The sequence below is a fragment of the Sminthopsis crassicaudata genome, chromosome 1, assembly GCF_048593235.1.
Source record: "Sminthopsis crassicaudata isolate SCR6 chromosome 1, ASM4859323v1, whole genome shotgun sequence".
Classification (NCBI taxonomy): domain Eukaryota; kingdom Metazoa; phylum Chordata; class Mammalia; order Dasyuromorphia; family Dasyuridae; genus Sminthopsis; species Sminthopsis crassicaudata.
The window spans coordinates 590,679,500-590,823,678 of record NC_133617.1 but is presented as its reverse complement, the minus strand read 5'-3'; the positions used below and the strand labels follow the sequence as shown (position 1 = coordinate 590,823,678).

The following is a 144,179-nucleotide window of genomic DNA, read 5'->3' as shown; positions in this document are numbered from 1 at the left end:
CCAGTTAATCTATAATCATACAAATTGTCTAAACTTACCAACACGAGTATTTTTATATACATCCTTTATGGATTGTACATTTTGTTTTTAATTTTTGTTCAGTTTGTTAAGGGTCATATCAAGATAATACCATTAAGTATACAAAATTATCTTTGGGCTCTACATAAAGCATAAATTTGGCCTCTACTTTATAATGGTACAGGACAATTCCAAAAATTCATAAGGAAAATGATATCTATATCCAAAGAATGGACTATGGAGTCTGAATGCAGATTGATACATATTATTTTTACTCTGTTGTTTTTTCTTTCTTATGGTTTTTCCCTTTTCTATGATTTTTCTTTCACATGACTAATGTGGAAATATGTTTAAAATAATTGTTACATGTATAACCTATATCAAATTGATCAATGTCTTGAAAGGGGAGCGGGGAAAAAAGGAAAATCAAAATCTCATAAGAGTAAATGCTGAAAACTAGTTTTTATAAAGAAAAAGAAAAGAAAGCTTAATATTGTCAGCATGACCAGGAAACTAAAATCTTAACATGAGAAAGTTATAATTCCTCAGCTGTTGCATCATAAAAGAGCAAGAGACAGACAGACAGCCAGAGTCTGGTTTTACTTATTTTTTTTTTCCTGTATGAATTCTTGCCAATTTGTGGCAAGAATTCACAATCCTAAATTTATCTTTGAGGGAACTGGCAACTCCAACCCCCCAAAATAATCCCATATCCAAAACCAAAACCCAATCTGTATAGTGTTTCACCATGTAAATCCGAAGTAAATGTTATTTTGTTAAAGTATCATATTAGAATGTATTACTTTTACATCTTTTTTAATTAAAGAGTACAATATAGACTCTAAATCTTAATTTTATTCATTTTTCAAAAATTGAAAAATTTTGATTTTATATTATTTTCAATTATACATAACACACAAAGTAAAAAAACAAATTTGGGGTTGAAGTTCAGCTACATATATTTAGGAAAGATTATGTCAAATATCTTAAATAATGAGAAATAGAATATGCAGTATGTATTGGCACATGTACAGATTTTCCAATTAAGAGGTTGAGACTAGGGGCAGCTAGGTGGCGCAGTGGATAGAGCACCAGTCTTGAATTCAGGAGGACCCAAGTTCAAATCTCCTCTCAGGCACTTAACACTTCCTAGCTGTGTGACCCTGGGCAAGTCACTTAACCCCAGCCTCAGGGGGAAAAAAAAAAAAAAAAAGTTTGAGTGGTATCACACTTTTATCTCAGCAGGTCTAAAATGCAATGGGGTTTAAAGTGAGTGATTGATTCCACTAAGTATGTCACAATACAGTGAGACCCTGAGAATGGGAAAGTAGGGAAGAGGCCAATAGGCTATTCAGCCTCCCCAGTTTTGAAATGGCAATCAAAGCTTCCATGCCAATAAAGATTGGGATTAGGACTGTCATTGATGATCTTCTAGCCTACAGGAGATAATGCCTCAGAAAAATATGTTTTCCAAAGCATAGATTAGTACAATTATTAAAATTTCTCCTCTCTATCAACAATTGGGAGCTTAAACACATCAATTGATTTTAATAGCAAATTAATTTTTGTTGAAAATCATTTTTAAAATAAGATTAAAAAACAGTAAGATTAAGTGTTATATAATAACAAAGCTGTTAAATTCATGAAATACTTACCTCTAAAATTTCATGTATTGTAATTAGCTGTGCATTTGGCTGACATTCTCTCTAAGGGGTGGAAAGAATATTTGGAAAAGGAATATTTGAAAAAGAAAATTAATAAAAAGTTCTATAAATATACTTTCTAAAAGGATTACCACTGAATACATATGTTAAACATTTTTTCAAAATGATATTTCAGAGTTGTCATGATATGATCATTCAGATTACAAAGTTTCAACAATTTAATCATTTTAAAGAACTGTGAAGATATCTTTCATATTTAACACCAAAATAGAAATGGGATTTTAAAACCAAAAAATTAGGAATACCAACACAAAGCACACATTTTTACAAAAGTAACAATGTTATTTAGTGAACTGATCATATTCACAAAAAATAAGTACAATAGGGCAAGACAAAATTCAGTTAGTATATTCTGATATAGGAAAGGATCATGACATAACAATGGAACAAGAGTTCATAAGTAATTTATCCCTGAGATTTGGTGATAAGATTTCATAAAAAGTGAATGAATGGAGTCAGTATATGGTCAAATTCTAACACTGGTATGTATTTGTAACAGTTTAAATGGTAGTAGTAAACTACTAAATATAGAAAGGAACTTACTTCTGGGAAGGCTGTGATTAAGTAGAATTATGGGAATTTAAGGAAGATTAGGATGAGAGGGAAGAAATCAGTGGAGAATTAAAATGGAAGATGAAGTTAAGAAGTAGATTAGAGGCCTAAAGAAGAGAGGAAGTATTTAAGTTCTTATGTCTAGTCCTAATCTCCCTGTTGAGTTCCAATGTCACATTACCAATTGCCCATAAGCATCTCAAATACATGTCCAAAACAAAACTTCTTATCTTCCCCTCACAAACTGTCTTTTCTTCCCATCTTTCCTAATACTGTAAAGAACATCTTCCTCCTCCAAGAATTCCAAGCTTGCAACTTTGGAGTCACACTCCACTTCACTCAAATCTTGTCATTTATACTTTCACAACCTTTCTCATGTGTACCCTTTTTCTCTACAGGTTATGCTACAGGCATTATGCTTACAGGTTTGCATCAGATAATGCCTTTGCTGCAAAAATACCCCACTAAAATCCTCAATCTTCTAATATATCTTCCCATCTCAAGTCTCTCCCACTCGAATCTATTTTCTACTCAACTGACCATGTCCTATCTTCCTGTCCCCATCCCCATCATCACCTCCTATCTTTTCCCCCAACTTTAGTAATTGCTCATTACTTTCAGAGTCAAATATAAAACCACGTTTGGCATTTAAAGCTTTTTCCAACCTGTGCCCTTCCTACTTTTCTAGTCTTCTACTACTTTGTACTTTATGATCCAGCTATAGTAGCCTACCTAATGCTCCTTACAAAACATTCTCTCATCCATCTCTTTGCATTTGTATCAGTTGTTCCTTATATGAGGAAAGCTCTAATTCTTTCACCTCCTTGCTTCTTTCACAATTCAGTTCAAATTTCATTTTTCATAAAGGGCCTTTCCAGGTCCTTATCTATTGGTTGCTAGTGTCTTTTCTTTGAGATAATCTTCCGTTTACTGTATATATATCTTGTTTGTATTTATAGTTATTTGAATATTGTCTCCTTCATAAGGATATGAGCTCTTTGAGGGAAGGGACCATATTTTTGCCTATCTTTGTATCTCTTGCACAGAACTAAAACATTGCAATCACTTCATAAATTAATTCCAGTAATGATGCCAAATGAAAGCCTGAATTATCAGTTATGATACTGTAAGTCAACAGGTAATAAAAACAGTTGGGGAAAGATTATCTTTCCATTTCTATTGTATAATGTCTACAGGAATTTATGGGAAAGGAAAAGGAAGGAGGCAAAGAAATATAAAAGAGGATCGAAACTGGAAGGGAAAATAAGTTAGTGATGTACTAATTAGGCATTTGATAAATGATTTCTTAAAAGAAAAATCCCAATAAAAACTTACTTTTCTCTTCTTACTTCCATTTTCTTCAGGGAGAGGAAAATGCTTGTCTAGAATTTCACCCAGAGAGGTCAAGAGTTTCTCTTTATGTCTTTTTATTTTAGTCATTTTAGTTTTCATTTCCAGAAAAGTTCTAATAAATATTAAGAGAACAAATAAGATGGTAAAGCACAATTTCTAAGAACATGGTAGAATGCTACATATTTAATTAGTCCTAGCCCAATATCTAGATAAAAAGAATATCCCCAATATAATAACAAATTCTAAAATCAATTTACCAAATAATTTAAAAATATTCAGTGGCAGGAATCAAGACTAACTTGATAACTCTTGACACAATCTCCCAATACAAACAAGTTTACAACACTATCACACTTATCATATCTACCAGCTTTGTATAAATACCTTTTCTCAGAAACTGGTATCACTTGATTTTTTAGTTCTTTACACATTTCACTGAGAGATGCTCCTAGCTCTTCTTGCTCATTCAACCATTCTTGTTCTCTTCAAAGAAAATAGTATTTAGAAAAAAAGATCAGGTATATTCTTATTTCAATTGTTATTAATATCAAAATGCATCTACAATATGGTATGTATAATTACTATTAATGTCACAATGCATGCACAATATATGTACCTTCTTAAGTCTTCCTGTAGTTTCTGATTCTTTGATTGAACCGTGGACAGTAACATTTCAAGATTATGATGTAATTTTTGCAACTACAATATAAAAAATCCATAAGAATGTTTATGTTATTAAACTATTAATATTCTTTTAATACTCTTTGGAATTATCTTTTATATACTCATTTTTATTTAATGCAGTTTTTTAAACACTTTAAAACTGATGCATTTTTTGAACATTTCAGTTACTTCTCAATGACTCCCCTAAGTTCACCCAAAAGAAACCTCTCATGTAACAAAGAACAGTTAAGAAAAACAATTCAACACACTAAGCATTATCAATTTGATATTATTCATTACAGAATAAAGTTATTGAACTGAACTGCCTTTTGGAAACTTGCACTTGAAAACAAGGTTCATCTTCTTAACATAACAATTCTTCAAGTAATGCAGTATGGGATCTGTAACCCAAAGATATCATAATAGAGCAAAAAGGACCTACATGTGCAAAAGTGTTTGTAGCAACTCTTTTTATGGTGGCAAAGAACAGGAAAATGAATAGATGCTTTTCAATTGGGGGGAATGACTGAATGAATTATGCATAAGTAATAGAATATTTCTATAAAAATGAAAAGGCTGATTTAAGAAAGGCCTAGAAAGATTTACATTAACTGATGCTGAGTGAAAACAAGCAGAACCAGGGAAACATTGTACACAGCAACAATAAGAATGGCAATGATCAACAACAACAGACTTGGTTCTACTCAGAGATTCTGCAATCCAAGGCAATCCCAATAAACTTTGGATGGAAAAACACCATTTGCATCCAGTGAAAGACCTATGGAGACCAAATCAACACATGTTATGTTGACTTTTTTTTCCCCCTTCTTTTGTTCTGGTTTTTCTCTCCCAACATGATTCATATGAAAATATATAGAAAATGAAAGTACATGAATCACCAAAAAAAAAGTTGTCTTATATGTAACTGGGAAAAATTTTTTTAAATTTTTAAGTAATGCAATATGACTATGAGTGATAGAATAAAATATTCTTCAAAGAATAAAAGTTACAGACCATCCAAAAGGCAATGATAAAGCTTAATGGAAATGCCTATCTATAATACAGAAGTATACAAAGGAAGAAGGGTAAAAGATGTCACCTGATAGGTATATGACTAGAAAAGTAAGTGGACTAGTCATGAAGCTAGTGAGAGGTTATCAAAACAGAACTCATCATCTTTCATTACTTTTCCTATTACTGTAGAGGGCAACACATCTTCCCAGTCCTTTCAAACTCACAATCTAGAAATCATACTGGATTCCTCACTTTCTCTCAATCCAAGTGGTTGCCAAAGCCTCTAAATTGTACCTTCTCTCAGATATATTCCTTTCTCTCCTCTATCACCAATATATCACCTATGTTCTCTATTCCACCACACTTCATACCACAGCTAGTCTCTGTCTCAAGTCTCTCTCTACTCCAATCTATCCTCCATTCAGTCACCAGTAATTTTCTAAAGTATAGATCTGACCATGTCATTCCCGCCCCAGTAAATTCCAGTGACTCCCTATCATTTGTAGGATCAACTACAAAATTACAAATGCTATTATTTGATGTTCAAAGCCCTCCATCACCTAGTCCCCTACTATCTTTGCAATCTTCTTACACTTGATCTACTGGCTATACCTGAAACAAAAGGAATTCCATCTCTTTTGTCCCCATATTTTCTCTGATTATACCCCATGCCTGTAAAACTCCTTTTCTGCTTCAACTACTGACCATTTCTTTCTCCTGCATAAAAAGTTTCCTTGATTCCCTATAGGAAAAAAATACAAACTTTTGGGTTCTGGTATTTGAGGCCTACCACCATAGTTTGATTTGTACTAAGCTTTCCAGTCTTATAATTTCTTTATATTCCCTTATGACTTACACCTTTCAATGTTCTGTTCAAAATGGACCAGCAGTCATACCCTGAAAGTCCATCTCCTGCAGGTTCCAAGCACAAGCTTCTTTATCTTTATCTTTTTGAATCTCTCTTCTGGAAAGTTCAATTCATGTGTCACCTCCACAACAAAGCCTTCACTGATTCTCCTCCTTCTCCTTTTTGATTTCCCTTCTGCTATACTTATTTGAGTACAAGTTGTAAACCTCAGTAGAATGTAAGCATTCTGAGGTCAGGGTCTATTTATTTTTTGTTTGTTTTTTCTATCCTTAGCAAAATGTATATGATAAATTTTTAATAAATGCTTGTTGACTTGCATGGAAATTTAAAGAATTAAGTTGCTTGTTTATATCAACATACAGTCAAGTATTAGATTTTAACTCAGGTGTCTTCAGACCAAAGGTACATCAAAGTGGCCACTATTCCCTACTTACATTCTAAGTAGGCTTATTTGAGATAGAAAGAAAGATGCCTTCAAGATAGAAATATACTAATAGAACTCTTCATTAAAAAAGAAAAGTATTGCTGAAAACTATATTTAAAAAATAGCTTCTAGAAATAAATTTTTAAAGAAAACAAAACACCTACATACATATAATTTAGGAGCTTGACATATATAGCAGGTATTTCATACTTAATTGATGTAAATCTATATCTTATGACTCCTTTAACTATCATTAACTAATTCTAGGTCTGAATATTATTTCTGATGACAATATTCCTTTATAATTCTTCCCATTTCTGTTATCTTAGAGACAAGAAATCTTCCAAGTAATGTAGACAGCTTCAGAGCTCTAGATAAGTTCAGCACCATATAGCAGGGATTTTTCTCCTCTACAATATCCTTCTCTATTTATTCCCAACTAATAAAAAAAAAGCCTTAATATTTCTTGACTTTACTTGTTCTTTTGCTTCCCTCTATATAACAATAGAAAGAATCTAATCTCCCACTTACGCTATGTGTCTTCAAAAGCACTTCCAATAATTAGAAATGCAAAATTAAGCATAGATTTTCTGTCATTAACAATGCATTGACTTGTTTTGCTTTATTATATTTGTCAGGGAGACGAATGAGTGGGTAATGCTAGAGATGCTAACATTTAAATATACATAGAAGGAAACAAAAAAGAAGTCTAGAAAAGGGTACAAAAGAGGGCAATTATTTTAAATTTAATACATTTTAAAAATCTGTATATAACAAAGTTTATATAAAATCCTCTTTTGTTGCTTATTATAGTAAATCTTTAAATAATTAAGATAATGATTTTAAAATACATTTAAAATGAAAAAAATCTTTTTAGTTATTTCAGGTAAATACCTTTCTTTTGTAAAAGAGAATAAAACATCCCTTTGTCTCTCTAGCTTTTTACATTTATCTCAAACTTGAAGTGAACTAAAATTTATTTAATTTTATTTTAATATGGACAGTATTGTTTATAGAACCAAGTCTGCTCATTTACCTTAGGCAAAGGATTTTATAACCCATAAACTTGGCTGACATAAAAACTACTTTCAATTAAAGAAAATAATGCATTCTATTTAATACAAGATTTATATCAAACAAACAAAAAAAGGCCATGTAAAATTTAAGGGGTAAATAAGGATTTTAATTTACATTAATCTGGGGTGTCTTGTATTAATAAACTTTTAACTTCTAAATTAAATGGAGTTATATTACAAAGTAACTAAAGAATTTACCTCTTCTTTTCCTAGTGTAATCAGACTTTCTGGATTCAATGGGATTACTAAGGAGAAAAAAATACAGAAAAATTACATGTATGATTATTTTATTTGATTCCAGTATATTTCTTAGAAAAGTTAAATTTAGTTTATGAACTAAAATGGCACTTTTCCTATCCAGACAATTCTGACATAGTAAAATTCACTCTTTGATTCTGCATTCTTATACACTTAAAATTATTTTACCTAATGAATTATTTTAAATGATTATCCAAATTATACAATGCTATTATAACTTAAGTTCTGTGATTTACAGAACCCAACTGCTTAAGAATCTCTTTATATGTTTTGTGAGAACTCAATTCAATTGAACATTAACTACTCAGAATGTACAAGCTACTATGCTAAAAGTACTGGGTGATACAAGGGCAATAGACAGAAAATAGTCAGAAAGCTGTGGCACAGAAGCCAAGAGAATAGAGAATATTGAAGAGGAAAGGATGATCAACAGCCGCAGAGATATCAATTTAAAAAAAAAAAAAAAGAGGCCTGAAAAAAGATCACTATACTGAAGAGTTGAGATGGCTCATAACCTTAGAAAAAGCAGTTTTAGTCATGTAGTGAGGCTAAAAATCAACTTGCCCAGAGAATTGAATGAATGAAGATGAAATTACTTTCTAGGAAATTGGTATTTAAGAGAGAGGTAAGAGGATTAACATGTTTTTAAGAACAGGAAAGGAAAATATGGATAGGATGAGACTGAATATGAGAAAGATAAAAAGATTGATGAGATAAGATCCCTGAAGAAAAAAGACAGAATCATAAGCACAAGGAGAGGGTTGGTCTTGGTAAGAAGTAGTGTGGTAATGCTTCTTTCCTAGACTAGAATGGGTAATGATAAAGAGTTCTGAGATATGGAATAGGTAAGATAGGTAATACACAAATTAAGATAGGTAAAGATAAAAAAAAAAAAAAAGACTCAATTTTCTAATTAAGAAATGAGGATATCTATTAAAGGAAGCAGGGCTGGAGTAGGAGTGGATCCTATACAAAATCTGAGAAAAATGATAAAAGTTTGGAAAGCCTCGTGGAAAGTATGAAACAAACAGGGAGAATTAAAAAGACTGCCAATATAGTACTGAACACCCAAATGACATAAGATAATATGAACTTTCTTTTTTTTTTTTTTTATTCATTTTTCCAAATTATCCCCTCCCTCCCTCCACTCCCTCCCCCCGATGGCAGGTAATCCCATACATTTTACATGTGTTACAATATAACCTAGATACAATATATGTGTGTAAATACCATTTTCTTGTTGCACATTAATTATTAGCTTCCGAAGGTATAAGTAACCTGGGGTAGATAGACAGTAGTGCTAACAATTTACATTCGCTTCCCAGTGTTCCTTCTCTGGGTGTAGTTATTTCTGTCCATCATTGATCAACTGGAAGTGAGTTGGATCTTCTTTATGTTGAAGATTTCCACTTCCATCAGAATACATCCTCATACAGTATTGTTGTTGAAGTGTATAGTGATCTTCTGGTTCTGCTCATTTCACTCAGCAACAGTTGATTTAAGTCTCTCCAAGCCTCTCTGTATTCCTCCTGCTGGTCATTTCTTACAGAGCAATAATATTCCATAACCTTCATATACCACAATTTACCCAACCATTCTCCAATTGATGGACATCCATTCAACTTCCAGTTTCTAGCTACAACAAAAAGAGCTGCCACAAACATTTTGGCACATACAGGTCCCTTTCCACTCTTTAGTATTTCTTTGGGATATAATCCCAATAACAGCAATGCTGGGTCAAAGGGTATGCACAGTTTGACAACTTTTTGGGCATAGTTCCAAATTGCTCTCCAGAATGGCTGGATTCTTTCACAACTCCACCAACAATGTATCAGTGTCCCAGTTTTCCCACATCCCCTCCAACATTCATCATTATTTGTTCCTGTCATTTTAGCCAATCTGACAGGTGTGTAGTGGTATCTCAGAGTTGTCTTAATTTGCATTTCTCTGATCAGTAGTGATTTGGAACACTCTTTCATATGAGTGGAAATAGTTTCAATTTCATCAAGATAATGTGAATTTTCAATGGACCTGGTAGCACAGTTCTATAACTTCCCTTATCTGTAATCAGAATACCATAAAAAAAATGTTTATAATGCAGAAGGATGTATAGAGATTCTGGGAGATCCTAATATAACTCTAACAATTCTACACTATACATACAACTAAAAAGACTACTGGTAATTTTACCTATAGTGGTACAAAGTTTGGAAAGCTCATCCAGAAAATTGGAACACTAAATACTATGTTTGGGAGGGACTGATGCTACTTTATTTATTTTTTTAATTATACATTTTTATTTACAAAACATATGCATGGGTAATTTTTCAACACTGTACTACTGGGCTTATATCCCAAAGAAATTTTAAAGAAGGGAAAGGGACCTGTATGTGCAAGAATGTTTGTGGCAGCCCTCTTTGTAGTGGCCAGAAACTGGAAACTGAATGGATGCCCATCAATTGGAGAATGGCTGAATAAATTGTGGCATATGAATATTATGGAATATTATTGTTCTGTAAGAAATGTCCAGCAGGATGATTTCAGAAAGGCCTGGAGAGATTTATATGAACTGATACTGAGTGAAATGAGCAGGACCAGGGATCATTACATACATTATATATGTGATGATCAATTCTATTTTTGTCCACCTGCATTTTTTATTTCCTTCACAGGCTAATTGTACTCTATTTCAAAATCTGATTCTTTTTGTACAGCAAAATAACTGTTTGGACATGTATACATATATTGTATTTAATTTATACTTTAACATATTTAACATGTATTGGTCAACCTGCCATTTGAAGGAGGGGATAGGTGGAAGGAGGGGAAAAATTGGAACAAAAGATTTGACAATTGTCAATGCTGTAAAATTACCCATGCATATATCTGGTAAATAAAAAGCCATAATAATAAAAAAAATAGAATCCAAAAAAATTTTTTTTTTCAACACTGACCCTTGCAAAAACCTTCTGTTCCAACTTTTCCCCTTCTTCCCCCAACTCTCTCCCCTAGATGGCAGGTAGTCTAATACACGTTAAATATGTTACAGTATATGTTAAATCCAATATATGTATATATATTTATACAATTATCTGCTACACAAGAAAAATTGGATATAGAAAGTAAAAACAAACAAACAAACAAACAAACAAACAAACCTGAGAAGGAAAACAAAAATGCAAGCAAACAACAACAGAAAGAGTGGAAATGCTATGTTATGGTCCACACTAATTTCCCATAGTTCTCTCTCTGGGTGTAACTGATTCTCTTTATTACTGAACAATTGGAACCGATTTGAATTAAATCTCATTTGTTATTAAACTGATTTGATTTGTTATTATTAAAATTGATTTGAATTAAAATTGATTTGTTAAAGAGAGCCACATCCATCAGAATTGATTATCACATAATCTTGTTGCCAAGTATCTCCTGGTTCTGCTCATTTCACTAGCATCAATTCATGTAAGTCTCTCCAAGCCTCTCTGAAATCATCCTGCTGGTCATTTCTTATAGAACAATAATATTTCATTACATTCATATACCACAATTTATTCAGTCATTCTCCAATTGATGGGCATCCATTCAATTTCCAATTTCTAGCCACTACAAAAATGGTTGCCACAAACATTTTTGCACACGTGGGTTCTTTTCCCTTCTTTAAGATCTCTGGGATACAAGCCTAGTAGAAACACTGCTGGATCAAAGGGTGAATACAGTTTTATAACTTTTTGAGCATAGTTCTAAATTGCTCTCCAGAATGGTTGGATTCATTCACAATTCCATCAATAATGTATCAGTGTCAGTTTTCTCACATCTCCTCCAACATTCATCATTTATCTTTTCCTGTTATCTTAGTCAATCTGAGAGTTGTGTAGTGGTATCTCAGCATTGTCTTAATTTGCATTTCTCTGATCAATGATGATTTGGAGCGCCTTTTCATATGACTAGAAAGTTTCAATTTCTTCATCTGAAAATCGTCTGTTCATATCTTTCGACTATTTATCAACTGGAGAATGGCTTGATTTCTTATAAATTTGAGTCAATTCTCTATTTTGGAAATGGGGTCTTTATCAGAACCTTTGAATCTTAAAATGTTTTCCCAGTTTACTACTTTCCTTCTAATCTTGTTTGCATTAGTTTTATTTGTATAAAACCTTTTTAACTTTAATATAATCAAAATTTTCTATTTTGTGATGAATAATGACCTCTAGTTCTTTTTTGGTAACAAATTCCTTCCTTCTCCACAGGTCTGAGAGGTAAACTATCCTATGTTCTTTTAATTTATAATCACATTCTTTATGTCTAGATCATGAACCCATTTTGACCTTATCTTGGTATACGGTTTTAAGTATAGATTAATGCCTAGTTTCTGCCACATTAGTTTCCAATTTTCCCATCAGTTTTTGTCAAATACTGAGTTCTTATCCCAAAAGCTAAGGTCTTTGGATTTGTCAAACACTAGATTGCTATAGTTATTGACTATTTTGTCCTATGAACACTATCCTATTGTCTTATATAATTTGGCCTATTCCACTGATCAACTAGTCTATTTCTTAACCAGTACCAAATGGTTTTGATGACCTCTGCTTTATAATATAGTTTTACATCTGGTACAGCTAGGCCATCTGCATTTGATTTTTAATTAGTTCCCTTGAAATTCTTGATCAATTTTGTTCTTCCAGATGAATTTTGTTATTTTTTCTAGGTCAGTAAAATAGTTTCTTAGGAGTTTGATTGGTATAGCACTAAATAAATAATTAGTTTAGGTAGTATTGTCATCTTTATTATATTCACTCGATATATCCAGGAGCACTTAATATTTTTCCAATAGTTTAGATCTGACTTTATTTGTGTGGAAAGTATTTTGTAGTTTTGCTCATAGTTCCTGACTTTCCCTTGGCAGATAGATTCCCAAATATTTTATACTATCAGCAGTTATTTTAAATAGAATTTCTCTTTGTATCTCTTGCTATTGGATTTTGTTAGTAATGAATAAAAATACTGATTTATGTGGATTTATTTTGTATCCTGCAACTTTGCTAAAGTTGTGGATTATTTCTAATAGCTTTTTAATAGATTCTCTGAGGTTCTCTAAGTATACCATCATAGCATCTGCAAAGAGCGATAATTTGGTTTCCTCATTACCTACTCTAATTTGTTTAATCTCTTTTTCATCTCATTGTCAAAGCCAGCATTTCTAATATAATACTGAATGGTAGTGGTGATAGTGGGCAACCTTATTATACTCCTGATCTTATTGGGAATGGTTCCAGTTTATCCCCATTACATATGATACTTACTAATGGTTTTAAATATATGCTCCTGATTATTTTAAGGAATAGTCCATTTATTCATATACTCTCAAGTGTTTTTAGTAGGAATGGATGTTGGATTTTGTCAAATCCTTTTTCTGCATCTATTGAGATGATCATATGGTTTTTGTTAATTTGGTTATTGATATAGGCGATTATGCTAATAGTTTTCCTAATATTGAAGCAGCTCTGCATTCCTGGTATAAATCCTACTTGGTCATGGTGTATTATCCCGGGGATGATTTTCTGTAATCTTATTGCTAATAATATATTTAAGATTTTTGTATCAATATTCATTAGGGAGATTGGTCTATAATTTTCTTTCTCTGTTTTCATTCTACTTGGTTTAGCTATTAGAACCATGTCTTTGTCGTAAAAGGAATTTGGTAGGACTCCTTCATTCCCTTTTTTTCAAATAGTTTATATAGTATTGGGGTTAATTGTTCTTTTAAATGTTTGGTAGAATTCACATGTAAATCCATCTGATCCTGGGGATTTTTTCTTATGGAGTTGATTAATAGCTTGTTCTATTTCTTTTTCTGAAATGGGACTATTTAAGCAATTTACTTCCTCCTCTGTTAATCTGAGCAACCTATATTTTTGGAGGTAGTCATCCATTTCACTTAGGTTATCAAATTTATTGGCATAAAGTTGGGCGAAATAACTACTGATTATTGCTCTAGTGGAAATTTCTCCCTTTTCATTTTTAAGACTTACAATTTGATTTTCCTCTTTCCTTTTTCTAATCAAATTTACCAAAGGTTTATCTATTTTGTTGGGTTTTTTTCATAAAACCAACTCTTAGTTTTATTAATTCAATAGTTGTTGGTTTTTTTACTTTCAATTTTATTAATCTCTCATTTTTAGAAATTTCAAGTTTAGTATTTGATTGGGGGTTTTTAATTTGCTCTCATTCTAGCTTTTTTAGTTGCAAGTCCAATTTATTGATCTTCTCTTTCTCTTATTTTATGCAAGTAAGCCACAAGAGATATAAAATTTCCCCTTATTACCACTTTGGCTGCATTCCACAAATTCTGGTATGTTGTCTCATTATTGTCATTCTTTTGGATGGAATTATTGTGTCTTATGATTTGCTGCTTCACTCTTTAGGATGAGATTATTTAGTTTCCAACTACTTTTTGGTCTATTTTCCCCTGGCTTTTTATTGAATGTAGTTTTTTTTTTTTTTTTTTAATTGCATTATGATCTGAAAAGAATGCATTTACTATTTCTGCCTTTCTGCAATAGATTTTGAGGTCTTTATGTCCTAATATTATGGTCAATTTTTGTATAGGTTCCATGAACTACCAAGAAGTATACTCCTTTCTGTCTCCATTCAGTTTTCTCCAAAGATTTATCATACTTAACTTTTCTAGTATTCTTTTTATCTCCTTAACTTCTTATTTTATGGTTTGATTTATCTAGTTCTGAGAGTGCAAGGTTGAGATTTCCCACTATTATAGTTTTGCTGTCTATTTCTTCTTGCAGCTCTCTTAACTTCTCCTTTAGGAATCTAGATGCTATACCACTTGGTGCATATATGTTTAGTATTGATATGGCTATGCTACCCTTTAGCAAAATATAGTTTCCTTCCTTATTTCTTTTAATTAGATCAATTTTTGCTTTTGCTTGATCTGAGATCAGGATGGCTACCCCTGCTTTTTTTTTTTTTTTTTTTTTTTTACTTTACCTGAAGCATAATAGATTCTGCTCCAGCCTTTACTCTGTATGTATCACCCTGCTTTAAATGTGTTTCCAGTAAACAACGTATTGTAGAATTCTGGCTTTTAATCCAGTCTGCTATACACCTCTACTTATGGGAGAGTTCACCACATTCACATTTATGGTTAAAACTGATAATTCTGTATTTCCTGCCATCTTATTATCCCCAGATTATACTTTTCTCTTTTTTTTCCCCTTATCCTCCTCCCCAGTATTTAACTTATGGGCACCATTTGCCTCAAGTAGTCCTCCCCCTTAGAGCTGCTCCCTCTTTCTTATATCTTTCCCCTACTATTTCTGTATTCCTTTCTATTTACCCTACTCCTTCCTTTTTTGCTTTTTCCCTCCCACTTTTCAACAAGGTGAGAAGTTTCTCTGTAAACCAAAAAGTCTAATATTTTCTCTTTGAGCCAAGTCTGATGAGAGTAAGGTTCACACAATGTTCATCCCCCTTCTTTTCCTCAGATACAAAAGGTTTCCTTTGCCTCTTTGTGGGATGTGATTTCCCTCTTTTTACCTCCACTTTTCCCTTTTTCTGGTACAATCCCCTTTCCACCTCTAGTTCCTTTTTATATATCCAAATTATGCATGCAGTCTCTATGCATACTTATAACAGAAATACAGTTCTCAAGAGTTTTTACCTTTTTATGCTTCTTGAGTCCTATATTTGGAGGTAAAAATTTTTGTTTAGCTCTTTTTTTTTTTTTTTTTCCCACCAGAAATAAATGGAATTCACCTGTTTCACTGAATGCCCATCTTCTTCCCTGGAAGAAAATGCTCAGTTTAATGGGGTAGTTTACTCTCGGCTGCTTTCCAAATTCCTTTGCATTTTGGAATATTAGATTCTAGGCCCTTTGTTCCTTTAAGGTGGAAACTGCTAGATCTTGAGTAATCCTTATTGTGGCTCCTCAGTATTTGGTTTTTTTCCTGGCTGTAATATTTTTTTCCTTGGTATGATAGTTCTGAAATTTAGCCACAGTATTTCTTGCAGTTTTAATTTTGGGGTCTCTTTCAGGAGGTGTTCAATGAATTCTTTCATTGGCTATTTTACTTTCTGATTCTATGACATCTGGGCAGTTCTCTTTGATGATTTCCTGAAAAACTGTGCCTAGCTTCTTTTTTTTTTCATCATGATTTCCCGGGAGTCCAATAATCCTTAAATTATCTCTCCTAGATCTATTTTCCAGGTTTGTTGTTTTCCCAAGTAGATATTTAACTTTTTTTTTTCTATTTTTTCATATTTTTGGTTTTGCTTGACTGATTCTTGATGTCTCATCTAGTCATTCATTTCCATTTATTCAGTTCTGTTTTTTAATGAATTATTTTCTTAATTTACTTTTACTTCTTTTTATATTTGTCCAATTGAGTTTTTAAATGAGTTGTTTTGTTCTATGGAATTTTTTTCCATTTCACAAAATTTTTTTAAGAAGTTATTTTCTTTTTCCAGTTCACAAATTCTGTTTTCCTGGGAGTTCTTTACCTTTTCCAGTTCATATATTCTGTTTTTCAGGGAGTTGTTTTCTTTTTCCAATTTATCTTTTAATGAATTATATGCTTTTTCCAAACCCTCTTTCCAAGTTTTCCTTTCCTTTCCCCATTTTTTTCTTTTAGCTCTCTTTTAAGATCTTTTTGAAATTTCTTCTAGGAGAGCCTTGCTTGTGGGGACCAGGTTATATTACCCTTTGGGGCTTCATCTGGAGACAATCTGCTTTTAGTCTCCTCAGAGTTTGAAATCTGTTCTTCTCATTTACTATAGAAGCCATCTATAGTTAGAGCTTGCTTTGCCTTTTTACTCATTTTTTAAAAAAAAGTTGGAATCTGCTTTTAGGACACGGAAGTTCTAAGCTTCCTCTACAGACACCCAGAAGTGGCCACAGCTGTGCTGGGATCATGCTGAGTCACTTTTGGTGCTGGATGGGTGTGGCCAGGTCCAGTGAGACTCCAGCGCTTTGGGGTACACTCTTTACCTTTTGTGTTTGTGTTAGATGTTATAAAACATCCTGCTGTTTTACTGCTCTCTGTTGATCTATTGGCTTGCAACCAAGGCAGAGTAGCCAAAACTGTGGTAGAATATTCCCCATGGATTCTCCGCCGGGGAGATCACTCCCCACCCCCAGTTTGCTTAGTATGCACTGATCTCTATGCTCTGACTCCCTGCCTGCACCTAGCCCCCTCCTGTGCACATGCCCAATCAAAACAGACTTTTTCTGGCAATCTTCAAAAGTATCTTCTGCTGGTAATTTGCTGCACTCCCAATATTTATGGATTCTACCAGTCAAGCACTATTTCAGAGACTGGATTTTGTCATTAGCGTTAGGGTAATAGCACATGTCCTCTCCACCATCTTGGCTCCACCCCAACTAATGCTACTTTAAAAAGAGGATAGGAAAAGGGATTGGAACTGTAATTTTACTGCTATAGGGAACTCCTAGTTTCTGCTCATTTCTCTTTTCATCAGTTAATGTTAAGTCTTTTCAGGCTTTTCTGAAACCATCCTGCTCAATATTTTTTACAGCACATTAGTATTCCATCACAATCATACCACAACTCTTTTAGCCATTCTCCAATTGATGGGCATTCCCTTAATTTCCAATCCTTTGCCACCACAAAATGAGCTGATATAATAATTTTTAAAAGTCCTTCTGTTTTTCTCTCTTTGGAGGTATGGACTCAAAATATATATTGGGTCAAAGGACATACATAGTTTTATAGTGCTTTAGGCATAGTTCCAAATTGCTGTTCAGAATGGTTGGATCAGTTTGAAATAGATCTAAAGTGAAAGGATGCATCGTACTCTAACTAGTATTTGGATAGCAGTTTTCTTTCTATTGAGAAGGCCTCAACTGTATGAAAAATAATGAATTGTAAAAGTAATACTGCTGACTTATAAGTTTGTCTAAATTTTGCCTGATAAATAACATTTTTAAGATGAAGTAATTTATGGGCAAGAGATGCCTTTTTATATGTTAGACTATTTTAATGAAGAAATCAAGAAACTAAAGATATTTTTACACAAATTCAAAGTGATAATGTTCTAAATTCCCAGAGAATGCTTGTGTGGGATTTCCAAACTTCAAGAGCTCTCAACAAGAGAAGCACCTTCCTCATTATAGGAAAAGAATTCATGTCAATAGGAACTATTTAGGAGCAAAATCTCGAAAGATTTCATGCCCAAAATAAAAATAGGCAGGGTCTTTGTATAGTTGCTGGATTGTGTTCTTGGATAGATTTTCCAAATGGGGCAATTACTGGCCGGATTTGGGGTTTTGACAGAGTTACTTTTGGAATTTGTGATCTGAATTTCTAACCTGTCAGAATGGTCATTATGAAGGATGCTGGCAAATTCACAGGTGGATTGGCAAATCTGCTGAGGGAGAGTGCCAAAGTAGGAACAACTATAGAAGTTGTCGCCAAAATAAGTCGCCAAAAATAACAAAAATAAAATAGCAGGACAAAAAGGATTATAATATAAATTGTTTTTGAATTTAAACTCTAAACTCACTGTGCTTTGATAGTGTCATGCACTTAGTAAGCATTAAATGAATTTTGGATTGGAAAAAAGAAAAATCAAGCCTTAATTATTCATGACAATAAAAGGAAAACAAACAGGTCAGAAGAGAATTTAATATCTCATTTTAACAGACTAGAAGCTTCACAGGAACTGTCCTCAATATGCAACAATCATGACTCCTCCTCCTCCCTTGCTGTCCTAATATGTACATTCTCCTTTTTTTGCTATATCTAAACATCAGTTTGTTTGATATAAGAGTTTAAAGTTTCACATCATTGATTGTAAACTCATACATAGATTGTAAACTCTGAGGACAGCAAGTATACTCTACTAAACTTTGTTTATTTTATTAAACTATCATTACTCTATTAATTTTGTAAATAAATAAATGAATGAAAAACATTTATGTGGAATCCTGAAAATTACATTAGTTACAAACAGAAAAGTGGAGATGGTTCCTGTTCTTACATCCTAAGGGAGAAATACTACATAACAGCAATAAGTTAAAAAGAAATATTCCAGGGTTCTTAGGATATTTAAAAGCAAGAGATAGTAAATCCTCTTTTTATGCCACTTCTAGTGGCAAAACCATGTTTCTAATGCTGAAACATTTGATGGTCTCAAGGTATTTTTTTTTTTTTGGTAGATCTTTAGTAACTATTGCTCCTGAGGAGGTTCTGTGGATTCTAACACTTGCAGATACAAACGATAGGTGGTCTCTCCATGGAGGATGTTTCTCAGTTTGATGGCTTTGGAGGCTGGGCTAGAAGCAGAACTTGTGTTTGGGATGAAGAGTATGATATCCTTCTCAAGGTTCCTTAGCTTATTTTTCCATGGTTTCTTCATGGTTTTTTCCATGGTTTCCATGGAAGCTGGTCATTGGTTGGGTTGCTAACAAGGAACCCAATTTCACAGTGACTGCTCAATAATGATGTAGAACCTGGACTAGAAGCAGGGCAAATAGCCTGGGGAGCATATAACTCTACCTAGGTCTCTCATAATATATAGCAAAATATATAGCCTATGAGTAGCAAACCATGTATGTGTCCCTAAACCAGTCTTGTTTTGCATAAAACCAAAGTAACTATAATTAATATTATTTTTCTATGTGTACTTAAAAATCTTCTGATTTATTCTGATGGAGCTATAACTTTAAAGATAAAGATATTGCCTTCTAGAAGTGCAGATAACAATATATACATGCTTTCTCATTCATATCTTCCCATAAATGCAAAAAAGAGAGTCTTCATAAATTTGCTGAGGGCCTCCTTCTGGATCTCTTGATATTGCATAGATAAAAATGCAGCTGTCCAATTACTACTAATTTTGTCATTTAAGCAACTCATCTCCTTTTCTGGTCACACATCTCTCTACTGCCATCTTTTTGTGCTGCTGCTTTCCCAGAATTCTTCATTGTTAATATATTGTAGAACACTATGTGTCTGTTTCCATTGCTCTGTGTTCCACAATTCTGCCATAGAGCTTAAACAGAATAATACTAATAGTAAAAATATGGGTCTTTTTTCAGGAAGTAGGTTATAATCATTAAAGTCCCAAAGGCTCTTTCTCCTATTCAATTCTGGGCCCAGTTCACTGTACATCTAAAAAGGATGTCCAGAATATGTATTGATGGGCCAATTGTACAGACTGTCCAATCAAATACTTATCATAGTGGGTAACAGACATTCTTTATCTATTAACCCCTGTGGATAGTTAGGCTGAATTATTTTGAGAATGGATCTCATTTAAGAGGCTTTATCATGCTCTGGTGCTTTATGCATAATATCATTTGAAACAAAGAGTTATCTGGAGGACTTCATCATTTATAGGAAATTCTTCTATTTAAAGTCTGTATAGACATACTCCAGGAAATATCTCCAATTTAATGTTTTGCTTGATATTATCAGAGAGTTTAAGGGTATACTATTGATACACCTTTCAAGGAATTTTGTACAATTTTGACATTTGCAGGGGAGATAACTTACAGTAAGAGGATGGCAATTTGTTTATCAAATTAAATGCTTTTTTAGTGTCAAAAAGCAATAAGCACAATGAAGTTGTAGTCGGCAACTTTTTCTCAACTATGATTTTAAAGATGTAATCTGTTGTAGAATAAGATTTTTGAAAGCCTATTTATTCTTTCTCTTATAATAATCAAGAATTCCCTCTTCTTGTAAAGAATATTCAAAAATTTTATAGCAATGGAAAAGTAGCCATACAGATTAATAGTTGAGACCTTCTTGGTTGCCTTTTTGTTGCAGCAATAGTCTGAGATTTTTTCCCCCCAATTATTTGGAATTCTAACCTCTTTTTCAGATGATGTTCAATTCTTCTTTAACTAGCACAAACTTAATCTTGATTGCCCTCCCCATCTTTTATGTTCTATAATGCTAGTTTCTATTTCATCATTCAGCAAATCAGAGATTGTAATCATAGAGTCTAATAAAGCCTAATAATAAAAAAGTTTGCTACCAAAATCCCAACAGATTTTTTCTGATTTTTATTTGCTTATTATTCTTCCAGTTTTATATTTAGGGTGACCATTCTTTCAGTAAACTTGTTTTGCCCTCTACTGTTTTTTACTATTTTAGAAGAGAATACTGCTGAAAACTTTACTCCATCCTCCTCCATAAAGTTTTATAAATGAGAATCTATCTTCACTTCACAAAGAAAACCAATTGTTTCTTGGCTGAAGTGTTGGTCTCACCACTGTGGTAGCTAATTTTATTTGGTTACATTTCTTTGATAGATAATGTGATTACATTGATGTCTACTATTTTTCAAGGAGATTTCATTTTGGAGATAATAGTCTTGAGGTCTACAAAATATGAAAAATGTATACTTTTAAAAATAAATTTTCTATTTTAAACTGAATTAAGCAATATTGCTTTGTTATAACAGTTCTCTATATACATGAGAAACTATCATCTTCATTGCACTAGAGAATATATTTGGGGCAACAAATTCCAACCCTTCTAAATTAAATCAATTACAAAAAGAAAAGTTGGGAGAATCCCTTCAGGTACAAGATAAGATGCTTGACTTTCCTTGTATCAGATGAGGTGTTGCATGGCTCCACTGGAACATGGAAGTATTAACTTCTTGCCTACTTTGTAAAGTATTGCCTCACCAGCTTAATTTATGAAGGAAAACTCATTATGAATTTCTACAAATCAGAAGCTCTTATTTTAAAGGTTTCTTTGTCCTTGACAGACTAGAAATTCATACCAATGGCAGCTAACCACTAGAAAATTACAGCCCACAGGACCATTAGGAGCCACTCAGGAAAAGTATGGTCTCAATTCTTATTTTGTTTTATAAATTTTTAAAAAGATGAAAAAAATTAGAGGCTCAAAATAAACTTATAATCTACCCAACGCTCCATTGCCATGAAATACAAAATAGTAATGACTATTATACAGAAAATACCCTTTTCAGAAATGATGTACATAATCTATTAGTCATTCTATAATTTTAATTATATGTAATTTGAGCTACAATTAAAATATATAACTTTAAAACTAAAAGGAACTTTAGAAATCAGGAAAATGTGTGGGAAAAAAAAACCCCCACCAAGTTTCATTTATTTCATTTAGTGATTTCTAGCTTTTTTGGTTTAGAGATCTTGTTCCAAAAATGAGATAAAAACAAAACAAAACAAAATAAAACAAAAAAAGAAACAAACAAACAAACAAAAACAGCCTGAGTTGATGCCACTAGAAAATCAGGGGACTAAATTATATGATCTTTGTGGTTACTTTCAGTTCTATTTTATGAAGTTACAAGCTCATAGGGAAAATTTTTTTTTTTTAATTAGAAAATCAACTTGATTTTAGATACAGAAAATGATACACACACACATATAAGAATGTGTATACATATATACACACAAATGTTTTAGATCTATATATATTATATTTAGATAAAAGGAGGGGAGAGAATGAGTCAGACAGTAAGGCATAGAAAGAATATCAAAGTTATAGAAAGACATTTTCATGAAATGCTACATTATTTTCACAAATACATAGATTTATATACATACACATTTTAAAATGGGATATCACCTCTTGGCACTTGCCCACAGTCCAAATAAAATAAGACTGGCTATTTTTTCACATCAACATATTCCTTTTTTGACTCAGGAGTATGTGAATTAAACAATTTTTCTCTTCTCAGTAGGCCCTGGATTATTCTTTATTTAAAATGAAAATAATGATGCGTTAGCTTAATTCAAAGGAGGTCAGTAATGATTTCTGGTAATTCTCTTGTTATCATCAATTTACCTACTAGTCCTGTGAATAGATATGTGATCTCATACGATGTGGGTATCCTATCCAATGATGCAGATCACAATCCATTTAAGCCTATTCATCCTGTGTTTTTTGTCCCTAGATTCCAGTAACTTCATCACAAAGGATTCACTAACACAATGAGTGTTAGTTTGCCTCATGACAAAGATATCAATACAGCATATATTATGTCCATTGGTTATCCATTGTTCTCCCTCATAAGTAGCTCATTTTTTATCATATCTTTTGATAACACTCTTTACATCACTTCTTTCTCATAATTCCTTTATTGTAATGAAATGCAGCTCATTCATATCCAACATGCAAATCTGATATCCCTTGGGTAATTCTCAACTTCAATTTTTCAATGATGGGACAGCCACACAACACTGCTGAAAAATACTGGTGCTAAAAAGATAGTAATTTGTTTCAGGGGAAGATCTGGGGTCATTGTGGTTGTTGTTCATTCATGTCTGCCTCTTCATGATCCCATGATTCCATTTGGGGTTCTCTTGGCAAAAGTACTGAAGGAGTTTTTCCTTGTCTATTTCCTTCTGGGGTCATTTAAACAATTTAAATTTCCCAAGAGAGTTTAGTCTAGTTTTTTCCACTTTTTAAATAATGGCCTATCTGCCTATCTATAACAGGACCTCTCTGGGATGTTGTGTGTCCTTTGAACAAACTCTACAGATTACCCATGCAATTAACATCATAGGTTGAACAATAGTCAATTTTTAAACACTTAATTTTTATGAGTGCATAAGTAAGGCAAATCCTCTGTAGCATGATTAGAAGTCTCATTTAGGAAATTCCATGATACTCTAGTGCTTAACACAATTGTCACAATGTCACCTGCAAACAGAAGCATCTGAAAGACCTTAACATATCCTTCTACTTGAACTTTATCCTGGACCTCTGTTATAGCAGCAAACATCTACAATTGAACATATATCTATTTTATGTCTCATTTTTTAATAGCAATCAGGTTCATAAGTATACTTATATCTATTATATCTTACAAGAAAAATACACATACCTGTTATCAATCTTATTGAATATAAAAAAGGAATCATGTAAAACATTCTTACTGTCAGGAGTTCTTTCCAGCCATTGATTATATTCTGCTGTTAGACTCTTTAATCGCATCATTAATAATGTTAGCTACAAAAAAAAGTTAAAAAAAAAAAAAAGGCAAAATAAAATTTAGGCTGAAATTTAGAAAAAAGCCATTTCATGAGGATAAATAAAAAAATTATGCAATAAAGCATCATTTATTTTAAATATAGAAATGATACAAAATACCTAGCTTTGAAATAGCCAGTGAAATCACACAAAATAACCCTAAAATAGAATTTTGAGTTTAACCACTGTAATCAGCAGTCCACTCACAGAATTGAAACCCAGTGCTGAAAAATGATATATAAAAACAAAATCAAGAAAGCATGAGAAATGGTAAAATATGACATTCTAAAAGCTAATATCCTGTTGCTATATCAGTAGATTTTCTTTATCTATATCATTGAAATAAAATGAAAACTAGAACAAATTTGATTCTTGCCAACATTTTTAAAAAGCCAATTTGCTAGTAAAGTTCTTGGAAACAAACTGGTATTTAAGTACAAGATGTACTGAAAATAGCAACACATTCCACAACAGTCTGCACCAACAGCTTGGCTTTTGTTTAACTGAAGAATTCCAAATCAGCTATGCTATCAAAGCAGTGGCCAACTTCATGTGTTAAAAAGACACTTTGGGGGGTAAACAATATGCTTAAAATAGCTTTTTTCCTTTCTGTAGCTATAACCTTTTCAGTAGTCACAAGACTAGGATGGAGTTGGAAGGAACTTTTGTTATCACCTAAATCTAAATTACTCATTTTACAGATGAGGAAACTGAGGTACTAAAAAAGTTATGTGACTGAAAAAAAATCACATGGTAGTAAATAGCAGAAATTTGAACAGAAGCTCTGGATCCAAATTCATAGCTTTCCATTATAGCATGCTGCCATTTTTCTAAAAAGACTCCAGTGTACCTTGTGCTTTATAAAGCCTTAAATTAAAACAAAAACAATCAACAGAAAAAGAAAAACATGAAGGCAGCTAGATGGCTCAATAGAGATAGCACCAGCCCTGAAGTCAGGAGTACTTGAACGCAAATCCAACCTTAGACACTTAACACTTACTAGCTGTATGACTCTGGACAATCACCTAACCCCAAATGCCTTGCAAAAAAACAAAACCAAAAACATTAAAATCACCCAATAGTGCTTTCATTATAAAAAGGAAAAGTAAGTCATCATTCTATGAAAAGTTATATGGGAAAGAAGGAAAACATAAAACAAAAACCGTGTAACTGCTGAGACCAATTACTTTTAAAGGATAAGAAAACTGTTGTGTTATATTTCTCCTAAAAGTACCATCACTTCATCTCTGATTATCCAAATGGTCAAGCAATCTATAACACTGATAACTTATTTGTATAAAGCCCCTTGAAAGTATTCTTTGGGATATTTCATATTTCCTACAAAAATGAATAAAATTAGATGATATTTAAGATTGGTTCCCTAAATTTCATAAAAATCATAGATACAAAGCTAGAAGAGGCCTCAAAGACCAATTAGTCCAAACTCTTCAACTTAAAATTGAGGAAACTAAGGCCCTGGCGGGTTAAAAGACTTGCTCAAGATCACACAGTTGGTAAGTATTAAAGGTGATATAATTTGAACTCAGGTCCTCTAACTCTATAGCTATTTCTTTACACATTGCATGATGGAAAACAGGAAAAAAGTGCCAGGTAACTAAAAAACCCTTTTAATAACTAAATTCCAAGAAAGTGTAATCAATTAGTATTTCTGGAAGCTTTAATCAATAAATCAGCAAGCATGTAATTATTTTTATTCATTCATTCATTTATTTGCCTGTTTATCTATCTATCTATCTATCTATCTATTTACCATGTGCCAAGTATTAAGGAAACAAACAAAAAAGCAAAAATGATCTTATATTCTAATAGAGGAGGCAACATATATAGATGAACACATACAAGATAAATATAAAGTAGACAGAAAACAGTCCTAGAGAGAATGGCACTTACAGGAAGAGGTAGTCCTTAAACCATCTTAAAGGAAGCCATAAAGTTGAAGAGTTTGGGGAGGATTATAAAGCATTCAAGCATGAGAACCGGCTAATATAAAGCTAATATAAAGAGACAAGGTAATATAAAGCTAATATATTTACTGGGATAAAGAGTAATAATATAAAGAGCGCTATGTTCAAGAAACAGAAAGTAGGCCAGTATGGTCAAACCACAGAATGCATAGAAGGGAGTAAAATGTTTAAAAGACTAGAACAAGAAGAGATCAAGCTGTGAAGACCTTTAAATTCCAAATACAGAAATTAACACTTTTCATTATGGAAATGACAGGGAGTAATTTGAAATTTACAGAATTGGGGGGAGGGGAAAAGAAGAATAATAGGTGGCGCAGTGGATAGAGCACCAGCCCTGAATTCAGGAGGACCAGAGTTCAAATCTGATCTCAGACACTTAACACTTCCTAGCTGTGTGATCCTGGGCAAGTCACTTAACCCCAGCCTCAGAAAAAGGAAAAAAAAAAAAAAGAACATAGTTATATTTGCATTTTAGGAAATAACTTGGCAACAATGTGGAAGCTTGAAGAAGAATGTCCAGGTAAAGAGAAGAGTTCAGATAAAGGCAAGATGTGATGAAGAAGAGGAACCATGTAAAAGAAAGAAACCACAAGATTTGGCAAAGATTGAATATTTGGGATAATGGAGAGAGAGAAGCTGATGATGACACCCAGGATGCAGGATACTTGTAATTTAGTGTTTTGGAAATTTCTTCATATACTGAAACTTACAGGGGGGAGAGAGGGAAAACTTTCCCATCTCTACCTTACATCTATTCCTAAAGAGAATACATTAATCCAATTTATCAGTCTGAATTCTACCAAGAGAAATTAATTTTGTAGTACATCATAAGTACATCATAAATGTATGAAGTCCAAATGAAAATAAAGTAAGCAAACTATTTTATAAACTTTTTAACTACTTCTGCATTTGTAGAATACAATGATAACAGATTCAGAAAAATAATCCTCAAATAGTGTAAGGATCCTGAAAAATAATTTTAAAAATCCAGGCACTACCACAAATACAAACACCTGATTCAAAAACATCTTACGCAGATAAATTCTAGTTTTATATATATTGCCATCCTCCTCACCAGTTCCCCCAAACCAGCCAAGAAATTAAACTGGGCCAAGAGTACTATAGACACAATAGTCTCTTCTCTTTCAGCGAAATCTTACAAATACTACTTTTCCTTCTTTATCTCATTATTGGATAATTAAAATTTTTGGCCTAGCACATGGGTCTCTCAGCTCTAAGTATGCATACCTTATATTTCTGTACACACATACACACACACACACACACACACACACACACACACACACACAAGTATATAGTTTAGGGCTGGAAAAGACATTAAAATCACCTTTTTTGTCTACCTCATTTTACAAATGAAGAATCTCAGGCTCAGAAACTTGCCCAGGCTCATATAACTACCATGCCAAAGCCTTAAGTTATTAATTCTAATAATTGATGAATAATCTCTACATGAAAAAAGTAAACAAACCCAAATTTTATTGGCAAAGTACTTAATGTACTACTTTGAAACTGTAAGCACAGATATTAAATAATTTTTTTTCAAAAAGCAAATCTTTCTCTGTAAAGTGAATAATATGGAAAACCCTCTAAATTTATTTTCATAAAGATACAACCATATCTTAAAGATATTCCACTAGTCCCTACTATGTGGAATTTTCAAAACTAACAACATCAACAACTAGAACACCCATTCAATAAACATGCTGAATAAAATAATTTACTAAATTAATTTGTGAAATACTGTCTATATATTTTATCTTTTTTTTTTTCTTTTTCTTTTTTTTTTTTTTTTTTTGAGGCTGGGGTTAAGTGACTTGCCCAGGGTCACACAGCTAGGAAGTGTTAAGTGTCTGAGACCAGATCTGAACTCGGGTCCTCCTGAATTCAAGGCTGGTGCTCTATTCACTGCGCCACCTAGCTGCCCTATTTTATCTTTTAGCATATGACTTTCTTAAACAAAACTTTTAAAAAGCTCTTAATTATAAAAGAAAATTAGGTTGATCAGAAATAGAAAACAATCAGTTTCTTCCTTTAAGTATTCCTTTATGCTGATGCTGATATGAATAAAACATTTTTCCTTTTATGTCATTAAAGTTAAAAATTTCATCACTGGCTTAAAGTAATAATGAAAATAGAAATATATTTTTTTAAGCTCATCAAGGCAATTGTTTTCTTCTCAAAATTTCCTAATTACATCATTAGGAAAATGAACATTATCCTAAGATACCTAAATGCTCATAAGTTTTTTGACTTTATTGTTTTGATATATATAGGTTAAGTCTATTTTTATTTCAGGCCTAGGCCACACTGTAGCAATTAATGGAGCTTCATTCACATTTTGCCAGAGCAAGATAAAAAAAAAAAAAATGCATGTATGTTTTCCAAGTTTTAAATGATCTCTTAAATTATTTTCTACATCTTAAATTCAGGCAATGTTTTATTTTAAATATGCTCATAGTTATATCTAGAATAATAAAAAAAAAAACTACATTTTGGTAATGTTCTTAAAGAAGAACTGTACAGCCACTTGTTTCCATGAAAGCAATTTTAATTTCAACATACACAATACTCCATTTTCAAAATAAAAATTACCATTAGCAAAATGTACTCAGCTTTTTGATGAGGCTGGAGCATGAAATTTTTCATCTGGTAAATGTTGTTGTCAAATAGGTGATTTGAGGTAGTTACTACATTGACACAAAACATGTTATGCTCTTTTGAGAGCTAACTGTAGCCAAAAAATTCACTATCTCCCTTTGTCCAAATTAAGCTATAGTAGATCTTCCAATGAAAGATATATAGTCAGTACATCACCAAAGCCTGTTTTCAAAGGCTTTTCAACTTGGAAGAGTTTGGATTCTGTTGATATTAGTCTTTGATAACCTAATATAACCTTTAGTCAGACATGAAAATGATACAATTTTAGGTTATTTTTGAAAATCATGCTAAAAATCATATACACAATTTACTTTTCTAAAACAATTAATAATTTCTACTTTCTTATAAGAGAAAAAAAAAGAGTGAGGCATACCTGAGCATCAGAACAGTTAAGTCTTTCACCTTCAGCAAGTGTTATCTCCTGCTGATACTTAATTAAAAGAGAAAAAGAAAATAAATTACATGTTTATATTTAACATATATTGGTCAGCCTGCCATCTGAGGGAGAGGGTGGAGAGAAGGAGGGGAAAAATTGGAACAAAAGGTTTGGCAATGGTCAATGCTGTAAAATTACATGCATATATATGTATCTGGTAAATAAAAAGCCATATTGAAAAATAAATGAAAAATAAATAAATTACATGTTATATGAAGCACAAATACTTCCAAGTTAATTTAATATCCATAAAAATAATATTATTGATTGCAATATTAAAGATAGGGATAAGAATGATTTCATGACAGAGAAGGATCTTTAGGATAAGGAAATTCTTTCTACCAATGCAGGCTTGTACCTACACTGTAATTTATATTCTTAGAGAGTAGCATAGGACACTGAGAGATTATATGACAATCACACAGACAACATATGTCAGGGGCTAGACTTGAACCCTTCTTAGCTCAGGCTGATCTCTAACAATTATACCAGGGTCCAAGAATCCAAAACTTTCCTTGCGAAGAAATAGTTCTAATACAGCTAAATGAAATATGCCAAAAGTAGACAAATTCACAGAAGTCAGAAATAGAGATTACACTGAAATGAAGAAGAGGCAGCAAGGAAAAAGAAAATCAACTTGGAGAATATCAAAAATAGCTCAATAACTGGAGAGAGGAAATAAAATTAAGATAATTCTGAATTATACAAGCTAGATAAACAAAGAAAAGGACTAAGAAAAATAAGATGTTATATAGGCTTTTCATATTGATTTATCTGTCAGAGAGATTAAAAACTTTAAAAAAACTTTTTTTTAAAAAAGGCAAGAAAAAGTCAATGACTGGCAACACAAAACTATATCATTATTTTGTGTATTTTTCAACAATTCTAAAGCTTGTCTCTCTAGCGTATATACTTATCATTTCCTTATCTTTTCCTAAATTTCCATTTCTCCTACTTTCAAATTCACTTGCACAAGCATGTCTATAACAAATACATTCACTAAAAAAACAAAACAAAAGAAAACCTGGCACATAGAAAGGGAAGACAATCTATACCTAAATTATTTATTGAATTTAACTTGGATCTATCATTTTAATCTTTTAGGTGCATTGTAACATTTGTGCCTGGAGGTACTTTGTGTTTTTCTTATTTGGAGTACTTCTGACTATACCTGGCACCTTGTTCCAGGTCTTTGAGGAGTTATAAATTCTAATTCTGTCATTCATGATATTAGGTATCCTTTCCAATTTTATGCCAATGAAAATCTTTATTCAAGCTATAAATAAAGTGCTTACCAAGAATAAGCCAAGAACCCTTTATTAGCAGATGACTATTAATAAGTTCTCTCTGGATAAATAGCTATTCAACCATCCATGAATTATTGTTCCTAATGCTTAAAAAAAAAAAAAAAAAAAAGATTCCTCCCCCAAGGCAATTAACATAAAATTTTATGATCTATCTTTCTCAACATATGAAGACAACAACATCTAGTATATGGAACTCAAGATTTGTAAAATGCTTTTCATGTGTTTTCTTTTTTGGTCTTCACCACAACTCTAGGAAATTGTACTGTTATGCCCCACTTTACAAATAAAGAAACTGAAGTTGAGCTGAACAAAGCTAAACAGCTTACTTAGGGTCACATAGAGAGGAAATGTTTGAGGCAGAAACTGAACTCAGGTCTTCCTGACTCCCAAATACAAAGTTCCGTTCATTGTGCCTAAATTATATAAGGCATGAAATACATTATAAAGAAGGAATTATTTTACTTAAAATGGAAATATAGGAAGTACCTGCTTTAATGATAGTGTGTTCCTAGAAATCATGTCATAAAGTAGATTCTGTATACTTACTATAAACTGTTGCCTTAAGAGTCAATGGAAAAGACTGATACTTATTAATGTCAAAGATGCAAAGTGGCAAAATGTGTCAAATGGTGAGAAGTGGTTTCTTCTGCTTTTTTACAGTCATAGGACATTTTTTTTCTTTTCTTTTTCTTTTTTGTGAAGCAATTAGAATTAAGTGACTTGTCCAGAGTCACATCCTACTGACTGCCATCTATCTGCCCCCACCATTTTTTCTTTTCTTTTTTTTTTATTTATACCTTTTTATTTACAAGATATATGCATGAGTAATTTTTCAGCATTGACAATTGGCAAGCCTTTTATTCCAATTTTTCCCCTCCCATCCCTTCCCTCATATGGCACAGGTTGGCCAATAGATGTTAAATATGTTAAAGTATAAATTAAATACAATATATGTATACATGTCCAAACAGTTATTTTGCTGTACAAAAACAATCAGACTTTGAAGTAGTCTACAATTAGCCTATGAAGGAAATCAAAAAATGCAGGCAGAAAAAAAAAGGGGGATTGGGAATTCTATGTAGTGGTTCATAATCATCTCTCAGAGTTCTTTTGCTGGGTGTTGCTGGTTCAGTTCATTAGTGCTCTATTGGAACTGATTTGGTTTATCTCATTGTTGAAGATGGCCATGTCCATCAGAATTGATCATCATATAGTAATGTTGTTGAAGTATACAATGATCTCCTGGTCCTGCTCATTTCCCTCAGCATCAGTTCATGTAAATCTCTCCAGACCTTTCTGAAATCATCCTGTTGGTCATTTCTTACAAAACAATAATATTCCATAATATTCATATACTACAATTTATTCAGCTATTCTCCAATTTTTGGGCATCCACTTAGTTTCCAGTTGCTGGCCACTTGTACAAAGGAGGCCCCCAGCATTTTTTTAAAGAGCCATTAAAAACATTTATCTTTATACAGTAACAATCCTCCTACCCCCAAAAAAAGTCATCATTGAGAATCTTGCAAACACTACAGAACAGACACAAAGATTTCCATTGAGAAAATAAATTTTTCTTCTTAAAGAAAATATCAATTTTTCAAAAACTTTGAACTGATACTAGAAAGAATGGGTTGGTTTAAAAAATAAACAAATAACTGTGTGAGCAACTAGCTTATTTCCGAGGCTGTATCATACACAAAAATAGGTATATTTAGCACAAGGTTGTGTTCTTCTGACCAAATCAAAAATATGTACCTGACACATACTGTTTATTATATAACGTTTTAAAAAGATTTTTTAAAAGTACTTATAAATATCACAAATAAATTCTAAGAGTGCCATTAGGGACTTGTTAGTTTACACTTTGTTGGCCTCCCCCTTCCCCAATTCCCATAGTTAAATTTTATGCAAATTAATTTGGTATATCTAGTCTATTTCTTGGTACTTACTTTTTCCATTTGTTTCCACAATTCTTCACATTCTTCAATAATTCTGTCTTTCCTATCCATAACATATACTTTATCCAGAATATCATCTGTCATTAGACTTTGTTGATTTACTGCCATATCTTGATATTAGTCTCTTTATCTATCAACAAGTAAAACCGAAGTCAGAAATGGCAGGACATAACATACCTAACAGTTGTATATTGTTTTTTTTTTCCCAAAGTGTTTCAATACATTCAACATTAATAATAATATCTTTTTAGTTATTAGGTTTAACCTAATCTTATGTCCCTAAATTGTTATCTTTCTCCCCAACCTCTTCTCTCTTCCAAATTTTTCCATTATCATCCAAGGTACCACCATCCTCCCATCATCCAGACTTGAAATTAGTGTCATCCTCAGCTTCTCACTCTCACTTGGCCACATGTCTAATTTGTTGCCAAATTGTAACATTTCTAAGTCTCAGCATATCTTATATATTCCCTTCTCTCACTGATATGTCAAAATTCTAGTTCAAGCCATCAATCATCTCATTGCTAGACAAATGTAACTTTGCCCATTCCACTCAACTGTCAATCCGATATTTCAAAACAGGCCTACCCTACCCAATGAAATCTAGAAACTTTTATCTGCAGGATCATATATTAGCTCCTTTAACTTTTAACTTTTTATAACCTGTCCCCTTTCCAAGTTCCTTAAATATAACCCCTCTCCACATTCACTATAATTAGCAACAATGGACTGCCTGCAGTTGCTTGAACTTGAATGCCATCTCTCATTTGTGCCAGTTATCCCTTCTGCTTGGAATGCTTAGTTCTCTCATCTCCATCTCATTTCCTGGCTTTCTTCAATTTCCTGCCCCAAATTTTACTTTTCCAGTGCCTTCTACTTACTCTGAATATATCTTTTTTGGGGGGGAGGGGAGCCTGGGGCAACTGAGGTTAAGTAACTTGCCTAGGGTCACACAGCTAGGAAGTGTTAAGTGTCTGAGATCAAATTTGAACTCAGGTCCTCATGACTTCAGGGTTGGTGCTCTATCCATTGAACCAACTAGCTGCCCCTACTCTGAATATATCTTGCATGTACCTAATTTTTAAAATGTTGTCTCATCTATTAGTGTGTTGAAAGCAAAAACTACTTTTGTATTTCTTTTAATTCCTACCACTTTGCATTGTGCCTGACACACAGTATTTAATGAATGTTTATTGACAAAACGCAACAGAGAAGCAATAGGAAAGATGCATCTTTATCTTCTACTTCACTTGAGCACTTTAGTCTGGTTAACATTCATGGACAACTTAGTGCTGCTCTGAATTGCCTACCTCCAATCAAATACCACTAAAAGAACCCAGCAAGCCCAAATAAATATATATACACCGATATTTCATATATTTTAAATAGAAGGCAGATATACAAGAAAATAACTTCTATACCAGAAGGATATAAAGGTGAGCCAAAAAAATAGGCAGCAAAAAGGTCAGTGAAGAAATCATGGGATATTGTTATTATTACCATTTAATTTATACTCTCTTCAATTCCTATTAAGTTTTAAGGGCCAAAGGAAGAGATTTGTAAGGTAAATTTGAAAGGATTTTGTGAATGATAAGCAATAATGCTAATTCCAAACTTTCAAGCCTATGTTACTGGTGAAGCTGCAATCACAGACCGGAATGGGCTCTTTGGAGGCTGACCTATCTGCTTTAATGTATTAGTAACTATACTACCTAACCCAGAAGTATATGGGATTATCAACCAATTCACATTTAGTAAGCATCTACTATATGCAAGGCGCTATTCTAAGCACTGGGGACTAGGTTAGATGGGGAACAGGGATTGAGGCATTTTTAATAATAATTTGTAGTACATAACAATATTGTTTTACCACTACTCATGATGCAATGCAAAGACTGCTGGATTTGTCAGAGGCTCAAGGTCCAGCTCTCCAGTACCTATGTGTCCTTGGAACAAGCCACCTAACCTCAGTTAACTAGTTATTCTGTGAAATGATACTGTCAGAAGACCCTTTTAGTTCTTAATTTGTAACCTACCTATCAAGCCCTGAGCTCTCTGTTGACCTCCAGTGTGCATTCCTTCTTTGCAAACTTCTCTGACAGCAGAAGGCACCACCATCCTCTCAGATCAGACAGATTCAAAATCTAGGTGGCAACTCTGTCTCTTCTCCCCTCGCCATATTCAATCTATTGTAAACTGCTGCTGATTTTAACTTCATAGTATCTCTCCTATGCAAGTTTTTTTCTCCTTGGACACTGCCATCCCCCTAAAGCAGGGACACATCATCTCATGCTTCTCTCAAATCTCTCCTAAAGGAAGTCTTTTCCACCCCTTCATTCTAATGCCTTCCCCATATGGAGACTAATTCACGCACAAAGTTGTCTGAACGACTTTGTCTCCCATTAAACTAAGGAAGAGCTACTGCTTTGCCTTTTTCCCTCCCAATCGTAGCATCTGGCGGCTGGGTGGCGCCTGGAGTCTGAGGACTCCCTTTGAGTTCATACACTACCTGTATGACCCTGGGCAAGTCACTTGACCCTGTTTACCTCAGTTTGCTCATCTGTAAAATGAGCTGGAAAAGTGATAAATCATTCCTGTCGGACGACTGAATATAATAGGCTTTAAGTGTTTATAGATTAACGGATCTATGATCTACGACGCCCTCCCCCAAGCAGGGGGAGGGGCGGTTTAAGTTACTACAGCGCCATCTTACTGTCAGAGCAACTACAGGTCGACTTGGTTAATAGCTGGCTCAGAATTACTAGAAAAGATTTGAATCCAGGTTTTCCCAGCCCATAACTACCATTCGGGACGGACCAATCTTAAAAGATTCAGCCATCTCCATGCCCAACTAAGCTCTGCACTAAAAGGCCTGTGCTCAGCCTCCCCTGCAGATGGAGGTGGGGAAGAAGCCCCATCCCGGCCGGAGAGGGAAATCGAGTCCCTTTCGCTCGCGACAAAATCCTCAAAATGCCTTTCTGGACTCTCCCCTAGGGCTGCCGCCCGCCAGGAACTCGATATGTACCTCCCCATTCCCCTCATCGATTCCGCACCTGGAGGAGAGCGCTACCGGTTACCGGTCCTCAGAGCCCAAGCGCGCGCGCTGCTCGGTGATTGGCCGCCACGCGGATCCCACGCCAGCCAATCCCGAAAAGGAAGACTGTCGTGTTGCGTCATCAGTCTGAGACGGGATATGTCCCGGGAAAAACGCTACGGCCCGGTCGCTGGCTCCATGACGTCCCTGGCACGATGGCGTCGGATGGAAGTAGCAGAGCTTTGGAACAGAAGAGGAAAAAGCGTCGGGAGTTGGAAGAGGCCGCGGTTGGGGGAGAGGAACCGCCTCTTGTAGTGGCAGTGGCTCGAGAGAAGGAAGAAGAAGATGAAGAGCGGTGGGTCGGGCCTCTGCCTGTGGAGGCGGTCCAGGCTAAGAAGCGCAAAGGTACCAGCCACCGATCGGGAAATCCGGGGGAGGCCCCGGGCTCGCCGAAAGACTCCGGGGCCCTGGCCTGATACTTGGCCTGGGGTGAGGGCAAAGGGCTTCTTCCCTTCCAACACCCCGATCAATAGTCTAGTAGGCCGACAGAGCTCTGTTGCGCATCGAATTAAAGTACAAAGACATTTTCAGACTTAGGTGACGAATGAGGTGGAGGGGAGGAGATGTGCTTTAGAGTATGGTACCAAGGTAAACATTGCGCCGATGTTTAAAGGACACCCTCCATTATGTCACCAGTGATATTTTTGATACATTTACTTGTATTTACACAGCAATAACCTGCTCATGCAGATAACTAGGCCTCTGACTCTGCTACTTGTTGAGATTCTACCTGATGCACATGATGTTAGAATGGGAAAGCACCTAGAGATCCTGCAAGGTCAGATGCTGCATCTAGGAATGCTTGGATGCTGCTCCCTCCCTGATCACCCCAAGAAGAGGAGCTTTTTAGTAGCACATTTTACCTTTTCTTTTAGTCTAGGCTCTTTTTTTTTTCCTTTATAGATCTGTGAAATCTAATGAAATGAACTTGAGGGCTAAGTGTAAAGTTCTGCACGAACTCACAAATGTAACATGAGAGTTGTACACACATAGCAATTGATGTGGAAAAGGTCTGGGGGTGGGAGGCAGTTGTGTAAGGTGAGCCCCCAAAATAAATAAATAAGATGAGCCAAGATCTGGAAGTAATAGTCTAACTGTATTTTGCCTTGGTCATACTGTATATAGAGATGCTTTAGTTCTGGGCATTCTTGACCCTAATATAGTGATGTCATGTTGGTCTTGAAGAACAAACCACAACAACCAACCAATTATATGACTATCTGGGGTGAGAGTTGATTTCTGAAATTTGAGCAGATATCTTCCAGAGAAAGGAATCAAGATTTCACAATACATGCAAGGGCAACGTGAGCTCTATTTTATTACTTAAAAAAAAAAATTCAGGGCTTTAACATGGTTTTTATACTTATCCTCATAAAGTTCAGAGAAATAACACTCTCCATTTTATTGCTGACTAAAATCTTACTGAGTTGGTTTTCAGTAAAACTGTGAAGTCCAATTTCATACAGATAGCAGTAGACTCAGAATATAAGACCTAATAAGACTTTGAAAAATGCTGGTACTTTGTTTTTGTAATGTCATTTCCCTTGGACCTGTTTTCACAGAGTTAGTTCATAGGTTGGTAGGTAGAATCTTGAATAGGCAGTTCAATAGTCAACTTAGCAAAGATTTATTAAGGACTTATCACGGAGAAGGCATATTCTGCCAAGGATAAAAAGACAAAAAAAAAAAAAAAAAATCAAAGTTTTTGCCCTCACAGTGCTTTTCCTGGAGAACATGTGACACATTGTGTATATTGGAGCCAGGGTAGTACAGCAGAAACCATACTGATTTGGGCATCAGAAGACTTGTGTTTGAATTCTGACTCTGCTGTTCACTGACCTTAGCCAAGTCACCTAAACTCTGCACTTCCAGTCCTTTACCTGTAAAATGTCTACTTGTACTGCAAAGTAGAGTTGTGAGGTAGTTAAGATAGGCTAGTGTCCTATTGAAGAGGCCTTTTAGTATCAGGCTGAGGCAGTTGTTTTTATCCTTAAGGTAATAGAAAGTCATTAGAAAGATGATTTTGATAGTTATATGGACTGTGGTTTAGAGAGGGGGGAGATTGGGGAATCAGGAAAACCAGTTAGAGGGCTGATGTGGATGTGCAAAGATTGTGGGAGTGAAGACAGTTCTCATGGATATTATTGAGATAGATTGTACGTAAGGCTTAGCAACCAGTTGGAATCCATTCCAACAAGTATTGAGGTCTATTATAAGCTGCTCTCAAGGAATTTACATTCTGTTTGGGGGAGAATGCAACATGTTTATAAAACAGTAATTTCAGAAGGGAGATGTTATAAGTACAAGGTATTAGATATCTTCTGAGTTGTGCTGTGAAGCTAGGGATTGTCCAGGAAGAGAGTGTGTTTCATATAGGGGGATCACATGTACAAAGGCATTAATATGAAAGAATCTGTATATGGTAGCAGGTCACTTAAACTGAAATGGACAGTGATTGAAAGGGAATAAATTATTGGGGGTGAAGGAAAAGAGTAAAGGATTTCAACCCTCAGTTTTCATAGGCTAAGTAACTAAGATTATGGTAGTGGCCTCAACAGAAGTGGGAAAATTAGGGGAGCCAGGTTTAAAGGGAAAGTACTTGTTGAATATGAGCAGCCACCCAAAATAGCCAGGTGGAGAAGTCCAAGAGGTAATGTAGGTCTGGAATTTAGGTATAAAATAATGGATTGATACATAGGTTTAATAATTAATTGTGTAGAAGTAAGTTGGTGAAATTAAAGGAGAAAGAGGCCTGTGTAGTCAGTAAACATTTTATTTTTAGCTTGCTATGTGCCAGGCACTGTGCTAATAAGTAAGTTGGGGTAAAAAGAAAGGCATAAAGCCGTTCTTACCCTTGAGAAGTTTACAGTCTAATAAAAAAGACAGTACACTATTTCAAAGTCTGATTCTTTTTGTTCAGCAAAACAACTGTTAGATATCTATACATATATTGTATTTAATTTATACTTTGACATATTTAACATGTATTGGTCAGCCATGAGGTGGGGGGGGGGGGGGGAAGGAGGGGAAAAATTAGAACAAAAGGTTTGGCAATTGTCAATGCTGTAAAATTACCCATGCATTTATCTGGTAAATAAAAACTATTAAAAAAATTAAAAATAAGAAAATAAAAAAGACAGTACAAAAGGAAACCAAGAATGAGAGTGGGGGTGGGAGTCAGAGGGAAGGAGAGTGGGAAAGGTTATCTGGCACATAGATATACATGTGGGAAATGAAGAGGTGATTGGTAATATTGTTGTATGGTAAGAGTAAGAAATACTTTGATTCATAGGAAAACTGGTTCGTTTCAAAAGTACATCCACCAAAATGATATTTAGATAATTTCACACTTTGTCAGAAATATGTCTGTAAATCCATATGCCCTCAAACAAGCTCCTTTAGCAGGAAGGAAGTCATGGGGCTCATTATGAATAGCTTCAGAAGAAGAAACCAAATACAAGAGTAAAAACAGACTGGATTTAGTAGGTTCTTAAACCTTTAAGAAAAGTTAAGGAATGACATTAATCTTTTATGCCACTAGTGTAAAAATATTTTTACCTATATTTACATTTACCATTTACATAATGTCTTCAACTTTTTACAAATATCTCATTTTATCCTCATAACAATCCTGAAAGGTAGGTGCTACTATTATTCCTGTTTTACAGATGGAAAAGCTGAGGCAGATAGAAGTGACTTGCCCATGGTCATACACAACTAATAAGTGTCTGAGGCTAGATTTGAACTTTGTTCTTCCTGATTCCAAGTTCAGTACTCTAGCTGCTATATCATCCAGCTTCCTAAATATCATTACTAGAGTAAAACTCTCCTCCATCCCCTAAAAAAGCATCGCTGCAAATTTAAGTTTACATCAAAGAAAAACTTAAATTTGACCAAAAAAAAAAAACATTTAAGTATTGCTTTTGTGTTTTTTTTTCCAGTTCTTGAATTTGAACGAGTATACCTTGAAAATCTTCCCAGTGCTTCCATGTATGAACGCAGTTACATGCATAGAGATGTTATTACACATGTCGTATGCACCAAGTAAGAAATTCTCAGACTATTTTTTTTTCCCATACAAGAGCTCTATTGGAAATATTAACTTTTCATGACATATAACATTAGGGTTTTTTTGTTTTGTTTTGTTTTTACATTTAGAGTACTGACAAATAATTATATTTTTTAAAAAGTCTGTAGTCCCATTAATTTATAGATCTAATTAAGGAAAAACTTTTTTTTTTTCAAAGTATATGCTTTTAGCTTATGTATAGCTTATAGCTATACATATATTCAAAGGTATAGTTTGTAGCTAAAAAAATTGAATCCTCAAGATAACCAAGATAACTATACTTCTAATAAATTGTTATCTCCTCTACTAGTAAAACTTTAATATGCAGCTGCAGTGAATACTGAAGTTTAGCCAGAACTCTTTCCTCTGAGTTTATTCCTTATTAGAAAGGCCATCTTTTAATACGATCCATTGGGTATCTCAGGAACTAAACTCCCTTACATGGCATCAAAAGTAGACTTATCTTCTGTTGAATTCTGCTTGATATGGAATTAGGATTTATTATCCTCCAAATAAAGTATAAGTCCTTTTAGTTTAGTTTAAACCTTTTCAAGAACTTCCACAATCAAATTCAGCCTACCTCAGTAGCTTCTTGTTCCAGACAAAATAGGGTGCACAATGTCCCCTACACTCAAACTGCCTTCTGATGCCTCTGTACCCTCTTTTAAGCCCCTGTGCCTATTACTAAATAAATACCCTGTCAGCAGGTACTATACTTTATTTCATCTCTTAATTTCTTAAACTAGCTCAATGACTTTCTCATGGGAGGTATTTAAATATTATCTTCCCAACCTGTAGTCTTCCATTGTGTCCTTCAGGTTCCTATTGCATTTGATAGTATTGACCATTAAAGTTATATTCAGATGTTAAAGCATTAAGAGACTCTAGGGACTGGTTAAAATTAACACCAAAGAGGTTTGTTTGGTTTTGCATTCTAACTCCAATGCCCTGGAAGGAATTCATCAAATAAATAATTTGGTATTATTTACGAAGCTTCTAGATAGTAAATATGGACTCAATATATGAATGAATTATTGATCCATCATACAATTATTTATTTTAATATTTCTTGACAATATTTTTGTATTTTATGTATGTAGGACTGATTTTATTATTACTGCTAGTCATGATGGACATGTCAAATTCTGGAAGAAAGTAGAAGAAGGAATTGAATTTGTTAAACATTTTCGTAGTCATCTGGGTAAGCCATTTTCTATATATTGACCTATTTTTATTTTTACTCCTTTGATAACATTATTTTACATTTATTTCTCTCAAATCACTTTTAAATTTGATTTATTGAATTAGGGATCATTGAGAGTATTGCAGTCAGCTCTGAAGGAGCTTTATTCTGTTCTGTGGGAGATGACAAAGCAATGAAAGTATTTGATGTGGTGAACTTTGATATGATCAACATGCTGAAACTTGGGTGAGTTGTTGAATTATTTTTCTCTTTCTGAAAAAAAAAATCTGAAATAAGTTTTATAAACCATGCTTTATAAGCTCAAATTTTTTATTCTCTTAACTTATTTTAAAATAATGTAACAGTGCTGGTTGTTGGGAATATACTGTTCTTTTAGTAAGTTATTGTCATGCTCTTCTGTAATGAGCAACTTCTGGTGCTTAGAATAAAGCCATGCTTAGTTGAATATACTGTAAACTTTGCTATACCGGATTACTTACTATAACAAGTTGTTTTTAATTAATACATTTATAAAATCTTATCTCACCAAGCTCTTAACCAAATTAATATGTACTGGGGCTACTCAGATATCAAATAGATTTGTCATCTCATTGATTTGGGGAGTTCCCTCCAGTGATGCAGATTGCAACCTATTTTCTGCAGTTCTTATTCCTGTATTCCCATAACTTTGCCACAAGGAGTGCCCAACAGACTACAATCCTCCTTTGAATTCTTCTGACATTGAATTGGTGGAGTTCTGGATATCTACCTATAATTCCCAGATACACTTAGTCTATCTTCATTTTCCTGTCATATATTTTCTTTATGACATTTTTTACCTTTCTTCTTTGAAATTCCTCATTAAATATTGCAACCTATTAATTTCTATCATGACCTCCAGTGCCCTCTGTGAAATTAATTTCTAATTTGTAGGAGTTAGTTGTAGTCCATATTTCACTATATAACAACACTTTGTTGTAAAGTTGATAGATTTTTTAAAAATAGATCTTTGTTTCCCTGGGAAACTTGGAGTCATTAAGGATGTCAAAATTGATTCCTATCCTTGGGCAGTATCATCATTTCTTGATAAATGGGCAAGGATGTTATTTCTAGTATTATTGTCAAAGTGTATGGATATTCTAAAAAAAAGAAAAAAGAAAAAATTTCATTACTAATTAGCCACTTTACTAGTAATGTACCTTTCTGTACTTAGCTAAACTGGTCTTCAGAAAGCATATCCAACAAATTTCCAAAGCCATACTTAGATAATTTCTAGAACTATAGAACCTTCCGGAGCTTATGTGTTGAGAATATAAGTTCATTTCTTTGAGGTGTTGAAATGGGACTTTGTGGAGAGTGTGCTGGAGAAAAACAGTTCTTGCTCTCAAGGAGCTTGTACTCTACTAGAAGCATATAGCATAATATTTATATAAGTAAATTCAGGATAGTTCAATGAGGAAGAAAAGACTAGCAGTAGAGTTCAGGGAGAAGATGAAGTAAACAAATGTCTATGCTGAATCTCTAAGAGAAATAAAAATTTTGAAAGGTAAAGGATGACAGTAGATTCCAGACATAAGAGATTACTTTTTCTGCACAGAGATGGGTCAGAAAATAGATTTTTTTTTCCCCTGGAATGTGGAATGTATGAAGGAGAATAATAAAAAATAAGGCTCCTAACGTTTGTTTGAAAAAATCTGATAATCCTTAAATGCCAAAGTAAGAATTTTGTACTTCTCAGTAAAGACTGGGCAATAAGGACTAAAGGAAGATTATTTTAGCAGCTGTACAGTGGATGGATTAGAGAGAAGAGAGACTGAAAGCAAAAGGATCAGTTAGGAAAGTAATAAAGTCTAAGCAGAAATTGACTTGGATCTAGACTGGGATCATGACCATATAAGTAAAAAGAATGTGGTAGATATAAAAGTTGTGGAAGTTGGATTGACAAAGCATAGTAGGTGACTGGATATGGGGTGAAAAGGGTAGACTCAAAATTGAGTCTGCTTGGGGCAGCTAGATGGAGCAGTGGATAGAGCATCAGCCCTGAATTCAGGAGGACCCGAGTTCAAATATGGTCTCAGACACTTAATACTTCTAGCTGTGTGACCCTGGGCAAGTCACTTAACTGCAGTAGGGGTTTTGGGATTTGAATTTGGATTAAAGAATTGGGGGAATGGAGTGTGACCATTTAAATTTAGAAGTTAGCTGATTAAAGGTAACAATAAAAACATGAATAGATGAGATCACCAAAGTGATGATGTATAGGAAAAAAGAAAAGGGACGATGTCAGAGCCTTGGGGGATACTTATATTTTAACCTGAAAGCAAAATGAAAGATATGCCAGCAAGGGAAGTAAAAAGAATAGTCACATAGTATAGATAATTCTATATTTTGGTGGTTGTGATTTGGATAATGGTTGTGGGACCTGGACTGGAAGCATTACTAAAAGTCTGGGAGTATCGCTACCAGGTCTTTTACGTCTATCTGCCTATTAGTGGTAGTTGATAGTGGTGATGAAGAAGATGGTGAGATTTCTTTCTGCTTCTCCCCCATGAATCCTCTATTCTATGATGCTTATAAGAATGGAAACAAGTCTGGTTAGGATTAAGGAGAGACAGCTATTTCCAGAGCTGTGTTTCAATTTTATTTTCTTTATGTAGGTAGGCTCTACTTAATGTGAATATTAAATTTCCTTCAATGGTCACATTATTTGAATTGCATATTTCAATTGGACTGGTACTGATTACAGTATTTTACATAATTTTGTCTTTGAATAGAGTGAATTCAAATATATGGGATTACTTCAGGAGATTTATTATTTGTTCTAATTAAAACCTGTCTATATTTGAAGATCTTTTTTGTGGTCACTTGTACAATTTATCTTTGGAATCATTAAATTTAAGTACTTTGTTTTGGAGTTTATAGCCCAGGAGTTGGCTTTTTTTTTGGGGGGGGGGGGAGATTGTTTGGGTAAGTGAACTATGGATTCTTTAGTTGTCACTTTGGGTTTTGTTTTCAAAAGTTCTAGGCAGTTTTCTTAATTTTTTTTCCTAGTATCAGGGTATTCAGGTTTCTTGATTTGTCACTTTTTCTTGGGAGGACTGTAATCCTTAAATTGTCTCTATCCACCTTGTGTTTGAGGCAGATTGTATGGAGATTATGCTTTCTTTTAATGGTGTTATTTTTTCTTCTTCCAGATTGTCATTTCTGTGTTTTTGCATTCCAAATCCTATGTATTTAACAATCTTAGCTTCTGGGAGTGTTATTTTTAGTGTTCACTTATTATATTTTCTGATTCCTAATTCTTTCTTTTTTCAGCTATTTTCCTGGACAGTGTGAGTGGATTTATTGCCCAGGAGATGCTATATCTTCTGTTGCTGCTTCTGAGAAGAGCACAGGAAAAATATTCATCTATGATGGTCGAGGAGATAATAAACCACTTCATATTTTTGATAAACTCCATACATCACCCCTTACTCAGATACGATTAAATCCAATTTACAAAGCTGTAGTGTCTTCTGATAAATCTGGAATGATTGAATATTGGACTGGACCTCCCCATGAATATAAATTCCCTAAAAATGTCAACTGGGAGTATAAAACTGATACAGACTTATATGAATTTGCAAAATGTAAGGCTTATCCTACTAGTATATGTTTCTCACCTGATGGAAAGAAGATAGCTACTATTGGTTCAGATAGAAAGGTTAGGATTTTCAGGTTTTTGACTGGAAAGCTCATGAGAGTCTTTGATGAATCACTAAGTGTAAGTCCATTTAATTTTAATTTGGCTTTACAATTAATTGATGTGTTCATCTGTCAATGATTTGGTTACATTAAAAAATTTTTCCTACTAGCATCTTTGGGATTATACTTCTTAGCAAAATACTTGTGAGAAGTTTTTAATTATTCCATAAGAAGGTGGTGGTTGTTGTGGAAATACATCTCTGATTTTTTAATAGAAAATGTAAAAACAGGATTGGTTTAAAGCAGTTAACTCATCCAGCTTTGCCAGAACACATGTTTTCTATTAAGTAACTGATCTGTATTTTTATCTTTTTAGAATCATAAAAAGGTCCTTAATGACCTTTAAAAAAAAAATAATAAGGAAACTGAGGCTAAGTGACTTTAAAGTCAGCTAGGAGCGAGTTTTGTTTCCAAGTGAGATAAATTTCCAATTTGATCCCAGTTGGGATTTTCTTGACAGAGAGATAGTGGGGTGGTTTGACATTTCCTTCTGCAGTTCATTTTACTAATGTGAAAAAGGAGGAAAACTTAGTTAAGAGATTTTTCCATGGCCACACATCTAGTAAGACTGGATTTGAACCAGATCTTCTTGATTCCAGACTCATTGCTCTATCCACTGAATCACTAGCTGTCCCTACCTGGTAGCTTTTCTGTAATTAAACTCAGATTTTCTAATCTATTCAGAATTTTTTTATTCTGATTGCAAATGGTAATAAGGAGAATGTGGTTTCTCGTGTGAGTGTCCTGACAAAGTCATTAGTAGAAAATGCTTGGAAAAACTCCCAAATGAAATGCAGAATCTTCTCTCTCTTTTTTTTTCTCCTGGAAGTAACTTTTCACAGTTTTAACAAATTGTCCCATTTGGTATCTGTTTCTTTAACTGTCAAAAACTAAGCTAACTACCTGCAGCATATCTGAATAGCAATTTACATGGAGCCCTTTAAATTTTCTAAATAATCTGCCTGTTAACATTTCATCCTCATATCAATCCTGTGAGCTATATACTATATAGATGTTGTCCCTATTTCATAGATGAGGAAACAGTCTCAGAGTAGTTAAGAGGCTTTCTGGTGATCTCTGATTTAAGAGGTTATGCGCTAATAGGTTTCAGAGAGTGATTCAAAACCTAGGACTTACAGACCCCAATGTGCCAGGCAACCTTTGCTCCTTAGTGATTCCCTGATAACTTGAAATATTTTTGCTTTATCTCAATAAGACTACTTTCAGGGACTTAATTTCTAATAGAGAAAAAAAATTAAAGTTTAAACAGTTATATGGCATAGTGGATAGAATAATGGATTTGGAATCAAGAAATTTTGACTTTGAATGTTGCCTTAGTTGTGTTCTGGCTACATGAAAAAGCTGGGCAAACTACTTGAATTCCTTGAGCCTCACTTTAAAATAACCATAATAATAGTTCTTACTTCTCAGGGTTGTTTGAAGGATCAAATGAAATAATGTATACAAAATCTTTTTTTCATACCACTATGAAGTGCTATGAAAGAAAAAATATTAGATCTGTTCTAAAAAGAAATTAAGATGTACAGATGGGGGGGTAATGACATATTGAATATTAGAGAATTTATAATACGTAACTATATTGCAGTACAATGTAAAGCTTAAAGCCCATAGAAAAGTACCTAATAGTAAATGCTTTGCTAATTGTAGGGTGGATAAGCAGTGATGGAGGCTTTTGTGGGGCCAAATGGTTAGTTATGGGTGTGGAAGCAAGAAAAAAAGACATTGAACATTGAAGAGATGGAGATTTTTTTTGCTATCATTGCTTCTGTGTGTGAGAAGCAGCTTTCAGAAAAGGGCAAATTGAGGAAAGAAAATTTTGAAATTAATCTATTAATAAAAAAACCCTAAAATCCCATGTTAGTCTGCCCTAAGGAAAATCTATTTCCTCTGCCTGATTTTTCTAGCTGCAATAAAAAAGCTATTAGGGGACTTTGCTATTTTAGCTGTAGATTGTCCAGTGATGCACTGATTAGCCAAGGATAGAAAAGTGAATCAGAGACCATAGTGTCTTTGGGCAGCTGGCAAAGGGTAGTGCCAAGATAGCTATCTTTATCTGCCAATACAAACTAAAGGGCTTGAAAAGCAGTGGTTTAGGGGTAACTACTACTTCTGGTTAAAAACTTATTTAAAGAAATAAATACATAACTGAACCACATTCATAAATAGTTTAGGCCTTATTTTAGGGAATATAAAGCAGTGGATTGGATTCTGAAATGGAAATAGTTCAAGTTCTACTACTAATATTAGTGATAATAGCTAATATTAGTATGACACATTAAGTTTTATAAAGTACTTTAATTCATCCAAGAGAGAAGATATCAACATGTAATAATGAACCTATAAAGCAGGTAATCAAACTGTTCATCCATCCATGTTGCAGATGAAGAGAAGTTAAATAACATTCACAATCATACAGTTAGGGTCAGAAACTGAATTGCAATTGTTTTCTCTGTTAACTCCAAATCCAATATTGCCTCTTATCATGGATGTTGTCTTAAGTCACCTTGAGGTCATTTTAGCCTGCTATGCTTCAGGATGCTTATCTGTAAACCAGTCAATTCTTACTCTTTTTATATTAAACCTACCACAGCATATATTTACCCTAAAGCTTAGGTTATGCTTTGTTTGAAAACCTCTTGCAAAGACTCCTAAAAAGTGAATGCCCAGGGCTTTGCTACATGCAGTAAAGATTTCTTTGTTTATTGATATCCCATAAGAAATGGTTGTTTTGTTTCATAGATGTTTACTGAGCTACAGCAGATGCGACAACAACTACCAGACATGGAATTTGGACGGCGGATGGCAGTGGAGCGTGAGTTGGAGAAGGTGGATGCAGTGAGGCTAATTAACATAATTTTTGATGAAACTGGGCACTTTGTACTTTATGGAACAATGCTGGGCATTAAAGTCATAAATGTAGAAACAAACCGGTAAGTCTTAATATAAATTTTACTTCCTTTTTACATATTTTAAGCAGTTTGACATGAAGGGGGTCTATTCATGCTATCCTTACTCAGGGAAAACAGAGGTTTTGCTTGCACAAAGACCAAGTGGACTGGGACCAAATGTCTAAACTTAACCAAATGTTATTATGACTTCCCTTTCTGGTATTTCTGATGTGTATAATCTCATGTAAAAATTTTCCATCCACATGTGTAAAAAAGCAATAGTAAAAAGATATGCTTAATATTTTAGACTCTGGCTTTTCTATTTTTTGTTTTTCTTTTAAAAACAAGCTTCAGTCTGTCTTTGGCTTATTGATTTAAATTAAACTGTAAATAAACTTTGCATGTAATATATTGCCAAAATTCTAACCACAGAATTCAGCATTATGGCCTGCTAGAAATAAAGTCAGAAGTTAAAATGCTTGAAACCACAAGAAGCCTTTTGTGCAAATAGTTAACTTGTTAGTGCAGACTAGCCACAATCAGATATTGTCAACTGAATGAAAAGTATGTCTTATGAAAAAAAAAATCCTACTCTATACATTCCTGCATATAAAATAGTTTATGCTGCAGTTCTTGGCAATGCAAAAACCCTAGAGGGCTACAGCGAAGTTATGATGAAAAGAGATTAAATACAACCAACTGAAAGGTAGAACTTTTTATAAAACAGGAAGTGACAGCACCTAGAACTTTAAAAAAAAAAATTATTGATTTAGGAGGATGTGACAAAGAGAATGGTAATTTCACCTTTTATCAGTCATTTCCTGTGATAAATAATAATTGCTCCTATATTTTTGCCCATATATGTTCTTATATCATGAGATAACTTACTTTAAAAATAATGTTTTGATTTCTTACAGGTGTGTGCGTATTCTTGGCAAGCAAGAAAATATTAGGGTGATGCAATTGGCTTTGTTCCAAGGAGTAGCCAAGAAGCATCTCTCTGCAACCACTATAGAGATGAAAGCATCTGAAAACCCTGTTCTTCAGAATATCCAAGCTGACCCAACAATAATATGTACATCTTTCAAAAAGAATAGGTTTTATATGGTATGTGGTATTCCTGACAGACTCATCTCAAGGCTGGAAGGACTACAAAAGGTGTGGTCCACTTCATATCTGTACAAGAATCTTCTTAGTAAACTACCCAACAAGTGTTTACCCAGTCTTTTCTTGAAGATGTATAATGAGCATCTTTAGTGTATGGCTTCCAAGGCATCCTATTCCATGTTTGGTTAACTCTAAATTATTAGAAAAGTTTTCCTTGCTCAAGGAAATTGATTCCATAAATCTTGAAATACTGCATTTTGCAACTTGTACCTGCTACTCATCCTGGCCTCATTGACCAGAGAAACAAGTCTGATCTCTATCTTACATCATAGCTTCTTCTCCAAACTAAATATCCCTACATCTTTAAGCTGATTCCTATATAACATAAGTTTGAGATTTTTTTTTTGTTCTGATTGCCATCTCAATGTGGTGCCCAGAGATAATCCCATAATCTCATATTTTTAATGTGATATACTACAAATTTTTAGCTTCCATCTATGCTGTCTCCTTAGGCAGCCTAAAGTCACATTCATTTTTATTTCACACTGTTGACTCATTGAGCTTCCAGTTCATTCAAACCTCAGAATCACATTCAGATGAACAGTTGCCGAGTCATGCTTTCTTCCCATCTTTATACCTGTAAAACCTATTTTTTAAATCTAAGTGTAAAACTTTATCCTTCTTAAATTTCCTGTTAATAAATTTGAACTAGCACTGTATTCAGTCAAAAATCTCTTAGAATCTTGACTCTCTCTCACCTTCCTAGCTTTTGTGTCATTTGAAAATTTGAAGTGTGCCATATGTTTTTAATCAAAAAATTGACAATTTTTTTTCCCCACTGAGGCTGGGGCTAAGTGACTTGCCCAGGGTCACTCAGCTAGGTAGTGTTAAGTGTCTGAGACCAGATTTGAACTCAGGTCCTCCTGAATTCAAGGCTGGTGTTCTGTCCACTGTTCACTTAGCTGCCCCCAAATTGACAAAATATTAAACGGAATACAGTGCAAAATCCTGGGGATAGCTCCTCTCATTCTGTTGGTTTTGAATTCATTTAATTGTTCTAGCATCTAATCCATTTTTCTTCAGTTTGTCCAGAAGGATAACATGAGCAACTTCAGCAAATACTTAGCTGAAATCTAGATAAACTATGTTGACATTATTCCCTTGATCTCCCAATTTAGTTTCAAATCTATGCCATTTTATTACTTTATCTTCAGTTTATTTCTATCTTTTAACATCTTAAGATGATCTGGTACCATTGCTTTTTATTATTTTGTCATCCGTCTTATATTGTCTTCTGTAATAGGTTGCAAATGAATTGGTGTTCCAAATTGATGATGCCTTTAACTACCATATCTCTCTGCTTAGTAGGACTATTTGATAGCTGAATTGTTTTTAATTAAAATGTTAAAGTGAAGAAGTGAAGCTGTTACCTCATTGTTATGATACTCTTTCCATTAATAAAGAGGGTGCAACCTTTCCATGTCCTATCATCCTTTTTTTAGTCTTAATGTTGTGTACCAGTGAGCAGTCTTATTGTCCATTTGGATTTTAAAGATTTATTTAGGGTAGAAGTAAATCTGTTGAATTTAATATATGTTCAGTTTATATACTATGAGAAAATTAGTCAAGATTATTAGCCAACCTTTACCTCTTTACACTAAATACTTGGCTAGGCAGGAAAAGGATGCTAAAAAAGTACAGAGGGCAGGATGGTCTTAGCACAAGCAGAATTCCCTGACCATAAAGCGACTTTCCCTTCATATTCTCCTGATTCCATTAGTCATCTGCTATGGGGTGAAAGAAACATCCATGCTTTGGAGTTCCTCAATAGTCATTTAATTTTCAGTCTTTGCCTTTTGGGAATCCATAAAGGAAAAAAATTATATAGGACTGCCTAAGTTTTCACCCTCCGTAGCTGTTTCATGGTTCATTCAGACCAGGCAAGACTCTACAAGAGAAGTATCAAATACATGGCCTACATACAGCCCACAACACTCTCCAGAGCAGCTTTTTTGTGCTAGATTAAATTGTAATTGGAAAATATTTAACAGAATTAGTAAAAATATCACAAACATAATGTTATTAAGTGTTTTAAGTAATTTATGGGCTTTTTTTTTTTGTCACAACTGCTCTACAAAATATGTTCTAAAGTATGACAGTAATGCCCACATAAAGCAGGTATGTCCATGGAACTAAATTTCATTTAGAACCTTCCCCTATTAATGTAATTATAGTAATATATAAAATATTGTAATATGCCAACTGTTTCCTTAGTATATTAATATAGAGAGGTTTTTAAGTTATTTTTGGTTGCTTTCTTATTATGATATATCTTGATCACTACATATTTAATATGTATTGTTTGTCTATTATTATAAAATTGAAAATTTTTGATTTTTAGCATTGGGTAAGTGAAGCTAAACTACCATTTGTGTAAAAATATATAGCTAACAGGAAAATTATTTTTCTTCAGTTTACCAAGCGAGAACCAGAAGATACAAAAAGCGCAGATTCTGACCGAGATGTGTTTAATGAGAAACCATCTAAAGAAGAAGTGATGGCAGCCACACAAGCTGAAGGACCCAAAAGAGTTTCTGATAGTGCCATTATCCATACAAGCATGGGGGATATTCACATCAAGCTTTTTCCTGTTGAGTATGTACTAATATATTTCATCATAGATAAATTTTGGAGGACATTAGTTAATTTAAAATGTATAGGGTTTTAGGTGGCATTTCTAATATTATTTCAAAACAGAATGCTGTTATCCAGAGCCTAGGGGAAATTACTTTATAAAAAATTCATACAGTAGATGATTCAAATCAAGTTGTTCCAATCACCAGTGTGATCAGAAAATGAAATTAACTAGTTCTGGTAGCAGAACAACTAAAGTGTTGTGCCTTTTAATATGAAGAATGCTGGGTTTATTTCTTGAAAATCACAGTAGTTATTAAGGAAGAGAGAAAGAAGCACACAGAATAATTATTGTATTCATTCACTAAGCATTTACAGAATGTTTGCCCATGTACAGAATATAGCTAATTGGTGCAGAGAAATAAAATGAGTAATTTGATCCAAGTTAACTGTTACTATTACCTTGTGTAAGGCATTTGTCCAGGTGCTTTAGGGAATAAAAAAGTTTAGACTCAGTTCTAGTCTTTCTGGTGATATGAAAATAATAATACAAAACATAATACAATTAGTAACATTAAAAATATTAGAATCAAAGAGTTATAGGGGTTAAAGTGAAGAGCAGAAGTTATTGCTAGCTTTCAAGGTCTGGAGGAAGAAGTTGTGGAAAAGGTGCCATTTCAGCTTGTTTTGAGACAAGTGTGATTTAATAAAAAATAGTGGCAAGTTGCAGTCTAAGTAGCAGGAAGATAATTGTATGTTTAAGGAGAAAGATGAGCAATTTGACTGAAACATAGAATGTATGTGGAAAGACTAGGAGGAAGGTACAAATAGAAAAGTTGACATATAAAACATTAGCCTCAGAAAGGACTTAAAAGATCACTTACTCCAAAGTCCTTATTGTATAGATGAGGTCTATAGAAGTGATGTTCAGACTAGAAAATCATCTTGTTTCCTGGCTAGCTCCTGTCTAAGTCAAGAGTGAGGTTAGAAATCAAGTATCTTTATGTCTCAGGTAATTGCTTTTTAACACCATGATAATGGACAGAATATATTGATAGGAGGGCACAGGATTGGAAAAAGAACAGAATGGAGAAAATTCAGAATTTGCAGAGCAGTTAGCATCTGAAGACTTCTAGATTCTAATTCAGACTTGTGGAGAATGCAAAAGAAGTAAGGCAAGGCCAATAGACTGTAATTAATGTGAGTCTCAAAATAGATCCATAAGGGAACAATGAATATTTTTTTCTCTCAATTTCATAGATTATCTATTTCACCTATTATTTAGTCTGAGTTTTAAAGAGAGGTCAAGAGCTTTTATATATTTACAAATTTAAAATTAGTAATTTCTGCAGAATACTTGAGAATTTCAGTTAAAAAATTATGATTCTTTGATAAGATTTAAAAAAAAAAACTTTGTTAGATTATATTCTTTTTGTTCTAACACCTAGGAAAGTTGTGTGTATATATATATTCACAGGAGAGGAAGTAATAATGGAAAGAGTCATAAAATCTAGGCTCATTGGGACTTTGAGCACGTTACTAAATCGTTCCTTGTCCATGAGGAGATTGGGTTGGGTTAGATTAAATTATCTTTAAAGGTCTTCTATCTAAATCTATGATTCTTTTGATTCAATTTATTTAGATGTGAATATTTTTAGAACTGTGAATCTACAATGCCAAAAGCAGGTCTATATTCCTGATTAGTATGTACTGTTGAACTAACTAACCATCTTGTCTGTGGGAAATTCTCATTTTCTCATTTTAAAAGTACTCAGACAATTACAAACCTTTCCCCCTTTTCCCTGAATTATATAAGTAGCTGGCAAATTAACTCAAGATGGCTGGTGAGTATTTACTTTTTATGTTCCACCATAGGTGTGAATGTCACAATCTTGTCCTAAAATCTTTCTTGTAATTTCTCAGGCTCTTGATTTCTATCAATTTCTTTTGCTTATTGTGTTATAGGAGAGGTGTGAAGGGGAAAAGCTAATTCAATACAACAAATATTAAATACAAAGTACTTTGGTGTACTTTGTATAAAGTACAAAGGTGAAAATGACATTGTTCTCACTTTTAGATAAATATTCAAGGCAACTTGAGGGAGGAAAGAACTAATGGAGTGGGGAAAAAGAATGGAATGAGGTTGGTGAAAATCTGGGAATGTTCTATCAAGATGATCCCTGATCGTGAAAGGAGTTTCAGATATATAGTTAAAGAGGGAGTACAATTCAAGCAAGGGAGATAGCTTATTCAAATACACAAAGACCAGAGATATAATCTCTAAATCAAGTATAACTCAGACTTGTTTTATTAAAACATACTGTAGGAGAAGGGAATATTAGGGGAAAAGAAAAGCTGCAGAGGTAGATTATACATAGATGATGAGAAGCTTTTAAACTATGGTTAAATTGGTTAAGTAGTTATTTTTCTGACCATAATAGGACAAAAGAAACCATTATATTTTTTTGAGTGATGCAGTAAAACTTGTGTCTTAGAAAAAATATATTTTGGCAGTTGTGGGAATGAATTAAGAGCATAACTGAAAAATGAAAATGGATTCATTAGGGGCCATTAAAATAGTTCAAGCAAAGTCCATAAAGATTATGTCACTATGGGGAAAATTACAAGAACTAATATGGAAAATAGATTCAGTAGAAATAGGTTGCTGATTGAGAGGTGAGGAAAAGCGAGATTCTTAACTTGGGATTTGTATATTTCTGTTTTCATTATAACTGATTTCTTTATAATCCCGTGTATTTTATTTTGTGCATTTAGAAACATTATTCTTAGCAGGGGTCCCATAGTCTTCATCAAACATTCAAAAGGACCCATTGACCCAGGTGAAGATCTTTCAGCCTCTGATAACTTCAGGGTCATGATCTCAGGAATTTTTTAATTTTTTGAAATTAGCAAAGGATCAAAGAATGGAAAAGTTTAAATAAAGAGGCAATTACATTTTGCACACTGGGTAACAAGTTGAAGCAGTGAGAAATGGCAGGTCAAGAGCTTAGAAAAGCACATTTAGTATGTACTTTTATGTGAATTTAGTACATTTCCACTGAGTAAAATGATTTAAAATCAGCCCCAAATCAAAAGATAGCAAGTGACTTAAGTTTCCTCCCAAATCTTTCTTCAAATGTACTTATCAGTCTCCACAAAGCTGACATCCACAACCCAGATGAAAATTTCCGTTCACCTTGATACTTTATTTTATAAGAAATACATTAAAAAAATACATAAAGTGATTTGATGATTCTATAATGTTCTATAAAATCAATTTATATATACTTTAGAAAGCTTTACCTATGATCCAGTATGCAGGTATATCATTTATGCAGTTAATTAAAAAGGTTGTTTATAGTAGTTTTTATTTTTAAAAATTGTCAGAAGTTGATTTTGATTACAACCTATTTTATAGTAACACCACCACTATGAATTAAAATATTGTGACCATATAAAGATGGTGTAATTAGGTTATTTTTAAAAGGATTTTTTTGACTCCATCTGAGTTTTTCAAATATGTTCTGAACATGGCTTTAGCATCTAATGAATATTATGAAATTGCTTTTCTAGGAATATTTTAATATTTTGTCAGAATATGGAGCAATTACTAAACCTATTCCAACAGCATAAAAGAGTGAGAAGATATTTTACTTTCTATTCTCCAAGTCAGAGCTGCTTTTGAAATCATCTGGAAACAAACAAACAAAATTATAATTTACAGGTTTTGTATAGACATCAGTGAATTAAAATTATTTAGGAAGAACTTTTTGCATTATTTTAGAATTACTTACATTATACTTATATCTTTTTAGGTGTCCTAAAACAGTGGAAAACTTTTGTGTCCATAGCAGAAATGGTTATTACAATGGGCACACATTTCACCGTATTATCAAGGTAAAATACAGATTTCTTTCTTAAAATTTGAGAAAAAGGAATGACTGCTGCTTTTGAAAAACTTCCATTTTAATTGAGCAAACAAGACATAAAACTGAATGAACTAGATTAGAATGAAACTGCAATATAGATAGACGAATGTGATGATTGATCCATTATATACTGTTTGACAAAGAGCTGAGAGACTACCAGGGAGCAGTCACATTAGTGTGGGATCTAATGATAGAGAAACAGAAAAGTGTACAGAATTAGATTGTTTGAAGACTGCATTAGAATCTGGTAGGGAGTAGGGTGGCAATCAGGAACAAATAGAAAGGGTCATGTTGAAAAGATAGTTTGGGATAAGAGAGGCGAAACCTCATCTGTGATCATATATAGTTCATTCTTTCCCCTACCCCTATTAATTTTTTTTTTTTTTTTTTTTTTTTTTTCCTGAGGCTGGGGTTAAGTGACTTGCCCAGGATCACACAGCTAAGAAGTGTTAAGTATCTGAGGTTAGATTTGAACTCGGGTCCTCCTGAATTCAAGGCTGGTGCTCTGTCCACTGCGCCACCTAGCTGCCCCCCTATTAAGTTTTTTAACCTCATTCACTCCATTCAGATGACAGGTCACTGAAAAGAACACTGGCTTTGGCTATGGCATCAGCTTAGTTCGTCTACCTTCCGTGAGTTATTGAGCTTCTGGGTTCCTTAGCTCCTTATATAAAATGAGAAACTACTAAATGCTGACTAGATGGCCATGAAAAGTCCTTCAGTAATCTAAATCTATGACCCTATGGTGAAACCATTATTTCTGTAAGATGGAAAAACTTTCAGAATTTTTTTCACTTCATATAAGGCATAAATAAAATCTAACATCTAGATATTTTTCAGCAAAGAATTTTCATTTCTTTATGTCTACTTTTTTTGGATCTTGTCAAAGAAGAAGATGAATTTATAGATTAATCTTATCATAATCATAGGACTTAGAGCCAGAAAGGACTTCAACAATCTAACTTCCTCCTTGAAGCTGAGAATTTTATGCAAGGTTACAGAAAGCAATTGAGTCAAGATTTGAACCTTTGCTCTCATTTAGGAATATGGGACTTTGCATACTGAAGACCTTGAATCAAATCTTGACTCTGACAGATTTTCTGTGCCCACATTTCATTGCCTATAAAATGGAGGTAACACTATTATTAACTCACAGAAGGGTTGTTAGAATTGAGATAAAATATGTGAAAACACTTTGTAAATTTTAAAGTATTTTACATACATGTAAGTATAGGTTTAACAAATGACTACTAGTGACTAGAATTGATGAAAAGGGAATACAACTTAAACTAAGGCATTATTTAATTTCTTTATTAGTCTCTCAGGTGGCTTAATTTTTAAAAGTTAAATCATTTTTGTCTGACATATATTGCCTTGGGTGGGGGAAATTGAAGCTAATTCTACTATGTGCTTATGTAAAATTGGACCTAATAATATATTTATCTTTTTTCCTAATATAGGGTTTCATGATTCAGACTGGTGATCCAACAGGTACAGGTATGGGAGGTGAAAGCATATGGGGAGGAGAATTTGAAGATGAATTTCATTCAACATTGAGACATGACAGACCATATACACTCAGTATGGCTAATGCGGGTGCCAATACAAATGGATCCCAATTCTTCATAACAGTGGTGCCAACTGTAAGTGCAGTGCAAGTGCAAAAATTCCTACCAGCTATAGTAAATTTTCAGATGACCAATTTTTAGACGACTTTTTAGAGTTAATCACTTAAAAGTGTTGAAAACTTATTTTGGCCTAAGATGGAATTAGAAATTGATGTGTTGAATAGAGTATTTACACTTTGGGTACAATAAAGGATTTCAGGGCCTTCCAGGTAACTCTGGCATCTGCCAGGTAACTTGATCTTATTGTTCCAATTTCTGTACCTTTATAAGGAGGCAGGATATAGGCTTATCAAAGGTGATAATTTCACAATTATATTGCAATACTTAATTTTTGTTTGTTTTCTTATGTTCTAAAGATAAGAAGGAAGCCAACATATACTAGTTTTATGTAGATTAATTTTTTCACAACTATTTATACCATATACTAACAACATAAAACTCTCAAAAAAAGATATTTTGAAATAATCTACCACTGTAATTCTTAAACTAAGAACTTTGCATTGGCCTTTTCAGATTTTTAGATTACTACTTTAAAAATGGGATTCATATATGTTTCCTTCCTATTTTGATGAGAACTGTGATAATGAGAAGACAATTTAAAGGAATTTTTATCACATATATCAGATTTAAAATCTATTGAAATGTCTGATGTTATGCATATGGAAATCTAGATTACCAAATTTAAGAAAAGAAAATATATCCTCTCTTTATTTTTCCTCTGATACAGCCTTGGCTTGACAACAAGCACACAGTATTTGGACGAGTAACAAAAGGAATGGAAGTTGTCCAGAGAATTTCCAATGTCAAAGTCAATCCAAAAACAGATAAACCTTATGAAGATATCAGCATCATTAATATTACTGTCAAATAAAACCAGATTTTCAAATCCGTATGTACATTAGTCAGTGAAAGATAAAAGATTAAAAAATGTAAAACTCCAGTACTGAATAACCTGAATAACCATCCAAACTAATCATGTAACTTAAGTATCCAAAAGTGTATTTTTGTATTTTATTAAAAGTGATTTAAGATATTGTGCTTTCATTTGTATGATTTTTATATAAAACTATAGCTACTTAATGTAGTCTTTTTCTCTTGCAAATAACATTAAGGTAATATGCTACTGAAAAGCTGAAATGAAAGGAAATAATAGCATTGAAAGGAAAACACTTTAAAAAGTTTATACAGGCTTTGTCTTTACTAATTAGTACCTCATTACTCTTTTTTTTTCCTTACTAAAAAACAAAATTTGACTCCCTTCCCTAATGCATACACAGTGATATATTTTTCAAGCCTTTCCCTAGAGCTGCTGATCTGTGTCCCCGTTTAGATTTAACATGTGGTATTTATGAGTCAAGTTGGTTTTGGCATAAGGATCTTACAGAATGAAAACAAAGCACACTCAATTGGCAAGGTGGTCAGTAATCATCAAAAAGCCATAAGTTTAAAAAAAAAAAAAGTTCCTTTACTAAAAGGAGCAAAAATTATATATTTACATCTTCAGGTTTCTGGAATATCCTCTGACCAATCTTACTGGGCCAACACCAACATTTGTTTAAAAAGCATGAGAACCACAGCTTGCTTATGTTTTTGGAGCACATCTTCTTGATTATTATCAAACATACTTCAACTGCCCAAGAATCCAGAAGGCAACAGTACTATTTGCCTTTCCAGCCCTGCTACCAGCCATCCTTGAGCTGAAACCTAGTATCTGTCCCTGTATTTCTAGTACTCCCTGGTACCTCCACAAATTGAATGTGAAAGGTGTAAAAAGCACTTGACAGATACCATAAAATGATATAGCATCAGATATGGATATGCATTACCATCTACATTACCACTACTTCCTAAGGACCAATGAGTTTTTCCTTCTGGCTTGTGGCTAGAGGCTTCTTATACATGCCATCTCCCCTGACTATAATGCTTTTCCCCCCACCTTCCATCTTAAAGCCCTAAAAAAGTTTCAAACTCTGACTGACCAACTTAAGGTTCTTCATATAAAAATAGGAATAATGATTATCGATATAAATAACAAGATTGCCCTAAGAGAACATGTATAAAGAAGTGTTTGGTGAAAACTAATTTATTTGAAAAAGGAAGGGGGGAAAAAAAGGCACAAATGGAAATTTTTTTGTTAAATGGACCAAGAATGAAAGAAAAAAAAGGGAAATTTAAATCTAGTACATGGCAATTTCTCAGAGAAACCTGAGAAGAACTGTGAATTGAAAAAGATCTGGAGTGAGCAGCAGTAGAATTGATTTATACAACAATATTGCAAAGACAAAGTTGAGACACAAGAATTCTGATCACTACAGTAAATGACTAAGCATGATTCTAGAGGAACTCTGATAAAACATGTTGCTCATTTCTGAAGAGAAAGATATAAGATAGAGAATGAGACAGATATTTTTGGACATGGCCAATGTAGGAATTTGTTTTACTAATATGCTTACTTGCTTAAAAGAACTTTTTTTCCGCAGTTGAGGGTGGCTGGTGAGATAAAGGGAGAAAAAAGTTGATGATTAAGCAGAACCCAAAGAGTTGTCAAAAAAGAAGCTAGACTTTGTCTAGTCTCCTTAAACAGATTGTCTCTCAGCCTCACACTGATTTATCATCTTTAATCTCTCCCAGTCTACTGACTCCTCAGCTGCCTATAACCATGTTCAAGTTGTAACCCCATTCTCAAAAGACTCTGATCCTAGGATCTTTTCTTCTATTTGTGGCTAAACTTGCATTTACAGTGGGTACTTTCATTTTCTCTGCTCTCACCCCTTTAATCCCTTACAATTCAGCTTTTAAACTAATTCCACCAAAATTGTTGTTTTGGATACAGCAAGTTTAAAATATCAGAGTGGGAGTGGAGGGGGGGAGAGGCATCTAGTTTCCACCAAAATTGCCCTTGCCAGTTACTAATCTTTTGTCAAATCTGATGACCTTTTCACAATCTTTTTTTCTTCCTGACTTCTGCAGCTTTTGATACTGCTGATTACTACTCTATGATACTTTATTTAGTTTTTGGGACACTACTCTCCTGAGAATTTTCTTGCCAATCAGACTGGCTGCCTCTTCTCAGCTTTCTTGGTTGGATTTTCAGACCATGCCTGATATCTCCCAGATTTAATTGCTATGCTGATGAGAGCAGCTAGGTGGCACAGAGGTACAGTGCTGGAGCTGAATTCATCTTTGTGACTTCAAATGACTTCAGACACTAGCTATGTGGTTCTAGTCAAGGCATTTAACCCTATTCACCTCAGTTTCCTCATCTGCAAAATGAGCCAGAAAAGAAAATGGCATTTATCTCCATTTATCTTTGCCAAGGAAACCCTAATTGGGGTCATGAAGAATCAAACAAGACTGAAATTCCCAAACAACTCACTAGTGATCTTTACCTCTCTGCTGACCTCTAGGTCTTTCATCTCCCACTGCTTTTCAAAGTCTTGTACTAGATGCCTCTCCTCCCTCCCCCTCCACTCCCACTGATATTTTAAACTTGCTGTATCCAAAACAGAACTCATTTTTCCTCCTCCATGCTATCTCCCCCTAAGTTTCCTAATACTGTAGAAGGCAACACCATAGTCTTAGTCCCTTAGATTTATGGCCCAAGTATGGTCCTTGTCCTCCCACCATGGGCCCCTATCTAATCTGTTGTTAGCTTGGTGATTTCACCTCATCCCTCACATCCAAGTCCAGGGACTCCATATTGCTTTCAAAATCAAATATAAAAAGTTCGGGTATTCAAAGCTTTTCCTAACCTAGACTCCTCCTATCTTTCCAATCTTACACCTTAATCTCCACTACACCATCTTCAATCCAAAGACAATGAATTTGATCCAGGAACAAGAATACTCCATTTCCCAGATTCAGGCATTTTCTCTGCCTGTTGCCCATGCCTCTAATGTTCTTCCTCCTCTGCTCAGACTACTGACCTACCTGAGTATCTTTAAATCCCATCTTCTGCAGGAAGCCTTCACTCCTCTTAATTCTAGTGCCTTTCCTCTCAATTACTTGCCATTCTGCATGTAACCTGTTTGCGTTTGTTTGCTGTCTATCCCATTTTATTTTGAGCTCCTTGAGGGAAGTTGTCTTTTGCCTTTGTTTCCCCACCTCTTAGCACACTGACTTAGTGCTTAATGTATATCAACTTACTGTAACTGTAATACAATTAGTTCCTAAGAATAGTAATGAAGTCTGTCTCCCTTCTCTGGAACAAAAGTGAGAGAATACTGAGACAATATAATGCATACAAAGTTGAGCATATTTGCTGTATTCACTGTTTTTGATAAGGGGGAAATAGATTCAGGGAAGAAGGATGTGTATGTATCTTTAAATTATGTTTACAACAAAAGCACCAATAAAATTTGTTTTGACAAATTCAAGCATCAAGGGATTATTTTTTATCCTATAAAGTAAATAAACTAGTTCATTCTATTCCTATCAAATTATTTTTAAAGTATTAACTTTTAAGAAAAAAGTGTACAAGTTTGGAAATCTCTTGGCAAAATCAGACCAGCACTTCACATCATTATTTACGACTTTGATAGGTGCAGAAACCTACATTACAGTGAATTCAATGTTATAACAAGTTGTGTTTACATTAAGCTTTATATGGATTTATAAAATTGATTTATTGCTTGATAAATATTATCAAGGGAATATAACATAGTAAAATAATAAGCACGGATTTTAAATAAGGCTTAAAGAATTACTAGAGTTTTACATTCAAATGTGTCATTCCACAAAGAACCTTAAGATCCATTTGATCAATACTTTTGATTCCAATTCAATCCAATCCTGCACCTTCACAACCTTTCCTCCTCTCACCCACAATACCACCACTGTTGTTTATTAAATCATTAACTCTTATGTGTCTACTACAGTGTAACAGCCTCATTACTGGCTCTCTTACTCAGGTCTCTTTTCCACGCTTATCATTCACAAACACCTTGAGCATAGTTAAACAAAACAACTTCATCAGCAATACATATTCCAAAAAGTGTGTTTTGTTCAGAGTGCACAGATCTAACCATAGTGGTCTGCTCTAGAAATTTTCAGTAGCTTCTTATTGACTAAAGTGAAACCCCCCAATCTTGGCATTTTAAGGCCCTTCAAAACCTGGTTCCATTTTACCATTCCAGCAGCTAAACTGGACAATTAGCACTTCTCTTTGTTATATTGCTTCCTCTCCTTGAATTCATGAAGGTGTTTTTCATCCCTGGAATACACCCTTTGTGGTTTGTGGAAATCCTTAAGCTCAAGAACTCCCTCTGCAATGAACATTCTCATTTCCTAAGCATTCACATTTTCCTTTAGGACTTTACATTTCTCTTGTGTGTGTATATGTCAGATTCATATATCTAGCAGACCTTAGAATATAGTAGGCATTTCATAAGTATTTGTTTTGAGGGGTACTTCATGTATTCCAGCATGTGTCCTGTGGCTACTTTGCCTGTATCATAGTGAAGTCACTTAACCACTTTAGTCTTTCTGTCCATAGATAATCCTTCACCTCTCAGATGCCGATGACATATTATAACCAGGGATCTCTTAAATTCCCTTCCAAATCCTATGATCCTATTCATTCTTCAGACTCCAAGATAGTGGAAAAAACACTGGTTATACAGTTTGACAATGTGGATCCAGATCTCATTGTTTTCTACCTGTGTGATCCTAGGGAAGTTACTGGGTTTCCAATTTCCTTATAAATAAAATGAGGTGGTTGGGTTACTTGACCCCTTAAAGGCTACTAGCTCTTAAGCTTTATAACTAACCTGACTTGGAATTTTGGTAGTATTGCTACTAGGGGCCAGTAGTGCCTCATCCAAAATCATGATATTAACTGAATTTTTTCATTTCATGAAATATAAACATGAGCATAAATATCAAACTATTAATTAGCAAAATGATCCAACTTGATATCTCTCATTAAGACTCCCCAATGTGTCCTTATTTTACTCCCTTATGGCTTCAAAGTGCTTTTACCTTCTTGTTTTTTTGTAAACTTGAAAAACATCGTTGTATACTTCCCCCCCCACACTCTTTTGTCCTTTCATAGAATAGGTAGCAGAAGAAAACAGGTCCGTATATGCCACATTTTTCTTCTATTACAGTCATATGGAACTCATCTTGGATTTTAAACATTTCATTAGTATTTTTCTTAACAAAGCCCTGTAACTTAAGCTCATTAACTTTTTTCAGTTTGTAATTATTTTCTAAAAGAATTTGGTTTTATCAGAAAAGAACTTTTTAAAACAGAATTTTGATCAAATTAAATGATTTATTGATAGCTCCATATGCTTTCCCTTGTTTTACCTGTATTCCACACAGAATTTTCTCTTACTGCAAAGCTTCATGTGTACACTGATTTCAATCAAGAATCATTCACTTTAACTTTTTATCACATTATAAAGTATTTATAATCAATATTCTCCTTTAATATGAGTAATTTTAACCTACAACAAAAACCACTACATTTCTAGTTAGCTATGATAATCAATTGGCTGGTTCCATGAAGGAAATACAATAAGCTTTTAGTAAATTTTCCATGAGTCATTTTAAATACAAATTACACTTAAATTAAGACCAACTGAATGTCTGTGAAAAGGATTTTAAGTTGTTCTGGTAGTACATATCTCCTAAACTTAGCTATTGTTTTTCAAAGCCAAAAACTAAAACCCATAGCAATGACTTCCACGTGATGACTGATAAGAAATAACTCAATGCACTGTAACATTAGCCATATAACAAATTCTGAGGATGAATTTTCTATCGTGTAAAATAATCAAATTTGGCTAAATTTCTATGTAATGATAATCCTGTTTTATATTGCTGTTGGATATAATGTATTCATTAGTTATTAATTTTAGAATAAATTCTAATTAAAAAGAAAATTGACCTTTACTTTAGGATCTGGAACTAGAAGGGAGTTAAAGATTATTTAGTGTACCCCCTTCACATATTGGAGATTAAAAAACAGACCCCAAATTGTTAAAATGACTTGCCCATGGTCACTGACAGAGCTAGCATATGAAGAAATGCCCTCTGACTCTAAATCTAGAGCTCTTTCCAATGGATCACAAGGCACACTAGTCACTATTACAAGAAAATACACACAAAGACAAGGATTAGTAATAAGGATGATTTAAAATCTGCTTCTAACCAAATATATTAAAAAGAGCTAATAGGTAAAATTGTTTTTACTATCATTTTTTAAAATGTTAAGTCCATTTTTATAGTGTCTTATAATGCTTCATGTAAATACAATGAAGTCTACTGCAGATGTGCATATGTACACATTTAAAACTTAACTTGGCAGTATTAAAAGTATATAAAACTATTTTTTATTCAAATTGGTCTTTCAGAGCACTGCTGTCAATCACCCTACAAACTCTTAAGTGTTGCCTGAACCATATTAAAATACAATTGAGAAATGTTTTTAACAAAAAAAATTAAAATGCAAATAATATTAATTTATAGTCTTTTAATATGGGGCCAGCAGTCTGACACCATTGTTCTTGAGGATCAAAAGTCCTTAAACATAAAAACCTAGATTATTTAATATTCGTGAGATAGTTTGGAGAACATAGTGAAGTGGGACCTATGATTTCATCTATGTGGGGGAAGCAGTTCAGTGACTTACCTGCAACCTATGCTAACCTTAGTGCTCCCTCCCTTCCCAAATCACTACTCACAAAACCACCAGCATATGGTAACACTGCTCATGATGTTACACAGGCAAGCCTTGAACTCAGATCTGGATTGCTGTTTTTCACAGTGAAGATTTAGAATGCAATTAATTTTCCCACTATGATGAATTTGAAAGAAAAGTCCTAGGATAGATATCCTTTAGTGAAATATTTTATGTGTGAGGGGTCTTGAGGCCCAGAGAGGTCACATGTTTTGCTTAAACTTGACACAACTAATTACTGGCAGACCCAAGACTTAAAACCCAAGTCTCCTGACTCTAGGCTTGTTTTGCAGATAGATCAGCAACTTATTGGTAATCTACTATTTTTTCCAATAAATATGTTAAATGACTTGAAAACTGCAAAGTTAACTTAAAGGCTTGTACTAAACCGATTTAAGAAAATTTAAGAAAATTCAGGGCTGATAGGTGGCGCAGTAGACAGAGTACCAACCCAGAAGTCAGGAGGACCTGAATTCAAATCTGATAACTCAGATACTTAACACTTCCTAGTTGTGTGATCCTAGGGCAAGTCACTTAGCCCCAGCTGCCTCGGCAAAAGAAAACAAAAAAAGAGAAGAAAAGAAAATTCAGTGGTAAATTTGTAAAATAATATCCACAAAACAGGAAAAAAAAAATCTTACTCAAGGCTTTCTTACTCTTAGTATCATTTTTAAGATTTTGGAACCTAAAGGGGCACTTGAGAAATTTTATTTTCCACTAATATCAATATCAAATATTAATAATTACTTGTGAAAAACTTTCACAGGACACTACTACTTAATGATGCTGTTTCAGGAAATAAGTGGGAATTAATTGCTTTTAAAATGAATAGACATTAAAAAGTTTAATTATATTGATGAACAGCAGTATTTATAAAGAATATTATACTTGGGTTCAGAGAACTTGGTTTCAGAGTCCCCGTTCTGCAAATTACTACCTATGTAATAATTTGACAAATGATTGAACCCCTATAGATTTACTCATCTGGAAAACAAGGGGATCTGCAGCTTCTTCCAGGTGCTAATAAAATAGAAAAGAGAAGGGAAAGAAGTATAGCTACAAATGTAGAGATCTGGGCTTTACTCACAACTCAACAAGTATCATCTTCAGCAAATAATGTAACTTGCCTGGGTTTTAGTTTTATCTCTAAAATAGGAGGTTTGGAGTAAATGATTTTTAATCAGGAATTTTCTGAATCTATAATCTCAGTCCCTAATAAATACTAAACACAAAATTTCAACATATCCCCCTCTTAAACTTATCTAGCTTCCCAAACTACAATAATTTACCTCATAACTGACAACACAAGGGTAATTTTTTTAAACCAAAATATTTAGTAGTGCAATTTTTTAGGCAGTGAAAAATAACTAAACTATATTTGCCAAAAGATTACTGGTAATTATGATATAATGAAGTTTAAAATATATCTTTAAAATACAAACTCCCAAACCCCCACACTCCCAAAACATAGATTGGAATCTAAGCATAAGAAAACGACATTCCATATCAAGACTATATTCAGGAAGAGGCTAAGATTGTGAATTACTAAGTTAAAACTGGTCAAACAAACATAATACATAAGTAAATCAGTTCATAGAGAATAATAACTTATACAAAGAAAGCAAACAGGGTATCTAATAGAGAAAACAGTTCAAAAGCTTACAGGCAAATGCAGTATTTTCACAGTTACTAGAATGAGTCAAATATTAAATAATTTACATATTGTAATAATACTTTTATGCGTGTGCATACATATACACACACACAACACTTACAGCAGAGCATTTACTTTAGGTTAAACAAAGTAAAAGATAAAATATGATTAAATATTATTTACATGTTTTTCAGAAGCCTTTAAAGGTTTTTTTTTAAAATGTTTTGTTTCTTTAAATAATAAACTTTGTTTTTAAGCAAATAAAAATACATTTTACATCGATGAAGGGAAAAAAAAATATTACTATTTAAAGGTCACCATTCTGTCCTTAAGTCATTCTTTTGCAATTCAGGGGAATTGCACTGAACATATTGGATGGGATAAAAATAGAATGTCATCCTAAACAAAATAACAAACAAAAAAATAAGCAAGAGTATGAATATGCAAAATAACTGATGCAATGACATATCAGGCCACATACATCTTTTACACATAATGAATCATGCTTGCATAATAAGATAATAACTTTAAAATATGAAAAAACTCAAAAAAATCCACAAATTTTTTAAACCTTTTATACAAAACATTGCATGATCAAACTGGATGTAAACATTTTTTCTTTCATTTTCTCCATGTAACCTCCCCCCATGTTAAATTTTCAAGGCCTTTATTGTTAAATAAACAAGAGTTGACCTTATCATACAATGTTATGAGAAATGTACTCACACTGAGAATATATTTGTTTAAACATACATATTTTGTCATTTGAACAATTTCCCATACGGTAAAAGGCTTTTTCCTAACAGAATACCTAAGTATCTTTTCCTCAAAGCCCACTCTGGATCCATCCCTATTTTCAGTAAGTTTGCTACAATTTTAAATAGTCATGACAAAATGCAGCTTCACTGATAGTGCTACAAAGATGCACGTTAATATTTTATGAAACCACTAATGGTTTAAAACATATTGAAAACAGAAAGGACCACCAATATGAAGTTGTGTCCTAGAAAGCAGCAAATTGCTTACCTAGGTTCAGGCCTAACAATGGATCTTTCATAATCACAGATGAACTGGAAATCATCTGATCTTCACAGCTTATTATACATATATATTTTAACTAAAACAAGGTAATTATTTTGCCTGTACAATAAAACCAGTCCTGATCTACAGACTATGAAGATAAAATTTTATTAAGTCTCATTTATTATAATATAAAGTATACTTTAGCTTAGGTTTTTAATAAAGAAATAGATATAAAATATTTTTATAATTTTAGAGTTTAATTTTTAGAGTTATAGCTTTTTCATTTCACTGAACATAAAAAAGTCAGGTTGAAGAGTCTTATTCAGTGGAAGATACAGTTTGGTTTTGGTCTCATTAAGTCACTCCCCTATCCAAGAGTGAAAGGGTATGAAAATTAACTAAGACAATTTTACAGGAATAGCTGTCCTTTCCTAATTGCATGACTAATGTTCAATGTAAATCAATCTAATGTGTAATTTAACCTTCCTTCTTTTTGTTCTAATGTGCTTGTAGTGAATGCACTGAAAACTCAAATGTCCAAATTCACCTAAAAAGATGTGAATTCAAAGTATCTTTGTAACCAACTTTATCTGCTAGGGAAAACATTTTAGTCTACTCTAACGAGTATAAAAGAGAACTGAATTCCCAATGGAAGATACAAACTTTTTGTTCTGTAAACACAAATCCTACATTAACTGCCATCTTCGAAATGTAGAATTTCTTACAATTTGTCATGTGCAAATAACAGTTAACCACAAACTTTAAACAAGGGCTGTATGTGAATTTAAGCCACATCCAGTACACCTGCAGCCACAAGTTGTCTTGAAAGCCAGTCCAGTCCTTCATAAAGTCCCATTCCACTTCGGGCATCACAACCTTGAATATACCAGCTTCGACCACAGCAGAGTTTATGGAGACTAAGAAGTTCTGTTATTTCTTCTACTGAAAGTGCTCCTGCAACATCCTATAAGAGATTCATAAATATTCTGATGTTAAATGCATTAATATTTTCTACTTACTTTTTAGTCAAAGCTTATTCCACATTCTAAATCCAGATATCATGAATTAAAACTAAAAACAGATTCATCAAAGCCACTATTCATTACAATCAATTGCATTACACAGCATTACTTTTTGACAAGAGTATGCCAAAAAAATGGTTACATGAGATTGTTGAAATGACCATAAAACAGTTAAGATTTGAGTTCTTAAAATCTTATGCATCAAGAAATTAGCTTATATAATTGTGATTAAAACATTACGAAAAAAAACCTGAGTTTTAAAATAATTTGGCTTGTAATGGGAAGCAACAACATCATTAAACTTTAAGAAATAGCTAAATTATTAAATGTTTCATCTCACTGAATTCTAATTTTAATAATTTAAGGAAACAGTTTGATAGATAGGTATCCTTCCAATTCTGTAGAATGCATGATTTTCAGGCATTGTTATGGATTAAAAATATTATGCTAACCATAACCAATATGCTTCCTGTGGATGACAAAGTTTTCTTTTTCAAAGTCATTTAATTATCTCGTAGATCCTATCCCAGCAGTCTGCAGTGCTGGGATCAGGTTCTCAGGGTCATATGAAGGCCATCATGAACACCAGAGGAGAATTTTAAGGAATCAATTCTTAAATTTGTTCATTTAAAAAATTATTTTTAATTCTTCTCAATTACCTTAAGGCAATGAATCCTTCAAGACAAAGGAAAATGTTAAAAGACAGAAAAAAATTTCCAAAACACAGTCATCTCCATACCTGTTTATTTGCAAATATCAGCAGCAAAGCATCTCTCAGTTCTTTTTCCGTTAACAACTTTGCAAGTTCACTGTGTGCTTCACTTATTCTGTCCCTGTGACTACTATCAATGACAAATACAACAGCTAACAAAAGAAACAGAAAAACATTCACTTAAATAAAAGTAAAATATTATTGCCAAAAACAATTGCAACTAAATGAGCTAAAAACTTTTAACATGCTACTTTCTGTTTAGGATGTGACTATTACCTACATTTAGCAGATAAAATAGATTTTAGAACTTAGGAAAAACTAACGTTATTGCAATCAACAAAACTGTGAAATATCACACATTTTCTAAAATATTTAATTCAAAAATCACTTCAAAGAACTTTTAAAATACCTAGAAGTGAGTCATATAACATGTCTTCAAAATGGACAACTTTGATTATATTAAATTAAAACCAAAAGAAACAAGATTAAAAGGGAAGTACAAAGCAGGAGAAAGATCTTTACAGCCAGTGTTTTTGGTAAAAATCTCATTTTAAAAATATATAAAGAATGGTGTCAAATGTATAAGATAAGTCATTTCCTAACTGATAAGTGGTCAAAGGATACGAACAGACAATTTTCAAGTGATAAAATTAAAGCCATCTACAATTATATGAATAAATGCTCCAAAATTACTATTGATTAGAGAAATGAAAATTAAAACAATTCTAAGGTACCACCTGACATCTCTCAGATTGGCTAAGATGATAGGAAAAGATAATGATAAATAGTGAAGGGGATATGAGAAAACTGGGACACTAATACATGTGAAGTTGTTAAGTTGTTGAAATAATACAACCATTCTGGAGAACAATTTGGAACTATTCCCAAAAGACTATAAAACTGTGCATACCCTTTGACCCAGCAGTGCCACTACTGGGTGTGTATCCCAAGGAAATCATAAAGGAGACAAAAAGACCCACATGTACAAAAATATTTGTGGTAGCAAAGAATTGGAACATGAGTAGATGTCCATCAACTGGAGAATGGCTGAACAAGTTGTGGTATATGAAAGTAATGGAATATTATTCTTCTATAAAAAATGATGAACAAACTAATTGTCCTGGGACGATTTATACAAACTGATGCTAAACGAAACAAGCAGAACCAGGAATACATTGTACACAATAACAGCAAGAATGTTCGATGGTCAACTATGAAAGACTTAGTTCTTCACAATGGTTCAATGATCCAAAGCAATCCCAATAGACTTTGGACAGAAAATGACATCTGCATCCAGGAAAGGAACTAAGGAGACTAAATGTAAATCAACACCTGTTATGCTCACTTTTTTTTCTTTCTTTCTTTCTTTTTTTAAATCTCTCTCATGATTATTCCCTTTTGGTCAGATTTTTGTCTTCCAACATGATTTATAAAGCAATGTATATAAAAATAAACAAATTTGCTAGGGAAAAAAAAAGTCTTGGTTTTTGAACTAATTAGCTCTTATGACCTTGAACAAACCATTTATCCTTGCTTCCTCACACCTATAAAATTAAAGATGGATTAGATTAAGCTAAGAACAAGTCAAACTAGATTACCTTCCTTTGCCTTTATCATAAAATTACTAAAGTGGGTCATAAAAGTGAAAAATATCTTGAAGGCCCTCCAGAAAAAACCCTTATCTTAACAAGAATATCTTTTGAATATAATATAATCAACAAGAAGTCAAGTCATCAAGCTCTTCACTACATAACTTCAGAGAAACAGCCCCTTACACTCTGGGATCATCTGTTCTTTTTGCCCAGGTAAATGGTATTAAATGCCTTGCCCAGGGTCACACAGCTAGAAATATTAAGTGTCTGAGGCCAGGTTTGAACTTAGGTCCTCCTGACTTAGGTCTACCTGCCCTCAGCTGTACTTTTTAGACAATTTTTATTATAATAAATTTGACAGGCATTTATTAAATGCCTATTACGGTGTCAGGAATAAGGAATATAAAGACCAAAAAAAAAAAAATTCCTATGAATGAATGCATAAATATTTATTAAGCATTTAGTGTGCACATAAGCATTGTAAAGTGCTGGGAATGCAAACAGAAAAAATTGCTCTCAAGAAGCTTAGTTAGGGGAGACAGCATGTAAATGAAAATTCAGTAATAAAACATATGGGAAGACACAGAATTCTTGAGGGATGAGTTGTTTAACAGAAGACAAAACCCAGGAATCTTCAGATTGCAGCAATCAGCCAGATAACTGTGTAGTCATAAGGAGATAAGGCAGAACAGATGGTAAAGCATAGAGACCTTCAAACAACAGGGGGCAAACAAATTCTGGAAGTCTTCCAATTCCATTAAAAGACCAGAGTTACTGACTTTTTTTTTTTTTTTTAAGTGCTATGACAGTCAAGCAAGATGGATATTCTAAGTCCCAGTCCACAGGAAGCAAGCAAGAGAAGAAAGAACCAAGGATGCAGTCTTCCTGTTGCCTAAATGGTCCAGATGGCTGAGAGCAAAAGGGAGGAGTAATGCAGGGAAAAGACTCTCATGGTGAGAATCAGTCTACCCAGATCAGATCTGAGCAGCTCAGGTCTTGGGGATAGGTGAGAAGTTTGATAAAGGGAAGGAAGTGGGGAATACAACAAAGTTACTATTAAGTACATTTCCTGATCTACTAGTTGTTAACTGTGCACACATCTCACTCCACTGAGATTACTTTGTATTTATTTGATATATAATTTGTATAGAAAATAAACCCAAAGTAATTTCAAACAGGGAAGAGATAGAATGATGACAATAAAATCTAGAATTTTTAAAAGCCCTTTTTAGAAGATTTTGAACTAATCTTTAAAGGAACTAGGGATTCCAAAAGGCAAAGATGAGGAAAAAGGAGAATGCTAGAAAAAGGGAATAGTTTATGTAAAGGCTTGAAGGGAGTGAAATGAATATTGTATCAGGAAAATCAAGATGGACAGTTTGGTTGGAAGGCAGGGTACATGAAAGGAAGTAATGTAAAATCAGCCTTGAAAGATAGGCTGGAGTCAGATTATGAAGGGTTTTAAATGTTCAATAGAAGAGCCCTGTGTATGATCCTAAAGGCAACTGAAGAAAACTTCCTAAATAGGGAAACTGAGATCTGTGCTTTAGAAGTATCAACTAGATAACTATGTTAAGGATAGGTTGCAAAAAAAACTAGATAACTATGTGAAGGATAGGTTGCAAAAAATAGGAGATAGATGCAGTAAAACAAATGAGATTATTCGTAGAGAATAGGAGAGAGTAACTAGAGCCTGAAACTAGGACAGTCATTCTGTGAATAGGATTTTATATTTATAAAGGCAATCTAAATGCATGGAAGAAGGTCCTCCTTAAGCTTACAAATATTTTTATTCATATAAATATAGAATTCAAATTAGTGAACATGTTTACTTCTATTTGCTATTCACATAATTGATAAAATTTAATTTTGAAGAAACACATGAATGCATATATACACACATATCTACAAGGTAAAAAAAATACTCAGCTTAAAAAGGAACAGAATCAATAAGATTAATATTAATAGAATTTTTAAAATAAATTTTAAAATATGCAAATCAATCTTAAAATAACTTTGTTCTAATTCCTATTCAATAAATCATTTCATACAAGTAAAATTATTATTTCACATAAGTGTTTTGTGAATTCACTTTTTTCATTTAAGTTTTAAGAGAATTTTAAAATTTTATTTCACAAATTCCTTAAATTTCTTTTTCAGCTATGATAATTTAATATGGTCATTTGAATATGGACTATTGTATTTTTTTCAAAAAGAGGTAATTTGGGGCAGCTAGGTGGCGCAGTGGATAGAGCACCAGCCTTGAATTTAGGAGGACCCAAGTTCAAATCTGATCTCAGAGACTTAACACTTCCTAGCTGTGTGACCCTGGGCAAGTCATTTAACCCCAGCCTCAGGAGGAAAAAAAAAGAAAAGAAAAAGACAAAAAGAGGTAATTTCTGCATATGGCCAGTTAAAGAAAATCCCAACATATAAATAAAATAATGAAGACTGCTGTTATTCTTACCTACCTTGTGTATTGAGATAATAATGCTTCCATAATGGCCTTAACTTGTGTTTACCTCCTACGTCCCAAATAGTAAATTTTAAGTTCTTATATTCTACGGTTTCCACATTAAAACCTATTGAAAGAAAAAAAATTATATGCAGTTTTCATATCTTAGTAAATAAAGGGGAAAAAAACCCCACAAGTAACTTATGAAAAACAGGAATCACTTCCTCTAAAAATGGATTCCTGTGGAGGTAAGAGGTGCTGTCACAGGATATGTACTACTATATAGGACACTCCCTCCCTACCAGTCCTCATTCTAAGAAGTATCACTTTTACCTTCACTCCCCCCCTACATCCATTTACCAAATACCTATCTTTTTCTCCTTCTCCATCAGTTATCACTTCCAAGGTTCTCAAGAATGGAACCTCAAAGACAAGATGATCTCTATTTTGACCAATATGGAAAATTTGAATGAGCGTACTTTACTCTCAGTCCTGTAGAAAGTGAGATGTGCCAATGTACACAGTTATTACTTTCAATGTATTTGGACACAAAAATAATAATAAAATCATGAAGTCAGGTCTAGAGTATTAATATTTCAACTACATTATGGTTTCAAATAGCCTGGCCTAGAAACCTTATTAACAATGTTTCTCTGGGAAAATGTATTCTGAATGCCAAACAATCTATTTAAACACAATTTTATGGAACATAAGTAATTTTCCTTTTGTAGATCTGTCTGTAAAATGTCTATTGTATTAGAAAACATTCGTACTTACCAATTGTTGGAATGGGCTGCATGAATTCATCTTGTTTTAACTTAAATAAAATGGTAGTTTTTCCTGCGCCATCTAATCCTAAAGTGACAACCCGAATCTCCATCTTAGGTCCAATATGGACTCTATTATCCTGCAATTTAAGAGAAATAAAATTTAATGCATTTTTGAAATTAAGGCATTTAATTAATATTCAGAAATCTATTCAATAATTTAAATATTGATAGTCATGTCAATCTCAAGAAAATAATGCAAGAGATTAAATGGAAGCTTAAAATTCTATTGGCTTACATATTATTTGCATTCCATTTTTATCTCAAATTTTAAATTAAACTCAATTAAAAAAGACTGGTCAAGAGCGAGGTGAAATATACATTAAAGCATTTACTCCTAAATTTGCCTATAAAATTTTGCTCTTTTGAAAAAAAGCAAACTGTTATAGTTAAGTAGCATAAAATTTATCAGATGCAATTTAGAGCACCATATGATCATTTATGTGTTGTCTTACAAAGAGTGGACCAGGTTTTAAAAGGAGAAAAGGCAAAATGTCTCAGATAATATTACTTTTAAAACTCCAAATTTCTAAAAATTTAAATTTTAATGAGATACATAAGGATACAACCATAGTGAATGACTTGTTCTGTTGCCACTCTCATGTTTCACATTTTTATTCTATTTACAATGAAAAATGCTAGTGAAATGGATTTAGCTTTGCAGTTTTCATGCATCTAACATAGTGGGATGCCCGACGTAATTGGCAGGAGGTCAGAAGGACTAAAAAAGTCCTTTGAAAATCTTGAAAAAAATCAATACTCAAGACAGTTTAAAGAGAAGATGTCAAATAGTCACAAAGCTCAGAAAGTATTTTATGTAAAATGGGCAATCAAGAGGACATAGTACATCAACAATTACCTAGCTTATTTCATCAGAAATTACTTTCTGGTGTCTAAAAAAAAAAAAAAAAAAAAAAAAAAGCCTACATGCACATTTAAAGATGATAAAAGAAAAGAACAAGTTTTTGTAAGTTATCTTCTATAGCATAATACATCTTCAGGCACATGTGAAGTGGAAAACACATTTCAGGGGGATGCAGGGGAGGGTATTGGTCTGGGTCTGGCATGTCTTTGATGTACAGAACTCTTGGAAAAGAAACCCCTTTTACAGGGGTTGAATGTAGATGAACAACTGTTCTGCAATTTAAGAATCTTGAAATATCATCTGGGGCATGAAGGGTTTATAAATAATTTACCCAAGATCACACAATATAAAAGAACAAGACATCTTACCAGCTCAAGGTTAGCTCTCTGACCTATTCAACAATGCTTATATGAAGAATGGACAGTTGGAGAGAATTCTGAGAAGATGGTGAAATATATTGGTCAGAAAATTTCTGCTCTCCAAATGTACTCAAAAAAAAAAAAAAAAAAAAAAAAAGAGAGAGAGAGAAAGTCACTTAACCCCAGCCTGGGGGGGGGGGGGGGGGGGGGGGGGAGAAACAAAAAAAACTTGTACCCAGGAAAACAATGAAGAGGAGATTTGACAGCTAAGTAGAAGATTGAAGGACCTTCTGCTGTTCAGGCACCAAAAGGTGCTGACCAGATAAATCCCAGACTGCAGCAGAGAATAACTTAGCACACATCTGGTGAACAGAATAGCAGAGAGGGGACCTTGCTGACTGTGGGTGCTTCTAGGAGAGGAAAGTCTCTGGTTTCAATTCCAATTGCAGACACCAGAAGGATTCCAGGAAACAAGATCACTGGTGGCACAGTAAAGTTGGGGGCCCTAGCAGTGGCTTAAAAGTAGAGAAGAAAGGTTGGGACCTGGCACAGACCTCAGAAATTATCAGTAAGAAGGATCTGAGGCTTGGGGCATCATTCCCCATACTTCAAGACTACAACTTGATTACAGTAATAGCTGCTAAATTTTTTTTTTAAAGAAGAGTAAGCAAAAGAGAAAGAACTACATGTGGGGATAGAGAAGATCTGAGTTCAAATTCAGAGGAACATAATGGACTTAAAAAGCCACTTTTTTCTTCAATGAGAAATGTTATTTTCCCCAAGCACAAAGAGTTCTTGGAGGAATTTAAAAAGAAATTAATAAATCAAATGAGATATCAAGGAAACATTAGGGAAAAAAATAAAACCAATCCAAGAAAAATCAAGGAAATTATGAAAATGTAATCAACCAATTGGAAAGAGAAAATCAAAATTTTTTAAAAATCATTTCTTAAAAACTAGAACCAGTGAAAGGAAGCTAATAATGTTCTAAAATACCAGTAAATAATAAAAACAAAACCAAAAGAATGAAAAAAATATAAAGGAAAGTGAAACATTTCATCTGAAAAACAACAAATCTGGAGAAGAGATTGAGAAGGAATAAGTTAAAAATAGTCTTGACTATCTGAAAATTTATCTGAAATCTGAAAAATTGCAACAAAAAAGATTCTTGATACAATATCACAAGAAATTATTCAAATAATTGCCCTGAAGTTCTAGAACATGGCAAAGTAGAAATAGAAAAAATCCACTGATCACAAAGTGAAAGATATCCCAGGAGGAAAATTTATAGCAATATCATAACCAAATTTCAAAGTTCCCAGGTTAAGAAGAAAATATTACAAGAAACGAGAGAAAAAAATTAAACATGGGAGCTATAAAAAGGATTATACAAGACCTGGCAGTTACAATACTGAAGATATATTGGTCTTGGAATACTGTATTTTGTAGAGCAAAAGAACTGGGGTTACAACCAAAGGTTACTTATCCAGAAAAGTTAAACACAATTCTGAATAAAAAAAAAAACAAAAAACTGGACATTTAATGAACTGAAAAACTTTCAGGTATTTGTGACAAAAATAGCAGAATTTAGGAACACCTAAATGACACAGTGGATAAGAGTCCCAGCCCTGGAGTCAGAAGGATGTGAGTTCAAATCTGGTCTCAGACTTAAGAACTTAAACCTTCCTAGCTATGTGATCCCGGACAAGTCATTTAACCGCAACTGCCTCACAAACAACAAGACCAACAACAAACAGCAAAACTTGGACATGTAAGATCCAGGAGAAGTATAAGATAAATATTAAATTCCAATTATAAGGAACTCAATAAAGTCAAATTGTTTACTTCTTATTTATAAAAACATTATTAGATCTCTTATGACTCATTATTTGGGTAGTTTGAAAGTATGGCTTGGGATGAACTGTGCATGATGGGATGATTCTAAAAAAATGAAATTGTAGAGAGATAAAAAGGAGTAAATTATATCATACAAATGAGGCATAAAAGATAGATATGACATGGAAGGTAGATAGTGATATAATGGGTTAAAAAGGGGAACAACAAATATTTCTAAAAGGGTATAAAATTATTAAATTCAGAAAAAAATAAGAGGGTAAGGGAATGGGGAGAGAGGAAAAGATATGCTGAGCTGAATAGGTTAAGGAACAGAAGGTCAAGATAGCAAAACTACTGTGTAGTTCTAAAAACATTGTGTAGTATTTATAATAAATACTACATAATAAATGTATTATATTATATTATGTATATATTATATTATATTATATTATAATAATGGATTTTCTTGAAATGTAAATGTATTATTTTATATTAAATCCTCTTTTCCTCTGTGGTATACATGGCAATTTTTTCTTTTTTTTTCCAGTTTGTATTTAAGTTTAAAATTTATAAAAAATTTACAAAAAATATAATTGGCAGAAAATAATAGGGAATATGATAATTCCATTGTTAGAATTAGCTTCTCTGAGTGAAAACTGAGTATATATCAAAAGGAAAATTATATTCATTTAGTCCATTAGCCTACTGACTCTTTCTGAATTAGAATGTGCCAAGATAAAATCCAATTTTCCTATTTCATTAGATTTCTTTTACCTATTTTGCTTTTTTATGGAGGGAAAAAAATATAATGGCCTACTTTATTGCCTTTTTGTATGAAAGGAGAGACTTATTTAAGTTGCAAAGAAGGAAGAAACATGATAAAGTATTTGCTTTGATTTTTCTTTTACTGTATGCAGCTTGAGATGTTTTCAGGTATCTAAATAAAATGTCTCTGCAACAATTAAATGAGATGTTTTCAGGTATCTAAATAAAATGTCTCTGCAACAATTAAAACACACACACACACACACACACACACACACACACACACACACACACACACACACACATATAAAATCAAGCTGTGTTAAAGGCTTATTTCTTCCTGTTCTCTCATTGAAACTCAGCCAACATTAAAGGATCTAGAATAGAAATGGAAATGTCAAATAAGGGGAAAAAAAATCTTATCAAATTTCTCTGAAAAGGGTTTGGTATCCAAAACTTATAAATAATTAATAAACACATATAAGACAAGTAGGCATTCCCCAATAGATAAGTGATTAAAGGATGTGAACATGAGTTTTCAAAGCAAGAACTGCAAAGCATTCACAACCATATGAATGAATGGTCCAAATCACTAGGTACAAGAGAAATGCAAGTCAAAACAACCCTGACAACTTTTCCTTACAATCAGGAAAGTGGGAGGAAAAGACTAGTAGTCAGTAGTAGAAAGGAAGTGGAAAGATAAAAGATAATTATAGTAACATTATTGGTGGAACTATGAAATGGCATGACTATGTTAGAAAGCAATTTTGAACAAGAAACCAAGGAAGACATCAATTAGAAGAATTTCCTCTAATACTCCAAAATATTTTATATTAGCACTTTTTATCTTGATAGCTAAGAATTGGAAACAAAGTAAATGCCCACTTATTAGGAAATGGCTAAAAATAAAATTGTGTTATATAAATGTAATGCAATATTATTCTGCTGTAAGAAATTATGTGTGTGATGAACAGAGAAGTATGGAAAGATCTTTATAAACTAGATAAAGCAAGCAGAGCCAGGAAAACACAGTAACAACAACAATGGAAATGGAAATGATTTTACACCAAAAAATAAAAAGGTAAATGGAACAAAATTAGAAAGATCAAGCATAATTCAAATAGAAGGAATATAAGAAGAAACCCTTGCACCCATCCCTTTATGGAGGAGAGGAGTCTATAGTGTATAATTTAAACTCATCAATTGTGCTCATTTTTCCCCCCCTCTCTAAAAATATTTATTATATGGGATGGCTCTCTGGGAAGGGATACTTGGAATAACTTGATTTTTTTTTTTTTTTTTTAAAGTTCAGGTGAGAATTTTAGTTTCATTTATTTATTTATTTATTTGTTTGTTTGTTTATTTATTTATTTTTTATTTTTTTTATTCATTTTTCCAAATTATCCCCTCCCTCCCTCCACTCCCTCCCCCCGATGGCAGGTAATCCCATACATTTTACATGTGTTACAATATAACCTAGATACAATATATGTGTGTAAATACCTTTTTCTTGTTGCACATTAATTATTAGCTTCCGAAGGTATAAGTAACCTGGGTAGATAGACAGTAGTGCTAACAATTTACATTCGCTTCCCAGTGTTCCTTCTCTGGGTATAGTTATTTCTGTCCATCATTGATCAACTGGAAGTGAGTTGGATCTTCTTTATGTCGAAGATTTCCACTTCCATCAGAATACATCCTCATACAGTATTGTTGTTGAAGTGTATAGTGATCTTCTGGTTCTGCCCATTTCACTCAGCAACAGTTGATTTAAGTCTCTCCAAGCCTCTCTGTATTCCTCCTGCTGGTCATTTCTTACAGAGCAATAATATTCCATAACCTTCATATACCACAATTTACCCAACCATTCTCCAATTGATGGACATCCATTCAACTTCCAGTTTCTAGCTACAACAAAAAGAGCTGCCACAAACATTTTGGCACATACAGGTCCCTTTCCACTCTTTAGTATTTCTTTGGGATATAATCCCAATAACAGCAATGCTGGGTGTCAAAGGGTATGCACAGTTTGACAACTTTTTGGGCATAGTTCCAAATTGCTCTCCAGAATGGCTGGATTCTTTCACAACTCCACCAACAATGTATCAGTGTCCCAGTTTTCCCACATCCCCTCCAACATTCATCATTATTTGTTCCTGTCATTTTAGCCAATCTGACAGGTGTGTAGTGGTATCTCAGAGTTGTCTTAATTTGCATTTCTCTGATCAGTAGTGATTTGGAACACTCTTTCATATGAGTGGAAATAGTTTCAATTTCATCATCTGAGAATTGTCTGTTCATATCCCTTGACCATTTATCAATTGGAGAATGGTATGGTTTCCTATAAATCAGGGTCAGTTCTCTATATATTTTGGAAATGAGACCTTTGTCAGAACCTTTACTTTTAAAAATATTTTCCCAATTTGTTACTTCCCTTCTAATCTTGTTTGCATTAGTATTGTTTGTACAGAAACTTTTTAGTTTGATGTAATCAAACTCTTCTATTTTGTGATCAATAATGATTTCTAATTCTCCTCTGGTCATAAATTCCTTCCTCCTCCACAGGTCTGAGAGGTAGACTATTCTCTGTTCCTCTAATCTATTTATGATCTCATTCTTTATGCCTAAATCATGGACCCATTTTGATCTTATCTTGGTATATGGTGTTAAGTGTGGGTCCATATCTAATTTCTGCCATACTATTTTCCAGTTTTCCCAACAGTTTCTTTGGAATAATGAATTTTTGTCCCTAATGTTGGTATCTTTGGGTTTGTCAAAGATTAGATTGCTATAGATGTACCCTTTTTTGTCCTTTGTATCTAATCTGTTCCACTGATCTACCGTTCTGGAATAACTTGATTTAAGAAACAGAAGGTATTAATAAAAATTAATTTCAAAAAAATGGAATTGACTACAGAGAAACTATAGCTTTATCAATATCCTTCTTAAGCATATATTAGTAGTTAGAATATAAGGTCCCTGAGAATAAATACTTTGTCCGTCTTTGTATCTCACTCTAGCACAGTTATTGCAAAATAGGCAGTTCATAAGTACCTTATTACTTGATTGAAATAAATGTTAAAGACATCTATACTTTAATTATTTAATACATATGTTTTGCAGCCTAAGATTCTTTTTTAAAAAAGGAACTCCCAGGAAAAATCCTAATTTTAAGCAGCAGTTATTTTTTAAAACAAAGTAGATTTGGCAGGAAATTATCTTTACTTTCATAGAAGTTCATCATCAGAGGAAAAAGTATTTCATTGCATTAAAAACAAAAAAACAAAAAAACAAAAAAAAAAAAAAAAACAAGCAATTCAGGTTAGGAATTATTCTACTAAAAAAAAGTGATAGTACAAAGAGAGCCAATATATTCAATGACAACTTAATTCAAAAAATAAGTTCCTATTTAAATTATCTAAATCCTATAGGACTTAACTAATGAATACATGATTTCATGAATTATCTATTTATTCTCAATATTTAGTTTGAAACCCACTGAAGTTAAACTGAAGTTAATTGCACACAATCTTAACAGATAGAAACATATATACAAAGTATTATTATAAGTAGAAATGGCTAAAACATTTATATGAGATACATAGTGAAAAACTATACCTTAGTAAAAGTGACAGGAATACTAGCATCCAGTTGAATATGATCTGCAAGTTCAGTAAATTGCTGCTGCTGTTTTTGTAATGTTTCAAGTAACCTCGTAATCTCTTGTTTTGCCAAGACCACTCTGCAGTCATCCTAGATAGGCAGAGAAGAAAATCATTTGTTTCTCAGATTAGTTTTTATAAAGAGTGATTTGATTTGAAAGATGAGATTAAAATGACAGTTTATTTTTTAAAATCTGAATGCCTTTTTGCTTTCAAGTCATAAACCTTTCTAGAAACATCCCTTATAATGGAAGGGTGCTGTATTTCTGTTAAAAACTTCATAGTTCACAAGAAAAGAAATGTTAGCTCCTAATGAAAACTGTCAACCAGAAGGGAAGAATAGTTGATGATGGACAGCAGACTCAGAGAGATGGACTACTACAGCCAATGCAAAGAAAAGTATTACCATAAGAAGGGGAAGGAGGTGGGAGAGAACTGCACAAGTTAGGACATAGAGTAATTTATACCATCGTTTAGTGCTTTTATCTATATTATTTCCCTCATAAATTCTCACACTTTTAAGAACGAGGTACCACAGGGGGAAAAAAATGATGTGACAAATTTTATGAAGATAAATAACAAGAGATAGTTAAAAAAGAAGAACCTTAAATCTATTAATTCAGAAGTATGGAAAAACACAAAAAGATTAAATAATCAGAGAGGAAAAATTCAAAATAGCTAACATTTATATGGCACTTATTATGTGTTAGGCAGTGTGCCAAGCATTATGAAAATTACTTTCTTACTTGATCCACATATTCCTGGTATTATTTCCATTTAATAGATGAAGAAACAGAGGCCAACAAAGGTTAAGTGACTTGCCTAGAATAATACAACTAGAAAGCATGAGGCTAAATTTGAACTGAGGACTTCCAGACTCCAGATCCAGTACTCAATCCACTATGCTATCTAGCTACCTTCAGAAGAAAGTAAAGGAATTAGTAAAGAGTGAACAAAAAACAAATCTCTTTTCAGAAAAAGGCACACAAAAAAAGGAAATTAACAAATATAAGAAATTGGAGAAGAAAGGGAATTATGGTTTAACTGAAAGAAGAAAAAAGGAAAAAATAGGCAATTACATAAATGAATAATATCAAATAAAACCTCAAAATTAGAAAAAAGATTTTTAACTTTTCTACTGTTTAAGTTTTCTATTATATAAGTTAAGGTGATTTTCTCAAAGTAGAGTCATCAATTGCGGAATACCTAAATATAAAGCCTAAACAAGCTATGGTATAAAAATGTCATAAAATGTACCTAAGAAATGATGACTATAAAGAAGAAAATTAAGAAATATGAACTAAATTAGCAAAGTGAAGTGAGCAGGGAGACCATATAAACAATGTTAACAATAAAAAACAAAGATTAGCAAGAAGACAAATTAAGCTGAATGCTGCGAAATTAAAATCACTGGGACCAGTCTCAAACGAAGACGTGAGAAGATGCCTTTCCCAGCTTCTGTATAAAAGCTGAGGTGACTAAGAATATGACATTTGTATCAAATAGTTGACATGTTTTTGAAATATTGGTTTTGTTGGATATTTTTTCTTCCTCTTTATAATAAAGAATGACAATGGAAGAGTGTAGAGAAAGTGTGACAAATATAAGTTATTACAATTTAATTTTTAAAAAGATTACAAACTGATTACATTTCAACTATATACCTGTTGCAGTGTCTTTTCACAGTGGAGACAGGCTGTCGAAACCTGTGACAACAGTATAGTCATGTCCTCTTGCTGCTGCCGTAGCCAAATCAATTTTTCTCGAACATGTGCATCAACAACACTCAGTGCCATTTCTTCCTGACGACACAGAGTTTCGTGTAAATCAGAAAAATAGGCTCGGACACAGGATCGAGCATTCTCTGCAGTACCGGGTACCTATATAGGAAATTAAGTTTTGTTGTATTTTTTTGTTATTGTTGTTTTTTTAAATAACTTTTGCTTTTAAGAAAAATTTTAAAAGGTGAAATTATACCACAGGCCATTTTTAAATGCCCTCAATTTAGATTAATGCCATTAACATGGCTATAGATTACACTGTAATGCCTACTTCTGTGAAGGGTACCTTCTTAATCCAAAGATACCATGTATTCCTCAAAATTAAGGGGGGGGGGAATCTTACATGTTCTGTGTGGGCCATTCCAATTCCATCTTCCACAATTTGTTCTCCTCCTTCTATGTGTTGAACAATTCCAACTAATTTTCTGGAATAATCTGAGATTTCTTCAGTAAAAGTTCGTATGCAGTGAGCCATGTCTAAAATCGATGCCCGGATCTGATTTGCTTCTGGTTCCAATACTGAATGCTATAAAAAGAAAAATGAAATTTATATATACATATATATATATATATATATATATATATATATATATATATATATATATATATATATGTATATATAAATTTATATAAAAAGACCAAAAGTATACTCTTACATATCCTACATTCAAAGGACCACCAAGGAAAAAAAAAAAAAAAAAAGCCTCATGATTTTAATAGAAAGGAACAAAAAGAATGAGGAAAGATAAAACAAAAATTCATTTAATGGAATCTCAGAGTTGTCATCTTTTTAAATTCTTCCTACATGAACAAGGTTCCCCCTCTTCCCTGAAAGTGATTATCCATTATTTTCTTGAGCATTTCTCAAGAAGGCAACCTTCCCAAACAAACTAGTTCCACTTTTAGATATCTAGAAGCATCAAGAAAATTTTCTTTATATCCCTGTTTGCAACCTTTCTTCTAGATTTGCAAAATAGAGATTAAAAAATATAGATGATTAGTCTAATAACTGAATCATTTTCAAAACTTGAAGATACTATAACTAACCCCACTAAATTTTACTTCTCTGGATTAAACTTACTTTGTACCTTCGTCAATTATCATATAATATGAACTCAAAGTCTTTTACCATCCTAGTTACCTTCTTCTGGATATTATCAAGTTGATCAATGTTAATTCAAAAATATGATACATAGAACTGAACATACCAAACTTAAAAAGATGTGGTCTGATCAGGTCAAAGCATGCATAGTAGCTACTACATTAAGCTATTTCTCATTTTAAAAAAAATGAGCAACAATACATATATTGAAGTTAAATTTTCCCAAAATCACTGTTATACAACTTAATTATATATTTCCAATAAATTTGTTATTATTCTCAAAGACATGTGAGAGAGATCGAATACTAAAATTACATGAACCCAACTTTTTTGTAAAACTTGGGAAATATGTGTAAAAGATAGCATATGTCTATGGAAGAAAACCAAATTATAACATGTTGCTTTGGCACAAATACTGCCCTCAGAATGTCATTAATTGCATATGCACCCACAAAACAACAGAAGAAAAGGAGGGAGCTCTATTCTGAAGACCTGATTATTTTTTCTTCAAAAAAGGAAAATGAAGCTTTTTAAAAATTTTGTTGGAAAGGTGAGAAATTAAACTTAACATAGATTTGTTAATTTCCATCATTAATAAAAGAATGTATTACTGGGGCAGCTGGATAGCACAGTAGATAGAGCACTAGCCCTGAAGTCAGGAGGACCTGAGTTCAAATCCGGCCTCAGACACTACTTCCTATCTGTGTGACCCTGGACAAGTTACTTAATCCCAATTGGGTCAGGAAAAAAAAAAAAAAAGTTATTACTGACAACCAGCTGACCATTTCAGTATTTCTTTTTCCTATTCCCTTTATGGGCTGTAGTGGACAACTAACTGACCAACTTATCTCTTTTTTAATTTACAAAGCCACAGCAAAGAAGAAAAAAATAAATACCTTATGACCCTGGTGTTTTCCATATTCCTTGCAGACACAACACATAAGAGGGCTGGACTGACAAGCTTCTTCCAAGCAAACGAACTCTATAGCATGCACCTGATGCTGGGAGCACATGGTCTTCTCATGAGGCTTATCAGCCAGAGGTACACGCCTATGTTTTGCAAGGGTCTTTGTAGAATGGGTAAGTTGGGAGCATTCTGAACACAAGTGAGTAGCACAAACAGTGCAATACATTGATGCAACATGGGCTTCATCTTCATCACAGCGTATAATGCTCTGAAAACAAAATTGTAGCATTAATGCATTAAAGGTGAAGTCAATAAAAAACTAAGTAATAAAAAGAACAAAACACAAGTGGCTTTTTTTTTCTGGTAATTTATATTGGTTTGACTCATTCAAGGCTCTTTAGATTCATCATCTGATTTGATCCTTATAACAAATCTATAAGGTAGGGGTTATTATCCCTGTTCCCAGAGATGAAGAATCTCAGAACAAGATAGTTGAGGCATACTACCTAAGTTTAATCCAACTAGAAAGTGTCTAAATCAGGTCTTCCTGTCTCCCAGTCGAACACACTATTCATTTTACATCTACCTGCCCCTAAAGTTTCTGGACCCAAAATTCCATGAATATGCAATTGATTATTTTTTTTCCAGGCAGAATGTAAAAGATAAAAAAACTAGATAAAAAAATTATCACCTTTTAAAAGAATTTATTTAATTGATATAGTAAGAATCCCATTTTAAGACCATACATTTAGAGCTAAAACAGGCCTAAGAGGTCACTTATTTCAACCCCCTCCTTTTACTAATGAAGAACTGAGGCCCAAATAGGTTAGATAAACTGCCCAAGACCACAAATATCACAAATGGCTAAGCCAGCATGTGAACTTAGGTTCTCTGACTTCAAATCTGAGAGCCTCCTAAGAGGCTAGGCTAAGCTATCGCTGCCCTTCCTGGCCCTATGAGGCCTCAATGTCCACACCCCGTCATGTGAATCCCTCCTCTCTTGTGATAATTTCCTCAAATTAGCTCCTGTGTCACCAATCCCCTCTAACTAACTCACTCTGCTCACAATCAAGATTCTGCTCTTACTGCGCTTAAAACAGAAAGCTGCATTCAAAAATGAAATAATCAATAACATTATTATTAATGGACATTTTGGAAACATTGTAGAAAATATGCAATTATTTCTGCCATATCATGGTTTTGATATATCACAAGTTAGCTTAAGAAATTAAATGGTTATTTTGGGGGAGTCTTGTGGAAGCCCCAGATGATATGCAAAGGCCAGCAGATGACAAAGACTCAGAAATGCATAAAAAGACTATACACTATTGTATGATAGTAACAAATTTTAATCTTTTAATATCATAGTAATTGACTCTTCTTTTTTATTATGAAGTCAGGGCTAAAAAATATGATGATGATTTTTGAGATCCAGAGGCACCATCATGCCTCTAACCCCAGTGATATGGAAGGGATAACTGTGTTGTGTCTGAGAAAGTTGCTAAAAATAAGTAGAATGTTAATCCATTTTCAATGGATTGTAAGATTCTTCCAATATAGCCAAGATTGGAGGCAACCCAGGGTAGAGGCAAGGTGGAGTTTTAGCCTTGGATTCAAAGAAATAAGTTAGAATGCTGATCCAGGTACTTATTAAATATGTCACTCTAGACAAGTCACTAAATTTCTCTCATCACCAGCAAAATGAATGTAACAATGGGACTTATTTTATAAAGGTAGTGTGAGAATCAAAAGAGATGATACATCTAAGTACTTGTAAACCTTACAGCATTCTGTTAGCTATTAAAGTTATCAGAAATGTAATCATAGCATCTCTTATTTAAGATAAGATCAGCTCAGCTGAACACAGAAAGTAAGCAGACCATTATTCTTTGATCACAGCACTTAATAAATAAAAAAATTAATAATAAAATAAAATTAATAAATGCATTATTGAGTCCTGTTTTGACTTGACCCCTCCTACTTTCCCAGTGATGACAGGGAGAGGAGGCAGAGTTCCAAGGATTATGCAGTTTATTTTTTCCCTAAAACATTTCATTCTAAGTAGTAATTCAAACAAAAGTAAGGCCACTTTCAATAGCAAATAGGTTAATATATTACTGAGATAGCGAATCATGCCAATATTTGCATTCTTCCTATATATAATAGCTACATTAAAGTAAAATAGGCTGTCTGGAAAGTTAGTAGGTCTCCTAAACATTAAAGGTCTTCAAAGGGATGATGCTCATCAGGAAACCCTCAAGTATGAGTTAGGTTAGACAATTACCAATAATGACTTTATGTAATTTTGATGCAGAGGAACAAGGAGAGAAATTCTAGAAAGAGCTTAAGACATTCCAAATATGGTCAAGCTATGCCTTGACATTTGTTAACTTCTAAGTGAAGACAGCCATCAGGAATATAACAAAAAGATTAAGAAATGAAAGAAGTCAAAGGTTTAAAGGGTACTAAAAAGCTTTGAAACCACAAAAAACATTGTCTTCAAGAAGGGTCAAAAGGCCCTGGCCAAGCTAAGCACAAACCACCACTACAAGAAATCAAATATATCTTAACAGGATAGGAAATAACTGGTTACTGACATGCAAGTCATCAAATGAGTTGTTTCTGCATAGTCAGACCAATATTTATTTGATATTCCAAGACATTTCAGAGAGACAAAAATACAAAAGAAGAGAAGAGAGATAGTGATGATAAGGCTCAATACCCAAGGATCATAGATTTAGAGAATTTCCAGAAAGGATCATAAGAGTTCAAGTAAAATATCTATTTGTAGATCTACTTTCTCAATTCTATCTATTTTTATAGAAATTACCTGCATAAAAATCTGTGAAATGAAAATATGTTTTAATCTGCTTTAATTTTTTCTCTGGACATGGATAGCATTTTTCATCAAGAGTCTCTTGGAATTGTCAGAAAGGCTGAGTCAATTACGCTGATCATGGCACAATATTGCTGTTACTGTGTACAATGTTCTCCTGGTTTTGCTCATTGCACTCAGCATCAGATCATGTGTCTTTCCAGATATTTTTGTGAAATCTGTCTGCTCATCATTTCTTCTAGCACAATAGTATTCTATTACATTCATATAGCACAATTGTGTAGCCATTCAGACATAGACTTAGTGCGGCAGCTAGGTGGCACAATGTAGAGGATCAATCCTGAAGTCAGGAGGACTGATATAAAGACATTTAACACTTACTGGCTGTGTGGGGGGAAAAAAAAATCAAATATAGACCTAGTAGTGACACTGCTGAATCAAAGAGTATGCAGTTGATTGCCCTTTAGGCATAGTTTCAAATTGTTCTCCAGAATGTCTGGATCACCAACAAGGCATTAGTTTTCCAATATATTCACATCTCCAACATTTATCATTTTCCTTTTCTGTCATATTAGCCAACCTGAAAGGTGTGAGGAGGTTGTTTTAATTTACATTTCTCTAATCAACAGTGATGTAGGACATTTTTTCTTATGATTACAGATAGCTTGAATTTCCTCACCTGAGAACTGTCTTTCAGTTCAGAACTGATCCCTTTTCAATTGAGGAATGACTTGCATTTTTTTTTTATTAAAGCCTTTTAATTTACAAAATATAAGCATGGGTTAATTTCTCACCATTGACTCTTGCAAGGGATGGAGCCAATAGGGCGGAAAGGACACACATTTCCTTCTGACCTCTTTTCATATTGTAGCTAAATTTCAGAACTATTGTACCAAGAAAAAAATATTACAAGCAGCCAGAAATAATTCAAATACCAAAGAGCCATAATAAGGATTACCCAGGATCCAGCAACTTCCACATTAAAGAATCGAAGGGCCTAGAATCTGATATCCGAATGGTGAAGAAACTATTAGACATATTTGGTTTATAGAGAAACCTCTCTCATCTCATTGAAAAGTGGGAGGAGGAAAGGGAAAAAGGGAAGGGATAGTCTAAATAGAAGGGAAAACAGAAATAGAGGAAATGTTTAAGAAAGAGGGAGGGACTCTAACAGGGGGAGAGGGGGGGCCTGCTTGAAGCAAGTGGTGCTCATAAGTAAAATACTGAGGAGGAGAGAAAGGGGAAAAGGAAAGAGAGAAGTATAATTTGGAGTTAATAAGATGGCAGGAAATACAGGATTAGTATTCTTAACTATAAATGTGAATGGGGTGAACTATTCCATAAACCAGATGCAGATAGCTGACTAGATTAAAAGCCCAAATTCTACAATATGTTGTTTACAAGAAACACATTTGAAGCAGAGTAATACATACTGAGTAAAGGTAAAAGGCTGGAGCAGAATCTATTATGCTTCAGGTGAAGTTAAAAAAAAAAACAGTGGTAGCCATCCTAATCTCAGATCAAACAAAAGCAAAAATTGATCTAATTAAAAAATAAGGAAGGAAACTATATCTTGATAAAGGGTAGCATAGATAATGAAATAATATCAATACTAAACATATATGCACCAAGTGGTATAGCATGGTAAAGAAAGATACAAGAAGAAATAGACAGCAAAACTATAATAGTGGGAGATCTCAACCTTGGTCTCTCAGAACTAGATAAATCAAACCACAAAAGAAATAAGAAAGAAATTAAAGAGGTAAATAGAATACAAAAAAAGTTAGGTATGATAGATCTATGGAAAACACTGAATGAAGACAGAAAGAAGAACACAGTCTTCTCAGCAGTTCATGGAACCTATGCAAAAACTGACCGTATATTAGGACATAAATCTATTGCAGAAAGGCAGAAATAGTAAATGCATTCCTTTCAGATCATGATGCAATAAAAACTACATTCAATTAAAAGCCAGGGGAAAACAGACCAAAAAGTAATTGAAAACTAAATAATCTCACCCTAAAGAATGAATGGCTGAAACAGCAAATCACAGACACAATAATTTCATCCAAAAGAATAACAATAACGAGACTACATACCAAAATTTGTGGTTTGCAGCCAAAGTGGTTATTAGAGGAAATTTTATATCTCTCGATGCTTATTTGCATAAAAGAGGAAAAAAAAATCAATGAAGTGGACTTGAAACTAAAAAGGGTAGAAAAAGAACAAAGTAAAATCCCCAATCAAATACCAAACTTGAAATTCTAAAAGTAAAAGGAGAGATTAATAAATTTTTAAGTAAAAAAATTATTGAATTAATAAAGTTGAGTGGGTTCTATGAAAAAACCAACAAAACAGATAAACCTTTAATTTTATAAGAAAAAGGAAAGAGGAAAATCAAATTGTTAATCTCAAAAATGAAAGGGAAAACTTTCCACCAATGAAGAGGAAATTAGAACAATAATTAGGAGTTACTTTGTCCAACTATATGCCAATAAATTTGATAATTTCCTGGTGGAACTGTGAACAGATCCAACCATTCTGGAGAGCAATTTGGAACTATGCTCAAAAAGTTATTAAACTGTGCATACCCTTTGACCCAGCAGTATTTCTACCGTGTTTATATCCCCCAAAGAAATCTTAAAGAAGGGAAAAGGGACCACATGTGCAAAAATGTTTGTGGCAGCCTTTTTTGTAGTTGCAAGAACTGGAAACTGAGTGGTTGTCCATCAATTGGTGAATTGCTGAATAAATAATGGTATATGAATGTTATGGAATATAATTGTTCTATAAGAAACAACCATTAGGATGACTTTTGAGAGGTCTGGAGAGCCTCACTGATGCTAAGTGAAATGAACAGAACAAGGAGATGGCAACAAGATACATGGTAACAATAGACTATACGATGATCAATTCTGATGAGTTGGCTCTCTTCAACAATGAGATGATTCAAACCAGTTCCAATTGTTCAGTGATGACTAGAACAGAACACTACACCTAGAGAGAGGACTATGGGAACTGAGTATGGACCACAACATAGCATTTTCACTCTTTCTGATGTTGCTTTATAGCATTTTATTCTGTTGCTTTTTTTTTTTTACTTGTTTAATTTTTCTTGTGCAGCACAATAATTATATAAATATGTATGCATATATTGGATTCAACATATATTACCACCATGTTTAACATCTATTGGACTATTTGCCATCTAGAGGAGGGCTTAGGGAAAGAAGGGAAAATTGGAACACAAGATTTTGCAAGGGCTAATGTTAAAGAATTGTCCATGCATATGTTTTGAAAAATAAAAAGCTTTAATTTAAAAGAGACAAGCAAAAACCACTGATCCTTGCAAAACCTGTTCCAAATTTTCTTCTCCTTTTCTCCACCCTCTCCCCTAGATGGCAGACAGTTCGATACATGTTAAATATGTTAAAATATATGTCAAATCCAATATATGTATACATATTTATACAGTTATCTTGCTGCACAAGAAAAATCCGATCAAGAAGGAACAAAAATTGAGAAAGAAAACAAAATGCAAGCAAGCAAGCGGAGGGGATACCCCTCCACTCTCACTGAAACCCTTCATTACTCAAAAGAAATAGGTCTCACAGTCCACATAAGACAAAGCAAAAGACCTGGTTTAACAGGTAAAGCACAAAGTTGGCTTATCATCATATAAGAGAGCTGGAATGATTTAGAAAATTGTATGGAGCTTTTAATGAGTTGAAGCTGATTCCTGAAATAAAAACCTGTATTTTAACCACATGATTAAATTAAATGAAATTCATCAAAGTGAATCACAGAACACTACAATCTCTAATCAAAACTGACCTAAAAAGCTATAAAAACACACATGGCAGGCATAAGTAAACTGCAGCATATTATTGATGATGATTTATGAACCAAAGTGACATCAAAAATATGCAAATAATACTTAATTTTAAAAAATCAGGGGCAGCTAGTGGTACAGTGGATAGAGCACCAGCCCTGAAGTCAAAAGGACTTGAATCCAAATCTGGTCTCACTTAATACTTCCTAGCTGTGTCACTGTGCAAGTCACAACCCCAATTGCCTCAGAAAAAAAAAAAATAATAATAATAAAATAAAATCAGTAGTGCAGTAGAATGAAAAAATTTAAATTCAAATGAGATATTTGTAGGGCATTTTAACATAGTGCCTGGCATATGTGTGCTTAATTCTTTACCTTCACTGGATTTAAAGTCAAGAGAATTAACTTTGAATCCTGACTCAAGTAAATACTATTTATGTGACATCATCTAAGTTATTTAACATTTCTGGGCCTGGATTTCTCCATTTACAAAATAAAGAAGTTGGACAAAATGATTTTTGAAATCCTTTCCAGTTCTAAATCTATGCTCCTACTAATCTCTACAATCATATTAATGGATAATAGAGTTCCCAATTGGCACTTATTAAATATTAAAAACTTTAAGGAAAACATTCAGTTTTCTAGACAGATCAAGGGAGAATATAGGTATGGACATGTAAAAGAACTGCAAAGAATAAAAAAAAAAAAGTTTTCCATCCTGTGCCTCTGTAATCTGGATCAAATAATCTACTCAATATTGGCATGAATCTTGGGTACAGAGAAGAGTTGATTAAAATGAAGGTCTCTCAAAAAATGCTTTTCTTCTGTTCTTTAACAAGCCCATTTGACTCCTATTCTGACTGTCAGGTACAGTCAGGGACAACTTGAACCCCAGGAAGAAGATACCTCGTTTGATAAAATCAGGGATCCATTCAAATACTGAAATCCTGAAAGATGTTCTTGTCCGAAAAGTATGGCAATGATTTACTATTCTCTCATTAAATAAATAAATGAATGAATGAATGAATGAATGAATGAATGAATGAATGAATGAATAAATAAATAAATAATGAAAAATGTGTGCTTTCTTCTTATTTTCAGTGAAATCAGAGGGCTTTTATTATTAATTTCAGCTTCCCAATTGTCCTCTCAGGTCTGGATTCTACACATCTGAAGCTGGATATTGTCAAGTTTCTAACATTTTAAATAAAAATATAGTTCTATACCTGCCCCCCATCTTCCCCTCCAAAATTTAACTGAACATAGTAAATACCTCTCCAGATAATCCAACTGATTCTTCTGTTGTTCCATACTGACCAATAGGGCCATTCTGTAGTCGTTCCAAAAGCTCCAACAATGCAAAATTTTTTTTCAATCCCCAAACACCTGAATCTCCTAGTTTAAAAATAAAATAAAGATGATTTTAACAGAACAACACTGTACCTTTCATTCTACACTTCACCTTTAATTTTAAAATCATAATCTAATTTTTAAAAATAAAATGTAATTTCTACATTTCTTTACAGATAACTGAATCTCTAGTTTAAAAGTTTGACAAAACAACACTATGCCTTTCATTCTACATTGCTATAAAAAAAATCTTATTTAAATCATAATCTAAGTTTTAAACATAAACTATAATTTTCATATTTCTAAAATGAAAAAGTTCTCATTTAATTTCCTTTGCTTGAAATTATGCTTTTTCTTTTTTTGAAGTAGAGATGAATGGGAGTAGAGGGAAGCTAATCATCCCAAAAAGAAAAAATGAAAAGGTCATTGAAGCAAAAGAATGAAAAGGTCATTGAAGAGAATGCATAAAGGGAGGAAAAAAAACCAAGAAAGTCCCCAAACCAAAGGCAAACACAAATGTGCAGAATAGCTTTGAAAGTCGTGCAATGAATTTTTCAAACACTTAAAAGGAAAAGGAAGCTGTACAATTTTAACATTCATGGTTTCATTTGTGATATTCTTTTTCTAGCCTACATATGCTTGATTTTAAATGTTTTTCTAATGTAACAGGAAGTTAACCAAATTATAAAATATATTTCCTTTGAAAAAATGCTTTATGCTGTTGAGAATACTGGCATCATTACATAAATTTGGTATATTCAAATGTTATTAAAAACCTCAAATTTCCCAATAATTATATAAGGAAACAAGTTTCTCTAAAATTTAAACTCTAAAAACAGAAATAAGTTAAAATGTCTATGATTATTAGTTCTCTCCTATCCTAATTCTGTGGTTGTACATTCCATCTTCTCCTACAGGGAGATCTAAGATTACAAAGCAGGCGAGATCACTTTCTACTCTTATCTCAAAAAAAAAAAAGAAAGAAAGAAAAAATAAAAAATTATGTAAATTTCCAACCCAGAGCAATTACTTTCACATGCTGCACAAGACTTAATTATCAACTACAGTGAAAAAGTCAAGATCTTTTAAAAGGAAGACGAATGTCAGTGAGGTCACAACTTCAACATTGGGTCAAACACTGAAAATGTCCTATTCTATAACATTTTAAAATATCTTCTCACCATCAAGTTCTGAATGTGTTGCTTGCCTTGCCAGTCAAATGCAAAACAATCAAGACTTTCACTTAATTCTACCAATAAATTTCAAATACATAAGATGTGCTGCAACACATCGTGAATCTCTCAGACTCTGGCATAGTCATGACTTGATTTAGCAGACCTAGCTTTATATACATATTTTCCTACTGCTTACCTTTTTGAATGATTTTAAGTGTCTAAAACTTATAGGGCACTATATATATATATATTTCTTCAAAATTCTATTCAATTGCCTATAAAAAGAATTCATGGTCATAAGATACTATGGAACCTAGTGTTGGATGGAATCTTAGAATTCATCTAGTCCAACTCCCTCATTTGGATCTTGTAGAAGATTAAGTGATTTGTCTATGGCAACAAAAGGTTTAAATAGAAAAGCTAAAATATAAATAAGGTTCAGGACTTCAAATGCAGCGGTCATTCACTGTAACACATTGCTTCTCAAAGAAGTAATCATATTTCTGTTCTCTTCTCTGAAAGAATGTTCATTAACATTTAATAAAACCTCAACAATGTTATCTCAAAGAAAGCGAACATTCTGACACCTTCAAAGAGTTAACATATATATCACAGTGTTGTATTGCCTGTAAAAGGCAAAAGTAAATACATTTGATCCAATGCCATTCTAGTTTTCCTGACAGACTGAATTCTTTGGGGAGGGAAGAGGAGAAATGCTAATCAATGTTAATTTGTGCTGCTTACATACTCTGTCAAAGGACCTTTGATTTTTGATATCTTCTCCTCATCAACCGCCTCCTGCTCCTGTAACAATTCAAAATTCTCCCTCCATATACTGAAATACTGAATAAAATCATCAAAAAAAGAAGAGAAGAAATAACTTTATATCTTTAAAAGCTAAATATTTTCTGTGGTTAACAGAAAGTGACTTTTTCAACTTAAATGTGAGAAGAAAACAAAACTCTGGATTAAAATATATATATGACATTTATGCAGGACTAGCAATAAATGTGTAAGTCAATGTTAAATAGCTTTTAATAAACAGTCTGAAATTTTATTTCCATTATAAAAGTCTTTTGGGGGGCTGTTTTAGAGGAATAACATGGGCATAAAAGGCCAGGAAGATTCATATTCCTCTAGCTCTAACCTTGCTGACAAAATATTTAAAACTTGGCTCCAGACTTATAGGGTTAGGAAAACTCAGAAAACCATACAGCTGAGCATGCTTGACATGGTAGCAACAAAGCACTGATTCTGGACCAAAACACAGAATTTGTTGTGTCCCAACACTAAGGGGATGTGATTGTATCCCTTTCTCAGCTACAAATATAACAAAAACTGAAATATCTCTGAAACCCAGAAGCAATACAGATAGAAATGCATGTGGAAACTAGTTTCTTTCACTCTAAATTTTAAAAAAAGATACCTCCCTATGCAGGCCTGCCTTTTAAAATTATGTATTTAAACAAATCAGATATAACAAAAATAAGTGACAGAATCATGTTTTTTAAGACTAAGAAAGAGCAAACTATAAAAGTAACTTAAATGATAACCATACCCAATCTATCGAGCAAATAGCATATCACGGAGCTCAATAAGCTCATTTTTCTGGGCTTGTTGTAGTATATAAACTTCTTTAGGACAAGGATTTTTGTTCTTGTCTCTACATTCTTGAAGTTTAGCACAGTGTATTATATACAGCAATTTGTGAAAACTGTTATGAAGGAGCAGCTAGGTAGCATATTCAATCATCAAGAAGACTAGAGTTCAAATTCAACCTTAGGTACTTACTGGCTATGTGATCCCTGGCAAGTCACTTAACTCTTTATCTCATTTTCCTCATCTACAATATGAGCTGGAGAAGAGAATGGCAAACCGCTCTTGCATCTTTGCCAAGAAAACCCCACATGGAGTCATAAAGTCAGACAAGACCTAACAACTACAACAAAAATCATAAAAGGGAACAACAACTTATTTGGAAAAGAAGCCTGCAATATGTACTAACATCAACCCCCAAATGCCATAGAAAAGTAAGTAATATCCAAGGGCAATAGAAATATTGGTGTCTGAAAAATCACAGTTCCCTGAAACTGACATCAAAGGGCAAGAACCTTTTTAGACAAATGATCTGTCAACTGCTCTATGGATACTTACATATTTGCCTCCTTAGCAGCTATGCCTAGTACTAACAAGCCTGAAAAGAAAGCTATCACAAAGTATTTTTGCACTGTCAAATGCCTCAACATCAGAAATGGAAGTATCCTTGTCAAAGAAAATGAAACTAAAGATACATTCATATCTACTTTGCTGCTGTTACATGCTAAGGTGCATCAGGCCTTTTAGCTAAGATTTGCACTTGACATTTCCTGTATTTGTTGTCTCTTCATATTAAAAGGTAATCTCCCCCAAGACAAGAAGACTATTTTATTTCTCCATTTGTATCCCCAGAATTTAGCACAATTCTTTGAACATAGCAGCACGAAATAAAAATGCTTTTTTCATTCATCTAAGTCAAGAACCACTTATTTATTACATGTAGGCTATGGTACCAGGTACTGTGCCAAAGATCGGGAACACACAAAACTGCATTAACAGTTCCTGTCCCCTAGGATTCCATTTTAAGGGGAGAGAAAACATATAAACAACTATGTAAATACAAAAGACAGATAAAATAAGTGGGAAGTAATTTCAGAAGACATTATTATTGATGGGACCAGAAAAGGATTCTTGGAAAAGAGATGTTGGTTAAGATTTGAAAGAAGCCAGATCAGCTAAGTAGGGCAGTGGATAGAGTACCAGCACTAAAGTCAGGAGGACCTGAGTTTAAATCTGGTCTCAGACAAACACTTCCTAGCTCTGTGTGACCCTGGGCAAGTCACTTCTCTTAAGTGACTTCACTTAACCCTAATTACCTCAGCTAAATAAATAGATGGATAAATAAATAAATGAATGGATAAATTAATTAATAAGTATTAAAATAATAATTTTTTAAAAAAGATTTAAAAGAAGCCAGGGGGTAGAGGTCAAGACCTTCTCATACATCTCAGACTGGCAAAGGTGACAGAAAAAGATAATGATAAATGTTGGAGGAGGTGTGCGAAAACTGGCACACTAATGCATTGTTGGTGGATTTGTGAACTGATCCAGCCATTCTGGAGAGCAATTTGGAACTATGCCCAAAGAGCTATAAAAATGTACATACCTGTTGACCCAGCTGTATCCCAAAAAGATCATAAGAGAGGGGAAAGGACCCACAAGTGCAAAAAATATTTGTAGCAGCTCTTTTTGTGGTGACAGGGAATTGGAAAAGTAGACGCGCATCAGTTGGGGAACAGCTGAGTAATTTAACACATATGAATATAGTGGAATATTATTGTTCTACAAAAAATGATGAGCAGTCATTTCAGAAAAGCCTAGAAAGACTTACATAAACTGATGCTAAGTGAAAAGAACCAGGAAAAGTGTGCACAGTAACTTAAGTAAGCCTGTATGATGATCAATTGTCATAGATTTGGTTCTTCTCAGCAAAACACTGATCCAAGACAATTGCAAAAATAGGATGGAAAATGTCATCTGCACCCAGAGAGAGAACTATGGAGACTAACTGCAGACCAAAACATGCCAATTTCACTGTTTTTTTTATTTTTGTTTTTTTTTTGGGGGGGGGAGGGCGGTTGCTTGTTTTTTCTTGTGATTTTTCCTTTTTCTTTTACAAAATAACTAATGTAGAAATATGTTTAAAATGACTGTACATGTATAACTTCTATCAAACTGCCTGGTGTCTTGGAGAAGAAAAGGGAGGGAGGCACAAAAAAATTTGGAACTCAAAATCTTACAAAAATGAATGTTGAAAACTATCTTTACAAGTAATTGGAAAAATAAAATACTAATGAATTTTTCAAAAGGTAATGAACTCTGTCTATGACAGAAGAGATCAAGGCATTCAAATGAAGGGGACACTAGAGATGAACTGGTTCACTAAACTTTCAGATGAGAGTAGCCAAAGTAAGGGTGATAGCCAAGGGACTAGATAGCTCAAGAGAGTAAGAACTAAGAAGGTATAGAGTTGTAAGGCAAAGCAAAAATGGAATGAATGACGATTATGATCTGATAAAGTTATTTCAGAGTTCATGAACACATAAGTGAAACACTTGTGACAGTAAGATAAGGGTATGAACATCTCTGTATGTGGCTTAGATGGAGGACAAAAACATCTGAGAAATAAGTACGCTGAAAAACTGAAAAGCTGGAGCAAAGATGAAGCAACGATACACAAGTTACAGTTCCCTAGCAAAAGGGCAGAAGTTGGAAAGAAGAGAGTGAGGCAGTAAACTCATTGTAAAAGGAAGGAAAAGGGTCACTAACAGCTAACCAGGGGATAAATATGGGCTGAATGAACCTCAAAAGAGAATTATGTGGAATTGGCAATGGGAAGGAAGGAGGATTCTGACTCCCCACAGTGAAAGTGAGCCAGAATAGAGGGGTCAACCAGGGAACTGTCAAGGATCAGTGAATGCCAGAAGACGGAAGGAAAAGGTTTTAAATGCAATGAAGATTGTTAACTATGGAGCAAGCATTCAGAGAGCACAATAAAAAAGGTGGGTATATATATCTGGAATGGGATGTTGGGAGAAGCAGAACTTAGCGGAATGTAAGTAAGGGAGCAGGTAGTGGAACCTGGGGAACAGAATCTGCACAAAAACAGTAAGAATTCTGAACCACAAAAAAATTCCAATAGACATATGATAGAAAGTGCTATCCATATACAAAGAGAGAACAACTATGGAGACTGAATGTGGATCAAAATATTTTCACTTTTTGTTGCTGTGTGTTTGCATGGTTTTTTTTTTTTCCCTTTCTCATGGTTTTTTCCCTCTTGATCTGATTTTTCTTGTGCAAAATGACAAATATAAAAATATGTTTAGAAAAAGTGCACATGTTAAACCTATACCAGATTGCTCGCTGTCTTGGAGGGGGGGAGAAAGGGAGAAAAATTTCAAACACAAGGTTCTGTCTGCAAAGTTGAATGTTGAAAACTTATCTTTGCATGTATTTGGAAAAATAAAATATTTTTTAAAATAATTTTTTAAGATAGAAAAATAAATAAATAAATAAATAAAATAGATAAATAAAAACCCCCACCCAAAAAAAAAAAATAATTCTGAATCAGTGGGATAGGGAGGGTATGACAAGATTAGAATGTTAAAAAAAAAAAAAAAAAAAAAAAAAAAAAAAAAGATTATTAATTCCTGGAGAGGAATCCATTGAGAAAGGAGGTAGACTGAATCCTCCTTTGTCCAACATCGGCAGACGTTGATGTTGAGTCCTATCTATGAGTCAAGGAAGACTAATTCTTAGTAGGGAGGGAGCAGGGACTTGTACAAGTAGAAGTGACAGCTAGAGAAGGGCCTGATCTGGGAATAGTCTCCAAAGAACTAGAAAAGCCCTGTGGCAAAAATGAAAGCCAGAGGCCTGAATCTAGAATTCACACAGGATACCTCAAGAAGTCTCTGGGACAAGAAGACCACAGGCTTACTAGTGCACAGCACTTCCTGAGATATTCCAGGCACAAAGATACAGGCCATAGGCAGACCAGCTATTGAAGAGGAAGCCATACTCAGTGATTGTTACACTTCAAATGAATTTAAACAAGGTTTTCCTTGTTTAAATTCATAATATCCCTAATACTTAGTTCTTTTGAACTAACATTCACCTTACATAGAATTCTGCTAGGCCTTAATCAATCCAAAAAAAAAAAAAAAAAAAGAATTGAAAGAAAAGAAAGAATATTCAGCTGTAAACATTTCAGAAAATTTAAATGAAAATTTACAGTTAAGTTTTAAAACTACACAGATCTCAAAACTCACAAAACCTAGCTAATAACAGAAAGAACATGGGAAATTATCACATATATGCTGCAAATTCTTCATTTCTCAGGTATTGCTCATAACCTACATATAAATGAAAACATGTCAAGACACATAAATGATTTCACAGTACTTCCATTATTTTAATGAATTAAGACTGTATACATCATATATTGGCATTTAATTAGATCTAAAGTATATCATTTTGTCTATCTGCATTTACCAATGAATTAAATCACTGTTCTTTTAAAGCCTATTTTCCTATGTATATTAAACAATACAAACAGCAATTAAGTACTTCAGATGAGATAAATTTTATTCCAATTTACTATCATATTTCATAAGGTTAACAGTTTTCAAAAGAATACTAGCTTTTTATAACCTTTTAATTATATTATGCTTTTGATCATTTAAAATCAAATGGAGAAATTTTTTTTCTTTTGATTAAAGCGATATAACATATTAAAATTTAAAATAAAATTTTTTTCTACCTAGCTCAGTTACTTGTCGATCAAATGGGCAGCGAATTGCTCTTCCATGGAGGGGAAGGCGTGTAAGACAGTCATGACACACAGTGTGGCCACATAAAAGCAGGCGTGGAACTTTGTCTCCTTGCAAAGAAAACACATCTTCACAAACTCCACATTCTAGAACCTAGAATTTGAAAAGGAAACAAATTGACTTTTTATTAATTCCCCGAGTTCAAAACTAGTCTTAGACATCGCCTAGCTGTGTGATCTTAGACAAGTCACATAACCTCTGTCTGCCTTAAGTTTCCTCACTTGTAGACTAGGGATGATAATAATACAGCTACTTTCCAGAACTGTTATGAAGATCAAATGAGATATATTTGTAAAGTGCTTAGCATAGTACCTGGAAATAGTAGGTACTATATGAATGCTAAATATTATCATTATTAATTTTAAATAAATGTATTTTAGCTTAATTCACTTGTTTAATAATTTATTCTACCTTACAGAGTTTCCTTTTCATTAAGAAATTATCCAAATTGTTGACTCTTTAAATGTACTTTGAAATTGTCCATTTGATAAATCTTACTGTAAGAATGTCACAATGGAAGCTATTTTAAAAGTTCGTAAAGGTGGGCAACAGATCAACTACATACAGCATAATCACTGAAGTAAGTTTTATTATAATAAACTTTGAGTATTATCTGATCCAAATTATATAACTAAATCTGTTATGTTAAACACATTATTTTCCTGTATTCCTTTTTTAAACAAACTCCTATGGTAACTCTAAAATAAAACAACAAATTGGAATTTAGAATTTGTTCTGCGATGAAAGCTGACCTTTCCACAAAAAGATGTTCAAAAAGTATCTTGTTTATCTTGGGTCATTCTTTATGGTTCTGCCCCAATAAAAGCTAGAGTTTGTTTTGAATTTATGTTAGTATTTTTATGAATAGTTTTATATTTATAAAGAAAAACTTTGCTAAGAAAATTAAATTTTTTTATCACTAACACAGCCTTGATAGCAGAAAGGATTTAGTATGAGTTCAATTCAAAGTTAATACTATAAATAAAATTACAAAGATTACAAAATTACTTAAAGAGGACAAACTAATCTCAAGTGAAACAATCAATATACAAATACAAATAAAAGTAGAAATAAATCATTCTTCATCTAAGCATGACCAATTATTACTGTAGTTCAGCTTCTTTAGTTGAAATAAAGCTGACTTTAAAATATTCTGTAATTCTGGCATTACTCTAATTCAGATGGGGTTTTCTTGTCCCAGACTTTATAGTAAAACTGTCTTGTTTCTAAAATACATTTTCCATGTATAATATGTTTACTTATAATTAAATATAAAGTCTAACACTTCATTCTAGAGGATCATAAAATGATTCACAAAGAAATGAAATTAGAAAGGTATGCAGAGCTGACATTTCTAAATTCCTAGAACAAAGTGCTTAAACTATAAATAAGATTGGAAAACAATTGCTGAGATTAGAAAATATCCTTAATCAACCACTAGAACCAATAATGAAACAGAAATGAAAACCAAAAGTTGCAAAAGATATATAATGAAAAGACTCAAATATAGCTGAAATGAATGATTGAAAACCAGAATTTGAATCTATCAAGTATTTTAAACTTATCTATATCATTTATTAATATACTTTGAACTATAAACTCATATATTTGTCACTATAAATATACATATAATTTTACATTCTTCCCTAGAAGAACAGAAATAGTTTGTATTTGATTTGAAAGTATTCCATAATTAAGTGAAACAATTTGATTTTAAAAGAAATTATTTAGCAGTCATTTAAAGCTATTACAATATATGTAATTTTTTATTAAATTTACTTCTGAAACAATATAATTTCCATCAATATTGACTATCTTTCTCCAAAATCTGAATTTACTTCATAGACAACACTAAGTTCAAAATGCCTTAATTGCACCAATAGCAATATAGAGAACAGAAAAACTTTTCTGCCACATTAAAAAAAAAAGCCCTAAGAAAAGCTTTGTTTATATATCTATCACATCCTACTTTTCATTTACAGTAGGAAAAAAAGCACAAAACCAACATCTGCTACTTTACTAGAAGACTTAAAAATAACAGATTTCATCTGTTTTTTTATTAGTAAAATGGACATAATATTTGAACTTCACACCTATTTTACAGAGTTAAGGTGAGAACCAAATTAAATGATAATGAGTCTTCTAGTCATAAAGTAACATATAAATGTAAAATGTCATTATTACTTTTATGGTAAATAAGTAATTTTTCTTTTAGACATTTAATTATTATGTATTGCACTAATTGTTAATATTTTTATCTATAAAAATGAATCTTTGCTATGTCATATAGCATGGAAAATCAAATCCTATAAGATAATTCAATAAATACTTCAAGGAATTAAAAGATTTAGTAGCTTAAGCCAGTAAAATAACCAGGTTTCTTTTCAGGTATACTTTAAAAGAAAAGTCAGAGGATTGGCTTTATAAATTCCAAATTTAATATATCCATGTTTTTTCTCTGAAAAACAGCTAGTTCTTTGTGGAACTACAAAGATGCAAGATGGCACTGATGCATTCCTTTAAAATGATGCCAATTCAATAAATCAATCAATCAATAGATTTTGTGTTTAGCATTTAAAGCCTTCATAATCTGTCCCTTGCCTAACTTCTCTGGTCTTCTTAAATTTAATTCCTCTCTAAGCACAGTACTATTCAGCAACACTGGCCTTCTTGTTCCTCATACAAGATATTCCATCTCCTGGATCACTCTCCCTTTTCACTGGCTATCCCCCAGCCTGGAAAGGCCTCCCTCCTCACCTAACTTCCTTCAACACAACTCAATGCCTATCTTCCAGGTCCCCTCTATAGATGATTTTGATGAAGCCTTCCCTCTCACATTCCTTGTGTACACAGCTGTTTGAATTCTGTGTCCTAAACAATCAGAGCAACTTGAGGGCAATTGATTTTTGCTTTTCTTTGCAGAATATACCTAGCACAGTTTAACAAAAGCCTGCTGAATGAGTTACTAACAGGGTCATATGTGACAGATTCCCTAAATCCCTAGACAGGAAATATATCCTATCATTTATAAATAAGAGATCATAGGTTTAAATCATCAAGAATATAAGAAAAATCCTCAAGACAAAACAGAAAAACCCTGCAGGAGAATTTTTGATGAGTCAAAAAAGAACTGCAGTAAATCCTTTTGTAACATAAAGCATATATACTTAAGTAATCTCCTAATTATACATTACTAACTACGTCTTTGTAGTTCTCTAAAACCTAGCATGGGGCCTTAACATGTAACAACAGACTTTGAACAAAGTTGTTAAACTGATCTCAATCTTTTTCCATTTAGATTTTTTATACCTTTGTTTTTCTGGGGAAAAAAAGGGGGGAAGTATATGAATAAAGGTCCTTACATTTATGTGATATAATACAATTATAAAATACTTTGTGTTCAAAGACTTCAAGATTTAGAATTTAAAAAGGAACTTGTGGGCCATTTAGTGTAATCCCTACATTTTCTAAATGAGGAAATTGAGGCCAGATAGATTTGTGTGATTAAATTAACAGTATTTGAATCTAAGTCCTCAGTCCAAATAGCCTAGGTCAAGCCAATATTCCATATAAGAGTACCAAATATAGAATATATTCCTTCTAGGGAACAGGTTTTAGGAAATACATTGACATCTAGGTAACCCTCTTGAAAACAGGCCAAAGAGCCCATTATCTTATTTGACCCACATAACCTTATAAAGTTAAAAAAAAAACAGGAAAACTGAGTGAGGCAGACCTAAGCTTTAAACGAATCAGGATTCAAAACCAAATCCGCTCCAGAGCTAGATAATGATTATTTCATTTTTTAAGATCACACAAAAGCATCATACTACCTATTATAATGAAAAGCCTAAATGATTCATTCCAAATACAGATTTCTACAGTGTTTTTTTTTTAATCTCTAAAAATATTAACACTGAGATGAGTGATAATACCAATAAATTACTTGATATTGTAACAGGACCTAACTAAAACAACACTATTTTCTGGGGTACATGTTACAGATTCACTCAAAAAGAAATATCCTATTAGTTGAGAGCTTTCAGGTAACTAACTTCATCCCCATGGACAAAGTCCAAAGCAAACAAGTGTTTCACCAAATTTGCACTGTATGCTTCAGGAAACATATTTAGGCCCCACTGCAATGACAGTGACATCATCCAAATTTTTAAAATTAAAATGAACTAAAAATTATGATAACTAAACAACCCATTAACACTCACTAGCTACTTGCTGAATTCTGCTCTAGTTTTTAGATAGTATACTAGTTCAAGATATTAAAGATAGGACAGTTAGTTGGCACAGTAGATAGAGCACCAGCCCTGAAATAAGGAGGACCTGAGTTCAAATTTGATCTCAAGACACAACACTTCCTAGTTGTGTAACCCTGGACAAGTCACTTAACCCCAACTGCTTCAGGAGTGAAAAAAGTTATTAAAAATAACTATATAGCTATATAATCTGCTGATATCCTACTCTGAAACACAGGCATCACAAAAAGATTCAAAATGCAGCACTTCCCAAGTGAAATGAGTTTTATGACCTCTTTGCAGCACTTGAACACTATATAACTTCACAATCAGCCTCCCTAGGATAGAGAATTGTGGAGTTTATCATCTACAATCATTTTCTACAATCTACAATCCTTTTCTATAATGCAAAACGGCTAATGAAACGCAAAATCTTAATGCAGTTTTGAGTTTTTAGATCCCTTTTAAGCTTTGATAATTTAAAACTACACTAAGACTTCTGGAATATACTGCTTATTGTGAATAATGAGAATGCAATCTGCTAACAAATTTTTTAGCACTGGAAGACAAAAATGTGAGAAATGAGTTCCAAGCACTTCAGTTCACATTTTTCTCATGCTGTTGGTAACAAGTATATATACTCTATTTGAGTTTTCTAAATATTTAACTAATACTGCCCGGAATCATAGAAACAATATTAATTTTGTAGTCAAAAACTATAGATTCCAAAGCTAGTTCTATTACCTACATTCTCTTAAGCAACTCATTTCCATCACCCGTCCAAGCTTCAGTTTCCTCATCTGTTAAATTTTTTTTTTCAATTGGATCATCTTCTTAACCTAAGGTACTTAAAAAAAAAATAATTTTGCTATACTTTTCAACACGGCTGGCTTCCTATACAATCTTTTGTTTTATGCACTTAAAAAAAAATTACTCTAAGTAAAGAGCCCATTGGCTCCCTCAGACTAGCAAAGGAGCCCAAGACACGGAAAAATGTTGGCCTAGATTATCTCCAAGGTCTCTTGCAGATGTAAGGCTCCCCGAGATGCAGAATCTATGAGGAGGGCAGTGGCCCACAAGAAAAACCTTCACCTAGTGCTTCCTCCGAAATAGCGTCAAACAATTACGAAATGACGGCCCCCAGTGAAGGGGAGAGGAGAGAGCTAGTCACTGTCCAGCGCAGCTCAAGGTTGCAGGGACTGGAAGAGAAACTGGGGGATCAAGAGAGGAGGGAGAGGAAGCTACCCATTGTCCAGTGCAGCCCAAGGATGCAGAGTGGAGTGAGTGGGGGAGGGGAGAGAGCCAGGCCAGGGAAGGCTAGGGCAGGGCTCTCCCAGATTCCCAAGGCACCCGAGGCTGCGAGAAAGGGTGTTAAGAGCAACTCCTCCGCGCCACAGCGACCTCCGGGCCCTGGGAGACCCCAGAGCGGTCCTCCGCCGTCGAAGGGGAGGAGAGTAGAAAGATAACTATAGTAGGGGGGGGGGGGAAAGACGGGGGCTGACGGCGCCTCACCTTCACGACGGTTGGGCCCCGAGTTCCGTGCTTGCCGGTTTCGATGCCGGCACCGGGCTTGTTTACAAGCAGGGCCGCCATCGCAGCAGCGCCGCTGCCGCAGCCAACCGAGGGGCGGGAAAAGATCCGCCTCCACTTACGCATCGGGCTGCACAGGCGCAAAGAGGCGGCCACGAGAGGCAAGGGCTGTGAGAGCCGCGAGGCGCAGCTCCGCCCAGCCCGCTGTGGCCTGGGAACGACACACAGGGGCGTTGTGTCGGCGTGGCTTTGCGCGTGCGCACATTTGACGCTAAAGCACTTGAGCTAGGACCCTGAGGGGTGTCCTCCTGAGGCTGTGACTGTGTTTCCCATTCCGACCAATTTTACTTAAGTCCCAGAATGCAACACGGCATCGGGGTAGACCACAAATCCCGGCATGCTATTTGCTTCTTTAACGCTCTGGAATGCTGGCTTCCTGGCCTCCTTAAGAGATACGGCCGCTAACAACCAGTGTCTAGAAACGACCCTTTGCAAAATTATACGGTTACGTGATGAGTAGGAAGGAAAGTGTGGCTAGGAGAAGTAATTGGATTTGTGAGTTGCTTCTCAGGGTGGTAGGAGAAATCAGATTATTTTCGCGTACGTTCGATTAGGCGACTATCATGTCGGCTTCGATGGAACCAACTCGCGGAGGAACTCCTTCCGGGCGGAGGTTGGGGGGAGAAGGTGGGAGTGACGTTAGACGTCCCCGGCCTCAGATTACGAGATTGATGCGTGATTCTTCTTCCTGCACACCTTCCGGTTTTCTTCCGGGCTGGAGGGGCGGGGCATTGTTTGATGAGCCTCGCCGGCTTCCGTAGTCGGTAGTTCTAAGATTCCGGTGGAGATGGAGGTGAACCCACCAAAACAGGAACATTTACTGGCGCTAAAAGGTAAAAAAAAAAAAAAAGTTGCCGAGACCTGTCTTAGACATCACGCCTTCTTCCCTCCCCCTCCCCCTTTTACTTCCATCCTCTGCCTCCCTTTTTGCCGCCATCACGGCGAGTAGGGCTGGCTCCCTCTGACTCCTAGAATGACCTGGAGCTCCACTCCCCTGCTCTGTCCAGTGGATCAGAGCCCCGCCACCCATCCAGGCCATAGCCATCCCAGAGACCCCACTGGTGGTTGGGAGACGAGTGTTCCCTTCTTCCTTAATTCATTGGGCGGCTTTGGGGGAAGCCTTAATTTTTACTGAGGAAAATAACTTTAATTGCCACTAGGAGTTAACTCAAAGCAAAAGTGCACAAAGTTACAGAATAACACGCAAATTTATCTCACTAACTCGTTAAATTTATTATATTATAATACATCATTTGTTAAATGCGATTGAAAGGGGATACATTTGAAGTATCCACAAATATCTTCTCAAAATACTAAAGTTAATTATAAGCTAATTTTAAGAATGAAACTAGCAAATTTTGAGTTTTGCAGATGATTGATATAAGGAGCTGTGTGGAGAGCTAAACTAAGCAAAAATGTTACTCTTTGAGAATTGGTTTTCTTTTTGGAAGACCAAAAATATATGTATTTTAATGGGGGGGGGGGCTCTGATTGCCCTATTTCAGTGATCTCCCTTTACTGTATACAAATTGATGTTTAGTTTGTGATCATTTATTTTCAGTAGAGCACATACATTCTGCATTGTAGTCATACTTCCTTCTTGGTGCCATTTTTTGAGATAGTTTTGGTAGATTGTAATCAAAATTACACTATGAAGGATTAATGCACTAATATTGCCATCTAGCCTGTTATTCCTCTACAGCAGCCTCTGGCTGTAACCATTAATTGTACAGAATTTGAAAGAACCTTAGAAGCCATCTAGTCCAACTTTGTCTATTGATAGACCTAATTTTTATAGCTGTCAGGATTTAAGTAGGGAATTTTTTTTCAGAATGTATTCCCTTATCAGCCTTTATGGGATTATTTTTTCATTATTTTTATTATTTATTTATTTGTTTGTTTTTGCTTATTAGCTTTTTATCATACACATGGCTAAATCTTTAGATAGAAGAAATCCATTTTGTGATCTGTCCAATTCCCATTCATTTGTTTCTGCCTCTAAGACTCAGACAAATTTTGACAAAACAGTAGTCAATTTTGAGATCCCCTGAGTAACTCGGTAAAAAATTTATAAGGAAAAATGAATTGCAATTTACAGATTGGTGAATTTTCTTTAGAAAACAAAATTAAATGTTGACATTTTCTTATTTGCATTTCATAAGATAATGTTATAGTGCAATAAAACATATACATATTATAGCCTGATAAAATATTGACATGAGATAATTGAATAAATATGTTTAAATATATTGGATCTAATATGTATTTCAACATATTTAACATGTATTGGACTACTTGCCAGCTAGGGGGTAGGGAAAGGAGGGGAAAATTTGCAACAAAAGGTTATGCAAGAGTCAATGTTGGAAAAGTTACTCACGCATATGCTTAGTAAAAAAAAGCTTTAATGAAAAAAAAAATAAAATATTGACATGTATAGACATAATCTTTCTTCCCCTCTCCATTTTTCCTCTCTTTACCTATCTAGACCAGGACAAATCAAATTGCAGAAATCATAAGTGGCAGCTTTTAGGAATATCTACAGCGTTACTTAAGTTTTTTTCCTCTGTGGACATGGTCAAGGAAAAAATATCTTAATTTCTGAATATTTTATCTTATATTCAAATATATAATGTTCTGAATTTCACAGTCATAGATGTTTGAAAGTTTGGGGGAGACAAATTCATGACCGTCAAAAATTGAAGTGACACAGATCTAAAGAATAATAATTTTGTTAATGAAAATTCAGTGACTGGTTCTTCTGATCAGATTCATAATTGATTTTAAATGAAGCCTGAAACATTCTGATACAAGCCTTTGTTACCTGTTTAAGAATTTGCCCTGTATAAGGTGTAGTCCCCAAATAACTTTTGTGTGAATCTGAATGTATCATGGTTCTACCAACCAGAATAACCTACATTTTAAGCTGTAAAAACTATATTTACAGATTTGATTTGCAGTTACTGGGTACTTCATGACTAAAAAGAGAGAGTCCCTATTCCAGTCAGGATATTTTGACAACTGTATTTCAATGTAATTGGTTTCCTTTGTGATCCTACACGTTGTGGTTTTGGTTTTTTTTTTTTTTTTTAATATTATTTTGAGAAGGGATCTATAGGTTTCATCAACTTGCTAATATAGATATTGACACAAAAGATGTTAAATCCCTCGGCTAGAATAATTAGACTAAACCAAAGTTACCTGGTGAAAGTTCTGTAATTGTGGATAAAGCACCAGCCCTGAAATCTGACCAAGTTCAAATCTGACCTCAGACATTTAACATTTTCTAGCTGTGTGACTCTGGGCTGGTCACTTAACCCCAATTGCCTCAGGCAAAAAAAAAAAAGAAAGAAAAATCATTTCGTGTGTAGTGATCAACTATGAACAGTAATTAAACTATTAATGGATTTTAACCTGTTAAAATGCAGTATCCAGTCATATCTATATTTAATGTTACTGAGAATGGCACAAATATATTTGACAAAAATTACCAAAAACTATTTGTTTAGAGGTAGCTAAGTTAATAGAGCATGTCATTGGGCCTAGAGACAGGAAGACCTGAATTCAAAACCTGGCCTTGAACACTTAGTAGCTGTGTAAGCTCTCCTGGACAAGTCACTTAACCTCTGTTTATCTTAAACATGGGAGAAGGAAATGGCAAATTACTCTAGTATCTTTGCCCAGAACACCTCATGAACTGTATATGTATAGTCCATAGTCAGTCATAACTAAACAACTACTTTTGTTTAAATCCATTTTTATATTTAAAGTATAAAAAAGTTCTTGTAAATAAAAGTTAGTCTCCATTTTTCTTCATTTTGAAATAGGAATCTTTTAACCTTTATAAATTTGTATATTAACTTTTTCTTTAGTTCACATGAGACTAGTATTTTGGAATCAAAGATTTGGTTTTTGTCTAAATTATAATTATAATTTCTTACTGCATAAGAATATTTTACCGTATTCTTCTAAATGATTAATATTTAACAATTAAAAAGTGTAAAATTAGAATTTCATCACATCATAACTTGAAAACTTCATAATTCATTTTTGAGATAGAGAATTGAATAATTTGTTCAAGACTACACAGCTAATCCAGAGGAAAGCTATGATTAAAATCCCAGGAATCCTTAGTGTTATTTCAGAGTTATCCACTATAATGGTATGGAGTCATTTGGATGTAACAGTCCTATTTAAATTTTTTGCTTTTTAAAAATGTATTTGCTTTAGTTCCAGATAAACATAAAACTAAATTTCTAAAATAAAGATTTTATTTAAAAATTTACAAGTCATTTTTAAAAAGCTTTCTTAACTTTTTAAAGTTTATAATTACCCGTTGCTGCTTTGGCAAATATAAAGTACACAAGTTCATTTTTATCCTACCTATTTATGTATGACCTATTTTGAGATACCCAGTGTATCTTATTCTTTTGTAATACTTCTGCTTTAGGTCCTGTTTCTTCCTTCTCATCAGTGCAGAATATGGAAAGAAGGACAAGAAAGTCTAATAAGTTCTAGCAGTGAGGATCTTGATCAAGAAATGTTGTGTCCCCATTATTAGTGTCTGGATTTATACAAAATGAGTACAGAGGTAGTATTATACTACCGACCATGTGAAAGTGACCCTACACGATTATACAAAGTTGCAGAAGAAGCTATTAATGAATTTCCTACTCGACCATTATTGAGGTTTATACCTTGGTTTCCAAATGATGTAATAAAACTTCCCCTCAAACCTAAAAGACTACCGCCGATTATTTCTGGTGAGGCAGCTAAAGAAGTGGACCAGCACTTTACCATTTCAGAACATCACAGGAAAGCTCAGAATTATGATTGTACAGTGGGCCTTCTGGAGTTTCAACCAAATTTGGAAAAGATGAATTGTTTAACCCGAGCACAAACACTGGATGAACAGATTAGTTGTGGAAATCCAGATGAACAGACCAAAAAAGCAAAACGGCATTTGAAAAGGTCTTGGAGTGTTTCAGTTTCCAGAAATTTTACAAAAAAGGTTTTGCCTTTATCTAAAGAATTACAACAGAGTTTAGAAAAATTAAAGCTACATTCATTATATAGAGCAAGATGGACAATAGAACAATCTGTTTTTAACAACCAAACTTTGGAAGATATTTGGATAAAACTGAATCGACTTATCAGGCATAATGAACTTCCATTTTGTAACGCTACAATACAGAGACATGTGAGCCAGATATGGGTATTCTGTGACATTGTGCACTGTGAATATGTATGTAATCTGCTTAAAGGAAGATTAGGTCTTAAAGGAAAAATGAATTTATTTGTACATAAATATGGAGTGATTTTTAGTATGTAATAGAAATGAATTCTTTTTTGCAGAGAATTAAATTTGTATTCTTTGTGAGGAATGCACTGAAATATAGGTGATAAATAAATTTTGGGATTTATTTTTAACTTTAATGGAAAGTATTTTCTTTCAAATTGTGGTTCTCTGTAGTTTGCTTTGTGAATTTTAATACATTGTGTGAGGAATAATTTCATCGTGTGCCTAGATAAGAGTACAATTTTTGGTGTGTAAAGTCAAGAATTCTGAACTCTATAAATAACCCCTTCTGACAGATAAACAGGATTCTAGGTAATTTTCTCTTTATTTCTGTTTTGAAGTCCTCCCAGTACTGAATATATCATTCCAGATGCCCTGGATGTCAAAACTTTAGAGAGAAAATATTCTTATTGTTTTTCAAGTGATTAGAGTTAGATACATATCCCAAGCAGCATGGAATAATGGATAAAGAGGACTTTAGGACAGGAAAATACGGATTCAAAGTCCTTCCCATTTCTGAATTTTCCTATTGCTCAAGAAGGTACCTCTATCCTACTCACCTGGGCTTGAAACCTCAGTGTTATCTTCAACTTCTCTCTGTTCACTTAACGTGCAAATGTGAGTGTTTTCTTTATCATAACATCTTTCCTATATGACTCCATCCCACTATTCATGCAACCTCCATTTAGTGCAAACCTTAATCATCTCTCACTTGGACCTCTGAAGTGGCCTAACAGGTTGCCCTGCATCGGCTAATAGCATCATTTTTCTAAAATTTGCCTGACTGGTCAGTCCTCAGCTCAGTAAGTCCTAGTAGTTTTCTGTTGCCTCAAAGATTAAATATAAAGTACTGTTTTTTTAAGACTCTTTATAACATTCCCCCTTGTCACCTTCCTATAGACGTTTTAGCTTTACTCCCATTCACACATTTGACAATATAGCAACTTGGCCATCTCTGCTGAAGTGACTAAAATAAGACTATTTCTAATGTATGTGTTCAATGTCAACATATTTTTCTTTGTCCTTAAATTATTTTTGATTAATTTTATTTGACAACACCCTATCAAATTTCTACTCTGCATATCACTGTATTAAGTACTGTTGGAAATCAAGAGAATTTTGAGATAATAGATTCAACTCATTGAAATAAAACCCCAATTAAGAGAAATAATTAGAGAATGAGGTATTCTGATTAATCAAAATTTAACCATTTATTCCTGTCATTACACACTATGGCATCTAAGACCAAAAGCTCTAAATAATAAATATGTTCTTAATATCCTAGAATTCACAGGATATTTTTCCTGATGAGAGATCTTTTAAGCTATTAAATTAGATACAATCCCATGAAGAAAGGAAAATAGATTTTGGTTTTTGTCACTTTTATATGAGAATTCTATTTTTAAACTGATGATCTTTTTTTCCATGAAACTGCATAATCAGGTTTTTAGGAAAAATTCAAAATTTTTGCCTTGCATGACTTTTATAAACAATATAGGAAGAAACATGGTGAAAGAATGCTGTAATTTGTGATCAGGGAACTGAAGTTCAGATCTTGGCTCTGCCATTTATTACCAATGTGATCTTGGGTGTATTTAACCTTTCTGGATATTGGTTTCCTAATCTGTGAAGTCAGAGATTTAACCTAGACCTGCTTGCCCTTAATATAATACTATGTTCCCCTTCACTGCCATAGTTTCACTGTCTGAACCTACAGGCAAATTAATAGGTGTAAATTTTTATATAATAGTATTTTTGTATTGCCATTATGAAACTAAAATAGAGATGCTTTTTTCCTTCATCTGCTTAAAAAATATTTTTTATTTTATTAAATATTTCCCAATTATAAGGCAAGCAAAAGATATAGATGAAGTCATGTAAAACATTTTTATATTAGCCATGTTTCACAAGGAAACACAGAGAAAAATAAAGTTTAAGAAATATACTTCAATCTCTACAGCTTGTTTTTATTATTTGAAGAGAGGTGAGGAGCTAAGTTAATACCCTCCCTTTACCTCAAATCAAAGTAATTTAATTTGCTTATGCTTTTTGCTTTGCAAGATCTCAACCTGCACTCCACCATATACAAATACATACTGGTAGCAGTAACTCAGGGTGCTAGGTTGTGGCAGTAAATAAAGGTGACTGATATTTTATATAAGACTATTCATCTGGTAAATCCCACTATAATTTTCAAGGAAAATCTTTTAAGGATACATTTGATATTAATTTTTACCAAATTCATGCTAAAATATGGGTAAATAGTTAGGGAGGACATTATTTGCAAAAGCAGTATTGTTATTGTGCCAACTCAGTGCTTGTGGATCTTGTCTATATTAAATCCTACTGACCTCAATTAGTAGATTAGAACACAAAAGTTATTGCCTTTAATAACCTATAGTGTGACTGAAGAACTTTTCCTTATAGTGTTACTAGATCAATAAGTTAATGTTAGAGCAAAAAAAAATTTATCATTTCTGACTTTTCTAAAGATGGTTTTTGAAGCATTTCAATCTGTTTTTAAGATTTGAATTGACTATCCAGAGACAACGTATCTTTTCTCTTTTGATATTGACAGATTTCCCTATATATTATTTAGGATTTTAAAGAAAGCTTCATTAAAAGCTAAGGAAAACTACTTCAGGCATAAGGAAATATGTGAATAGATAGATTCCTAACGGAGCATTGTCTATTTTGGGAGAACAGGACTAAGAACTACTATTAAACATCTTAGTCAAGTTTTAACTTAAGAATGATAGCTAGCATTTATGGACTTTAGTTTACAAAAGTGAATAAATCCCATTTTACAAATGAGGAAACTGCAACTATAAGAGATTGAGTGACTTGATTTGAGCATTTTTTCCACTATAACATTCTGCCTTCAGCATATTATTGTTCTGTGATAAGGGTGTGGACCAATTCACAAATTAGCACAAATGACAAAATCCTTGACTCAGGAACTAAGAAATAATTTAGTTTAACCGCATCAAAAAAGGCATCATCTCTTAAACATCCCTGACAATCATTCATCTTGCTCCCATGTGAAGGCCTCTATGATTGGAAACTTTACTCCTTCCTGAGGCCATTCATTCCTCGTTAGGTGTTCCTTAAACTGAGCTTCAGTCAGCCTCTGCATCTTCAATCTATTGTTCCTACCTCTGTCTTTGGGGACCAAGAAGAACACATATTTCACGTGTTCTTCCATTTCTTTCTTTTTTTTTTTTTTAAATAGTTTTTATTTACCAGATATATGCATGGGTAATTTTACAACGTTGACAATTGCCAAACCTTTTGTTCTAATTTTTCCCCTTGTTCTTCCATTTCTTGAAAATAACTATTATATTTTTCACTAAGTTTTCTTTTATTCAAGGTAAATACTTCTGTTTTCTTCCAACTGTCCTCAAGTGGCATGCTTTCTAGCATCTTGCCATGCTGTTCTCCTTTAGTACTCTGTCAATCTCTTACTAAAAAAATGGTGTCAACCAAAATTGAACACAGGATCAAAGATGTGGTCTGTACCAGCAGAACACATCACTGTCATGCCCTTTGTTTTGGATGCTTTACTTCTATTAATTCTAAGATTATGCTCTATTTTTTGATTGTTTTGGCACAATCTACTTTGCCTCTCACCCATAAATATTTTTCACACATACTGTTGTCTTAACTACACCTTCCCTTAACCTATACAGTTGATTTTTTAACCATAGTTAAGTAATTTCCATTTGTTGTATGTATATAAAATATATTCAATTTCTTTTTTTTTCTTTCTTTCTTTTTTGAGGCTGGGGTTAAGTAACTTGCCCAGGGTCACACAGCTAGGAAGTGTTAAGTGTCTGAGACCAGATTTGAACTCCGGTTCTCCTGAATTCAGGGCTAGTGCTCTATCCACTGCGCCACCTAGCTGCCCCCAAATATATTCAATTTCAGAAATGTTTTTGGCTTGTTACTGTTACCCAAAAATTCGCTATTCATTCATCAAGAAGTTTTAACTGGATAAGTCTGAGGTTAAACGGCAGTCATATTACTTATAATATTAACCCAGGGAATTAATGACATTGTAAATTTTTCTTTCTTTTTCTTTTTTTTCCCTCTAAACTTAACAGTGATGAGGTTGACTAAACCTACTTTATTCACCAATATTCCAGTAACATGTGAAGAAAGAGACTTACCAGGTATGCCATAAGATATTTATGCATGTCACTTTATCCTATCTGTATCTAAAGAAATTGGCATTTGTGAGTTTTGTCTTTGAATCCTCATCGAAACATTACACACCCAAGTTATGTATTAATTGTAGCAATACCTCAGCTGCTTCCTCATTATCAACAGTTTCTAGTGCTTGCTGATGTGAAACTGACTTCAATTTTTATATGTATTTACATTTTATAATAGTTAAATAATAAAACTTTAAGTATTCCAATTTAAAGACTTTTTGGAAATTAAAACTAGAACTTTCTCTTTTGGGGGTACTATTGCGTTTACCACCCTATGCCATAAAAAATATGATATTCTGCATTAGAAATGCCTTCATTTAGAAAAAATGTCCAGCTTATTTTAAATACCGAGCTTTTAAAAAAAGAACATGATGATATCAAAGATTAAAAATTAGAATGATGTAAATATAGAATATAGGAGGAAATTATCATTTAATTTCCTCTAATCTTATAATGATCTTTGCCCCAGTCATATTTTGACATATTTTGGGACAATTAATACAAAAAACATTTGTAACCAAGCTTGTTTTTTAAATGATAACTTTCTAAAAGTCAGTAGCTGTATATGAGTGTTCATGCCAAAATAGGGAATGAACTGATAAATATCATGCTCATAAATAGAGCTCAGGGTAATGATAGCATAACAGCATGAAACTTAAATATGAATATGATTGTATTATATTTTCAGGAGAAAAGAGTATCATAAACTTTAGTTTGAATAATAGTACAATACAACTGAATCTTTTAGAAATCAGCTGGGTTATCCCTTACTTAACAGATAATGTTAGAGGCCTAAAATGTTCATGACTTATCTGTTGTCTCACATGGAAAATAGTTTCTCCTAGAAAGTATTCAGGTTTGTCTTTTATGAGTAAAATTTAAAGGTATGAAAAAAGATATTTGTAAATTTCCTATCATAGATAATCTTGTCTTAAGATACTTCTTTGAATTAAATTTCTACATACAACAGTGTTAGAAATGTCTTTTATATTGCTACAGGAGATCTCTTTAATCAGCTCATGAAAGATGATCCTTCCACTGTAAATGGTGCAGAAACTTTGATGCTTGGAGAAATGCTGACCTTGCCTCAGAACTTTGGGTAAGACTTTTCAGATAAAGTAGATAGAGACTTCTAGCTTGTGAATTTTGCCAGCTGTTCTACTATTCTTGTTTCCCTGTCCTAATAAATAACTAATAACCTGGATCTTTTAGGACTGATTTCTACCCCTAAAGATTCACCAGTATGCATTCGCCAATACCCATTTGTAGTCTAGGATTAAGGATAGCTAACCTCATGAAAAATCTACTCTGTAGATTCTGTAGCACTGTGAAGTCTAAAAGCAATAATTATTAAGCTAGTTAAACATGGTCTTGCTCCAAAAGGTACTCACGTTCCTATGCAGGATTTATATATTAAAATAAATAAATAACATTAAAATGTAGTATATAGCAAATGCCAAAGAAAGGATAGAGACGAATACCATGGGGATGTCAGAACACATTGGTCTGGGAAATTTGTAGTAGTAGTTGAGATTTATAGAATGTGATGATGAGATAGCACCTCTGGATACATGTAAACGTAATTTTTTTTAATCTATCATTTCATTTGTTCTAGATGTTATTTACCCTGAGGTAGAATACAATCCTTCTAGAGTATAGTAAATAGCCTTTGTGAATAAACCTGAACTCCAAAATTTACCTCCTTATGGAACCAGTCTTTAAAAATGAGCTTTATTAAACTTTGCTAGGGTAACCCTGAAACTATATCAGAACCTTTTCTGCCTCAGAGAACCGGCTAAAGATTTATTGTGCTCACAGCCTTCCAGAATACAGTCACAGCCACACCATCACTGATTGCCTTTTGGACATCACAAACTAGATATCACATAGGCATCTTAAACTCAGCATGACCAAACAGCTCTTTTCTCCAAAACCTTCCCTTCTTTCTAACTTTCCTTTTATGTCAAAAGGCACCATCAGTCACCTAGACTTCACAACCTCAAGATTATCTTCATCTTTCACTCACATATCCAGTCTTTTTTTCAAATCTGGTTATTTCTACCTTTAGATCTCTCTTCTACATACCTTTCTCTCCATTTACACAGTGATCTCTATAAATCTGGCCCACTTCACCTCTCATCTGGACAATTTCAGTAGCCTTCTAATTGGCACCTGACTATTTGGCCTCCATTATTCCCTCTTTTCAATCTATCCTCCATTCAGCTGCCAAAATAATTTTTCTAAGTGCAGGTCGGATCATGTCATCTCCTTTTCAATAAACTTTAATGGCTTTCTTTTGCTTCTAGGATCAAATGTAAAGTTCACTGTTTGGATTTTAAAGCTTTTTATGATCTAGCTCTTTTCTCCCTTCCTCGTCTTCAGCAACAAGCAACAATAACAGCATTTATTAGTAAACACCATGTACATACCGTTGTTTGCCGGATACAAAGAACAACTTCTCCCTATCCCCCCCAAATCCCCAAGGAGTTCACATTCTCAATAGGAGGTAAGGGAGCAAAAAAACAAAACAAAACTGTGCAAATGGAAATAATTTCAGGGAAAGCACCAGTGTTAAGGAAGAAAAGGACAGGCTCCCCACTGAAACTTGTAGCCAGGAGGCAGAAAGTAGGAAACATGAAGATCTCCAGTGAAAATGCCTGGACTCGGAATCTCAGGTGTCATTTGAAAAGGCCTATATCTCTGGACCACAAAATACATGGGTAAGAAAGGGGGAAACTATACGAGAGGAAGAGGACAGAATTTGAAGGATTTTAAGAGTAAATCAGAGTTTTATTTTTGATTCTGGGGATCATAAATAACCACTAGAGCACAAGGGAAGTGACAAGGTTGAACTTGGGCTTTGGAAAATCAGTTTGGCAGCCATGTGAATGGACTGGAATGGGGAGAGACTTGCTAAGGAGAATTCTCTTGTAATCAAGGTATGAAATAAGAAAGGCCTATACAAGGATTATGGCCTTTCTCAGAGGACATTGGAGAGATGCTGTGAAGGTAGAACTTGGTCATAGGTTGGGATGAGGGAGGAAGGCATGGAGGATAAACCAAAGTTGCACTGCTGACTGATTAAGAATAGTGGTTTCCTCAACAGTAAAAAGGAAGTTAGGAAGAGGGAAAGGTTCCAATGGAAAGATCATGAGGCTAGTTTTTGACATGTTGGGTTTCACTTTGGTAAGCCAGGGCTTGATTTATTTTTTAGTTGATTGTCTAAACTTATGAAAGTGAAGAAGGAAAGATTAATATTTTAGATTAGGAGAATTCTGGGAAGATGATGGAATAGGTTGCTAAATTTCAAGTTCTCCTGATTTTCCCCCTCAAATAGAACAACTTTGTGCCTCAGGGCAAACATAGAGTTGTGAAAAATCAAGAATACTTAGAGTAGAACATGGGTCTTCCAGATTCAACCATGAAGATCTGAAGAAATAACTTTAACTAGGAATTAACCTGTCCAAAGTGCAAACACCTTTGAGCCAGCTCTGTATCTAGTGGTTATTACTCGGGCTAGCTAGATATGACTGGAACCTCAGCAGGAATCACAAAGACTTAAAGCTCCCAGACTGTTTGTCCAATTGGGATCTGAGTTGGAGAGGACTGAGTGAATCTTGGTAAATTGGGAACTCCAGGCCCAATTGTGCTGCTGAGATGTGGCTCTGGATGAGAGGAAACAAGCACTCTGTGAATACAGAAGCAGTGGGGCAGGGACACTGCTGGCTATGGGCATTTGCAGGAAAGTGGAGCTCTTAGTGTGGAATTCTTGGTCAGGGTGGAGAACTGAAGGGAAGCTTGAGGCTGGTGAATATACTAGTACCTCTTTATTTATTTATCTATCTATCTATTTATTTATTTATTTAATGGACCAGCAATGAAGAAAGAATCTTGCCATTGAAACATGAGAACCGAGAAGAGCAAGGTTAATTTTCAGAGAAGGACACTTTCATAAAAACAAAATTTCTACTCCAGAGAGTAATGTGAAATAGCTCCCTGCCCAAAGAGAAAAACTCAAAAAAGAATTTAAAAATCAAATGAATCATTAAAGAATAATTTAAAATAAAACTCAAGAAAAATAAGATTATGAAAAAAAAATTAGCTGACTAGAAAAGGAAGCATAGAGTCTCAAAGATGAAAATAATACTTTGAAAATTAGAATCAAGCAAAGGAAAGCCAGTGAAGCTATGAGAGACCAGGAAATAACAAAACATATTATAAAGAATGAGTAAATAGAACAGAATATGAAACCTCTAACAAGAAAAATGACAAATATAAGAATAATTGGACTGCCAAAAAGTTATGACCAAAACCTTGACACAATAATGTAGGAAATGATCTAAGAAAATTTTCCTGGAGTTATAGAACATGAGGGGAAAGTAGAAATAAAAAAAAATACATCTATCACCACCTCAAGAGATCATTTGTGGAGAACAACAGGAATATTATTGCCAAATGTTGAAATCCCCAGATCAAAGGGAAAATTTTACAAGAAACAAGAAAAATTAATTCAGGTATGCTGGAGCTATAATTAGAATTATACAAGACTTAATCAGCATCCACAATAAAGAACTGCAGGTCCTAAAATCATCTATCATACCAACAATCAAAAAGAATTAAGTCTTGCAGCCAAAAATATCACATCCAGCAAAATTATCTATAATTTTGAGTGAGAAAAAAATGGACATTGAACTTGAAAATTTTCAGGACTATGTATCAAACAAATCCGAATTTAACAAAAAATTTAACACATAGAGCCAACATCAAAGATAAGTTTTAAGAAACACAATATGGACATACTCTTTGAACATGGACAAATTTTTTTTTTTTTTTAAACACAGGAAGTGTTTATAGATTCACATCAACAATAGGATAGTTCAAAAGAAAGATTGACAGAATTAAGGAAAAAAGAATAATCATGATATACAAATGAGGCACAGAGGAAGAATAGACACACAGGCATTAGAGGGGGAAGGAAGGCTCATAGTTCTGAAAATCTATTCACATTGGGAATGGATTCAATAGACAACACTACATATATGCCATGAAAGGTATAGTACCCTCCAAAATTTATAAAGAAATAAGGGGAGAAATGGGCAGATGGGGAAGCTATGGGCGAGGGAAGAAGACAAGGGAGAGATCCTTGGATAGGGGAAGTTTAAGTAATAATAAGCCAAGTTATAGAGCAGAATTTAATGAAAGTCAGCAGGGATAGGAATGATTGTATATGTGGTATGTCTGAGAGTATATGTGTGTATGTATAAATCTACGTATGTGTACATAAATAAATTTTCTTAACTGTGCTTGGGAGTAGTTGGGGGGGGGTGAAAGGAGGAAAAAAGAATAAAATTTTTAAAAAGCTGAACAACAGAGAACCAAAGAACAATTTGCAAGGAAGTAAAGAAAAAATGGATATTCATGAATATAATTTCTTCTAATATATATACTTTCTTGATCTGTTAATTTATTGTTACGTATTTTTAATCATCCCTGATGTTCTGCTGTGTACATGACAATGTTCTTTTTTATTTTGTATCCCTTTTCTGTTTTTCTTTTTTCTTACTGTTTTTTCAAATGCAATAAATTTTTTAAAAAAATAATAATTTGGATTGAACTTAAAAATATGTCATGGCTTATTTTTTCTCCTAGAGAGATGGTTGTTAAATAGTTTCCCAGCACATCACTGCTTTGACAATAGCAATTTCAGTTGATAATGTAATAAGCAGGCTATTAAAGGGTTAAGAGGTGAGAGAGGGAATTGGTAACATTAATTGTCCTCTTCGGATAGTTAAGGTACAGAAAGGAGAAGAAATGAGGCAGTAACTATTTGGAATGGATGACCCAAGTGAGGCTTTTTAAGAATAGGAGAGATGTGGGCATGGTTCTAGGCAGTAGGAAAATAGTAGACAAAAAGAAAGTGAAGATAAATGAGATTTTAGGGTTGATAGAAGAGGCTAATCTGCTGGAGAAGACGAGATATAATGAGATCAAAGGTGCATGTAGAGGGGTTTGTCTTAGCAAGGAGAAAGAACTCCCCCCTCTTATGAGACAGAGGTGAAGGGGGGTATCTGAAGATATAGTAAGTGATATGAGATGAGGAGGGGGCAAGAAGAGCTCTTTGTGAGTGAAATATGAGATGGGGTTTCCTCCTGGAGAGGGTAAGGGAAAGGGGAGACATGGAGCTTTGAGAAAGGATGAAAAGGTTTGGATTAGTGAGATGTAGAAGGATTATCTTGCAGCAGTGAGGGTCCAGTTGAGATTCACGTAACTTAAATTTGTCGTTGATTCAGTCAGCATAGTGTCATGATTTTCTCCAGCTTTGTTTAGTGGCCCTTGATTAGGAATTAAGGCAGAAATGCCTAAAATATTCCCAGACAAAAGCCTGGCAGAACAAGCTCTTTGATAAGATGAGGGAGCAAGGAATTTGAGAGAAGAGGACAATATAGAGTTGAACTGCTTCACTCAGAGGCCAAGGTGGGGAAGGGAAGAAAATTACCTAATGTAGGGGATATGGCATGGGAAAGAAGTGAAGACACGAAGGTCATGGTAAGCACAGAGAACAGGGTTTAGGGCTGCAAAGGCAGAGAGAAAAATTTCAGAGTTCATGAACAGGCACTTGGACTTTACCTCCATGCACAAACACACTGTCCTGCTTCATGTTCCTCATTAGAAACACAATCTCCTTCCACTGGGCATTTGCATTGACTGATTGTTGCACTTGGAATACTCTCCCTCTTCACTGGTTTTTTGTTTGTTGGTTTGTTTTTGTCTCCAACACTTAGCATAGGACCTGGCACATGTTAAGAGCTTTAGATATGCTTATTGTCTTAGGTTGAAAGTATAAAGAAGTTATCAGAATAGATTTATTAGTGGAAAACTTAGATTTATATTCAAGGGAAAAAATGATAAAACCAATTTTATTTTTACTGAACAAAATTTTACCCAAAGATTAAATAAAATGCAAATGATTCCTTAAAGCTTCAGTAACTTAGTAGAGACTTAAAATCATCTCCAAAAAAAAAAAAGAAAGAAAGAAAGAAAACTTTATTTTCCATCCCTTTCAGATGTATCATAGGACAGTTGGCAGGGATCTTTATAACTTTTGGTAGGGATTCTATAACATTTCATAGGTTATCTCAATATTTTACATGGCACTAGGATATAAATGAATTTAGGAGCAGTGTTTGTGGCCACCATCCCTTAGGGTATGAGATGTGATGGATTCTGTCCAGTACTCCTCAGGGTGACGTACTTATACTTTGGCTGAAGCAGATTACTTTCTAAATGATGGTTTTCTTTCGTACAGAAACATATTTTTGGGGGAAACCTTTTCCAGTTATATCAGCGTTCATAATGATAGCAACCAGATTGTAAAGGACATATTGGTAAAGGTAAGTAACATTTTGATTCTGAATGTTTCTGAGTATATTTTCCTGCCTTTTCATCAATTACCTGTTTCCTTTATTATTGGTATGCTTTAGAAATTCAGTATGCCAGACTTAAAAAAAAAAAAAAAAGTTAGGTATTGATTCATAATGGAAGCTTCCAGAGGACACTGTGTCGCAGTAGACGATTTGTTAAATTGGGAATGGGTGATCTGGTTTTGAGCCTCAACACTGCCTGTAACAAGCTAAGTAACTTAGGGCAAGCAGCAAGGTTTCTTTATAGTTCTGGGAATTTAGGTATTTGGAAGTAGGACTTAATCTGGACTTGGAAGGATTGGACTTAGGTAAAAATATGAGAGAGAAAAAAGACTCCAGAAAAGTAGGAGAAAAATTGCAGTAATCCCTTTGATAGCATGAGTTCTCCCACTCCTCCTTGGTTCTCTTTTCTGTTCTGTTGACTGAGGGTTGGGCCTCAGAAAGTTGTATTTCAGACAGGAATTTAGGGACTAACTCCAGTTAATTATCTCTAAACCATCGTTCCTTCCAGACCTCCAGCCCACCACAACCCATTCCTGAATCTTTATTAGAATAAAAACACCAACCAAGGTATACCTACATATACAGAAGGAAGATAATGATAATCAAAAGTTAGAAGCAGAAGCAACTGTAAAAATTAAATAGTCCCAGTTCCTTCATTTTACAGATGAAGAAACAGAGATCTGAAAAGAATCTTCATTATATCTCATCTAAGGTCACACAGGTAGCAGAGCTGGATTTCAACCTAACTCTGCTGACATATCCAGTCTAATGTTCATTCTACTATTTGTGGGTATCTTACACCAGATATGATATCTTTTCTATAGGGTAGGATCTGCTGCCCCAACCCAAGAGCATTTAACTAAATTAAATTTTAACCAATTAAGTTGGCAGACACCAAGGATATAAATACATCGAATGAAACAATCCAATGGTAAAGACTTACTGTTGAGTATCTAGGCGAAAGGGGTAGGAGTAAGGGTTAGGGTATAGTTTTTGTAATGATCTATTCATACCCAGTTAAGGCACCCAGGATTCTGAAATAACTTGTAGTTATTTCAGTTATTAGGAAAAACTAGTTTAAATACTTGGCACTATGTAGGGTTCTAAAGAGCATGTTCTGCACCGTAATATGACTAGGCAGTACTTGTAATTATGCTTCAGTGGCCTTTAGTAATATAAGGTTCAAAAGGATTTGTGGCAACAGTTCAGGAAGAGGGATGTAAGAAGGCTGTCACCTAAACAGTGTAGTATATTGGAGAGTTAGGAAAGAACAGCTCAGGTGTGGCTGGGTTTGAAATTTTTTAAGTTCCAGCCTCTTTCCCACAAGGTCACATGTTAATTGAAATTACAAAGTCACAGAGACCCAGTTTGTGTGTTTGGAACAGAGAAGAAAGGAAAAAGATCATAAATGAAGAATTCCTTTTAGTAAATAAATAAGTCATTATCTTGAAAAATCAAGAAGGAAATCTTTTGGACATGCTTGTTGGTATGAGACCTGAGGGCACAAAGAGAGGAACCTTTAAAATTCTAGGGTAAGATCTTTGCATGTTCTTTCTTTAATTCACAAAGGGAGAGGACCAAGGTGGATGGGTGGTTAGGTCGGTTAAAGAGTAACGATAGAGTAACTGGGAAAAAAGAAAGACAGAGAGAGGATTGTTTTCAACCTGGATATTATTAAATAAAATTTTCCCAATTCATATTACAATGAAAAATAATATTCATTATGATGCTTTTTAAGGCCTTGCAAAATCATGAAGTGGCTTCAGAGTCCTCAAAGAAAGACTTAATTCATGATGTAATAGTATTTATTATATTTTAATTATCTTAAAATGAATAAATAATACATGTAAAAAAAGAAAAAAAGATACAAGGCAGAGGTCATTTGTTTTCTTGAGTTGCAACAGGTATGAAGACATCTTAAGACACAGGATGTATCAGAATTTCATTTTATAGGCATTGGAGAACCAAAAAGTTCTGGCAAAAAGGGTAATATATACAAAATGTTTTAATAAAAATCATTTGGGGCAGTTAGGTAGTGCAGTAGACAGAGCACTAGTCAAGAGGACGAGTTCAAATCTGGCCTCAATCACTTAACACTTCCTAACTGTGTGACCCTGGGCAAGTCACTTAATCTCAATTGCCTCAGCAAAAAAAGAAAGGAAGGAAGGAAGGAAAGAAAGAAAGATCATTTTGTATGCAATGATTAACTATGAAAGGCTTGGTTCTTCTTCCAATAGACTTTGCACAGAAAATGCCACCTCCATCCAGAAAAATATCTAAGGAGACTGAATGTAAAACAATACATTTCTGGTGTTTTTTGTTTGTTTGTTTGTTTTAATCTCTCCTATAGTTTTTCCTTTTTGTTCTAATTTTTCTCTCCCAACATGATTCATAAGGCAATGTGTATTAAAAATAAATAAATTTACTATAATTAAACAGAAAAGAAAAATCATTTTGTCAGGGTGGAAGGGCCAGCAAGAAAATAATTGTGCTAACTCAGAAGTGAAATAATAATAAATTTACAGACTTAAGACATTATTTCAAAGTATTGTCTACTACCTCATCGTACAGAAAAAATAGAGTAATAAATCAATGGAGTAGAATGAAAATACCAGATATCTAATCAAATACATACAAAAGAGGAGATTTTCATGAACCCTTAGAAAATAACAACTGGGAGAAGGATTCATTATTTACTTAAGAAGTTGGTTGGATTTGAATCCACATCTTTCATCCAGTTGGATAAAAGACTTAAACCTTTAAAAACCATGAAGAATATGGGGAAAAATAGAATAAAGTATTTATTTATGGGGTGCAAGTGAACTTTTTTGAATTTAATACTTGAAGAAAGTAGGAGAAAGATATGTTTGATTACCTTAAAAAATTTCTGTACAGCAAAAAAGATTGGAAAAAGTGTACATAGCAAATATGATGGTAAAAATTGAACAATTAAAATATACACAGATGTTAAAAAGTCACAATGATAACTTACATTTCGTAGTTGATAAGGCAGTCTAGTAATAGCTCACAAAATTAATCCTTTGCCCTCTAAAAAAATTATTTGACCATGTAATTAAATTGTTTAAGAGTGTAACTGAAAATGTTAACAAAAACGAAAGAGCCGTCTGTTCAGAAATTTTCATAGCAGTATTATATGAGAAAAGCAATTTACCATTCACAACCTAAATATCCCAACAATAATAGGGGAATAAGTAAATGCCACCACATTAATGTAGTAAAATATTTTAATGCAATTAAGACTGAGTAATGAGAACTACAAAGCAAAAAAAAAAAAAAAAAAAAAAAAAAAAAGTCCCAGAAGAAAAGAATGCACACTAAGACCATTTGAATAAAACCAATTGAGAGTGAATGGACTGATGGAAATACAAAGGAGAAATTTAAAAGATGTTGAAACTTTGTGGTGAAATAGATTAGTTTGACTGTTAACAAGTAGCTGGTAACTTTCTTAGTTTTGATGTTTAGTGCTAGGTTCCTAAAACATTTAATTCATTTTTAAAAACTAGCACTATTTTTTATTTTAAATTAAATAAGATGTATATGTATAGCATTATACAAACCTGAGAATGTTTTGTAAACATCAGCTATTACTATTTTTGAAAATTCTCATTATGTCCGAAAGACACAATAATAATCAAGTATAAATAAGTCAGGAACATAAAATCAGGATTTCCTTCAATACAGATTTGTTTAAAGTATAGTTAGACTACCTTTATAGTCTGATAATCATTTCCTTTTTTTCTTTTTTTTTTTCCTATTTCTCTCCATAATACCTCTACTTCAACCCAGGTGGCTTGTTTTTTTCCTTTAATTTTACTTCTTGTTCTTCCCACCCTCTTCCACCCATCTACATCCTACTTAGTCTTCAAAAAAAAACTCAAAAGCTTTCCATTACCACCTTTGCCAGAATTTTCCTTTTCTTTTCTGAAGCAGTCTGGCACTTTTGTTTCTGATTCATTTGGTAATTACTTATTTGAAACTTCTCTTGGATTCTTCTCAAATCTATTTTGCTCTGCAGAGCAAATAAACTTCTTTGCATTTAATACTTGAAGAAAATTAGTAAGGGCAGATAGATGTGTGTGACTATATTAAAAAATTTCTGTACAACCAAAAAAATTGGAAAATATTTATAGAAAATAATTTAATCCATCTTTTGTTGAGTTTTTTATGTGTTCAAGCCTTAGCCTCTCAAACTAAGTGGTGAACTCTTGAAGGTCAGGGATTGTCATTTCTGCTATTTGACTCTGTTCCACATCATAATGCCAAGAGATTAATATTTGTCCATTACATTTTAATATTGAGTGTATTAATCAGTGTTGGTGTGTGTACATATAAAGGATTTTTGTTTTAAAATAATAGAGAACTCTAATCCGCAATAAAGAAATCTAGTTCTGGCTAATCTGACTTTCACTTTATATTATTTAAAAGTACAGTCCTTTTTAGAATGTTTATTCTAAATCATTTTTAGAAGTTGAAATTCTCTTAAAGTTGCACACTATCTTCTAAGGTTTTTCTTCCTCTTTCAAGGCCGATCTTCAGACAAGTTCTCAACGGTTAAATCTTTCCGCTTCCAATGCTACAGTTGCAGAACTTAAATCTGATTGTTGTATTGATGATGTCATCCACCATGAAGTGAAAGAAATTGGAACACATATGTAAGGAACATTTAAACACAATCTAAATCTATCTATATCTCTATACATATATATAGCATTAAAATTTTTTTGTAATGTTTTTACCTTATATGTCTAAAATAGTGTTTTCTTTTTATGTGATAAGAGTTAATACCTCTAACTGCATTTTTGTAATTACTTAGAAATCTATCTAAAAACTACCTCAGGAGAAAATCTGAATTGTAGCAAGGTAGGAAGTCAGAAAAATACCTATTTTGAACAAGTGTGATATTGTGAGGGATGCAAATAAGAATCAGACAATTCTAGTCCTCACAAAACCTATGGTCTGAACTTATAAGCAACATTTTAAAATTTTTAATCATTAACATTTAAATCATTCCTGAGGAACACTAAGAAATTATATAGTAGGAACTTCATGAGCTATAGCCAAAACAACCTTCCCTAAAGACTCTGAGCACCCTACTGGTTCCTCTTAAGTAGCACTAATAGAAAAGCAAAAACCTTCCCACATTTTTTAGATGCTAATCACTATATGCCCTATTAACTTTGCCCTATTAATTCAATTCTTCATAGAGGTAATACTAGTTTGAAGCAGAGATGTAAGAAAACACTTAATACAAATCTTTTGAAAGCTTTGTAAAATGCTAATTATCTCTATGCATGGCTGTTACCTTGAAATAGACATATATTAGCCTGATCCAAAAACAAAACATCTAACCAGTAAAAAATAGCAGTGTAAAACCAAACAGAGGCAAGCTCCGAAGGCCACTTTGCCTTATAACCTTTGCTCTTTTGTGCCTGTGTGTATAGATAAACATTTATTTTTGCTCTGAGGCAAAAATCTAACTAATTATTAATGTTAGTTTTCTTTTTAAAAATTTGAGCCCTTTAGGTTTGGTTAAAAACATGATTAAACATTGTCAGAATTCTTTTTAATGTTTTAATTCTTATCTAAAGCAAGGAAGTTATGGCCATTTTCAGTCTTTTTGTACCTAACTTTTCAAATGACACACTATTGTTATACTTTATAAAGTAGTTGTTGATATATAGAAAATAGCATCTCACTAAACAAAAAATTATTGTATGAAATAAAATCCTGGTTGTTGAACTTTGAGATCTTTACTGTATTATCTTAGGCAAATTATTCACTTGAATAAGCCTTTTTCCTCCTATAAAATGAAAATTTTGACTGGATCTAAGTTACCATCATTCTTTGATGTTGGCTTCTATAAACAAAGAATGTTGGAGATTTTACAGTAGATTTCACAAACCATGATTAGGATAGCAGTGTTGCATATATTCTCTACATTTTAGAAGTGATATTGAAAATCACACAGTTGGAAGTGATTCAGAATGATTAAAGCAAGTCTGTCTATTTCAGCTTGGTGTGTGCAGTCAGCTATACTACTCAGAGTGGAGAAAAGATGTACTTTAGGAAATTCTTCAAATTTCAGGTATTGCATTTAAGTAAGATAAACTATTTAGCCATAAGATGCTGTTGCTTACTTATTTCATATTGTATAAATCCTATCACTCTGCTATGAAATGTAGACATGTTCAAAACTAAGTGAGTAGCTTCCAGGCCTATTCAAAACTGAAAAGAAAATAGGATTAAATTAAGCTAAACAAAAAACAGTAGCATGAGCAATAATTTTATGGGGAAATTTTTGAAATTTTCACCCAAAGTTAGGAGTCCTTGATTGAATATATGTGACAAATGTGGATACTACAAAATGTAGCATAAAGAATATGTTTAACTTTTCTGTTTTAATTTCTAGAAAACCATTTTAAAGTACTGATATTTTTCAGTTCCACTAATGTTTTTGGAGGCCTGGCCATAAAAGGAAAATTAACACAATAGGAAAAATATTTGCCATTATTTTGCTAAAGCATGTCCTGGACAAATATATACATCTTTCCCTATAGAGAGGTGAAATGATGACCAAATTTTAAAGTATGTACTCGGGATTTTTGTTTTCAAGCCTCCTAAGAGCCTTTTTTATTAAGAATTTTAAAGAGTTTTAAAACTTGTTTATAATTAGGCATACATAATTAAATTTTATACCATAAAATTTTTTTGAAGTATTAAAAAAGACAAATTCCCATCTAATTTATGTGCTTTTTCAATCAGGTTCTTAAACCTTTAGATGTGAAAACCAAGTTTTATAATGCAGAGGTAAGTATTGGATTTCTTACTCAAGATTTTTGATATTTAATGAGTTTTTCAATTAAATATCAAAATCATGTTTGTTTTTTAAATCATAGGTTTCCTTTTCCTTTATTTGCTAATCTAACCATGCTTGTGAAAAATGAGTTAACAGTTTTAATCAGTAGGTAAAATAATTAGATATTAAGCCTCATCTAATCAATTATTCCCCTCGTTTAAAGAAATGTTGATGGGCTATCTGCAATAGAATTTGTGCAATTTTCATTGTGAATATTGTTTTATTTCCTCTTAATGAAATGCCTTTCCTATAATTCTTCTTAGTCATTGTTATTTAAAACAGGATTAATACCTACTAACTGTTATTAATAAGAACCTGGCAAACACTTCATTGTTCTGAATACTAAAAAAAAAAACTGAGCATAACCCTACTATAGAGAGTTTTCCTAGGAACTTCCCGTAAACTAACCACAGAGCACTAAAATAGGAGAGTTTGAACTGGGAAGTTAAAAGGCTTTGTTAGGTGTAAGTTAAATCTATTATTCTTGATAGTTGTTTAAAAGGTTCTCTGGAAAAAGTAAGACTGGTCAAGTGGAAAAGAGAACTGCTGTTTGGATGACTTCTGGAAAACTAAAATTGATCAAAAGTGAGGCCAGTATAGTCTACAGAGGTGTGCCTGTATTCAATCACTGGACCCCATTAAATTCATTCTCAATTTTATTATTTGTGCTACTATTCCATTTTGATCTCTAGATCTCAGGAAGTTCCAACTAACAGTGAAAGAAATCTTCACATGATGAATATAATATTGTTGTAACTACTTTGAAGAACCCCTACATTTTGAATTTTAAAATACCCATCTATTAGTTCAAAATGTAACCAAAAAAAAATTTTTGTAATGACTTTTCAAACTAAATTTTTTATATCATCAACAAATATTTACTGATCCACTTGGCATTAGGGATATAATGTGGTGACTATATTTTATGAAATGAAAATCGGAACAAATAATTTGACAAAATATTTGCTTTATAAAGCCTCATTAAAAATATACTTTCTTTTCATAAAATCTAGGACTATTCTGGAAAACTTGGACTCCATAGGGAGGATTTTCAAATCTAGTTATTTATTTAAAAATAAAGATATTAAGTGCCAAAAGGGTGATACATAATAAGGCCCAAGATTTTGTCTGGGCCTTATAAAAAGTATAGGACATAGAGAAGAAGAAGGCGGTTATTTCAGACAAGGAGAATGATATGAGGAAGAACAAGAAGGTGAGAATTGATCTCATATCTTCAGGGAACAGTGAATATATCAGTTTAACTGGAATATATAGTTCAGGAGTAGGGGGTAAAGTTTTGAATACAACTGATGTTATTTATTTAGTTAATTCTTTTTTCTTGCTGAATGTTGGCCCCAGCATTCTTATTATTAATCACATACTATGAAATAATCATATCCTGTAACTATTCAGCCTGATTAAATTAAAATACTCTTTTATTTCTCTATTTCTGTGTGTCTGTCTCTGTGTCTCTGTCTCTATGTCTCTTGTCTGTCTGTCTGTCTCTCTGTCTCTGTCTCTCTGTCTCTCTGTCTCTCTCTCTCTCTCTCTCTCTCTCTCTCTCTTTTCCCTTTCTCTTTTTTGCCCTATACCCCCCATCTTTATCTCCCTTGCCTTTCTTCCCTCCTCTGTCTTCCCCTTCCTCTTTCTCTCCTTCCTGGTAGAGGATTCATATATAGTTAGAATGAAGTGGAAAATGTCTTAAAAGAGTAAATTTGTTATAGAAGTGCAAGAAACAACAATCATCAGTTCAGAACTGAAAGGTACCTCCATTGGTTCCCTTACTTTATAGATGAGTAAGGAGATTTATAGGGTGTGTTTATTTGCATTTTTTTGGGAATGTAATTATTTGACTATGAAAATGTTTTGCAATGATAGCATATTTGGTACTAGGTTTAGTTTAAAAGTGATCACTGAAATTCTTCTTAAGAGTTTGGAAACAGGCTACTCTTGTAGTAGAGTACAATTCTTGTTTAATTTCTTTCCAGGATCTTGGATACATCCTGTAACTATCTGAGATTACTTTTCCTCATCTTTGAATTGAGGAAATTGGATTAGATTATCTCTAAAATAAAGTTTCTGCTCTAACCTTTTAATTCTGTGAACAAAGTATGTTTAGAAATTGATTCTACACATAATTTTAAATCTAGTTTCTTGACAAGTTTTAATTTTGAAATTTTTTAAATAAAAACTTTTTTTTTTTAAACCAGACTTGTGGTTTCATTAGAGTAGGGCCTTGCCAATGGGAAAACTATAACAATTCAGATTGATAGCTTCCCTGTAACTAAGAGAATTGCCTGGGACACTGAAATGTTTGCTAACTTGATCAGGGTAGTCTTGTGTGTCAGAGGTACACCTTGTGCCTTACTTAGTCTTCCTTACTGTGGCCAGGTCACTAATCATTATGCTATGGTGCCTTAAATTCTTGAATATACATATTTCTTTTGAAAGCACTATTTAAATCAGAGGGCAAACAATTCATGGGCTTGTTAATCTTTTTCTTGACGATTGATTTTGACTTTTAGGTATTCAATGGCCAGTCAATAATATCCACACCATAGCCAACATTGACCAGGCATGAATATAGACATGAAATGATGTTAGTTTTGGTGTTGAGAACTATCATGTTACTGCTATGCCAATGTGTGATTTTTCTCCCATGTTTCCCATACCCCCCTGTTCAATGAATTACTTCTCCTACGCTGAAATCGTGGCCCAAAGGTACCTCATTATCCATTTATTTGCCTAAAGCATTGTCTACAGGGTTTTTTTTTTTCCCTTCCTATAATTATATGTTAGCCTGTGTGAATAAATAGCATAAAAAGAAGCCTCAGGAATAGTCTAGTAATAGTCTTTAAAATTATGAAAGAATCATGCACAAAATAGCTATCTCTGTCTCAGCTGAGGGCAGAGAAAGAACAAATGAGGTTAAGCTGTGATATCTTGATGAAATATAGATATGGAAGGAAAAAAATCATTGAATTATGAGAGGTTTTGAAATCAAGGAAGGGCTTTAAAAATCAGTTAGACTTGTCACCTGTCTGAGATGGAATGTAGCCAGATAAATTCCTAAGTAAGATCTCTCCTGTGCTGAAAAGCCTATAATTCCAGAAGATAACAAATCTGAAGGCCTCTGAATTCTTCCCAAAGTATACAATCTAAGTTCAAGTTTTTCTATTAGTTTCCCCCCCCCCCTTCCCATTAGATTACTGTGTCAGTAAAATAGTCTCATTAAATCTGAGGGGGGAAACATTTCAACAAAATTCTATTCCTTTAATACTTGTGCAACATCCCAGTCCCCTATTCAAGTCAGTAAAAGTTACTAAAGTATAAAGTAATAGGATCTGATTCTACTCATAGAAGTAATTTACCATTTAACTTTACTAAGCCTGTACCTTTTCAGAAGGATGATTGTCATGTTTCTTTGTGTGTCTTTCTTTTTACACTCTTGTTTACTAATGCTGTCTTGTTTAGGTACTCAAAAATGCAGTAGTGCATTTTATTTGAAAGTTAGTTGTCCTTTTTCTTTAACATTTAACTCTAATTTTTCTAATGTTTCTTTTTTTATTTTTCCATTAGAGTGACCTCAGTTCTGTGGTAATTTTATTTAATTTATTACAAATTTGTATGCTTTTCTTCCTGTCTACTAATTGAGTCTCTGCCTTTTAACATGTTTATAAAGCATAGTGGAAAAACAAAGTTGGTTGTGAATATTGCTTTATGATCTTATTCATTTAGCTGGGAAAATGTTCTTTCCCAAATTATAATGGTCCTCTTCTATGTTATCTAACACATCAACTCAGATTTTAAATTACCATATTAAACCAATTGTAACTTGAACCATTTGTTTCTCATTTAGCCTTTTTTTTTTTTAGGCATATTATTTATTAATTTTTTCAATCAGGGGATTTTAATTACCTTCATTTAAACCGTCCACCTGAACTGTGAACAAGATGGAGAGTAATTAACTGTTTGAATGCAAATACATAATTATTTAAGTTTTAAATTGGAGTAGATGAAATTGGATCTTTTTAACAATATTAGAATCAAGAATATATTTTCTAGTTAGCTATTTAAAATTTGCAGCATTTGTGTCATGTTTGCTGCAGTTCATATATCTTTTGTGTCTTTCTGTACTTAATGCAAATACCAATTGGCTTAGCATTAAATATCACTTTAGTTTTTTTTTTGTTTGTTTTTTGTTTTTTTCATTGTAAATTGTTTTATGTTTCTTTTTCGAACTAATTTGGTTTTCCATTATGCTGCTTATATTTCTTTTCTTGTCCCACTTAGCTCTTCCTAAATTTATGCTGACAATTTATGCCTTTGAAAATAACTTGAAGTTTGGGTCCATGGTGATTTTTAAAGCAATGGATTGATGGGATATAATATTTACCTACCTTTTGGGGAAGTGCTAACAGAATGAAACCATGAAATAATGTCATTTATAATTACCATAGCACATTGCTATTCTTTTTTAGAAAAAAAAAAATAGCAATGTACTACAGAACTTTTGTTCTTAGTAAATATTTATAAATTTTAATAATTAGCTTGTAGCTCTGTAGTTATATTTTTCCAGGTTGATTTCAGTTTGTATTGCCTTTTATGTTACATATGCCCACAAAGTGCCAAGTTCACCTATATCATGATTTTTAAATTTTGCTTCATGCCAAATCTTCAAACCTGTCAGCAAGGTTAAATTACCTGTTCCTGGTTTTTAAAGTTCAAAAATTCTCCACCCCACCCCCACAAAAATATATACTCCCCCTATCTGGCTCTTTTCACATTTCATAATGTTAACTACCCACATATATTATTAGAAAATAATCTTAGAAATTAATAGATTGAGCACTCATAGAATGTAAGAAAGTACCTGGTTAAATCAAATAAGCTGATAGTCTCTATGGTGAAGGAGCTTAAATATATTGCACAGTCATAGTAATATATATAGAGTAAGTGATCACTCTCTGATGTCAACATGACACTTGAAAATGAGATTAGTGTGATATACTATTAATAGAGATTCTATTATTTTTCACTATCTTATCACTTTAGAAAAATTAAGATTCTAAAGGAATGTTCATACATATCAAAAGTATAACTCTGATTAACTTAGAAACCCTGAATTCTTAGCTTATTGAGAAATTAGGCTGTTCTAATGAAATTCTGATTAATTTTAGAATTTCAAGTGTAAAATATATTACAGCTATTCCCCTATCCATTGTTTGACCAGATATCAGTTGACTAACACTTTTGCTCCTGATAATTATATTGGGATAAAGATTTCTTTTCTCGCATTAATTACAGTAACTTTGATTTGCAGGCATGAACTAATCACATTTGTGGTTAATTTTTTCAAATAATTAAGATACTGCAAATTTATAAAATACCTTTGTGTTTTGGTGGCCATTTTCTCATTTCTTTAGACAGATGAAGTTTTTCTTGAAGCTCAAATTCAAAATATTACAACCTCACCTATGTTTATGGAGAAGGTTTCATTGGAGCCATCTATGATGTACAATGTAGTAGAACTAAATACTGTGAAACAAGTTGGTGAAGGGTGAGTACAAATAAAGTTTCAGATAGTCTTAGCTTTGAAGTGTATCTGTCTATGCTAACATTTACTAAATTCATTATTTTCATCTTTTTTTAACTTTAATTTTAGAGCCATTATTATATGATTCTTATACCTAAAGTACAAAATTATGGGACAATAATGCAGCATTTTTTATTTTTCAAAGTACTTAAATATGTATGTTTAGTAGATCCATAAATATGTAATTAATACATTTTGTATACTTGTATAATACATAAATATATTTTATTAATTTTTGTAGTCCATTAAATATATAATTTTTATCAGTACTTAATCATTAATATTGTAAATGTATATGATTAATAGGGTAGTTATTAATCCTGTTTTAAAGATAATGAAACATATTTGGATTGACTAGAACTTACTGAGAGGCAGATCATTAGGATCATAAGTATTAGAGCCATTAATGACCTTAGAAATCTTGTCATCCAATCCCCTCATTTTATAGATGTGAAAACAGAGGCCTTGAGAGGCCATAGGATCACAGTTCTAGAGCCAGAAAAAGGACCTTAAGAGTCGTTGGAAGTTTTCTGCTGCTTACTCACCCCACAAGCACACACACAAGTTATGCACCAGATTTTGAATATTTGATAAAGATTATGGTATTTAGGGTAAAGGAAATGAGCAAAGACAGAAGCTGGAATGGGCAGTGTTTATGTCCAGGATTTTTTGGAGAGAAGAGTTTATTTGTAGTAAGATGAAAACATATTTAAAGCAGATAGGAGAAATATTTAAAAGGTTAGATCATGAGGACATGAGTATCAAATGGATTTTCTTGAGATTGAAAAGGATGCACAAGTGCAGGTTCAGGCAGAGTAGATAACATTTGTGAAAAGCTAATCTCTCCCCTTTGAAAGCCCTACATAGAGAAAGAAAGAAAGAATGAAGAAAGGAGAATCTATTAAAAGGTAATAGAGGAAAGAACAAAATCTGCAACTTTCCTGAAGGATGAGAACCATCACTGTGGCCCTATCATGAGAATGATCCATTCCTTTCACTTGGTCCACTGACTCAAATTTCCCCCTCTCAATTCTAACCTGATACAGGAGGAAAAAAAATATTTTGTCCAACTGGGGCTAAGGGTGGAGAAGTAATACAATATTTGTTCTCATCCTTCCCAAAAACTGCCTGCTTGAATACCCTGTATATGACTAATAAAGAAAGGGAAAATGTTCTCAATGGGTGGTTTTCCATAGCGTTTCATAATTCACAGACCTATAAAAATAGAGGCTGAATTTTTTCTGAGTAATTATTGTTAGACCTGTACCACATGCCACAAACAATGAGAATGTGGTTGATATGTCAGAGATGAGTAAGGAAATTTAATTGGAATGAGTTTGTGGTACAAAACAAGATATATTTAAGATAAGAGGGAGAGAGTACTGGATAAGATTAATAAACAGTGGTTTGTTACGTCTCGTACCTTTATTACCTTTCTAAATATTTTTATATGCATTTTCTCATTTGATCTTCTGAACAATCCATGAAGCAAAAATGTCAGCAATTATTATGATTTTACAGGAAACTGGAGCTCAGTGAGGTTGAACAGCCTACTTACTACTCACTCCACAGGCCTACTAATTAATTAGCACAGCCAGAACAAGAACCCAGATCTTCCACAACAGTGTTCCCTATGGAACGTTGCGTATATTTATAAGGTATTAGATTAGGAACTAAGAAAATAATTTCTAGTGGGCTTTAAATTGGTCCTGCTGTTCCAAAAAGTAGTTAAAATTATACTAAGAAAGCAAATAAAATGTCCATTGTGTTTTAAACTAGAGATACCGTTACAGGGCATATTAGTCCAAGTATGAATGAGAATATCAGTAGCAGAAAATTTTGTGGTAGCTAATGATTTAAAACTAAGATGAATGCCTATCAAGTTGGGAAATGGTTGAACATGAAATTGTACATTAATGTTACTGTGCATAAGAAACAATATAAAGCAAGGAAAAAAGAAAAGCAGTGGAAACTTAAAAAGTAGAGTAAGCAAAATCAGAGGGGAAAGTATATGTACAGTAGCTACAGTAATACCAAATGAAAAATTTAAAATAAGCCAAATAATATGCAAATAAAATGACTCTGGTTATTACCATGGGAGAGCAACATTGCTTATATTACTGCGTATGCTGCATTTCATTTTTTTTCTTAAAAGGAATGGTATACTTTTTAAGAGAATGGGGAAGAGTTATTCAGAAATGAAAATGATATAAAAACAAAATTTATCAACATTAAATTTATCACAATTATTCTTTTATCATCAGATTGGACCTTTTATCATTAGACTGGATGGTTACTTAATCCAGTCTTATATAAGTCATATAAAATCCCCTCTATAATATTGCTAAAAAATTGTTTATCAAGCTTCTGCTTGAATACCTCAAGTTATAGAAGTGTGTAATTTCTTACAAGGCAGCCCACTTAATTGTTTTAAAAAAAAAAATTTATATTGAAATGAAATTGGACTAAAATGTTAATTGCCACCTATTGCTCCTAGTTCTTCTTTCTAAAACTTTGTAAAAGCTAGACCTTATTGATGAATATTCATCAGGAAGTTGAAGATAGCCTGACAGTCTTGCTGTCTCCTATACCCGAAGTATTTACCAAAGAAAGTAGATAACCCTTCAGGTATTTTAAGTCAGTGATTCTGTATTGTGCCTGTTAAATAATCCATGTATCATGTAATTTGAAGCTGTAGCTTCAATCTGGCTTGAGGTGGAAGGCATTCATTTTTTAAAAGATACTAAAGATTCTTGTCCATTGTGTTCCTCTTTCAGTGTGTCCACTTTTGGCTCACGGACATATTTGCAACCAATGGATACCCGGCAGTATTTATACTGTCTGAAGCCCAAGCCTGAATTTGCAGAAAAAGCTGGAATCATTAAAGGAGTAACAGTAATCGGAAAAATTAGATATAGTGTGGAAAACAAACTTGGGTGAGAGAGGAAGACTGCAGACCAGCCAACTGCAAAGAATGGTGAGAACTTCTTTTTAAATGTCAAACTTTCCTTTTGTTAAATAAATTGTCCTATTTATATTTATCATTAAATAAGAGAACAGTATCACTATAGAGGATACATGCAAAAGACTATCTTACAGCTCTTTTAGAAATTAATTCATTATTTACAAAGCAAATAAGTTAAAGCAGGCTTGAGTTCTTATATTTAAAAAAATGTGGAAATGATTGTTTTTCTATTTTCTGTGGCTCCTGCTTCAAAGATAAGGACCACCATCCAGGTCTCTGTTCCCTTCAGACTATTAAAAGACTGCCTGATAGAAAAATTTCCTTGTTTTAAACTGCCAGAGTAAAATAGTCACTCTCCGTACTGGAATAGTCATTTCAGAAGGAAAGATACACATTATTAAATCAGCTCCTTTTTCCCCCCCAAGAAGAAATAATTTGCTGAGCCAGTCAGACAACTAGAAAATTGATTTTATGCCTCCCTTCTTCAGAGAATTGGGAGAATATGGGTACGAAATATTGCACATATAGTCACATTTTGTTGATAAAATTGCTTTTTTTCTTTTCTTTTTTTTTTTTTTTTTTTTTCCAAAAAAAACCTGGATTACAAGGCATGATTGGACTATAGAGGAAGGGGTAAAGAGATATTTGAAGATAAAAGTAATATAAAGACAAAATAAACCAATAAAAATGTAAAAATGAATGATATAATTTAAAAATTGAGTTGATTGGCATTAGCTGTCGCTTCATCTTCTTTTATTCCACAATATTTCACGTCACTACTTTAATCTTGATGCTTCCATAGTCACTACTAAAATATCTGTGAAAAACCATGGTTTCCCCTCTCACTTGTTTGAAAGTGACAGATATAGTGGTTTCTTCTTCCTGGTATGTTTATTGAGCCCATGGAAACCATAATACTTCTGGGAGCCTTCCTAAAACTCAGTATCATCTTCACTTTGAGCCCACATCAAACCCATTTGCCAAGTTCTTCTTGTTTGGCCAAAGGACAATTACAGCAAAAACAAGTAACTTCCGGGCCCTTTTTCTCATTATTAAGGTAGCAATGTCACAAAGCATAGAGATGAGGAATCATAGAAGAGGAATGAATTAAATAAACATTTAGAACTTCTATCTAACAGAATGTCATTCTGAGAGATATAAATACTGTATAACCTTGGCCATATCCTTTTTTTCCTTGGTACTTTGATTGTGATGAACTAACAATATTCTTTATTAAATAAAATTCTGAATATTTTTTTCCTTTTCCCGCAGGCCCCAGGTTATGGTGATGTTAGGTTGTCTTTGGAAGCAATCCCAGATACCGTAAATCTTGAAGAACCTTTTCATATTACTTGTAAAATAACAAACTGCAGGTAATGTCCATGTTACGGCTTTTTGCTCCTCAGAATATGTTTTTTATTTGGAAAATGTCTCTGTCCCCTTAAGTATAGTTTTGGCAGATATCCTCTGTTTTATTGAATAATGTTGAATTTTATTAACTTGGGCAACTGAGAACATGATATTCTCTCAAGTAAAGAGCCAACATACCTAAAAAATACAATAGTAAAGCAATGAGATGCTGCACTTCAAACTCATTTGCATTACCTTACATTTTACATATCATTATCCATCCTCTGTATCCTGAAAGTTAAAAACTGGAGTGCCTTGGTTTCTTCAACTATAAAATGGAATTGACAGTAATAGCAATTACCTCACAGGATGAAATAAGTTATTTGTAAAGCTAAATACAGTGCTTGGCAAGGAGTATGTGTTTAATAAATGCTTGTTTCCTCCTTTTTTTTCCTTCCCATAAGGCAAAGGGGAAGGAAAAAATGAGGATGGATGTGAAAATATTTTGAAAAGCTTCAGTGCTAAAGTATTTCAGGGTGACAGTATTTGTTGTTAATTCTGTGAAGATAGTTGGGTAATTGTTCATCAGTGAATGACATTCCTAACATTCAGAAACAAACATCCCAAAACCTTCTCATCCCCAATCTGGGGGTTTTATAGCACTTTAAAAAGTATATCTCAGACAATGGAGAAACTATGAAAGTCAATAGTTTAACTTTCTTTCAGAGTTACTATCTTAACTGAAGGTGATTCAGTAATAAATTTATCTAATGTATTAGGATATTATGCCCAACTAGGTCATGAAAATTGAGTTTTAAACAACTATTATTTATTTTAAAAAAACACATAATAAAGCCATTTAGATTGAAACTTTAATGCAATATTGCAAGCAGTAGGATTTTTAGATGGAATATTATTAATAATGATCAAATCTGAACATGATCCTATGATCCTTCATTTCTGGGCAGATCCTTTCATGTATCTTCACGTCTGTGAGCCCTATCACTACAAATCATAGTCAAAGAATTGGATTAAACATCAAAATGGCTTTTGGAACAGAACCAGATTACCCTTTTTATTTCTTACAAAGACAATTTAATAGAAACAGAAGAGCTAGAAAGCAGCAGGATTAGGCAAGAATTCTGAATGCCTTCCAGAGCAAGAACAATACTTTGAACAAGAGACAACTAGCACCAGGGGTTCAGTGCTGGAATTAAAAACCAGAAAGTCCAACATCCAGACAGACAGATTGCTTTAAATGCCATTTTAAATCGTGGAATCAAGAAAAAGTGAAGATAATGGCAACTTGTATCTCGGGGATAAAGGAGGAAAAGAGACATGAAGGGTAGAGGAGAGAATTCAAAGTTGTCCTTTTACAAAGTCATTCCATTTACAAACTAGTGTGTGAGCATAGAATGTAAAACTTCATATGAAACCAGGCAACAATACTTAGTCATATCCAATAAATTGCTATTTGCTTCTGTGATTTGTTTTCCTTTGTGTTTCTGGGAAGGAATTTTATTAAACAAAATTAACAGGAGCACTAATTGAAACTGAAGAAATATGCTACTGTGAGCTTTTCTGAAAAGAACTAGATTTATTCCTGCTTTTTCTGATCTCTCTAGCAGTGAAAGGACCATGGACCTGGTTTTGGAAATGTGCAATACAAATTCTATCCACTGGTGTGGAGTTTCAGGAAGGCAGCTTGGAAAACTGAACCCCAGTTCATCTCTTTATCTTGCCCTCACACTGCTTTCTTCTGTACAGGGACTACAGGTATGTGACTTTTTTTCTTTTTAGTAATGTTCAACTTTGTAGGCATAACATTCACCTTCAAATCGTAATCTAAACTTTTGCGTGCCATTTATATCAAGTTTTATTCATAATAATTCAGCCTTCTATATGCTTAACCAATTAATGAAAACTGCTATCTTTCTTTTTTTTTTTTTTTTTCCTCCCATCAGAGTGTCTCTGGCTTACGATTAACAGACACATTCTTGAAGAGAACATATGAATATGATGATATTGCCCAAGTCTGTGTGGTGTCATCAACCATTGAAGTAGAAGGCTAAAGATTTAAGTCTTTTATCTTTTTGATTTATATGGCATTTCTTTATACAACCTTTTTCTATTCGTTTTGTTTATAATCTGGATGTTAAACATCAAATCTGATGTTTAACCATCAGGTTGTATTAAGAATGTAAGCACATCACAAGCAATTTTATTATTATTTAAATTTCTTCCTTGAAATAATTGTAAGATTTTAGATATTCTATGTTATATTTTAAAGGGAGCTCTCTCCTAAGTTTATCTTCTTTAAGATAATAAATTAAAATTCTACACATCTATATTTTCTGTAGTATTACCTCATTTGAACTCTGTGGGTAGTCACCAAAGTCCCTTCCTTTGTCAGGTTAGCACTTGAAAATGATGGGGCCTCACTAACAATGCAGCTGTCATTCTTCATTCAACTCTAGGTGGCAACCTAGATAATAGAATGCTTTTACTTAGAAGGTTTCTGGAATTCTATCTATTGTAGCTTGTACAAAGAATGCATAACTGTCCTATTTAGCCTGCTTCTCCCTCTCTCCATCCCCACTCTCACCCTCATCCCCCTCAGCTTTTCAGAATAGACAATTCTGAAAGACAATGTTAAGAATAACTGAGGCCAGTCTCCCTCATTTAATCTGTGATATTTACCACCTAGATGTCCAAGTGCTTGTCCAGTAGGCTTAGAATTTATTGAGAATGTCAAAGTGCATCATGTTTAAAACACATGAAGCTTCCTTTTTTTCCTCTTTATATTAACATTTTTATATTTGCCATAGCAACATGGTAAGAATTGGTCAAGTTCCAACAGTTATTCCTCCCACAATTGGGCCATGTTATAACTATGATAACTCATCTTATTACTAAATAAGGAATGTAATGGAATTTTCCTGCCTCTCAAAGCCAGGAAATGATTTGCTGCAACCTAAAATCTACCCCTCTTGCTGTGATGATTTCAATGTTCTGATGTTGATATCTTTTGTGTTTGAAGCTTAAGTGCTTCTTGTATTTATTTTCTCAAGATAAATTGCCCCTTCATTACATTTTATCACCAAATTTGCTTATCACTATCATGCCGCCAAAGAAAATGCTGAATATATAGTGATATGAAGCTTTCTGTGAAATAATAATAATCATTTGAATTGTGTCAGCATAATAAAAGCTCATAAACCATTATGTAAAAATAATACTTATTTGGCAAGCTGAAAATAATTAAAAACTTAGACTATACATGCAATTTAAGTGTGACTTAAATAATTTAAAAACATCCATTTATTTTAAATGCATAAGTATTTATTAATTACCATGACAAACTGTTGTTGGCCTAAAATGAAAGTGATTTTAGAACATGGTTTGCCACTTTATTTGGAATAATCTGTATGAAATGTCCTCGGTGTAAAATAAAGTGCAATTAGTTAAAATTATAAAGTGTCTTTTTCTTTTTCCTCCTCAGTGATTAAAGATGCATTAAATAACAGCAAAATCATGTAGCCAGTATAATTGGCAATTAGTTTTTCATCATACATTTACTCATGGAGGACCCTTCTATTTTTCCCAGATTCAAATGGAAAAGCATTTAATGTGTGGTGGTCACTTGGGAGTTGCTACATTGTTTGGTTTCACGATTATGAAGCCTCTTCTGTTAATATACAAGTAATTGGACCCTTGCACAGTTTATACTTTCACTTGTAATGTAACCCTGTAACATTAGATAATGCCATTAGTTAGAAAAGACAAATACTTGTATTACACATTGTAAAATATAAGTATGAAATTAATTCTTTGCTGCATGGTACATGGAGTAAATATTGCCACCTAAGCACAAGTCAAGGATTACATATACAACGCCTAAATATAACCATAACAGCAGAAATCTACTTAGTGAAGTTGAGAAACTTTTTATGAGTCTTTTACATCTGTAGAGGAAATTAAACCCGAGACTCCTGAAAATCCCTACATCAGTGATATCACAATTCTGGACACACACCCCTGTCTTGCCTTACTTTAAAAAAAAAAAAAAATTAACTGTAAATTGAATAAATAATATAAATTGATCAGAACTGGTTCCCA

At 33.4% G+C, this 144,179-nt stretch overlaps 5 protein-coding genes across 10 annotated transcripts in view; 3 read left to right on the top strand and 2 right to left on the bottom strand.

Moving 5' to 3' along the window:
- CENPK (centromere protein K) overlaps window positions 1-35,476 on the bottom strand; it is a 37,670-nt gene extending 2,194 nt beyond the window's left edge. For 2 of the 3 annotated variants that reach the window (XM_074282403.1, XM_074282404.1), the window contains exons 1-9: window positions 35,388-35,476; window positions 32,326-32,464; window positions 29,004-29,060; window positions 23,873-23,945; window positions 7,891-7,937; window positions 4,264-4,346; window positions 4,032-4,130; window positions 3,630-3,759; window positions 1,674-1,724 (exon numbers count right to left, since the gene is read on the bottom strand). In XM_074282403.1, the coding sequence (XP_074138504.1) occupies window positions 1,674-1,724; window positions 3,630-3,759; window positions 4,032-4,130; window positions 4,264-4,346; window positions 7,891-7,937; window positions 23,873-23,945; window positions 29,004-29,060; window positions 32,326-32,442 (657 nt within the window). In that variant the 5' untranslated portion in view covers window positions 32,443-32,464; window positions 35,388-35,476. Of the gene's footprint in view, window positions 1-1,673; window positions 1,725-3,629; window positions 3,760-4,031; window positions 4,131-4,263; window positions 4,347-7,890; window positions 7,938-23,872; window positions 23,946-29,003; window positions 29,061-32,325; window positions 32,465-35,359 lie in introns of all 3 variants that reach the window. The other variant, XM_074282402.1, reaches the window with a different exon arrangement.
- Window positions 35,477-35,554: 78 nt separating this feature from the next.
- Window positions 35,555-57,662, top strand: PPWD1 (peptidylprolyl isomerase domain and WD repeat containing 1). Of its 3 annotated transcripts, none has more exons than XM_074282392.1 (11): window positions 35,555-35,773; window positions 39,370-39,472; window positions 40,598-40,698; window positions 40,806-40,926; window positions 43,996-44,443; window positions 47,185-47,375; window positions 48,251-48,491; window positions 50,914-51,095; window positions 54,890-54,971; window positions 56,464-56,646; window positions 57,359-57,662. In XM_074282392.1, the coding sequence occupies exons 1-11, from the start codon at window positions 35,584-35,586 to the stop codon at window positions 57,500-57,502; spliced, it is 1,986 nt and encodes a 661-aa protein (XP_074138493.1). In that variant the 5' UTR covers window positions 35,555-35,583; the 3' UTR covers window positions 57,503-57,662. The 3 variants fall into 3 exon arrangements, with proteins under 3 accessions (XP_074138493.1, XP_074138494.1, XP_074138495.1); XM_074282393.1 differs by having other exon boundaries at window positions 35,557-35,773; window positions 48,251-48,440; XM_074282394.1 differs by lacking the exon at window positions 39,370-39,472 and having other exon boundaries at window positions 35,574-35,773; window positions 48,251-48,440.
- An 8,153-nt stretch (window positions 57,663-65,815) lies between these two features.
- Window positions 65,816-106,415, bottom strand: TRIM23 (tripartite motif containing 23). Of its 2 annotated transcripts, XM_074282395.1 has the most exons (11): window positions 106,261-106,415; window positions 100,429-100,591; window positions 92,819-92,940; window positions 84,867-85,145; window positions 83,212-83,394; window positions 82,752-82,967; window positions 81,044-81,178; window positions 73,551-73,680; window positions 72,790-72,900; window positions 68,754-68,878; window positions 65,816-67,956 (listed from the first exon to the last, which is right to left on the bottom strand). In XM_074282395.1, the coding sequence occupies exons 1-11, from the start codon at window positions 106,402-106,404 to the stop codon at window positions 67,777-67,779; spliced, it is 1,788 nt and encodes a 595-aa protein (XP_074138496.1). In that variant the 5' UTR covers window positions 106,405-106,415; the 3' UTR covers window positions 65,816-67,776. The 2 variants fall into 2 exon arrangements, with proteins under 2 accessions (XP_074138496.1, XP_074138497.1); XM_074282396.1 differs by lacking the exons at window positions 92,819-92,940; window positions 106,261-106,415 and having other exon boundaries at window positions 100,429-100,562.
- A 179-nt stretch (window positions 106,416-106,594) lies between these two features.
- TRAPPC13 (trafficking protein particle complex subunit 13) lies at window positions 106,595-143,531 on the top strand. Its single transcript, XM_074282397.1, is given in 14 exon segments — window positions 106,595-107,171; window positions 115,738-115,806; window positions 116,848-116,947; window positions 123,155-123,239; window positions 127,818-127,945; window positions 129,306-129,378; window positions 130,056-130,100; window positions 133,729-133,746; window positions 135,576-135,709; window positions 138,523-138,649; window positions 138,651-138,722; window positions 139,983-140,083; window positions 141,686-141,836; window positions 142,025-143,531. Coding segments are annotated over 14 exon segments (1,257 nt in total). The 5' UTR covers window positions 106,595-107,125; the 3' UTR covers window positions 142,133-143,531.
- SHLD3 (shieldin complex subunit 3) lies at window positions 110,790-111,767 on the top strand. The gene has a single exon (XM_074282405.1). It carries the CDS (start codon window positions 110,915-110,917, stop codon window positions 111,665-111,667), a length of 753 nt encoding a protein of 250 aa, XP_074138506.1. The 5' UTR covers window positions 110,790-110,914; the 3' UTR covers window positions 111,668-111,767.
- Window positions 143,532-144,179: the final 648 nt, after the last annotated feature.

What these genes read in the sequence shown, in the direction of transcription:
- PPWD1 (XM_074282392.1), top strand. Translation starts at nt 35,584, where the DNA reads ATGGCGTCGGATGGAAGTAGCAGAGCTTTGGAACAGAAGAGGAAAAAG. An exon ending in CCAGGCTAAGAAGCGCAAAG is followed by an intron (nt 35,774 to 39,369) that starts GTACCAGCCACC and finishes TTTTTTTTCCAG; the next exon opens with TTCTTGAATTTGAACGAGTA. An exon ending in GGCTGGAAGGACTACAAAAG is followed by an intron (nt 48,492 to 50,913) that starts GTGTGGTCCACT and finishes ATTTTTCTTCAG; the next exon opens with TTTACCAAGCGAGAACCAGA.
- TRIM23 (XM_074282395.1), bottom strand. Translation starts at nt 106,404, where the DNA reads ATGCGTAAGTGGAGGCGGATCTTTTCCCGCCCCTCGGTTGGCTGCGGC. An exon ending in GAAAACACCAGGGTCATAAG is followed by an intron (nt 83,395 to 84,866) that starts GTATTTATTTTT and finishes TTCTTTTTATAG; the next exon opens with CATTCAGTATTGGAACCAGA. An exon ending in GAATGGCCCACACAGAACAT is followed by an intron (nt 82,968 to 83,211) that starts GTAAGATTCCCC and finishes TTTCCTATATAG; the next exon opens with GTACCCGGTACTGCAGAGAA.
- SHLD3 (XM_074282405.1), top strand. Translation starts at nt 110,915, where the DNA reads ATGAGTACAGAGGTAGTATTATACTACCGACCATGTGAAAGTGACCCT.